The 144,179-nt window shown below is 31.8% G+C and overlaps 6 protein-coding genes and 2 long non-coding RNA genes across 9 annotated transcripts; 4 read left to right on the plus strand and 4 right to left on the minus strand.

Moving 5' to 3' along the window:
- Positions 1-881: 881 nt before the first annotated feature.
- Positions 882-8,783, minus strand: LOC127730650 (protein Lines homolog 1-like). Its single transcript, XM_052239149.1, has 5 exons — positions 8,628-8,783; positions 5,737-5,820; positions 3,981-4,650; positions 3,299-3,491; positions 882-1,835 (listed from the first exon to the last, which is right to left on the minus strand). Exons 1-5 carry the CDS (start codon positions 8,718-8,720, stop codon positions 953-955), a joined length of 1,923 nt encoding a protein of 640 aa, XP_052095109.1. The 5' UTR covers positions 8,721-8,783; the 3' UTR covers positions 882-952.
- A 195-nt stretch (positions 8,784-8,978) lies between these two features.
- LOC127730660 (cytosolic Fe-S cluster assembly factor NUBP2 homolog) lies at positions 8,979-44,762 on the plus strand. The gene is made up of 9 exons (XM_052239173.1): positions 8,979-9,056; positions 17,615-17,678; positions 19,691-19,774; positions 20,499-20,664; positions 22,363-22,454; positions 26,143-26,202; positions 38,389-38,594; positions 39,411-39,500; positions 41,774-44,762. Exons 1-9 carry the CDS (start codon positions 9,024-9,026, stop codon positions 41,888-41,890), a joined length of 912 nt encoding a protein of 303 aa, XP_052095133.1. The 5' UTR covers positions 8,979-9,023; the 3' UTR covers positions 41,891-44,762.
- Positions 44,763-46,857: 2,095 nt separating this feature from the next.
- LOC127730661 (hydroxyacylglutathione hydrolase, mitochondrial-like) lies at positions 46,858-61,813 on the minus strand. The gene is made up of 9 exons (XM_052239174.1): positions 61,726-61,813; positions 58,902-59,056; positions 57,889-57,953; positions 55,935-56,064; positions 55,527-55,632; positions 53,410-53,513; positions 50,456-50,557; positions 49,759-49,838; positions 46,858-47,151 (listed from the first exon to the last, which is right to left on the minus strand). The coding sequence occupies exons 1-9, from the start codon at positions 61,778-61,780 to the stop codon at positions 47,061-47,063; spliced, it is 888 nt and encodes a 295-aa protein (XP_052095134.1). The 5' UTR covers positions 61,781-61,813; the 3' UTR covers positions 46,858-47,060.
- LOC127730673 (uncharacterized) lies at positions 48,356-49,120 on the plus strand. Its single transcript, XR_007995215.1, has 2 exons — positions 48,356-48,397; positions 49,041-49,120. It is a non-coding gene; the product is annotated as an uncharacterized LOC127730673 (long non-coding RNA).
- Positions 48,514-49,748, minus strand: LOC127730671 (uncharacterized). The gene is made up of 2 exons (XR_007995213.1): positions 49,358-49,748; positions 48,514-49,195 (listed from the first exon to the last, which is right to left on the minus strand). It is a non-coding gene; the product is annotated as an uncharacterized LOC127730671 (long non-coding RNA).
- A 15-nt stretch (positions 61,814-61,828) lies between the features above and the next one.
- LOC127730662 (leucine-rich repeat-containing protein 46-like) lies at positions 61,829-72,321 on the plus strand. The gene is made up of 7 exons (XM_052239175.1): positions 61,829-61,900; positions 63,965-64,052; positions 65,492-65,603; positions 66,957-67,119; positions 67,864-67,933; positions 70,129-70,292; positions 71,709-72,321. The coding sequence occupies exons 1-7, from the start codon at positions 61,855-61,857 to the stop codon at positions 71,861-71,863; spliced, it is 798 nt and encodes a 265-aa protein (XP_052095135.1). The 5' UTR covers positions 61,829-61,854; the 3' UTR covers positions 71,864-72,321.
- Positions 72,322-84,239: 11,918 nt separating this feature from the next.
- On the minus strand, positions 84,240-111,929 carry LOC127730654 (glucocorticoid-induced transcript 1 protein-like). 2 transcript variants are annotated; one of them, XM_052239156.1, is made up of 8 exons: positions 111,349-111,929; positions 104,307-104,455; positions 96,116-96,232; positions 93,481-93,696; positions 92,285-92,332; positions 91,025-91,310; positions 90,217-90,343; positions 84,240-88,875 (listed from the first exon to the last, which is right to left on the minus strand). In XM_052239156.1, exons 1-8 carry the CDS (start codon positions 111,551-111,553, stop codon positions 88,695-88,697), a joined length of 1,329 nt encoding a protein of 442 aa, XP_052095116.1. In that variant the 5' UTR covers positions 111,554-111,929; the 3' UTR covers positions 84,240-88,694. The 2 variants fall into 2 exon arrangements, with proteins under 2 accessions (XP_052095116.1, XP_052095115.1); XM_052239155.1 differs by having other exon boundaries at positions 92,252-92,332.
- A 7,804-nt stretch (positions 111,930-119,733) lies between these two features.
- LOC127730653 (uncharacterized) lies at positions 119,734-143,931 on the plus strand. The gene is made up of 5 exons (XM_052239153.1): positions 119,734-120,164; positions 133,251-133,368; positions 136,547-136,672; positions 141,520-141,660; positions 142,720-143,931. The coding sequence occupies exons 1-5, from the start codon at positions 119,775-119,777 to the stop codon at positions 143,328-143,330; spliced, it is 1,386 nt and encodes a 461-aa protein (XP_052095113.1). The 5' UTR covers positions 119,734-119,774; the 3' UTR covers positions 143,331-143,931.
- The last annotated feature ends 248 nt before the right edge of the window (positions 143,932-144,179 follow it).

The following is a 144,179-nucleotide window of genomic DNA, read 5'->3' on the forward strand; positions in this document are numbered from 1 at the left end:
ATTAAAATTTTGCAATTTTTCCATTTATAAAGGGGCATAACATTTGGTTGAGGCAAAACTTAAGTTAGAGAACGGAAACTTAAAAATTTTGCAATTTTTCCATTTATAAAGGGGCATAACTCTAGAACGGTTAAAGTGATGCCACCAAAATTCCAACTTGATCTGTGTTTTGTGATAATAAGCATTGTGTATAAGTTTCATAACATTTGGTTGAGGCAAAACTTAAGTTAGAGAACAGAAACCAATTTTGGAACGTACGTATGTATGTTCGTACGTACGTACGTACAGACGGACAAGGGTAAAACTTAATGCCCCCACCGCTACGGCAGGGGCATAAAAATACCCTGCAGCTTTTGTAATTAATTTTTCTTTATCCTGATTTTTACACAAATATCAACAGATTTTTCTGTAAATATTTTTAGAAATAGTGACAGTCATGTTTATTGGCAATCAAATTAACTGTAAATAATTCTAAATAGAATCATAAATATATCATTTCTCCATGATTGGATTCTATTTCCTTTTTGCAGGAATTTTAATTTGATTTTTTGTTGTTGAATTTACAGTAATATCTATGTCAAATTTTTAGTATAGGCTGCACTTTTGTTTGTAAATATGTCATGTGACAAATTTTTGATGGAAGACATTCCAAGGATGGAACAGGACAAATCTAAATTGGATAGCTAGTTTAAGAAAAATTTGGAAAAAAATCAGATCTGGTGTTGATGGATGAAAGACATTAAGTAGCTAAACAAAAGATACAAATGTGCTGCATATCCAGAGAATAAAAGTTTAGAAGTCAATACCTAATTTCCCCCCAAAACAACCATAAATACTCTCTACAGGTTAAGACAGATAAAGAAAACAAATACACACACACAAACAAGGTTTGCATATTTAATGACAATCTTTTTGCATTGAAAATATTTTTACTTATATTCACTTAAGCATCTCAGATATAATCATTTTCAAATAATTCTTCAGCTTTCCTTATATTTACCAACAAAGGCTTTGGATTATATGGAAATAAATCAGAGTCCCATAGTTTACTAACTTTCATTCTTACTCTTACAATACAAGACATTAATAAATCTAACATGTCACCACTCCCAGACACTTTATCTGTTTTCATGACATTACAGTTGCATTTCTCATCGAAGTCAGAATCTGATGTATTCTGTTGATTAACCTTTGATTTACATCTTTTACATGTGGAATAAGAGAATGGTAAATCATTGACTTTGTTACTATTCACAGAGCAATTCAAAGAAATTCCTGATTCTGGAGGAGTTGTTGTGGCAAGGTTACCGGTACTCTCGGAAGAGACATATTTATCGTTATTCTCTTGAAGACAGTCCACTGTTTCACAACTGCTGTAGTTTGAATTGAAACAAGACAATTCATTAATGCTATCACCAATACCCTGTGTTTGATCACCAGGGGAGATAATTTCCTCACTACTATCTGAATCATATAGTCCAACCAATGTTAAACCACATGATGAGAGACAAATGTCATGTTCTACAGCAGCCTGCTTTGGAATTTCATGTTCAGAGTTCATAGTACACAGTTTACCAGATGGATTATTACCTTTTGCAAACTTATCTGAATTTTCCTCTTCCAAAGTCATTTGCTTCACTGTTGATATTAACCAACCCCATTTACTACACATAAATTTTAGATAACAATTAAAATAAAGAAGAAAACAAGTTTCAGGGGACGTTAGTAAATCAATTACAACTGATTCATTAAAATCTGTAGCTTTTATGAATAACAAGAACTGTCGATGTGGGTTAATCACAGTCTGTAATGATGTTGGGAGTGAATCAATCTCTCTGAAAATAATCATAAAATCATAACATTTTCTTTCTTGTAAAAGAAGATAATAATGCCGATTTAATAACTACATGTTGACATGGCTTTACATTATATATGTTGATTGAAATCTCCTAATACTTCATTCATAGACTGTGACATAGTTAGTACAAACTAATCTTTCAAAATATTTTAACATTTTGATATTTATGGATAGTTTTCTCATTGGCAATTATACCACATTTGCTTTATATTTTATTATTTATTGACATGTGAAACAAAACAAAAACTTATCCAAATCTAACTTATATTGGTTAACATTGGTTTGCAGAACATTTTAGCTGTTAACATTTTCTATCTATCACTTACAAGTTTAAAGATAACAGTAGAAAGGCTACATTTGTAAAAAAAATATGCCATTCTAATAAGGAGGTAATTTCTATTTTAGGTCAATTGATGACTTTAGTCATTTGACATTTTTGTGAATATTGTACAGCTGATATTTTTTTTCAGTTTAATGTTTCTTTCTACTTATTATAGTTGTTAAGTTAATAGACAAGCAATGCCAAAAAATAAATTATCATTAAAGGGTAAAATCTGCAATAAGGAGTTGTCTGATTATTTTGGTAAACATATACAGTAAGTGAACCTAGATAATGTAAAAATAATTTCAAAAGATTAAATATTTTAGTTATGCTTGATCTTCCCTTTTCCAGATTTAAATCCACTAATGAAGGACCCAGTAAAAAGTTTCCCCTTGTAACTTTAAACATCTGAGCACTTTTTTTCATTTTTCATGGAAAATAATTTGGTATTGGTATAAAAAGTCATGTCCACTCTGTGCTTTTGTAAGATGTATTTCTGCTTTGTATCTATCTGATGAGTTAAGCCCTTTTCAACTGATTTTGATAGTTTGTTCTTATGTTGTATTGTTACACCACTGTCCCAGGTTAGGGGAGGGTTGGAACCTTCAAACTAGTTTACCCCGCCACATTCTATATGTGCCTGTCCTAAGTCAGGAGCCTGTAATTTAGTGGTTGTCGTTTGTTGCTGTTTCTCATATTTGTTTTTCGTTTCTTGTTTTGTATGGCTTGATCTTGTGTAATGCCGTTGCAACACCATCCCAGGTTAGGGGGAGGGTTCGCTACCAAACTAGTTTAACCCCGCCCCATTCTATATGTACCTGTCCCAAGTCAGGAGCCTGTAATTCAGTGGTTGTCGTTTGTTGGTGTATATCATATTGTTTTTCATTCATTATTTTGTACATCAATCAGGCCGTTATTTTTCTTGTTTGAATTGTTTTACATTTGTCATTTCAGGGCCTTTTATAGCTTGACTGTGTGGTATAGGTTTTACTCATTGTTGAAGGCCGTATGGTGACCTATAGTTGTTAATGTCTGTGTCATTTGGTCTCTTGTGGAGAGTTGTCTCATTGGCAATCATACCACATCTTCTTATTTTTATATGTTGAATAAAATACTACCTGAACAGAACAACTTGATTATATATATCTAATAGTGCCACCAGGGATTCAACCCATAGGTCATCCTGATCTTCAAACATCTGATAAACCCAATCAAGTGTCTGTTTCTTTTCCCTTGGACTTTTGAATAACTTTACAAACAGATCTAACTCAAAGAGACACTTTAAGCAAACATCAGCTGAAATAAAATTGCCTGAAAAATAATTGAAGAAAGGTTAATGGCAAGCATTTAAAATTTCAATCAATGTATGTTTTAAAAAAAAGCTATCTGTTAGACTATACAATGACCTGTAATTTCTTACATCCACATCATCTAGTATCTGGTGGATAGTTAACTCATCATACAATAATGGTAACAACACATTGTGTAGACATTTCTATCTCTGGTTATAAGGCACAGGAAAACACCACAATTATAAAAACTAATAGATGCCTTTTTTTATAAGGTTTGTGTGGTTAAGTGGGCTTGAGGGTTCTATGCAGTTAATGTGGCCATTAATGCACCAGCTGTATGAGTTAAGAGTTCTAATGAATGCTGTTAAGTGACCCAAGACAGTATGACTAAAATTACCCAATTAACCTCACATTGCTTTATTAATTAAAAGATGTTGTTTATGTTTACATTCTACATATGAATGTATATGTATTTCAGCAGGAAACTTTCTATACCAAAACAATTTACCTGCTTCTGGTGAGTGTTTCCATGACAGAATAATGGCTATGCTTTTCAAAGTCAATAAGATCACTAACTGTAGTTCTGTTTTGTCCACTGCTGAATTTTCTCTACAAGAAATACCTGTAAAGCCACAACCATGTCCTAGGCGAATGACAGTAAATCCATGTTGATCGAAAAAAGTGATTATGTTCTCAGCAGTCTGTTTGAATACCACATTTACATTCAATGACAGTGAAGACCAATCTCCATATGGAAATAAACTATTTAATAATTTCAAAACACTTTTTGTAAATACTGGCACCTTACACTTCACCATAAGGTTCCATATTCTTGAAAAATTAATAATGTCTTTCAAAATATCAATTTTTTCTGGTTTCTCACTTTTAAAGATTAGCTTTACAACTTTTTTTGAAAGCCTTATAAATTCATATAAACACAATTCTTTTTGTCCAAGTTTGCCATTTCTAAGTTCTAAATCAAAATTACATATACAACACATTATACAATTCCAATTTACTGTAATATGATCAAACAGAATGTTGTTTTGGACAATTTCTACAAATGTTTTACTTGATAATGCCCCATTAAGACATGTGAGAGTTCTTAGTTTCATCCAGCATGGCTGATCAGTTGTTAATTTCGTCACTAGTTGTAAAGAGAAAGATTTCATCTCTGTCTGAAAGGCAGATAATATTTTGTTTCAAATAAATTTAATAATTAAATAAAGAAGATAATCTCAAGAAAAATGCAATAAATAATTCATGGATTTTCATTAACCACAAATTTAAATGTTCAATCAAGTATAAATTTCCTATAGGCTTGCTGGCGAAACACCATCACGTTTTCATGAAAATACAATTTTCCTTAACAAAAGCTTTAAACCATGAAAATTTATACCCACAAAAGCTAGAGAAAGCTCTAAATAGCATGTGTCGCTCACCTTGGTCTATGTGCATCTTCTTCAATGGACATTCTCCAACATTTTAGACTAGAGATGATTCATGACTACAATATCTTTTTAGTTGAACCTGTATTGCTGATCATTTTTCTGTTTACAGTTTCTCTCTATCTTTATATAGTTTTGGCCAAAACACAAGAAAAAGTTAAAATAGTTATTTGAAGAAGACAACTGACAAAATTCATCTACATTTTAGCTAAATCTTTACAGATATTGTCTTCTTCATCATTTTTGCCTTTTAAAAGTTTTAATCTATCTCAAAAATTTTCAAGAAATTAGGCAAAAATCATCGTTCAAGGGCAATAACTCCAATAAAGAACTTACAGACCATTTCAGCTATGTACACTTATTTGTAGATCTTGTCTTGTTGATCATTTTTACTACAAAAAGTTTATGTCTTATCTATTATAATTTTCAAGATACGCAAAAATAAAAATAATTGGTAAAATTCCTTATTCAAGGGAAATAACTCCTCAGGAAGACGTGTGACACTTTTGATGTAAATACACAGAAGGTAGATCTTATCATTCTGAACATTTTTGCCTTCAGATTTTCTTTTTCAATAGTGGTTTTCAAGATAATAGACAAAACTGGAATTTTATCCCTATTTTATATTTTAAGCTATCTCAGCTATGTTGGTTTGCAAGCAAGGTCATCAGAACGGCCACAGAAAAGTTTCATGACTTGGGTAATGCACATGAACATGTCAAAGGTTTAAACGTCTTTTTTTTAGATCTCAAAATGATACCAGAACTCCTTATTTTTGTATATATATATTCATTCAAAAAATAAGTAATATCCTACTTGTTCTTTACAGTTGGTCATAAAAACTTTCAGGGCACCTGCTATTCCATAATTTACAAATGGATCTTCAATGTTCATCTCAAGCTGTAAGAAAATAAATGTTACAGTTTAATCTTTGTCTGATACAATGTATCATTGGGAAACAAAATACTAGAAAACAAATTAACTTTGATTTAAACATATTTTATTCAGAAATTAGCGAAGTTGGATTGAATAAAACGCAAAAGCCTATTTATACACATCTTCTAAATTTCAAAGTTACAAGAAAATGTAATTTGTATACAGGTGTATGAAGCTAGTTTTACATTTCCAGTGAAATAAATCAGTTTAGTAAATTAGTAGCATCTCACTTTTACACAATAAAAATGTAATAACAGTAATATACATGCAATAATGATGGATAAATACATGTGACAGTGCTTTGGCAAAACTGTGACCCTTATGAAATATATAAAATAAAAATTTTAATAAGCGAGATATTTCACTTGCATGTATATACATAACTTTCTGAAAAGTGTTGCTACTTTAACATGTTATTCACATTATCATCTATTGAAATACGATATTGCATTACTTCTTCTTTTCTCTCACAATCTTTTACTGTTTTTAATAAACATACATGTATGCAGGAACAACTAAAACTTGTATTGGGGATTACGAATCAGGGTCCATTCGCCAAAAATCATGTTTGCTCCCATTCACGTTCACCCCCTTTAACATTCATACCCACACATTCGCATCCTTTTTAAATGTTTTTTTAATCGTGTTTTAGTTAGTGTATTGATCATGTTGATATAAAATAAAGATAATATGTTTTTTTATTGTTTTAAAAAGGTAACCAGGTTTCCTTTGGTGTTTTGTGAATCATTTTAACGAAATAAATGATATTGCCATGATGATCAAAGGCCAAGTTCATTCACCTAAGACTTGTAAAAGACAGGGGTAGATACCAAACTGCTATCAAACTCATCACAATGACATTGCCACGACAACAACGAATAACACAAAACCAAGGCAACAAAGCACATGTTTATTACAGGTGTTCATGGTGCTGTATTTTAGTTATAAGTTCCTACAGAGCATTTATTTCCATTTGTAAAGAAGATTGAAGGTACCAATGTATACATATGGAATTATGATTATTTGGTGCATTTATTTCCATGTGTTATAAAGCTTGAAGCAATCAAAAACATCAACAATAATAAACTTTAAGCTCACACAATCATTCAAATCATGCACTATTCCAAATAAAAGAAAAAAAGAGCACTAAAATTTTTAAGGTAAGTATGTAAGCATACTTTTATTCCTGGAATCTGGCGTGTATATTTTATATTTTCCGATGAGTAACTTTACACTATTGTTTTTTTTCATACATAGTGTAAAACAGAACAAACACATTTGTAGGTAAATTTTGTTTAATTTGATTATCACAGGTATTTATAAACATGAAACCGGTTTTCTTATTGTTGTCACCTGTGCATTCTATTGAATGGCATTTTATCAATTTATTCTAATATTATAATAACAAAGATAATATTATTAAATATGGAGGAGGAGGAGTATGATCCATCTATTTAATTCTTAATAGATAAAGGTCAATTTTAAAAATTCACAACTTTTTATTTATGAAAATACATATAAACATTTTGAGGTTTGAACGTTGTTTTCAATTTAGACTTGATTATATTTTTTCGTTTGGGCTTGTATTATATTTTCCTTAGGGTTTATATGATCCCTTCATCCTATTTCGACTCTTTAAAATGCAAGAGTCTATCCTAAATTGAGGTAAATTATATGGCCTTCCAAATACCGTTTCGATCCCTAACATCACTGAAGAGACATTAAATGTCGAAATCCGGATATGGTGTACAAATTTTTGCACCTCATGTTTGCGGTATACCATCTTTTCCGCAAGTTTATTGTTTTCTGTTTGGTATTAAATTAATATGCAAGATTCATTTTTTACATCTGGTGATCAATTTATTTGGCAATTGCCAATGGCAGTCAGCAGGGTTTAAGAACATCAGTTGTTCGACCTGTTAGTCAAATGCGTTTTGTTAAAATATACTTTTTCACTTTTTGGTCTTTTGGAAAATGTTGTTTGTGCTGTATTTAGACCCCTCTACCAAGAAATTTGTTTTACATGCACACGTATAAAAATTGCAGTTTTTATCGAACGCAATCATAGGTTTGAAGGTTGTTTTTAATTTAGACTTGTTTATATTTTTTCGTTTGGGCTTGTATTATATTTTCCTTCAGGTTTATATGATCCGTTCATCCTATTTCGAATCTTTAAAATGCAAGAGTCTATCCTAAGTTGAGGTAAATTATATGGCCTTCCAAACCGTTTCGATCCCTAACATCACTGAAGAGACATTAAATGTTGAAATCCAGATATGGTGTACAAACTTTTGCACCTCATGTTTGCAGTATACCATCTTTTCCGCAAATTTATTGTTTTCTGTTTGGTGTTAAATTAATATGCAAGATCCATTTTTTACATCTGGTAATCAATTTATTTAGGTTTGAAGGTTGTTTTCAATTTAGACTTGTATAAACATTTTGATATATACATCTAATAACTTAACCTGTATTTGAATAAAATAGGGTGCGAACGTGTATGGTGCAAACGAAAATACAGGTGGTGAATGTTTAGGGTGCGATTATTTTATACACCTTATAGCTATTTGTCTGCCATTACTGGACATCACAAATTCGACACAAAGGTTCAGTAAAATTTTTTCTTCACAATAGAAAATATCTGATGCCACAATGGAAAAGTGATTGTTGTATGACGTCAATAGTTCAAGTGTCGCAGATTTCCAAATAGCGAACGGTCCAATTTGCATTACTGTATCAAATAAAATTCAAAGCGAGTTAAAACAAAGTACCAGGTTTAATGCTAAAGATAAACCAGAACTAGTGTCCCTTTCCACTAAAAAGGCTCTTTGGCAACAGTTAACATGTTGTAAAGCTTCCTGCATACTAAAATCTAATTATGACAGATTTTACATTGTATTCGCTTTGTTTGTTTACATTTTTCCGGAAGCACGTGTAAAGAAGCAAGAATAAAAGAAAGATTTAACAAAAGTTAATTTTAGGTAGAACTGCTGTAAATGGTATCCCATATAATACCAGTTCAACGAAGAAGTCTTCTAAATATATGTTTTAATATCTACAAGTCCATCTCAAGATATTCAAAAAATTGTTATATAAAATCTAATACCACTTCGAAACCCATTTTCTCGATTTTACAAATTCCTTCCTTTCACCATAAAGTGTGTGCTATGGAACAGTTAGCAGAATGCCCTGCAGAATCGGTAATGAAAACAGCTATGAGAGATGAAGAAGCATAATTAACTATTCTACTTTAATTACATAAATCATTTGGGTTTTAAATTGTCGCTTTTGACATATTAAACATGTAGGGTTCCCGTTCCTAGAAAGGAAAAGTTTATTGATGATAGTGTCGAATACCTGCAAAATCAAAAGATATTAGAACAAACCATAACGTACTGTTTTGGGTAAAGATTGCATGAAATGCAATCAAAACCCTACGGTACTGACTTGATATTTAAATCTTCTCAGGTTTATCACTACATTTGATAGTTCAAACAAAATAGTGTAGTGAAGTGATCATTCTTTAGATCCAACCAGTCATTGTCATAATTATATATATTCAAAGTTACAATATATTATGTGTATTTGAATTACTGTACTTGTCAAGAAAACCTTTGTTTATCACAAATTACATAAGTAGTGCATGGTGTATGAATCTGTTATAAAAATAGGTTCATCTACAATAAACAATCATGAACAAAGGAAGATATTGATAACTCTCAACTCATATTTATAGTTTACCTAGCTAATTACAATTCAATGTTTTATTTTAAATTCACAAAATTGCAAAATGAAAGCAATCCTTACCCTTTCAGTGCTCACAAGCACTTTGATTAAAAATATCTTCTTAGCGATTCAGAGCTGCAAACTATCCTGATTTATGGGGGATATCCCCAGCGAGAGGTGTTGACCCGAATTTTGAAATTCTTTATTAAATAAACTGAAGACCTAAAAACATGCATGCATTCAAATGAGTTAAAAGGGTATTTAAACACATATATACTCATTCAAACAATTTAGTAGTAGGTTAAGAACACTTTGGACAATATAAGAGGAACATTAGGTCCTCTTGCACTAAAATCCCCATGGAGATTTTGAAAAGTGTGCAGGTATGGCGATTTGTCATTTCTATGATCTTCAAGTCTGGAGAAATCAATCTTCTTAATTATAAAATCACCTCTTGTTCAGTTTTAAACAGTTGAAAACAACAAATGTGATGAAATTGTGGATAAAATACAGTTAGGGAGCTACCATTTGATTTTTATGGGGGGCTAGGATGAAAAATTTTGTCCTGCATTTTTTTTTAGTTGTGATCTCTGTCCTGCCTTTTTTTTTTTTATCAGTTTAGCGTGACTTTTTATACGCCTGTTTACGGGACATATAATGGCATACCCTTGTCCGCCTGTCCGTCTGTCTGTTCGTCGTCAACATGTCGGATATTAACTCAAAAACGCTTTAACCAATTTGCATGAAACTTTGGTGAATTGTTAATATCTATTGACGTGAGCTCCCTTTAGTTTTTTATAAATTTTAGATTTTAGGTTTCCGAGTTTTGGGGTTTTATATTCATTAAAAAAATGGGGATTTTCCAGTTTTCAGACAATAACTCACAAACTCTTTCAGCAATTTGCAAGAAACTTTGGTAATTTGTTTATAACTATTGACATGAGCTCCCTTTCGATTTTTATAAATTTTAGATTTTACGTTTCTGAGTTATGGGGTTTTATTCATTAAAAAAAGGGGGATTTTCCAGTTTTCATACAATAACTCAAAAATGCTTTTAGCAGTTTTCATTAAACTGTCGACTGATTTATATCTATTAAGATAGCCTCCCTTTAGTTTTTTATAAATTTCTGGTATGACATTGAGAAGTTATTGAACTTTATTCTTTGAAATCCTGACGGGCGTATCATGCGCTCATGGCGCAGCTGTTTATTTTACATAAATTGTCATCCTGCCTTTTTTTTATGCCAAGTTGCTCATCCTGTCTTTTTTTTACTCAAAACTCCTGTCCTGGTTTTTTATTCAAATTTCATCCTAAACTATGAACTAGTTGATACTGTAATTAGACAATTTGCGTTAAGTAAAGGTGTTAATATAACTTTTATAAAACTGCTGACGAAGCATTAATACAAAGACATTGCTAACGTCAATGAGATGGATTTTGCTGCAATAGAAAATGATGACTTCTAATGGCCAGAAAGCGTGTATTGGCGATACTATATCCCACACAACAAACATCAATAACATTCATGTTCAATTTATTGTATGTTATTTTACTCAAGTTGTTACGGATAACACCATTGGAAAATGAGAGGCGCTATGTATGGCACCTCATATTTTGAAAACTTGCTTAATGACTCTGATATATGTATTGTAACTGAACACTGAAGAACTAATATTACATTTTTATATGAGTTAGCAAATGATTTTCGAGTATTTTCATGCTATAGCTCTTGTTCAGTAAATTCAAACAGAGGCTCTGGGGGAGTACGGAGCCATTTTTGTAAGGAAGAAACTCAGTTTTAAGACATATAATTTATGTGTTAATGACAGAATTTGTGCTGTCAAACTATCCAAGCATGGTTATGAAAACTTTTGTATAATAACTACTTTACTACCATCCATAAATCATTCAGTTGAAGAGTATTTACAATATTTTCAAACTGTGTGTAGTATTTATGATAGAATGTCAGTTAAATGTGTAACAGTAATTGGTGGTGACTTTAATACAGATATTTCATTAACAAGTTTAAAGAAGTAAATAAAAAAATGTCATAGATTTCATTACAAAAAATAATTTATCTCTTGAGCCAATGATGTCTGGTCGTAAAGGCCCTGATTTTACATTTAGGTCTAAAGACATGACACGTAAAACTATGATTGATTGTATTTTCATTCCAGAATTCTTTTTTAATGGCTTTACAAATTTAGAAGTCAGAAATGATTGCCCATTTAATGTTTCAGATCATTATCATTTTTGATTTTCTTAAATACAAATTTGCTATGTAATACATCAAATGAATTTCATCTTGGTCGTAAAGTCCTAATGTGGTCTTAGATGTTCATCTTCGCTAGCCAAGGGATACGATCCAGTCCCCTCCTGGATTGTAACCCTTGGCTAGCGAAGATGCTAGATGTGATGAATGGGAGAAGAAATATTATCAAACAGAACTTGACAAATTGCTTAATTTTGAAGTTTTACTCATCAGGTGAAATAAAAGAAGACTACATAGAACATATAAACTCAAATATTGCAAATGCTGTACATATCGCTTCAAATTCTTGTATTCCCACTGGAAAATGTAGACACTATCTAAAACCATATTGGAAAAGTAATAGCTTAGAATACTATCATAATGAGCAACAACAAGCTCGAAAATGCCGCTTTAAATGGGACAAGCAGGAAACAATGACAATATATTTTATAAACAGAATAAAGAAAAGAAAAGAGAATTTTGAAAGCATAAACGTAAAGCAGAGCGATCAAGAGAATCTGAAAAATTTGCTGATGTGCAAAAATAAGTCGAAATGGACATAGAACAGTTTTATCATGTAGTGCGAAAGCATAGACAACAAAAATCGCCAGCAACATGTTTGACTTACGATGGAAATACAGCTACTTATAACGGGGATATTTGCAAGTTGTGGAGTACTTATTTTAGCGATTTGTATACTCCTAATGAAAATGACAATTTTGATCAGTCTTTTTATCTAGATGTTACAGAAAAAAACTTGTGAATATAGCAGTCAAATTAGTTTAATCCTTTTTTCGATATGCCCTACACTGAGGATGAAATATCTGAGCAAATTAAAACTTTAAAATGTGGTAAGGCACCAGGACCGGACTATGTATGCAACGAACATATATTACAATGTATACGCCGGCAATACTTTGTTGAAATGGATTTGTTATGTTTAATTTGATACTTAAATGCGAATATGTACCATTACTATATTGTCATGGCATAATTATTCTGTTATATAAAGGAAAAAACGAAGACAAAAGTATCTGAACAGCTACAGAGCTATTGTCTTAACATCCCTATTTGGAAAATTACATGAAAAATAGTCCTACATGTACCTCGAATAAATAAAATGCTGCCTGCACTTGATAAGACTTTTCCTGATCCATTACAGTTTGGTTTTGTTCCTGAACATGGTGCTATTACCGCATTATACACACTCAAAGAATGTATTAACTTGTTCATGAAAAGTAAAAATATCCTTTATGTGGGTTTTCTAGATAACGAGAAGGGTTTTGATAAAATCTGGCAGACAGACTTTTTCTTAAATTGAAAGAAATCAGTGTAACTGGTAAATTATGGAGCATTCTTTTCATGTCTTACAAATCTGCTAGTACAATATAATGGATTTACTCTAATTTGGCTATACTGTTTGTACATAAATGACCTAATAGTGCAGCTGATTTTGGAAATTGTGGAATTGAATTGGTTATTTGAACATTCCTGCCATTCTTCTTGCGGACAACACAACCCTTCTTAGTGCTTCGCCGAAAGGCCTTCAAGGTCTTCTCGACTGTGTACAAACTTATGCTTGCAAATGAAGACTTAAATACAACGGATCAAAAAGTTGTGTCTTGACTTCTAATAATATTATTCAGCAAAATGATGTAAATAATACAGTTGACATTAAGCTTGGAAATACAACAATTGCGTGTAAAAATGATACAAGTTATGCTGGTACATTGATAACAAATAATGATAAAATGTTTGAAAGGACAAAACATGCCGCCAAGAAGTTAAGAAAAATCTACACTCATTGTATAGTGTTGGAGTAAATCCGAAAGGGCTGACACCGATTACAAACACGTCAATATGGAAACGTTTTGTTCTTCCTCCAGCATTGTACTCTTGCGAATTATGGGGTCAACTATCCAATTCTGAAACAGAAATTTTAGAAAGAACACAAAGATATGCTGCCCGATATATACAGTGCTAGGACAAATATTCACCAACGGACACAACTACAAGTAACCTTGGTTTATGGTCATTAGAAGCTGTAATTGACAGATTCAAGCTTTTATTTTTTGGGCGATTATGCAGGAGTAAATCTAGTACAACTCATAAAAAATTGTTCAACATGTGCATCAGTCAATTTATTCTGGATGAAAATGCTGAACACTATATCTTATAGTCTTATTACAACTCTTGTTAGATACGACCTTTTTTTTCCTTGAAACTTTAAATGAGGATTACAAACCAGAAAAATTGCTGTGGTTGAAAATCGTCTGTCAGTCTATTGAAATTTATGAGGAAAATAGATGGAAAAGTAATTTAGAAAATAGAAATGAACTCATACGGTACTCTAAAATTCACATTACCCTCTGTGAACATAGATTAATTCGGTTGACAGTTATATATCCCGATGCAAAACTGGGACTTTTAGCACTTGTGGCTTTAGGATCAACAGCCATTAAGAAAGCCACATGTACTCTATGTGACAAACAGTCTTTTGATATACATCTAATAATGCAGTGTCATGTTTTATTAAAAGAAAGAAATGTTATGTACTATAAAATTGCTGATGAACTGCCCATTCAAAAGTCTGTGGATATTTTCAATCTAGACGACGATGACCTTCTTGAAGTACTATTAGAAGCTGTTAATGATACAGTATACGAACTCGATCCTACGGTCTGGTCTAGAATGATGTATTACATAGAAAAACATGTTTACCCCATGTATAAAAAATTCAGACATATATTTTTTGAAAACAGGTTTAATTTTGACTTTTGAATAGACATTGATTGATAAACATTTTGTTTTTTGTTTACCAGTAACTGTGTACCGGTATTGTGTATTTATCTCAAAATGTATGATATTTTGTTTATTGTGTAAAAAATCACTTGTTTCTTTGTATGCAAAATCTTCATATACATGGAGGAAATAAAGATTCATTCATTCATTAACAGCCTGATATGGCCCCAGACCACAATTAATGATCCCACTTTTCGTTGTCCACGAATATAGTTCCCTTTAATTAAAGTGTATTTTTTCTTTATTTTTTTCTTTCCTTTTCTCATACATTTCTTAGATTTTATAAGGTGGAAATGAAAGAAGAGAGCTGAAATAAATTTTTGGATGTTTTATTTTAACTGATTTTGATATGGAAAGAGTGATTAGGCCAGGTGCATAAAGGTAATATTTACAGTTTTCAGAACATCTCTTGACTTGTCCATAGGGGTATGGATGTGTATTGGCTAAATTTGTAAGATGTAAACGTTCAATTTTTCTGAAACTTGGATATATTTTTGGACTTGTACTGTACATTACACACACAAAAGATTTGACAAAAAAAACAGGTAAATTTTTTTTAATGCGACAAAACATTATAAAGAACTAATAGGGGGAATTAATTGTGGTCTGTGGCCATATAATTTAGTAATGAAAAGGGAAATAATCCATACCTATTACAATAAAAGGAACTCAAAATTGTGCTTTAATTTTATTAATGCTTCAGTTTAAGCATGTGTAGATGTGTAGTTTAGTAGTTCTATCTCAATCCAGGAAAGGACAGTTATTACTGTTTATATTTGATTTATTCAAAGTAAGTTCCTGTGGGTTAATTTCGGCAGTATCTTTAGAAAATTCTTGATTATTTAACGAAAAAATATCATCAAGATAAGATTAAGTGTTGTTGAAATTATCAATTAAATACAATTAAGATGGGTCTTAATTTACTGAGTTTGGCCATAAACTGTGATTCATAACAGTTCAAGAACAAGTCTGCTATTAAAGGGGCACAGTTGGTGCCCATAGGTATACATACAACCTGTCGATAAACTTCATTGCTGAAACGTACACCAATGTTATCAAGGAGAAAATTAACAGCTGCAATCATCTCATCACACCTCCAGTTAGTATATCTAGCATATTTACCTTTGTCACTAGAGAAGAAGGCTTTACAAGAGTTGCAGCAAATATATTTGCAATCAGATTTATCAAACGACCATTTAATTAAATAGGAAAACATTTGTTTGATAAGATTGTTTTGAAGTGTAATGTAAAGAGTTGAAAGTCAAAAGTGTCAACAGAATCAAAAGGACCATCATTAGGATGTAATTTATCTTAAACAAAAGAATTTTTTACACTCCAAATATAGTTAATTCCACTATTTTCTTATGTTTTATTACAAAAGTTAATGAAAAGTTCTTTGATAGTTGTTAAAGAACCAGTTAAAAGCACTGAAAGAGTAGTTGTAGAACACTTACTCGAGGCTGAGATGAAACGATATTTTACAGGTTTTTTGTGTAGTTTAGGTAGCCAATACATAGTTTTTTCATTCCATTTACATGCTAAAAAACCCAATTCTCTATTCTATAAAGTACCCTTTTCAAATCATGGCTGAAACACTGTAAACCACATGTAGAATTATATAGCTTTGAGATATAAAAATTATTCAAGTAATTTTATTTGTGTAAATTCCAATACAGGAGTGAATTACCAGCTAACAAATATGTCCACATCAATCTGGTAGGGATTAGGATGTTGCTAAAAATGTACACAAGTCATAGATATAAGAAGATGTGGTATGAGTGCCAATGAGACAACTCTCCATCCAAGTCAAAATTTATAAAAGTAAACCATTATAGGTCAAAGTACGGTTTTCAATACGGAGCCTTGGCTCACACCGAACAGCAAGCTATAAAGGGCCCCAAAAATTACTAGTGTAAAACCATTTAAACGGGAAAACCAACGGTCTAATCTATATAAAAAATTTGTAAGGGTTCCGTGGAACCCAGTGTCTCGCCTACTTTTGCTGTTAGTCGCAGGCTCAACAAAAATGGGGAAAAAGTTATTAAAAATTTTCCTCTAGATACTATCTTTTGATTGTAAGAAGTTCTGTTCAAGTTTGGTAAAAATCCAAGAAGGTTTATGAATCTAATAAATGTTTTAAAAACTTTAACTGCAGACTGTACGTAATGTTAACTGGAATAAAACTAAGTCCATTTATAAGTAATATACGGAAAAACAGGAAATAAATTTTTACAAAATTTGCTTTTGGATACTATCTTATGATCACAAACAAACTTCTGTCCAAGTGTGGTACAAATCCAGGATAGTTTATTAAAGAAAGTTATTAAAATATGAAAAACTTTAACCACAGAGTAAATGTTATGTTAACTGGCAGAAAAACTAAGTTCATATATGAGTAAAATACAGATAAACAGGATTTTTTTTTTACAAAATTTTCTTCTGGATTCTATCTTATAGTTATAAACAAGCTTCTGTCCAAGTTTGGTTGAAATGCAGGATAGTTTAAGAAAGTTATTAAAATTTTAAAAATTTAACCACAGAGTGAATATTTGTGGACGCCTCCGACACCGACAGAATGTAGGATCGCTATGTCTCGCTTTTGCGACAAAAGTCGCAGGCTCGTCAAAAACGAGAAACGAGAAACACTTATGAACCACATCAACAAACGACAACTACTGAACATCAGATTCCTGACTTAGGACAGGTGCAAACAATTGCAGCGGGTTTAAACGTTTTAATGGTACCAAACCTTCACCCTTATCTGAAACAATAGTGTAACATCACAACATAGAAAGACACACTATAAAAATACAAGTCATGTATGAATAAACTTCCAAGATATTTTTTAATATATAATCAGGTGAGACATTTCGTTTTCTCCACTCTTTTTGTTAAAAGAGTTTGTATTTGAATTTACTTTCTATGATTTGTATATTTCTATGATTTGTATTTACTTTCTATGATTTGTATATTTCTAGGATTTAGCAGGAAGAGCAAGTGTCTGTGAAGGATGCCCTGGCCAAGCTCTATGCCAGTCACAAGGTTATTTTTTTTGCTTAAAAAAACATGCCTAGATTAAGGAGTATATATTCAGGTGTTTTAGATACATGTACACACAGAAGAAACAATTTAAGGTAGTTCAGGGGTATGAAATTTTTTTTTACGTAGTTTGCCAAATGTAATTTACTGTTATATCACAATAAAATTAAGTTTCAGAAAAAAATAGGCAGATGATACCTAAGGGACAACAAAGCAGCAAAACCCTTATCATAAAGAAGGGGGGTGACATCAGGTGCTATGGAAGGGTAAGCAGATCCTGCTCCACTAGTGGCACCCATTGTGTTGGTTATGGCAGGTAAAATTGCATTCAGTAATGTTACAATCAAGGAAAAGAAGACTGGTTTGTTGCTACCACAATTGAAACATAACCAAATCATGATGACGTCAATAAGTCATTCTAGAGGATGACCTTCACTTGGCCATTTTTTTTTTCTGAAATAAATTTAGACTGATACTTTCAATCTGTACAGAAGTCTAGAACGAAGAATAAATATAATTTAAAGAATAAACATATGATAAAAAGTCCATGTCACCATCAGGTAGTGCAAGAATTTTTTTTATCGTAAGGATCGATTGTATAGAAGAAACACACAATATGTGAACTGAAAGAAAACTAATATAGAATTTTAAAATGAGTTTGAGGAAACAGGTTTCATGAAATACAAAAATCAGAAAAATAAAAATGAAAATGAAAGCAGAGGTCAATGAGCTTGCTTTCTTGTTACATAACAAAAGATGTAAATTCACAGTACTATTCATTATAGATTTAATGAGTAAGCTCCCCTTATATTTGTTTCAGTATGTTTTTGATTTTAATAAATCAAGTTATATTTTTTAATAATATTATACCATAAGACACAACAAACTATGTTTTCTTGTGAAGGAAACTTGATGCAATTAAATTGCAATTCTATATTAAAGTTTATTTGAAACTATCACATTCTAATATAAAAGCACGATAGTAAAAACATTTTACACCATGGTACCATGGTGCTATAAGGCCCTGTGGTGAACACTGATATACATGCACAGTACAAATAAGTAGAGGTTTATCAACGATATTTCACCATGTTCACCGCTATAATCCTTTAATACAGGTATTATAAGAATAAGAAGATGTGGTATGATTGCCAATGAAACAACTCTCCACAAGAGACCAAATGACACAGAAATTAACAACTATAGGTCACTGTACAGCCTTCAACAATGAGCAAAGCAATATCTTTATGGATGAGGTCACATGATCTTGACTATATTGTCATAGTTCAAAGATCAATGTTAACTTTTCATGCTTAAGTCAGTTTCTTAGTTGCAAAGAGTAATTTAATTGGTATGCAAATACAAATACAAAAACAAATATCTTTTATTCCAAATTATAGGGCCCATAGAGGGCATTTCAGTTATTATGAATCACAAAGACAAAAAAATAAAAATGAAATAAAACACACAAGCCTTAACATTCTTATTGATAAGTTATGATTTAAAGTTACTGAAACAAAACAAAAACAAAAAACACATGTAATACACAATCACAAGGTATAAAAAATAAATGAAAGTTGTATTTCTCTGTCTGATATTGTCATCTGACTTTAATTAATTTTAGTGGTTCACTCATTTGTAGAGACTGAAATATTGATTTTAAAGTATAGAATGAATAACTTTCATTACAATAAAATTTATTATCTATGATTTTGATACTCTTTATTCATCCATTGCAGCAGAAATATAAGCTGACCATTTTGACTTTATTTTATAAATATAGAGATTTTTAAATGATTAAGTGAAATAATTTTCAAATTCTATAAAGTGCTTGCAATACATGTCATTGTTTTATTTAAATCAATTTGTACAAATATAGGACAGTTAATGAATGACTTTAATATTATTATTATTTTGTTTATTTTAAAAAAATCTTGTCAGGTCTCCTTTAAACTTTGACTGAAGTCACTGACTCATCAACTTGTAACCTTATATTTTTCAACTAATTTTTTCAGGAAGAATTGACCCAGACCAAGAGATGATTGACATAAGGATGAATGTAATTAAACACAAAATACTAGTTATATCAGGAAAGGGAGGTAATTTAAAAAATTTTGTTTGCATGCAAATACACAAAAAGTTAGAAACAGCATACACATACCAATTCTTACATCTTGCAGTTTAATGTTTTAAAACACTAAACTCATTTTTATTCCACCCTGTTGATGCAATTTAATCAGATTTTTTTAATAATTTTGGCATCTAGACAGCAGAAACAAATCAAAATGAGACAATTAAAACATTGTTATAGTACAGAAATATTTTGACAATTACGCTGAGGCTGACTATACGTTGGCATAAAACAAACTTTTAATTAATATGAATAGTCTTCAGCTATCATTACAATACATTATCTCTCACCAGAAGATAAAGGAACAGCTTAACCTTCATTGCTACCCTGTCAAACTCATAAACCTTCATTGCTACCCTGTCAAACTCATAAACCTTCATTGCTACCCTGTCAAACACATAAACCTTCATTGCTACCCTGTCAAACTCATAAATTGCTTATTAAAGGAATTATTTATTTAAAATATTAAGAAAATCTCTTCATTCTGTTTGTTTTGCTTGGTTTTAAAAAAAAAATATAGTAATTTCAACTTGACTGGAACTAATCTAGGTCTGATACTGTCACACCTGTCAAAGTTAGGGGTCTCTGACCCATCTGCATAGATCCTTTAAGATATGCCTTTTTACTGTTTTAAAAATAACATTTGTTTATCTAATTTAATTTTATTCAGAAGTGTTTGGTATATTTTTCAGGAGTAGGTAAATCAACAGTTGGATGTATGTTAGCTCAAGTATTGGCCTCTCAGTCTTGCAAAGTAGGTGTAGTAGACTTGGACATATGTGGACCAAGTATTCCTAAACTTCTTTCAGTAGAGGAACAGGTTGTAGTTAACACAGAATATGGATGGAAAACTCTCTTGTATGTATTTATTTCATTCCAATTTTGCATGCATAATTTTGCTATAAGTTTGCATATTAATCTATGAAATAACACTTTATATGAACACTTAATGCTGTCTGATCATTGCACTGCAAATCAAAACAACAAATCCAAACCATGTAACATGAGAAGCAATACACAAGAGTAAACAATGACCAAAAATGACTGAAATCAGCTTATAAAAGACATAGCTTTAGTAATTCAGTGGTTGATCGAGATCCAGGAAAGGGGGGAGTGTGTGATTGTCCCTTAGGGGAAACATAGTGCTCAAGTGTTGCAAGGGAAATTTTTTTTGAAGATTTTATGCCAAAACATGAATTTTTTTTTGGCAGTGAAAGTTAAACTACCCCCACCTGAATCCGCCATTTATTTATGGAATAATTAATCCAACAGATCAAATATGAAAAAAATACCATAAATTTGGATATTTTGTCTGTAGTCATATTTTGGTTTATGTGATGCCTAACATGAAAATGCCAAAACATCTCTACACTAGAATATCCTTATTAATGGTATTCAACACGATAAATCACAGATGTGCTACACACATAAGTAAATTGTCACTGTCTTTAGGTCAAAAGATGAATATATTTTCCTATTTGAATTCTTGGATTAGTTATTCTTATATTACATTGCACTCTCACTTTGTTTTGATGTAAAATAATAGACAAAGTTTTGAAAACACCTATTGTTGTTTGTTGTATGACTTCAAATGAGTGAAACTACAGGATTCATTTCACATATGAAAAATTGGTTATTATTTTCTTTTTATTTTCATTGCAATGGATTGATCTTCTTATTTCCATCTAACAGTTAATTTGTCTTCTGACTACCATTTTACAATAAATTTTGTCTTTTGGCTTCCATCCTCATATGCTTTCTCCTCTGAAATAACTTAGATCAGGCTTTGACCTTGAATCTTAGACTTTTTAATAAGAGGAGATTAGGGATATACAATGTACATCAATGAGATAGCAACCCAATGACACAAATAACCTACCATATCTAGAGTCAACATTACAGTCTCCAACAACAGACAGGTATCTATATAATATATCAATGTAAGTGGGTAAAGTTTTTACCTTGATGCTAAATCTCACCTGTATATCCATAAATTTACTCCCAAAATTCTGACAAATATGTGAGTATCGACAATAAAGAAAAGACATTTATAACCAGTCTCAAAGCTTTACTTGGTTAAAGATGTTTATAATATCTTCTAATTAAATTATTTTACATATGATCACAAATTCATATAAAGGTTTGGATTGTCAGTATTATATATCAATTGCAGTTGGTAAGCCTGGTTCCCACTTCTAGTCCAATCTGCCTCACCCAGTATACATATCATAAAGAAGCTGTTTTAGACATCAAACGTAAACTATTTTATAAAGATAATGTTTCTTGTTCTTTTAGTGCAAGTACTTTTCTGTGTTTTAGTGTAAGTAATTTTCTGTTTGCCTTGATAATGCTATTTTGATATTAGCAATATTATAACATGAATCAAGATTATATTTCACTGAATTGGTAAACAAACATGCATACATGCTTGTCTGACTAAATTAGTTTGGTACTGAAAATTGGACAAACATTATTGTCATGTCCTGAACTGTCTCAATTGATAACTACTGTAACTAAAGAGTTATTGTTCTAAGAGTATATATTGGTACATTCCAGATCACCACATAATGGTATAAAAGTGATGTCTGTTGGAGCTATGTTAAAATCTGATAGGGATTCTGTTGTCTTTAGAGGACCAAGAAAAACAGGTGTGTTTGCATGTGTCAAAATGTATCCTGGTTAATGGTGAGGTTAGTTTTAAACAATAACTATGTAGTGATGCTATTTGCAGGATCATTTAATAAGAGCTCAATTCATATCAACAGAATGTTTTAGAAGATAATCTTTTAACTAAGGAATAGGATGGTTTTAAGTGAAATTTGTTTGGTAGATAAGGATAAAAATATTTATGTACATGATCTAACCTCTTATTATTAGGTCTCGCCACTTTTCCGTGGAAAGACCTATTGATTGTCGAGCCTTCGACTTTTGTTGAAAAAGCGAGACATAGCAATCCTACATTCCGTCAGCGTTGTGCGGTGTCGTTGTCGCGTCGGCGGCGTCCACAAATATTCACTCTGTGGTTAAAGTTTTTGAAATTTAAATAACTTTCTTAAACTATCCTGGATTTCTACCAAACTTGGACAGAGGCTTGTTTATGATCATAAGATAGTATCCAGAAGTAAATTTTGTAAAAAAGAAAATCATGTTTTTCCGTATTTTACTTATAAATGGACTTAGTTTTTCTGCCAGTTAACATTACATTCACTCTGTGGTTAAAGTTTTTAAAATTTTAATAACCTTCTTAAACTATCCTGGATTTGTACCAAACTTGGACAGAAGCTTGTTTATGATCATAAGATAGTATCCAGAAGTAAATTTTGTAAAAAAAAAATCATGTTTTTCCGTATTTTACTTATAAATGGACTTAGTTTTTCTGCCAGTTAACATTACATTCACTCTGTGGTTAATATTTTTAAAATTTTAATAACTTTCTTAAACAATCCAGGAATTTTGCCAAACTTAGACAGAAGCTTGTTTATGATCAAAAGCTAGTATCTAGAAGGAAATTTTGTAAAAATTTATTTCCTGTTTTTCCGTATATTACTTATAAATGGACTTAGTTTTTCTTCCAGTTAACATTACAAACAGTCTGCAGTTAAAGTTTTTAAAACATTTATTAGATTCATAAACCATCCTGGATTTTTACCAAACTTAGACAGAAGCTTCTTACAATCAAAAGATAGTATCAAGAGGAAAATTTTTAATAATTTTTCCCCCATTTTTGTTGACATAGTGATCCTACATTCCGTCGTCGTCTGAATTGAGGGATAAATCATCAAACAATGTAAAAATTATCTTCTTTATCATTTGTTCATTCAATAAATTTATGTTTCAACTCTTTTATAAATCTATAGATTTGATTGCATACTGTATTCATTTTTACGAGCATAACTTTTTTCATATATTTCAAACGTTTTATTTCATTAACTGTAAATCTATTATGTGCATTTCCCTATCACACTGAAAACATAGATAACAGCAAAAGTAGGTAAGACACTGGGTTCCGCGGAACCCTTACAAATTTTTTTGTTCTGATTAGCATTATTATTATTTTTATGCCCCACCTACGATAGTAGAGGGGCATTATGTTTTTCAGTCTGTGCGTCCGTCCGTTCGTCCGTCTATCTGTTCATCCATTTCGCTTCAGGTTAAAGTTTTTGGTCAAGGTAGTTTTTGATGAAGTTGAAGTCCAATCAACTTGAAACTTAGTACACATGTTCCCTATGATATGATCTTTCTAATTTTAATGCCATATTAGAGTTTTTACCCCAATTTCACAGTCCATGAACATAGAAAAATGATAGAGTGAGTGGGGCATCCATGTACTATGGACACATTCTTGTTTTTTTTCTTCCGCCACTTGCGAGAAGATTTTGTTTCGCAAGATGCCACTTAGATATTTGGTATATGATATCGAACAGTTTATACGCTTTTAAAACTGACTGTTTAGTCGATCACTTTTCCTTGTAAGAGTTATCTCCCCAAACACTGTTTTCCTTGTGATTGCTACTCCTTCGCCACCATAAAAGAAAATTGCTTGTTATATCCTAAGGATTTTTTCTAAAATTTGACCAAAGCAATTCGGAGACTCCACATGAGAGTTATTTCCCCTTACGTATTTGATATAAGTGATATTTATTTGTAAATGGTTAACCATAGGTAATAGAGACCTAGGGTCTTTTGATTTGGGGTCCTTGGTCCATCAAAAGTGATATTTATTTGTAAATGGTTAACCATAGGTAATAGAGACCTAGGGTCTTTTGATTTGGGGTCCTTGGTCCATCAAAAAGAAAATTGGTCAATGTCAAAGGTCAAGGTCATGTTTTGAATTTTGATTTTGGCTTATGATAGCTTCTCATCATAAACTGTATAAGATATTGACAAAATATTTTTACTGAATTGTTTGTTACGACATGTTGCAACACATATACTTTGGTTGAAAGGGTACGTTGACTTTAAATAGGAGTTTTCTCCCCTCTTATATCTAAAATTAGCTGTATGGTGATATAACTCATTAACCATATATAGTACAGACATAGGGTCTTTTGATTTGAGGTCTTTGCTTTATGACCTTGAAATTTAGGTCAAGGTAAAAGGTAAATTTGACGTTTTAGATTTTGACCTTTGCTATTAATTCATATTTATACATGATAAAACTATAGCGATTTTTTTGTATTAGGTTGGTAGATATCTGACCTTGAAAAGGTCAACCTAAGTGACCTGTTGTAAACTGGAAGTAGCCATTTCCTGCACTGATTTCATTTAAAATCACCTAGAACCATGTATTTTTGGAATCAGTGTGAAGTAACCTATCAGATGGTACCGGAAGTGAAACTTTTTAAACCGGAAGTTGCAATTTATCTCCCTAATTTCAAGCAAAAGTATATAGAATCAGTGTGACTTAAGCTATCATATGAGACCAGAAGTATCAATTTCTAGACCGGAAGTAGCAAATTATCTCCCTTTTTTCAAACAAAAGTATATAGAAACCATATATTGTTTGAATCAGTATGAAGAAACCTATGATTTGACAGCAATAGTTATTTAGAGTAACTGCAGATAGCTTCTTATCGAGTATTTAGAAATTTAATGTTGAAAGACCTTCGATTGTTATCTGAACAATTGGTTTTTAATTATTTATAAAAGTCTTTTAGCAGAGTTGTTAGCTTTAAAAGGCATTAATTATGGCTACATAAAAGTAGATTTAATCCTATGTATTGGGTCGTTAGGCAGACGGTGTATTAAGTTTTACTCTTGTCTGTCCCGAAATTGGTTTCTGTTCTCGAACTTTAGTTTGTGTCAACCAAATGTTATGAAACTTATACACAATGCTTATTCCTACCAAACACAAATCAAGTTTGAATTTGGGTGGCACCACTTTCACCGTTCTCAAATTATGTCCATTTATAAATCGAAAAATTGCTGAATTTGTTGTTTTCGCACTCTAACTTTACTTTGACACTACCAAATGTTCTAATACTGATACACAATTCCTAATACCACCAAAGACAGATCAAATTTTCTGTTTTGTGCACTTTATCACTGTTCTAGAGTTATAACCGGAAAAATTTCTTTTGTTCTGACTCTAACTGTTGTATGTCATGAACTTACATTTCATTTCCATGCTCAAAAGTTTGATATACCTTACACTTTGATAAAATTTGATGGTCTGAAATCTATATATTAAGAATCTTCTTATCTATCTGTATAAATAGTTATGAGCATGAGAAGAAATAATTAATAGGTTTTCATTAATAACAAAGATTTGAAAATATGTTGCTGTTTCTTTTCAATGAGACTTCAAAATGTATTTATGTCTTTTTATGTCTTCAGGTTTAATAAAGAGATTTTTCAAGGACACATTTTGGGGAAAACTTGATTTTTTGATATGTGGTGAGTTTTAATTTTTGTTTTGTTCATCAAAATTTAACTATACAAGAATTTGTTCTTGCAGCTTGAAAATAAATGAAAACAAGTTATAGAACAAGATTTATTTCAAACTCTGACACACTAGAAAAGAATATTTAAATGTATTATATTTATGAAACAAAATTTCAACCATGAAAATACTTCTTTTTCTTCAATAATATTAATATAATTAAATTTCTTTTTCTGATGCAGTCAGTAATAATTTCGGTTTGTGACCTATTTATAAAGGACGTTTCACTATGGTAACTGCATGCATGATGTCACAAATCTTTACTCTGATTGGACAAAATAACGGAATTGAACAAAGACCAACAAAAAAAGATGTAGGCTACAATAAAAGGAAAACATTACGGACGTAAAATCAAACTTAAAAATAAAATTATCCAGATAAATAAAAATAAATTCAGGTGAAGAAGGTGTCATTATCACCACTGTCAAATTGTTTGGATTTTGTAGGCTTAGCCTTTAATACATGAGTAGATAAATATTACTGACAGGTTCATTAGATCTACCAGTGCAATTAGGCTATTGATAGCTCGTGTGCTATAAATATATCTTGTCAACTAAAACTTCCAAGGGGTAACGACAATCTCAAAGAGTACACAATATTATACTTGAAATAAAGATTGTCAAAATACATATATATCTCAAATTTAATTACTTGTCAAAACCTGTATTATATAGATCATATCCCATTGGCGTCCGTCCTTCCGTCCCCAATATACACACCGAAATAGGTTGTATCTCTTAATTGTTAAAGTTGTTCTTGACATATAGTTATAATTGACATTTCTTCATGGATCTAAACTGTTTCAAGTTTGTTATTCATTACAGATTGTAACCTACTAATACCTTTTGCCGGCAAATTGTGTGCAATTTTTTGTTGAGCCTGCAACTTTTGTCGCAGAAAGCTCGACATAGGGATAGTGATGCTGCGGCGGCATTAGCATACTTCTTAAAAACTTTATATTATCCAAGGTGGAAGACCTGGATGCTTCATTCTTTGTATATAGATGCCTTATGTTATGAAGTTTCCGTCTGTCATATGTCCATTGTCCTTGACCTCATTTTCATGGTTCAGTGACTACTTGAAAAAAAAGTAAATTTTTTTTGTAATGTTAATTTCTCTCTTATTATGAGTAATAGGATAACTAAATTTAATATGTGCGTACCTTGCAAGGTCCTCATGCCCGTCAGACAGTTTTCATCTGACCTTGACCTCATATGGATCAGTGAACAAGGTTAAGTTTTCGTGGTCATGTCCATATATCAGATACTATAAGCAATAGGTCTTCTATATTTGGTGTATGGAATGATTGTAAGGTGACATGTCCAACTGGCAGGTGTCATCTGACCTTGACCTCATTTTTATGGTTCAGTGGTTAAAGTTAAGTTTTTGTGTTTTTGGTCTTTTATTCTAATACTATGTGCAATAGGTCAACTATATTTTGTGATGGAAACATTTTACAATGTACATGTCAGTCTGGCAGGTTTTATTTGACCTTCACCTCATTTTCATGGTTCATTGCTCAGTGTTTAGTTTTTGTGTTTTGGTCTGTTTTTCTTAAACTATAACCAATAGGTCAACTATATTTGTTGTATGGAATGATTGTAAGGTGTATATGTCTGTCTGGCAGATATCATCTGACCATGACCTCATTTTCATGGTTCATTGGTCAATGTTAAGTTTTCATGGTTAAGTTTGTTTCTTAGATACTATAAGCAATAAGTCAACTATATTTAATGCATAGATTGATTGTAAGGTGTACATGTCTGTCTGGCATGGTTCAACCGACCTTGACCTTATTTTCATTGTTTATTGGTTAATGTAGAGTTTTCCTGTTTAAGTCTGTTTCTTAGAAACTATAAGCAATAGGTCAACTATATTTGGTGTATCGAATAATTGTAAGGTGTACATGTATTTCCGGTTTGGTTTATCTGACCTTGACCTCATTTTCTTGGATCATGTTAAAGGGAAACTCCGCAAAAAAATGAAAAATTGATATTTTGTTCTTTAAGCATAAAAAACCACATGTTCATAAATAAAAAACTTTTATTCTCTATGTAAAGAGATCAAAATCGATTTTTGAAATTCACTATCAGTTCTCGACATATCGCCATCTTGTCGGCATGTTCGATCTAAAAAGTCACGTGATATCTATAAACCACAAAGAACAAAAAGAATCGGGGATTTACCGACCGTGCGTTAAAAACTCCCATCATCAATTGGGAATTACCGTAGACGGTTATTCAGTGTCAAAATGTCTTGTCAAGCGTACGGTTGTTCTGTCAGGCAAGGTTATGACAAAAGTCTACATAGTTTTCCCAATCCCACAAAAAAAGAAAGAATTGTATCAGAAATGGTTGTACAACCTTAAACTAACAGCAAATAGTTGCATCTATAGCAAGCACAAGTTGGTGTGTGAAGACCATTTTGAACAATATTGTTTCGAGGGAGATTCGAAGGTAATTATCCTTTTTTAATAACAAAATAACCTAGCAGTTCTGATAGCTATAGTTATCAAATCCTTATTTGATAAGATCTCGTTGAATAAAAAAATATAGATTTGATGAGGAAGAACAGTTTCAATTATAAGAAAGACAAATGCAGTGTTCTAGTAACAATCACTGATTTACAGAAGATTCATTAGTATGCCTCTTTTATATAAAGTGTATTGATTTGTATAAACAATAGTTCCGTATTTAGACAAGATAATTTTTCTATTAATAAAGATATACGATATAAAATAACATTTTTTAATTATGATATTTAACGGCTATTGACAAGGAGCAATGTTAGGAAGAGGTTTTAGCTGGGACATAATATGTTGATATAGTATAATATTCCCAGGTTATAGATATGTAAATATCGAACTTCTCAATTTTTTTATTAAAAGTGGGTTTTTTTAACTAATCTTTAGATTATATCAAATTGATACGGGATCAATTCGGAACGGTCACGTATAAAGACATTTAGTTAAATGTGTGACTCTATCTGGTATGTTCGGTTAAAAATTTATAGGTTTTTTTTCTTTTTAAATTTTATTTACGTTATCTTATTATATATATATTTTGGCTTCCTCCCGAATTGATAATAGGTATGTCAGAATTATTGATAGATGTCGTGTCAGAGCGACACATTCAGTTAGGTATTCCAAGGACGTATATTAGATGCACGTCCCTGGGTATTCCAGTGACATCCTGTCAACTAAAAATTCGTATTACACAATTATATAATACAGGTTCATGCATGGCCTCTTTATTGAGGTACCCGGTGTGCACAGGTAACATTTATTGAACCATATATTTGTGTCTAACGTTGTTTATCTTGTGTGTGTTTGAAATTATAATTCCACCTTTTAATGAATGATGTTCTGATAATAATATCCACTATTTTTGCTGATAATAAGTTTAAAAAATTTTATAAACATGACCTTTGAACATTTTTGTGAAATGAATATTGTTTTGTCATGATTCTGGACCATATTTTTGAAGAAAAAAAATTCTTCACGCAAATACAAGCTTTTGTCGATTGGCAAACATGCAGATATATAAAGTAATGCAGCACTTATAGTCACTATCAATATTAATTCATTGAAGATAAGAGAGCCCCTTCTATGTCTAATGTCCCTATCTTTATAAGGATTAGGACGACAGGGGAAAAAGGAGCGGAGATAGAGTGGCATAGTGAAAAAAAAATAACCGAATAGAGAACAATATATAGAATGATCGACAAAAAGCGAAATAGTTATTGTAAAGGAGCGGAGATAAAGAGAAGCATAGTGAAAAAAAATGTTTGCTTGACAAAGTTATTGCTCGCTTTGATATTTTTAGTTATACAAAATCACACATCATGTTCCTAATTGGTATTCACGTGCACTAACTTGATGCTGGGAACAGTATATTAATATATGTTCCTGCTTGATGTGTTAAGTTTCTGCATAGTCAGACATGTCAATAGTTCATTCTTGGAACCTTCATATACTCCATCCGACGATGGGAACTCTTTCTGATAGTGTTGACAACATAAGTTTGTTTATCTGTACAAGTGGTTGCATGGCCTCTCCTGCCCCAACAAACAAATACGCTACTAGTCTGCTATGTCTGGAGCTCATCCTCAATGGCGCTTATACGTCATGAAACTTACAAGTATACTAGTAAAGAGTGTTTCAAGAACAACGAGGTTGGGACGAACTGTTCTAAAATCGTCAATATCAGTGATACATTACTAAGATATTCCTTTAATTACAACAACTGTATTACTAATTTGGATTAATGACGGCTATCCTAAAAAAAAATCCTCAAACAAATTAATGTATTAGTATGGCAAGCCGTTGTGGAATTTATTCCCTATTTATTAATATTAAAAAATCATTTATTAATATTAAAAAATGATTTTTTAATATTACAAAATCATTTTTTAATATTAATAAATCGAATTTTTAATATTAAAAAATACTGTCATATTTTAATATTAATAAATGAATATTTAATATTAAAAAATCATTTATTAATATTAAAAAATCATTTTTTAATATTAAATATTCAGTCTGATTTTTTAATATTAATAAATGAATTTTTAATATTAAATAATACGCTGATTTTTTAATATTAAAAAATCAACATCAATATTACCTTTGCGTTTAATATAAGGCAAACCAATCATTTATCTATCAAACGCTTTAATGATGATTATTGGACGAGTCGGTCCGGAGAAATTTTGGACCGACTATGTTAAGTCAACTCGGACCATCTTATATCGACCCAGACAAGTAATTAAGGAAAGTTCGAACTATTTAATGATTATAAACCATTAAATATTGAATTTTGAATTAAATTTTCTTTTAAAATCGTGCATTAAATTTGCCAAAATAATTTCAAATTATAATTTGATCTATGTGAATGGACTCAATCCTATGGAAGCGTATTAGGAACAAAACAAATTAGCATTGACCAATATTTGGCAAACATATAGACTAAGCAACTCTTTCGTATGGCAAGCCGTTGTGGAATTTATTCAGTGTACCACTCTGAATGTAAATTTTTTACTCTTCTGGTGATAGCCACGTGGTTAAATATTCTGCATTGCCCCTATCAGAGCTTTGAAAAGATCTATTCATATCAATATTTAAGTTCATGAAAAAATCAAAACATAGTGTCACATTCATGTTTACCACTGACTAAATTCTCGATCGATTTATTTACTTGGGCCAACATAAGCGATTTGTAGGTATTTTTTTGTTAGTCAAATAGGACACGGAATTTCAACCCTTCCATTTTTTACATTTCAAATATCTGTAATACGATTTCCGTAACCTGGAGTCTGGACTAAGCAAACATACAAACTATTAGTCCCATGCATACAGTTACCTTGTTTCTTCTGTCAAATATTTGAAACGTGTTTAGGTTAAACTAGTAGTACAGTGACACGATATTTCTTTATAGCAATATAAAGAATAAGGAGGTGTTATGTGGTAATATATGATTGCCAATAAGACAACTATTCCACCAAAGTTCAAATGAATTGGGTGTAAGCAATTATAGACAACTGTTCGTCCATCAACAATAAGAAAAATATAGGGACATAGTAAAAAATAAAATGGGCACATTTGTTTCGAAGTCGAACTTTTGACATGTCAAATCTAAAAATGTCGACTTTAACTCAAATTTTTGACTTTTCAAATCTCGAAATTTGGCTGTAATCTGAAATTTTGACTTTTGAAATCTTGAAATATCGACTTTTTTAAAAAGTATTACAACTTTAATATAAGTATTCAAACACAGCTATTACAATTTTAGAAGGAGGTGACATGGACGCAAATAAATAAATAAAGCGTCATCCAAACATTTTGTCAATTTATATTCAGAAATAGTTTTGTTCTTTAATAATGATATGGATTAACATTTAAGATTGAAGAGTTTAATTCGGAAGGAGCATGCGTGTTGACAGAAAAAAAAATGTTATTTTCCCATATTCCATGTTTTAGTGTCCACGACTCTGTCATAGGGTCGTCACATCTAAGGACATTTTGCATCCTATGTTTTATGATTGGGTTAAAAGTCCTGTTCGGTATCCCAAAAGCAGGTCAACGACTTTGCCTTGTTGAAACAATGGTAAATCAAGTGGCAAAATATGCCATGCATATTCAGGACGACTCATGAGCTCCTCAGTTTTCTAGTTTTAGAACATATAAACATATAAATACTGAGAAGTTGAAATTTCCAGATTCTAAAACTTGAAATTTTGAGTTTATTTTGAGTTTAAAGTCTACATTTTGACTTTATAAAGCTAATATTTCGACTTTTCAAAAAGTCAAAACTTTCAACTTTCTAAAAGCCGAAATTTCAAAATTTCTAATAGCTAAAATTTCCAATTAAAGTCAAAATTTCGAGATTTGAAAAGTTGAAAATTCGATGTTTCAATAAGATTTGATTTGTCAAAATTTCGAATTTGAAACAAAAGTTCAATGCCAATTTCAATTCTAGTTTGTCCCAAATATGATTCCGTAGCATCCAAATTTCATCAAGTTTATCATAAAACTTAATTCATACCCAGAAAAAAAACCTTGTGAAGTGGATGCTGATTATAGTGTGTGATACACAGCGTTATCTAGTTTGTTCTTATGTTGTGCCGTTATACCACTGTCAAAGGTTAATGGGTTAATGGGTTCTCACATACATGTTTAATGTTTTACTCCGGTACATTGTCTAAGTCATGAGCCGTAGTTCAGTGGTTGTCGTTGGTTCCTGTCTGTCATGATATTTTATTTCGTAAAAGCCGTTAGTTTTCTAAGAAACGTTGTTTCATTTTTCATGGCGGGGTCTATTATAACCACCTATACCAGTGTATATAAAGTCTAGGTACTTGTTAAATGTCAAACAAAAAAACTCTTATAGTCAAATGAGGTACTTGTTAAATGTCCTCAATAAAAAGAAGGTATTCGATAATTGTCCAATATTTGTAGCAGGTCCTTGATGAATGTCCTATAGTTATAGCAGGTACTTGTTGAACGTCCTATAGCTATAGCAGGTACTTGTTGAATATCCTATCGGTATACTAGGTTCTTACTGAATGTCCTACAGATATAGTAGGTACTTGTTGAATGTCCTATAGTTATATCAGGTATTTGTTGAATGTCCTATAGTTATAGCAGGTACTTATTGAATATCCTATTGGTAAAGTAGGTTCTAGTTGAATATCCTATAAATATAGCCGGAACTTGTTGAATGTCCTATAGATATAACAAATACTTGTTGAATGTTATATAGCTATAATAGGTAAGTGTTGAATATTCTATTGCTATAGTATGTTCTAGTGGAATATCATATAGATACAGCAGGAACTTGTTGAATGTCTTATAGTTAAAGCAGGTACTTGTTGAATGTCCTATTGGTAAAATATGTTCTTGTTGAATGTCGTACAGTAATAATAGTAGGAACTTGTTGATTGTCATCTAGTTATATCAGGTATATTTGTTGAATGTCCTATAGTTATAGCAGGTATTTGTTGAATATCCTATTGGTATAGTAGGTTCTTGTTGAATGTCTTACAGATAAAGCAGGTACTTGTTGAATGTTCTATAGCTATAATAGGTAATTGATGAATATCCTATTGGTATAGAAGGTTCTTGTTGAATGTCCTATAGTTGTAGAAGGTACTGGTTGAATGTCCTATAGTTATAACAGGTACTCGTTGAATGTCCTATTGCTATAGCAGGTACTTTTTGAAAATCCTATAGCTTTAGCAGGTACCTGTTGAATATCCTATTGGTAAAGTAGGTAGGTACTCATTGAATGTCCTATATATATATATATCAGGTACGTGTTGAATTTCCTTTTGTTACAGTAGGAACTTGTTGAATATCATAGTTCTAGCCGGTAGTTGATGAATGTCCAATATAATTACTAGGTAGTTGATGAATGTTCTTTACGTATAGCAGGTACCTGTTGATTATAGTATAGCTATAGAAGGTACTTGTTGAATTTCCTATAGATATAGCAGGTACTCGATGAATTTCCTATATCTATAGCAGGTACTTTTTGAATATCCTATCGGTATAGTAGGTTCTTGTTGAATGTCCTGGACATATAGCAGTTACGTCTTGAATTTGCTTTTTTATAGTATGAACTTGTTGAATGTCATTTAGTTTTAACAAGTACTTGTTGAATGTCCTATATTTAAATCAAGTACTTGTCGAAAATCCTATTGGTGTAGTAGGTTCTTGTTAAATGGCCTATAGATTTAGGAGTTACGGGTTGAATATCCTATAGATATAGCAGGTACTTGTTGAATGTCTTATAGTCATAGCAGGTACTTTTTGAATGTCCTATAGTAATAGCAGGTACTTGTTGGATGTCCTATAGTTATAGCAGTTACTTGTTGAATGTTCTAAAGTAATAGCAGGTACTCGATGAATTTCCTTTGTGTATAGCAGGTACTTTTTGAATATCCTATCGGTATAGTAGGCTCTTTTTGAATGTCCTAGACATATAGCATTTACGTGTTGAATTTGCTTTTTTATAGTATGAACTTGTTTAATGTCATATAGTTATAAAAGGTACTTGTTGAATGTCCTATATTTATAGCAAGTTCTTGTTGAAAATCATATTGGTATAGTAGGTTCTTGTTGAATGGCCTATAGATTTAGGAGTTACGTGTTGAATATCTTATAGATATAGGAGTTACTTGTTTAATGTCTTGTCTTATAGTCATAGCAGGTACTTGTTGAATGTCCTATAGTTATAGCAGGTACTTGTTGAATGTCCTATAGTTAAAGCAGGTACTTGTTGAATGTCTTATAGCTATAGCAGGTACTTGTTGAATATCCTATCGGTATACGAGCTTCTTATTGAATGTCCTATATATATAGCAGGTACGTGTTGAATTTCCTTTTTTACAGTAGGAACTTGTTGAATATCATAGTTATAGCCGGTAGTTGATGAATGTCCAATATAATTACTAGGTAGTTGATGAATGTTCTTTACGTATAGCAGGTACCTGTTGATTATACTATAGCTGTAGCAGGTACTTGTTGAATTTCCTATATCTATAGCAGGTACTTTTTGAATATCGGTATAGTAGGCTCTTGTTGAATGTCCTAAACATATAGCAGTTACATGTTGAATTTGCTTTTTTTATAGTATGAACTTGTTGAATGTCCTATAGTTATAGCAGGTACTTGTTGAATGTCCTAAAGTTATAGCAGGTACTCGATGAATTTCCTATATCTATAGCAGGTATTTTTTGAATATCCTATCGGTTAAGTAGGCTCTTGTTGAATGTCTTAGACACATAGCAGTTACGTGTTGAATTTGCTTTTTTATAGTATGAACTTGTTGTATGTCATTTAGTTATAACAGTCACTTGTTGAATGTCCTATATTTATAGCAAGTACTTGTTGAAAATCCTATTGGTATAGTAGGTATTGTTGAATGGCCTATAGATTTAGGAGTTACGTGTTGAATATCCTATAGATATAGCAGGTACTTGTTGAATGTCTTATAGTTATAGCAGGTACTTGTTGGATGTCCTATAGTTATAGCAGTTACTTGTTGAATGTCCTAAAGTTATAGCAGGTACTCGATGAATTTTCTATATCTATAGCAGGTACTTTTTGAATATAATATCGGTATAGTAAGCTCTTGTTGAATGTCCTAGACATATAATAGTTACGTGTTGAATTTGCTTTTTATAGTATGAACTTGTTGAATGTCATTTAGTTATAAAAGGTACTTGTTGAATGTCCTATATTTATAGCAAGTACTTGTTGAAAATCCTTTTGATATAGTAGGTTCTTGTTGAATGGCCTATAGATTAAGGAGTCACGTGTTGAATATCCTATAGATATAGCAGTTACTTGTTTAATGTCTTGTATTATAGTCATAGCAGGTACTTGTTGAATGTCCTATAGTTATAGCAGGTACTTGTTGAATGTCCTATAGTTAAAGCAGGAACTTGTTGAATGTCCTATAGTTAAAGCAGTTACTTGTTGAATGTCCTACAGTTACAGCAGGTACTTGTTGAATATCATATAGTCATGGCAGGTACTTGTTGAATGTCCTATAGTTAAAGCAGGTATTTGTTTCATGTCCTATTGGTATATCAGGTACTTGTTGAATATCCTATTGGTATAGAAGGTTCTTATTGAATGTCCTACAGATATAGTAGGTACTTGTTGAATGTCCTAAAGTTATAGCAGGTACTCGATGAATTTCCTATATCTCTAGCAGGTACTTTTTGAATATCTTATATGTAGGTGGCGTATTTATTAATATTAGAAAATGATTTTTTAATATTAAAAAATCAAGCTGAATATTTAATATTAAATATTCATTTTTTAATATTAAAAAATAAGACCATTTATTAATATTAGAAAATGAATTTTTAATATTAAAAAATGATTTATTAATATTAAAAAATGATTTTTTAATATTAATAAATAGGATCTATTTTTTAATATTACAAATCATTTTTTAATATTAATAAATCGAATATTTAATATTAAAAATTGAATATTTAATATCAATAAATAAAACCCATTTATTAATATTAAAAATTACCTATTTATTAATATTAAAAAATATTTATTAATATTAAAAAATCGATTTATTAATATTAAAAAATAATATTTAATATTAATAAATGATTTTTTAATATTAATAAATAGGGAATAAATACCACAACGGCTTGCCATATATTAGCTTAGATTTATAATGTATGTATATTCATTAATGAAATAAACGATAATTGGGTAATCTTTTCACAAATAATTTGTCTAAGTGATTGTCAAATGAATTTAATTATGTAAGAATGAAATATTAATAAGAAAATTAAAAAAAATCATGCATGTTGTACTGTTGTATTTTTTCAATTAAAAACTTTAAAATTGCGATAGTTTTACGATTGTTAGCATTTAAACATCGCTAGATTTAAATACAAGTTAAAGAATTCCGGTAAAGTAAATTAAACAGATGTGCAATGATTATTAATTGGGAAATGTAACATTTAATTTTTAAGATTAAAAGTACTATTCTTTTAACTTCATTTCTTAACTTTATGCTAATTGCATAGAACGTAACCGAAAATTGATCCATTTCAATATTGTAACACTTCCGGAATTAAAAAGTTGAATGTTACTTTTCAATTAATTTATACAATTTGATTATTGTTTCTCTATTTGTCATCGGGTATTTCATCTGGGTATATTAATCACGCTATACTCTTTCTGTTAATCCATTCAAAATGACAATATTCACACCTGTGTACGCTTGAATTCACACCTGTGTGCGCCTGAGGCTAAATTGCTGCAAGGTAAAGTTCAAACGAATTCTCCTCAAATCGAGAAATAAACAATGACTTTACAAAATAATATACACACTCTGTTCACAAATATTTTGCATTGAAATGGTTATCAAAGTTATAACGGTAAAAAAAACTTAAAATATTTTCAGTTCAATATCAGTAAAAATGTTCTATAGATATTTTATGAAAAAATCTCAATAATTTATGAAATTAATTCGAAAATATTTATATTAAGTTAATTTCAAATAGGAAGTATTATTCAATCAATACAAAAAGGTACACGCATATTCAATTTCTTTCATTCTTATATTGTGGTTATTAACTACGACCAACGATCATCTGTGCGCTTTTAATTACGTAAAATTTCGATAAGCAATTAAGTCTTTAACAGATAATATTTTTTCCCATGATTCAACAACTCGGGTTAAAACGTCACAACCCAGTGACGTAGGTCAACCAAAAAAGTTACAAATACTTGATTTTCTCCGTTATTCGAAAGAATATAAATTTAAAACTTTGTGAATGTGTTTTTTATGTTAAGATGAACATATTTAGATGATAAGTAAAAAATCGTGGACTTTCCCTTTAAGTTTATGTGATACTTTTAGTAAAGCTTTATATTTAGGACTATCAACATAAAATCAATGGTCAGTAAAGAAGGCGAGACATTTCAGCGTGTGCACTCTTGTTTAACTATGATAAAAAAAAAAAACCTGATAAAGATTCATGGTGTGTTTTAAACTCTATGCTCACAGTTGAATGCGTCAGATATTTTTTTGAAAGATAGTACTTGTTAACATAGTATTAGCACTAAGTCTCAGAATTATAAAAATAGTTCACTTTTTCAGATACTCCTCCTGGTACAAGTGATGAACATCTTACAGCTATCAAAGTTTTAAAAAATGTGAAGCCTGATGGAGCCATCATAGTTACAACATCTCAAGGTGTCTCCATAGCAACAGTTAGGAGAGAGGTTAACTTCTGTAGGAAGATGGGTGTGAAGATCTTGGGATTGGTTGTCAATATGAGCACATTTGTGTGTCCTTGTTGCGATGTAAGCTACATGTTTCTGGAACTCAGTTGGCCAGAAGTTTAAACTAAGTCCAATCACTTGTTGTCATAGTCTGTCTTTAAAGTATTAAAACTTCTTAGTCATTGGTCATAATAATCCTTAGGGTGTCTAGTTTCAGATTTTTTCCCAGTTTTTCTGATAATTTATAAACATAACTGTTTAAAAAAAAAATTATAACAGAAGGTTAAATGCAAGTATTTAAATTGTCTAACATCTTGAAAACAAAAACCAATAGAAAAAAACAGTAAAAATTCAAAATGTTCAAAATATCAAAATCTTTTATCTTTTTGTGTGTTATCTTTAAAACTATAATAGATAGACCGATTCTAGCAGCGAAAATTATCAGCTATATGTACAAGATTTACAAAAAGGATAAACAATTTAAACATTGAAAATGAAAAGACATAAAGTGACCAATTTAAGCATTTTACCAGTTATTTTAAAATCATGATAGATAGACTGTAAACAGCTAAAATGATCATCTAATCTTTGCAATCAATCTGCCAAAAATATTTCCATACCTTTGTTAACTATTTTATGCATTACAAGTACCTTTATATTGTCATGGTTGATACTTTTTAAAGTTGATAAACAAAAGTTGGTTAAATGACATGCATATCAGTTTTTTTATCTTCTTTTCATTGTATTTAATAAATTTGACATTTATATCAAACTGAAAGTTCATCTCCAATTCAATGTTTTGATACAATGTACAAGTGTTTTTTGGGGTTTTTTTTGGAGGAAACATCAAATAACAAAGCAAAATAACAGTAATTATTCACATGTGGGTTCTTGCAGGAAGTGACAAACATATTTCCAGAGGATGAGATAGAAAAACTTTCTGAGGAACAAAAGATACCTATATTAGCCAGGATACCTATAGACATGGTATATTATACATATTTTTTGTTGTTATAGCCATGTTAATAGAGTCATGAGTAAAGTTGATTATAATTTTCCTTCTATTCAACTGTTCATATGAAAAATCCATTATTTATTCTAATATGATATGATGATTCTTCACTAGTGCATAATTATTGTGAAGATATATTATACAGTTTTTGAATGTAATAAATGTGAAGAAAGCAATTTTGAAGAGGAAGTTCAGCAGTGACTTCCCACAAAAAAATAGACTCTTATACTTATAGAGAGGACAAACAAATACTGTTAATTGATTAATGTTTGTGGTATACCTATTTTTGGGATAGGGGTAAACTTCAATTTCAATGCTTAACCAAATACAATTTTTTATTGTCGAGCCTGCGACTTTTGTCGCAGAAAGCTCGACATAGGGATAGTGATCCGGCGGCGGCAGCAGCGGCGTTAGCTAACTTTTTAAAAGTTTATATTTTAGAAGGTGGAAGACCTGGATGCTTCGTACTTTGTATATAGATGCCTCATGTTACGAAGTTTCCGTCTGTCACATGTCCAATGTCCTTGACCTCATTTTCATGGTTCAGTGACTACTTGAAAAAAAAGTTAAGATTTTTTGTAACGTTAAATTCTCTCTTATTATAAGTAACAGGATAACTATAATTGGTATGTGCGTACCTTATAAGGTCCTCATGCCCGTCAGACAGTTTTCACTTGACCTCGACCTCATTTCATTAATCAGTGAACAAGGTTAAGTTTTGGTGGTCAAGTCCATATCTCAGATACTATAAGCAATAGGTCTAGTATATTCGGTGTATGGAAGGACTGTAAGGTGTACATGTCCAACTGGCAGGTGTCATCTGACCTTGACCTCATTTTCATGGTTCAGTGGTTATAGTTAAGTTTTTGTGTTTTGGTCTGTTTTTCTTATACTGTATGCAACAGATCTACTATATTTGGTGTATGGAATGATTGTAAGGTGTACATGTCTAGCTGGCAGGTTTCATCTGACCTTGACCTCATTTTCATGGTTCAGTGGTCAAAGTTAAGTTTTTGAGTTTTGGTCTTTTTTTCTAATACTATATGCAATATGTCAACTATATTTGGTATATGGAAATATTTTATGATCTATATGTCGGTCGCACAGGTTTTATTTGACCTTGACCTCATTTTCACGGTTCATTGCTCAGTGTTAAGTTTTCGTGTTATGGTCAACTATATTTGTAGTATGGAAGAATTATTAGCTGTACATATCTGCCTGGCATGGTTCATCTGACCTTGACCTCATTTTCATGGTTCATTGGTCAATGTTTAGTTTTTTTATTAATGTTAAGTTTATGTGACAGTTGTAATAAAGCTTTATATCTAGGACTATCAACATAATATCAATGATTAATAAAGAAGGTGAGACATTTCAGCGTGTGCACTCTTGTTTATTTTGATAGGAACAAATGTTATAAACCTGAATAAAGTTTCCTAAAATACTAGCTATTTTTTGTTGAACCACAAAAATTGATACTAACATAAATAAATGAATCCACAGTAAAGTCGATTTGAGTTCTATAAATCTTTATGTAGGTTAATAAAAACCCAACTTAATGGGTGGTAATAGAATTTATATCCGATCTATTCTCATTGTTATAGGAACTTTGACAATGGTTTCCAGAATTTTAATCAATTGATATAAAAATTTTCTTTAGTAAATATTTATTTCACAATCCAACTTATACAAAGGTAGGTACAGTTAATGATCACAACAGCCATTTTATTTTCACTAGCAGATCTTTTTATTCAAATACTAATGGATTTGAATATTTGATAAATATGCACTGTAAAATAAGTAATATAATGGATAAACTGGATTTTTTTTTTATCATTTACTTTTCAAGATTTAAAAAGGTCTAACAAACTATAGATAAACCAACAATTATGAATAACATGGTTTTGTAAAGTCAGTATATAGTTTCATTATTTGGATTGATTTTTCCTAATTCTCTTCACATGATTGGAAAAAGTCAATATGTTATGACTGTAATGTCTAGATTGGATATACTAGGATAACTTGTGAATATATTTCACATTGAACAACAATCTGAATACATGTATATATCTTACAACTCCACAGGTTTTGATGTACTGTTTTATAGATATGCATAGGAATATGTTAGACATATTTTCTGTCACTCTAACCAACCCTTATAATAGCTTTATCTTATAAAATAACTAAAATGCTTGCTACATAAAAGCCAATCCTCTTCTTGGATTTTTACTGTCTTTTGTGATTTCAGAGAGTGACATCGTGTTGTGAAGTGGGGAGAAATCCAGTGATAGAACATCCAGACTCACAAGCTATAAAGTGCATGGAACAACTAGTCAAATCTTTATATAATATTATTAATAGATAATGGTAGCTTTGGTCACTCCATCTCCTGTTGCCCGACTCACAAGCTATAAAGTGCATGGAAAAACTAGTCAAATCTTTAACTGATGTTATAAATAGATAGTTGAGTTTTGAGATCTGTTTAGATCTCTGCTTACACTTTTAAAAAATGAATAAAAGTTGGCTGGTAATTTGTCTGTTGTGAAGATTCTTGTTGGTATAATAGTCTGACTGCAAAGAAGTCTTATATAAGTCTCTACCAAAGTGAAATAATCTTTGTTACAACAATAGCACTAGTTCTTTAAGTTTCAAGGTCATAATCTTGAAAAGCGAAAAAGCTTATCAAAATGCAGTCAGCGGTTAAAAGAGTTCAAAGAAAAAATGCTTCAAAATAAGAACAAAAATAAAAAAGTGGAAATTTGGTAGATTTGAGGCAATGCAAAATTAATGAAGGTCAAGATCTGTTTGATATTGGCTTCCATCCTATTTTAGGGCAGTTCATGCAAAAACAAATTTGATTATTGTTTACTTTCCCGCTTCCAAGTTAGTTTTTTTATTTCTCCATGTAACAACTATGGTATTAATGGTTCTGACATCCCTTTTATCAAATAATGACTGTTGTACAGTCGAGTGTTATCATTTAAACTGTAATGTATTAAAAATGAACAGTGTAGTAAATCTTGTCCAATTCCAGGAAATTCCCTCAATGTTGGTATGTATAGCACTTTCCAGATAGTTATTGAAGTAATGGTTAATTACATCTAACATTTCACTGACTGCAGTAATAAACTACGTTTACATGAATGGTAAAATTATTATAGATTTGAAATTTTTCCTTTTAAATTGTATGTTGTCTAAAATATTTTCAATTTGCAATAACAGTTTTTATCTTAAAAAGTTTCAATCCCTATAGCAAGTTCATCAGAATATCTTCTATTTTAATGTTTCAACATGATTTTATTTAAGGAATGACTGTAATATTTTTTCTGTTTGAAGAAATAACATCAAAAATGTGGTGCACACAGAAAAACCCGCATTTTTGTCCCCCGCGTAACGTGTTGCGGGGGACATGGAAATGACGGGCATCCGTCCGTCCGGTCTTGTTAGCGCTTTCACAGGTACAATTCTTGCCAGATTTTTATAAAACTTATACTATAGGCTAATATCAGCAATATCTCGGACAAGTTCTATAATGGTGGCAGATCAACTTCTTTTAAAAAAGTTATGCTCCTTGGAAATATTAAATTTATGGAAAATGGCCTCGTTAGCGCTCTCACTGGTACAAATCTTGCCAGATTTTTATAAAACTTATACTATAGGTTAATATCAGCAATATCTCGGACAAGTTCTATAATGGTGGCCTATCGACTTTTTTAAAAAGAGTTATGCCCTTGGAAATATTAAATTTATGGAAAATGGCCTCGTTAGCACTCTCACGGGTAAAATTCTTGCCAGATTTTTATAAAACTTATACTATAGGTTAATATCAGCAATATCTCGGACAAGATCTATAATGGTGGCCGATCAACTTCTTTTAAAAGAGTTTTGCCCCTTGGAAATATTAAATTTATGGAAAATGGCCTCGTTAGCGCTCTCTAGTGTACAATTCTTGCCAGATTTTTATAAAACTTATACTATAGGTTAATATTGAAATATCTCAGACAAGTTCTATAATAGTGGCCGATAGACTTTTTTAAAAGAGTTATACCCCTTGGAAATATAATATTTATGGAAAATGGCCTCGTTAGCGCTTTCACGGGTACAATTCTTGCCAGATTTTTATAAAACTTATACTATAGGTTAATATCAGCAATATCTCGGACAAGTTTTATAATTGTGGCCGATCGACTTTTTTAAAAGAGTTATGCCCTTTGAAATATAAAATATGTGCAACGTGGGGGACATTGGAACTCTGTTCTTTTATTTATGTTATTTCGAATAGACAGAAAAAATATTAGTCAGTCCTTATAATTTAATTGTAAATTCAATTTTTAATGAGTAAATCATGAAAAAAAATGTTGATGATGTCATGGTCACATGACAAAATTATGTCTATGAGCTGATAGACAAAAAACTTTTAGCCAATCAGAAGACGTGTTACATCCCAAATTAAATTATTGATTAATGTGATTCCTGTTGTGATATAGTACGGGTAAATGTAAAACTAAATTTGTGTTTCATGTGTATTAACATAATTTATATACCGAATTGTAATATTGAAACCAGGAAAATAGATAAGGAACTCATATAAGAATATAGATGCTTGTTAAGAGAAATTAACATCCTTTATGTACACTTTTATTATTTATATACCATATTATTAAAAACAATTATGTTGACCATTTGTATAAAATTTATATTGGTGCTAGACTTATACAGCATGTGTTGAGTATATATACAAATATATGTTGTTATTTTTTTTCAAATAAAAGAAATGTACTGAAGAAATCCTTGTTACTTTCTCAGTCAGTATGAGGTTTTTCTATCACTTGGTGTGGGCTGTTTATAAACTTGTTAAAAAATCTTCCAGTAAACTACTGAACCAATTGAAATAAAACATCATACTATTCTTAAGTTATGTAGATTGCGGTTTGTTAATTTTGTGCCTCTTCATCTACAAACTTGGTCACATGGTTAAAAATAGAGCAAATATTACATATTTAGTGACTCTCTTTTTGTACCAAAATTACCAAAATTATCAGACAATGCCTTATAGGAGTTATTGCCCTGGAATGATGAATGTTTGCCACTTTTAGTATTTTGCCTAATAACTTGAAAACTATAATTGATAGACAGCCATACAAGATACAGAATGTCAACAAAATGATCAGCAATACAAGATCCAATATTGTAGACAACAAAAATGATCAGCATTCAAAACCTACAATAAACAGAGATATGTCTCGACTGTCAGCATAAAATTCAGAAAAAGACAATCTGATGGATAGCAGCATTGCTTATTAATCAGTCGTTGGATCATGATCTAGTGCATAGGACCTGAAATTGGAAGATGTACAGACAGTAATGAAACTTTATAGAAAATATCATTGTCTATTGTAAGTAGTTCCTATCAATCTAACTTAAGCAGAAAACTTAACATTGAATATTGCTAATTAATTCAAAGTCACTGTACCATGTCCTATGGGGCAGGGCCTCAATATAGTTGTCAAACTGATATGTACTGTTAGTAATGCAACTTTATATTAAATATCAATGATCTATCCCAAGTAGTTCCTATCAAACGAACTTAAGCAGAAAACTTAACAATTGTTGATGCCGTCGTCGCTGTCACTTGAAAAGCAATCCCTATGTCTCGCTTTCCGTGACTTTCATTGCGGCGAGACAAAAATGGTATTATGACTGAAATCATAAACTAGCTCTATATAGGAGTTTAAAGAGAGGCGAAAGATACCAAAGGGACATTCAAACTCATAAGTCGAAAGTAAACTGATAACTCCATGGCAAAATAAGAAAAAAAGACCAAAGAAAAACAATAGTATACAAAACACAACATAGAAAACTAAAGACTGAGCAACACGAACTCCACCAAAAACTAGGGGTGATCACAGGTGCTCCAGAAGGGTAAGCAGATCCTGCTCCACATGTGGCATATGTCGTGTTGCTCATGTAAGTAGACACCCTGTGATATGTCTAATTTGGTAGGTCACATTCAGTGGAAAGTGATGATTTGTTAAAGCATTTTGATTATAATGAAAACTATAATAGAAGGACAGAAACTGTGAAAAGTTTCAGTATAAATAAAGAGCTGCGCCATGAGCGCATGATATGCCCTTCGCTTTTTCAAAGAATAAAGTACCATAACTCCTCAATGTCATATCAGAAATTTATAAAAAAACTAAAGGGAGGTTATTTTAATAGATATAAACCAGTCATCAAAGTTTAATGAAAACTGCTAAAAGCATTTTTGAGTTATTGTACGAAAACTGGAAAATCCCCATTTTTTTAATGAATAAAACCCCATAACTCGGAAACGTAAAATCTAAAATTTATAAAAATCAAAAGGGAGCTCACGTCAATAGATATAAACAATTCACCAAAGTTTCATGAAAACTGCTCAAAGCATTTTTGAGTTATTGTCCGAAAACTGGAAAATCCCCCTTTTTTAAGAAATAAAACCCCATAACTCAGAAACATAAAATCTAATATTTATAAAAATAAAGGGAGCTCACATCAATAGATATAAACAATTCATCAGTTTCATGAAAAATGCTGAAAGCATTTTTGAGTTATAGTCCAAAAACTGGAAAATCCCCCTTTTTTATTGAATAAAACCCCATAACTCGGAAACTTAAAATCTAAAATTGAAAAAAATCGAAAGGGAGCTCATATAGATATAAAAAGTTCACCAAAGTTTCATGAAAACTGCTCAAAGCGTTTTTGAGTTATTGTTGGACATGTTGACAACGGACGTATGGACGGACGGACGGACAACGGTATACCATAATACGTCCCATAAACGGGCATAAAAAGGGTGATCAAATGCATATTTACAAAGCTTTTTATGTATATTCTCTTGTAACATAAATACTATACATGTAATTTTCTTTTTCAAGTCAACAAGTCTAATTTCATGCAAAATTACATAAAAATCTTAAGTGTGGCCCAAATCTTGTTTATATCACCTAATGTCTTGTCTGACCATTAGTCAGATTGATTGATGGATTGGTGTTTAACACCACTTTCAGCACTATTGACTATTTCGTGGCAGTCAGTTTATATTGGTGGAGAAATGTGGAGAGGACCCTCAGCAGAAAACTGACAATCCTTGTCAATTTAGATTGGAGTAACACGCACCTACCGCATGCTAGATTCACACTTACAACTTCAGTGTTGCCAGGCTAGTGATACAGAAGTTGAAATACATCCACCACTCGGCCACTTAGGCCCCACCCTCATTAGTAAGAACATTAACATAATAAAAATAACATAAGACATTAAAAGGCAAAAATCAGTAAAGAAATGAAGAAATAGTCAATTCACTATATTTAATGTGCTTTGGTCTTATGTATGTTTCCAAATATATGGTAATTTTTACTGTAAAAATAACATTATTGTGATATTCACTGTGAGAAGCCAAGTAGTTAATGCTACTTAACAGTTAGTTTATATTCATTTATTGTACAGCTGTTACTCATAATAAATGTTTCTAATTAGGTATTGCACAATTGTCAACATCAACCTCTGAAGTTATCTTTTTCTGCCCTCAAAGCTCCCATTGTCTCCACTGCATCTGTTTTACGAACATGAGCTTGCACGCTACTCTCTCTGTAAGCAAAGTACAAACAGTATATGATCATCTTTTCTTATACTTATAGTGAAAAATGCTTTGCCTTGTGCAAGTTTTTATTTACCAGTATCACATATTTTTTTATTTACCAGTATCACATATTTTTTTAAATGCAACTAGAGCTATCAGGAAAAACTGATTGCTGTTAAAACACATATTGAACGATTTATTGTGAAGAATTCAGATATAATTACTTAATTTGTATGACTCAAGATGTTCCTGAAGAACAATTCTTTGCAGACTGCACAAAGTCCAATTGAATCCATATAGTTACTGACTGGTTAGCTATATTTCAACCTCTTTTCTACCTGTTTTCTGAGAACACACAACATAGTACAGTGGGTATTCTTTAGATCCAAATTGTGTCAAACAATTTATTAATGATATATACTCAGATATTCCAATTCATTAAAATAGCCTCTATAACATCTGAATAGAATTCACCTCTTGTGAAAATTTTAGATTATTCAAACATAATATCATCTCAACTGATTCTGCCAGTTTAAATCAAACTTGATCTGAATGATCTCAAGAGTGATCAAGAGTGTCTAGTGTCAAATTCTGATATACATATAGCTTCTCAAAAAGGAAAACACTTAACATTACTCTGATTAGGTCAAAATTGCATTTTCCAACACAAAATTAATGTAAACATATTTTATTAAAGAATTCATTATGTGTAGCTTCAAGAGTAAATAAGTACAAAATATACAAGTAATTCAATAAACAGCTGCGCCTTGAGCGCATGATACGCCCGTCGTCTTGTGTGTGAATTTTTATGCAATAAGCATAAATAGTTTCTGACATACGGCGACACATGCGAAAACCCCCTTTTTTTTTACAAAAAACTCAATATCTTTAAAATAAAATTTTGAATCAAAACCAAAAAGTATACAGATCTTGAGATTAATATAACTAAGAAGTGTGTAAAATTTTAAGCAATAATCATAAATCGTTTTTGAGATACGGCGCGACATGTGAAAACCCCCTTTTTAAAAAAAAAAAATCAATATCTCAAAAATAAAATTTTGAATCAAAACCAAAAAGTATACAGATCTTTAGATTAATATAACTAAGAAGTGTGTAAAATTTTAAGCAATAATCATAAATCGTTTTTGAGATACAGCGCGACATGTGAAAAACCCCTCCCCCTTTTTTTATAAAATACTCAATAACTCAAAAATAAAATTTTGAATCATCACCAAAAAGTATACAGATCTTAAGGTTAATATAACTAAGAAGTGTGTAAAGTTTTAAGCAATAATCATAAACTGTTTTTGAGATACGGCGCGACATGTGAAAAACCCCTCCCCCTTTTTTAACAAAATACTCAATATCTCTAAAATAAAATTTTGAATCAAAACCAAAAAGTATACAGATCTTTAGATTAATATAACTAAGAAGTGTGTAAAATTTTAAGCAATAATCATAAATCGTTTTTGAGATACAGCGCGACATGTGAAAAACCCCTCCCCCTTTTTTTACAAAATACTCAATAACTCAAAAATAAAATTTTGAATCATCACCAAAAAGTATACAGATCTTGAGGTTAATATAACTAAGAAGTGTGTAAAGTTTTAAGCAATAATCATAAACTGTTTTTGAGATACGGCGCGACATGTGAAAAACCCCTCCCCCTTTTTTAACAAAATACTCAATATCTCTAAAATAAAATTTTGAATCAAAACCAAAAAGTATACAGATCTTTAGATTAATATAACTAAGAAGTGTGTAAAATTTTAAGCAATAATCATAAATCGTTTTTGAGATACGGCGCGACATGTGAAAACCCCCCTTTTAAAAAAAAAAAATCAATATCTCAAAAATAAAATTTTGAATCAAAACCAAAAAGTATACAGATCTTAAGATTAATATAACTAAGAAGTGTGTAAAATTTTAAGCAATAATCATAAATCGTTTTTGAGATACGGCGGGACATGTGAAAAACCCCTTCCCTTTTTTTACAAAATACTCAATAACTCAAAAATAAAATTTTGAATCATCACCAAAAAGTATACAGATCTTAAGGTTAATATAACTAAGAAGTGTGTAAAGTTTAAAGCAATAATCATAAACTGTTTTTGAGATACGGCGCGACATGTGAAAAACCCCTCCCCCTTTTTTAACAAAATACTCAATATCTCTAAAATAAAATTTTGAATCATCACCAAAAAGTATACAGACCTTAAGATTAATATAACTAAGAAGTGTGTAAAATTTTAAGCAATAATCATAAATTGTTTTTGAGATACGGTGCGACATGTGAAAAAAAACACACACCTGTTTTAGTTACTGAGTCCCGAAACTAAAAAACTTTTAATCTTATTTTCACCAAAAAGTATACAGATCGTTTGACCATCATAAGAAACAACTATGTTAAGTTTCATGAAATTTGGATACGTCATTCTCAAGTTACGGTGCGACATGTTTTATGCCGGACAGACAGACGGACAGAATGACGGACACTGGACATTTGTATACCATAATACGTCCCGTCAAAAATTGACGGGCGTATAAAAATCAGGGAGCAGTTTTATATAAATCCACCTCCATCACATCATTGCAAACTAATGCTAAGTACTTACTTAACTCTCATAAATGGATTGAACTTTAATTCATCCTCAATAGTGGAGGGAATTGTTGTAAGACCTTTTGATCTTTGTGTCTGAAATGAATATGTCAAAATGTTGCCATAATCTATTTTCACCTACAATTTTATACTGTCCTGTTTTGACTTAAGACTAAACAACACATATTTCTTTGATGTTTAAATCTTCTCCACATCTTTTGTAAAACAGATGTCAAATATTTTTATAATGGAACAACAAAAAATAAGGAAATTATATTTTAATAAAAACATATAAAGGACGGCATGATTTCTTAACTATAGATATAGTACTTAGAGTTTACTTTCTGTAACTGTGATTATTTGTTGATCCTGTATTGCTAGTTATATAACTTTTGTTTTTGTTTTCTATATCACTGTTACATTGTAAATGCCTTTTCTACTCAATTTTAATTATACTTTCATTTATGGATAAAAAAAAGGCTATGGGTGTGCTTCTTAGAAATAGCAAAAATTGATGTTTTGTTATGGGAAATTAAAAAAAAAATGTAACAAAAATTACTACATGTAAACACAAGTCAACAAGCGATGAAGTAATATTGTCAAGGTCCAATTAGAATAACATTTTTAATAATGCACAGATTATGAATTGTATAAAATGTATAAAACTTAATCAAAACAATGCATTGACATAAAATGTAACCAGATAAACTTACAGTTGCCCATGCTAATTTTTTCTTTACTTCATCACTAGAAGGCTCTACATGTGCTGCAAACTTCAGATTATTTACTGTGTACTCATGGCCACAAAATACTCTCTGTAATGAATTTTAATTACTGTAGATTCAGATATGTTTGCGATGTTTTTATTATTGCAAACTTTGCAACAGGATAGGTGTTGTAAAAATAAAGATAGATATTGATAGCATTATTTGTAAGCATCTTTGCCTAAAATTGCAACAGTTCATCTTACATTTTTGTACTTGTTCAACAATCAAAATAATAAATGCACACACACATTTCTGAATTTACAATACAACATCTGGTATAAGTATATAATGTAAGGTGGGTGAAAAAAAAAAAGAAAAAAAAAAAAATTCTAATTCCTCCTAGCATAACTCATCATGAAAATGGCAAAGTTCTCTGTGATGGTTAAGAATTATATCCATCAAAAAATTATTAAGAAAATGCACAATTGGTTATGTAGAGAAGATAATGTATAAATAAAAGGAAATGTAATGGAACAAAGTATGAGATTTGTATACTGTAAATTCAGAAATCAGTATGATGCTTCTGCATACAAAGTTTTGCCAATCTAAGTGCTACATCACCAAACTGAAATCATACAATGTTATATATACTGTAACAGTGGTCAAAGGTCAAAATTCAAGGTCAGAGTGACCTGACTTTGGTATATAACACCCTCAGTCTATGATGCAACTGCATAACAAGTCTTACAATACATAAGTTACGAGCCACACACAAATTGGACAAGGCTTTATCATCATAGGGGTCAAAGGTTAAATTCAAGATCACAGTGACCTGAATCTGGTATGACACACCCCTGTCCCATGATATATCTGCACACCAAGTTTGATTAACCTAAGTTCCATGGTACAAAAATTTATGCCCCAGACATGAAGGGGGACAGACATGATGATTCCTATATACACCAACATTTTGTTTACAGGGAGTAAAAAAGTAAAATAAGATAAAAAAGTGCATATTTATTTGGAGTTAATCAAAAGCTCTATTGAGATTTTGTCCAAATATGAGCTTTTGACAGAAAAGATTCTCCCTCCAAATAAAGAATTTACAGGTAAGCAGGGGTATCCCATAGCAAGCCTAATCCCATGGCCAGACTGTTGAAAGACAATCATTTATCATAAAAATTATATTTATTTAAAATCCTTTGAGCCCATAGTGGAGTAAAACCTTTTTGAAATCCCAGTTTAGAAAAAATAATAAGTAGATGTTCAACAAATATAATACTAGCAGCTAGTCTGGGTGTGTGCATTATGCCAATAATATTGCAATATCTATCTCTCAACAACAGTGGAGAAAATTTTATTTTTTTTAACAGGAGGAAAATTTTAAAATGTTTGGAGATAGTTAGCAATGACATCAACAGACACCAAGTGATGGTTGATCCCACACTGGCCATTTGGTCCAAATGAGTTGAAAAACAGTGACCAAAAAAATGTAAAAGACTAGTTTATGTAAAAATAATAATGCTTGAGGCAGATATATATTTTACCACTACTATTTATCATTGCTTCAAGAGGTGGTTTGCAAATGAAGGAAATGTATTCAATATGTTGACCTTAATACAACAAAATATTCCTTCTTTCCTTAACAACAGCTAAACTGTATAGTAACCAGACTTGTCCAAATATAACAAGTAATTTAACATGAGTGCACACGCTGAAATGTCTCGCCTTCTTTACTGACCATTGATTTTATGTTGATAGTCCTAAATATAAAGCTTTACTAAAAGTATCACATAAACTTAACATGATCCAAGAAAATGAGGTCAAGGTCAGATAAACCAAACCGGAAATACATGTACACCTTACAATTATTCGATACACCAAATATAGTTGACCTATTGCTTATAGTTTCTAAGAAACAGACTTAAACAGGAAACTAAACATTGACCAATGAACCATGAAAATAAGGTTAAGGTCAGATGAACCATGTCAGACAGACATGTACACCTTACAATCAATCTATGCATTAAACATAGTTGACCTGTTGCTTATAGTATCTAAGAAACAAACTTAACCATGAAAACTTAACATTGACCAATGAACCATGAAAATGAGGTAAAAGTCAGATGATGCCTGCCAGACAGACATATACACCTTACAATCATTCCATACAACAAATATAGTTGACCTATTGGTTATAGATTGAGAAAAACAGACCAAAACACAAAAACTAAACATTGAGCAATGAACCATGAAAATGAGGTCAAGGTCAAATAAAACCTGCCAGACTGACATGTACATTGTAAAATATTTCCATCACCAAATATAGTTGACCTATTGCATTTAGTATTAGAAAAAAAGACCAAAACACAAAACTTAACTTTAACCACTGAATCATGAAAATGAGGTCAAGGTCAGATGACACCTGCAAGTTGGACATGTACACCTTACAATCATTCCATACACTAAATATAGAAGACCTATTGCTTATAGTATCTGATATATGGACTTGACCACGAAAACTTAACCTTGTTCATTGATCCATGAAATGAGGTCGAGGTCAGATGAAAACTGTCTGACGGGCATGAGGACCTTGCAAGGTACGCACATATTAAATATAGTTATCATATTACTCATAATAAGAGAGAAATATGACAGACAGAAACTTCATAACATAAGGCATCTATATACAAAGTATGAAGCATCCAGGTCTTCCACCTTGGAAAATATAAAGATTTAAGAAGTTAGCTAACACCGCCTCCTCCGCCGCCGCCACCACTGCCGGATCACTTTCCCTATGTCGAGCTTTCTGCGACAAGTCGCAAGCTCGACTAAAATTATAATAAAATAGATACAAGATAAGCCTAAGAGGTTGTGGCATAGATATGAATGAAAAGCTAATTGAACAAACATTAAGTATGAAATTCTATTCTGTATTTATTTTCACTTATTTTACATACTGTATTAAGTGGTAACTTTGCCAGTATTTCTACCAAAGCTTTGTACATTTGATCTGGACTTCCTTCAAAGAATTTGCCACATCCAGCCATGAATAATGTGTCACCTAAAATATTTGCAAAAATGTATTCATTACTTGGTTAGTATATCTTTCTCTATAGAAAATAAAATCACAATAAACAATAAATTACCCTTGCTCATTTACTGTTTAAAAGTGTTAATTGTTTGGATATAATCATATCATTTATTAACTGGAATCACTTTGGTGTAAATTATGAGTGGTAGTGAACTAATATTTTAAATCTTGTTTGGATCTGATCATAACACTTATTAACTGGAGTCACTCTGGTGTAAATTATAAGCTGTAGTGAACTAATTGTTGTATGTCATTTTATCAGTACTAACAAAATAGCATTCCCATTAAGTCTAGTTTAGATCAGGTAAAGCCAAATTTAATAATGTAACACTGACCTATATTTTACACTTCACTGACTTATATTAAGCTTATATTTCTTTGAAGCTTTTGCTATTCCACTGATCACATTAAGATAAATTTAAAGCCCATTTCACAAAGCAAGTGGAGAGTAAAAATATTAATTGTTCTTACAGTTCAACTCAAGTGATTTACTGTTTGCTTCATATAAATGGTGGACTAATTGAACAGATAGTTTTTTTCAATTTAAGCTTTCATTCCATTCCTATTAAAATGTAAGAAACAGACCTCAATTTGAATCAAAACCCAATTAGATCCATGGGAGATAATCTCAGGTTATCTCCCCTTTTAGATTTAAATTTGAAATTTATATCAATTCATTTATCCCATTTCATTACAAACATTGATGAGCACTTCGGTAAATTTGTACAATTGATTTGATGAAAAAAATAATTTGCAATTGTGTCAGAATTTTTAATGATTTTTAATATGTGAAGTGAAACACTGACAGTTGTCACAATTAAAACACTGAAAATTATTTTAGGTGCTGAGGAACCAAATCATAATTTTTTTTCTGTTTCACAATTTGCATAGAAGGGGGAAATTCATATTCCCATTTAAAAAAATATCAAGTGTATTTTATTAACTACATTTCTCTAATTTCTCCCCAAATTAGAGCTCATTTAGGTAGAAAACTACTTATTTTTTACAAAGTTTTTCTTTTGTAATAAGAGTGGATATTTCAGATTCTTGTTCTGATCAGCAAATGTGTCATAAACTGAAAGGGGATACACTCTTCAAATTGTGGTAAGATCTGGCTTAGACGTTTCATAATAAAAGATTCATTAAGAATTTTTGCTAAAATGCTAATTTGCAAAATGTTCACTTTTTGTTCATATTTTAGTCCAACTCAATAAAGATTAATTCTACATACTTTTCAGACGATTTTAATTTCTGTAAAACTATTTCAGTAATGAAAATATAACAATTGTTGAAATTCAAACATTTGTTGCAAACATGCACATATTGAACCAACTGAGAAATATACACTCCATAAGAAGTTTATTCTATTTTAATTGACAACAACAATGTTGATTGGTTAGTGTGATCAATTTGTCACCTGGATACGTTTCCTTTTAATCAACAGAATGTAGAGGAAACATACAGGAGATACATGTTAGAAAACAAGGCTGGCAACAACTGGCAATATGACCATTAAAGTATGTGTGTTTAGGGTTTCAACCTTGGAAGCAATATTTTTATTTTGCCCATTTTATTTTCCTTTATTACTGTAAATTCAGAAATCATTGCCTGCATCTATTAATGTGATTTAGACATAACAGATCAAAATGTGAGAATTTTTTGCGATTACAGGAAAAGCTGCATGCAAATATACGACTCAGATTTCAGAATGCAAGTCCCTATAATTGCAATACTCACACAGTCACAATATTCACAATAATAAAATCCTAACAATAATTTCTGAATTTATGGGAAATGGGAAGACATATTCACCTCAAACAGGGGCAATAAAAACTAAAGAGATTACATTTTTAGGCATATAAAATAGCATAGCCATAGATGGGAAAATTCTAATTTTTATTCTGTCTTAATAGCCCTTTTAGCCAGGTGACCTCAAATCAGTATTATTGTTTCAAATCATTTAACAATATGAGACTTTCTTACCAGTAAATACTGCTGGCTGGTCTCCCTTTGAACTGGTTACATAGTAACAAATATGTCCTGATGTATGACATGGTGTAAATAGGCATTCAATGTCTAGACTGCCTATCTGAATTAAATTATATATATTTTTATGTATTTCTAGGTATTAACTAGCAATAAATAATTATACCAGCAAGGTACCCTGAAAATTCTTCTGATTTCTTGATCTTGAAAACTTTTTGTCCAAGTTTATAACATTCAATTAAGGTTTAACAAAGTTATTGATGTCTAAAAAATTACTGAAAAATTATAAAAATATAGCATAGTTCTGTCACACTTTAAGGACATTCTTTGCAACCAGGACAACAATTTTGTTTTTAGAGTTTCCCTTTCTAACCTAAATTGTACTTATTTTACACTTATTCATACCTTGAATTTGTCCCCATGTTTAACTTTATTGGAAAGAGCACCTATCCTGTCATCTCCACCAAACACTTTCACATTTAGTCCTTTTTTCTTTGTCAAATCTATAAACTTTTCATTTCCACCTGCATGATCCCTTTAAATAAGTAAATAAGCATATCTCAAACATCTGATCAAATCAAATAATTTTATTGGTGTAAATTCCAATACAGGAATGATACCAGCTGACATTTACAAAATACAAATACAAAAATAAACAAAACACAAAGACAAATATACAGAGACATATTTTCTCAATGAAAAGAGACGCATATTTTATATTTACATTGCATGGACGTATCATTCATACTATGTTTTCAAGCTATTACAATAAGCTTTAATACTACAACAGTTCTTAACAAAATTATGTTTGCTTTAAATGAATCTTCTTATCATACATATCGCTTATTCCAGCTACACATACAGTACATATGTCAGTATCATTACTTTTCAAAATGAAACTAAATTTATCTTGTTCAGACATATTAACAAAAGATGGGACTATATCACTTAAATTACAAAAGAGTATATTTCTATTAAATTCAATGAGGAAATGGAATTCATCTTCAATTCCATCCTTGCAAAGTCGACAAATTCTCTGTTCTAAAGGTGTTCTTGTATATCTACCAACTTCTATTAGTAATTTGCTATCACTAATTCTAATTTTTACCATTTAAGAAAAAAACACTTTTGTTAAAGTCCAGTAGGAGATATTTTTCTAATTCAAAATTATTTTTTAACTTTGAGATACATTCTTAGTTTATTACCATGACTATCTTTATAAGAGTCACAAAAAATGCTTGTTTCCAGGATTTCATGAATTCCTCTTCTAGCTTCTTTTGAAATGAATAAAGTGAATTTGTCTTTGACATGGTATTTTGATTTTCCCAAACATGCTGAAAACCAAGATTACCTAATAACACTTTTATTTTACTACAAAAAACATTAGACAGGTTTTTGAATATGTTTCACCAAGATGAAATGCTTTTGATTTATACACTTATTAAAAAGAATAAAATACTCCATAGAGACTTGTAAAAAGCAAGAAGAGATACTTCTGCCAACACCAACTCAATTTTTTAGCATTTTAAGTGCCATCACTGCCCCTGTCAATTTTTGAAAGAAAAATGCAGCATGGGGTTAAAAGATCTCTTTATAATGTATACATACTTTTTTCAGGTTGAATTTAATTGAATAACGCAAAAAATTATATTATTTTATACTTTCAAATTTGTTGACCAAATACAGAGGAAACATTCATATCAGCTTAAGCTAGAAGTTATCTGCATATCTACATGCACGTTATAATAAAATTTGACTAGGTGTTGCAAGAACAGCCAAACTTCCTCTCACTGTGAGACTATTGTTGTATAAGAGACAAAAAATACATGCAAATCTGATGAAAAGTAAATGCTGTTCATCAAAATTCATGAAAATATTGTTTAGACCCAAATTTTGTCTTTTTTTTCTGAAAAATAAAGGGAAATAATCTATAATATATATATATATATGTTATATTAAAAGTCTTATTTCAATGGTGACAGTCATGGCAACCAAATTTTTTGTTCATTTCATGAAGTCACAAGTGTGAAATCATACACAGAAGAAATAGTTCTGTAAGTTTTCATGAAACATTTGAGCTTGACATAATTTTAAGTGCATTTTATTAGAATTCTAAGTAAAAAAGTCCTTCAAACTTTATTCAGGATGTGAGTGAGGTGGCTTAGTTGGTCAATATACTCCTTCAAAACAATGTTAAATACTCTCAAATTTCATAAGAATCCATCAACTAAAATAAATAGATAAAAACTGTGGCTGATAATTGACAATACACTCCTACTAAAAATAAACAACCACATAAATATGCAATAACTACTAAAAACAATCTGCTTCTCATTTAAAAAAAAAAAATTTAATTTACCAATGATGATGTGTTGTTAGCACACTGGTAAGAGTCACTCCAGCATCGTCCACTGCCTTTAGTACCTATAATACCATACATTATTTGTTTATATTCAAGAAATACATTATTTCAAAAGGAAATATTTTTCTTTCAATTTGTAAAAGAAATTTTGGTTTTATTAACATAATCAAAATCAAAATTGAAATTGAAAATATAAAAAATTAACCAATCTTGATTCTCAAAAATCTTTTCTGAAAAATTTAGAAATTTATAGAGCTCATAACTTATATCAGTTATCTTTCTGAATGTGTATATTTTCTCTAACAAGTGAGTGCTTGTTTGGCAGCTGTTTTGAGTTTCACATCAACAGATCATATGGAATACTTTCATATTTAAAAGTTTCTGCAGTTTTGATTTTTTTCTTGTTTTATTATATTCAAACCTGTTGTTATTCTTTATCAATGAAATCAATTTGATTTTCATGAAAGATACAATTCATTCATTTCCACTGGCCAAATTTAATTGAGAATATGGATAGTGTTCAAGTTAAGCCTGCAACCTTTTTGCAGATGTCTTTTGAAACTTAGTTAAGTACTGTTTTAATTATTGAATTTCTACCAAGTTGCCAGGAATACTATTTACTTATCATGCTTATTGTGTCTATATTACATCAGAAGCCTGTATTCTGGTGAATGTCTTCTTGGTTTTTTTTTTGTCATATCATTTACCTCCTCTTAATTTTGTTACCAGGGTCCTACTATATGTTCAGAATATGTTGGTGTCCTATGTTAATGGTTTGCCATGACCTATCTATATGTTGTACAAAAATTTCTGATCCTTTCGTTTATGAAGGATACTATCATATTTGTCTCACTAGCAAATATACTAAAATTACTTCTACATAGATCATGAAGCACAGATCCTTTGAGTCTTTGACATATATTAAATGTAAATTTAAATAAATGATAAAAACCAGATGAAAGTAACGCTGTAATCCATCTAAGGTCAACTCTGCCTGATTCAAAGTTCACCTTTTCTGGTTCTACAGGATCAACAGCAGCACATTGTTTTGTTTCTTCATCAATCAGCAGATACATGTAGTTATCTTCAAGAGCAGGAAGTAACTGAATCTTCATGTCTGTAAACTTGGTAATCTGTGGTTTACTGTGACAAAATCTTCCAGATTCTGAATAATTACAAAATAATTACATGTTAGTCATACTATATACTTCAAATAATAGCTATTTGTTTCAAACAGAAAAAAATTAACAAACAAAAAATTCAACCCTATTGCATCGATCATGAATTAAAACAACATATATGAGGGTCTGGATGGGGTTTACAGATTAGAGAATAGTGGGGAAAAAGTGTAGAAAAAAGGGCACAAAAACTAAAAAATAGAGAAAGATAGGCAAAAAAAAAGAAAAGAAAAGAGAACAATGGGGTGTTAAAATATAAAGAATAGAGAAAAATGGGCAAAACAAATAAAGAATAGAGAAAAATGGTATAAAAATTTAAAGAATAAAGAAATGAAGGACCCCCATCCAGACCTTAATATATCCTTTCTTACAAGTTTTCTTAGAGGCTTAACCATTTGTATTTTAATAATTTGACATTATGCGCGTCTTTCAACATAGCTAAATATATTTAAATATACACAAAACGTTCATAGTATATATCAACAGATGAAGTATTCACTGGAAAAAGTAAAATCCATGGAAACGTCGCCATGCGACATCCTCAAAAAGTAAACTTTTAAAAATGAGCAATAAAATTTTGTTACCATAGTTACGGGCATCCATTTCTTAAAAAAAGAATAGTAAGCGTGGACCTTTGCCAATTGTTAAGAAATAAAACAAAACATCAGTTATTTGATTTTTACGGATGTGAATTTAAACAATTGGGTACTCTTTATTACAGAATCATGGATTGTTTGTTTCAAACCCATTTTTCTATGATTCAATATTGATGCAAGATTAAATTGGTGGAACTATTCAGTAAATAAGGATACATCTACAACATAAACACAGATTTGAATCTTTTGTCTTGATCATAAATATAATTAGGTGACAAAACTGTCAAAATATGAGCAATTTGGGTACCCTCACGTTAGCAATTTAAATGTTTTGTCAGGGAATATGTTGAAAAATTAAAGATAAATATTTTTACAAAGAAGGTTAGCTGTTAAAAGATTTTCATCTATTTTTAACAATTGAAAGAATAGATCGTCTTGATTTTTGTACATACTTTTGCGGTCTTCTCGATGTATTACAATATAAAATGATCCCAGAATATACCAAACAGGCAAGTGTAGATTTTAACTCTTGTAAATTTTAACAGCAGTGCCATGGATATTCTGTGTTTAACCGGTTGTTGTTACGCATAAGAATAAGAATAAGAATTTTATTAGTTTAAAATCCAAACAATAGGATTGTTACTAAAGAAAAACATATAAATAACAGAACAACAGACAGAAAACAATACAAACATGTAGCATTGAAAAAAAAAGAAAAATGTTAATACGATGCAGTCTGGTAAATCCACCCACATAAGGCTTTGATTGCATGCATTTTTGCTTAATTATATATAAATTGTATCAAATTTAATATAAATCACTTCACTGACAAATCAATTTAGAGAAGTTTATCTCAATTCCCAAAAAATATCTGAAATAAATTTTAACAAAACAAGTGGGTCATCTGTGTTTTTATCGGAAATATGTTTGTCCGGTAAACCCGCCCATGGGAAGTAAATATGTATGGAGGGCCAGTTTATCACATTTTTATGAAAGGAAAAGGTGATCTATTAATAGACCACTTATATGTATAAAGGGATTCCAGAAATTTGAAAAAAAATAAATTACAAGTCAGAAACAAGTTTTGTGAGCAATAATATATGATTATTGTTAGCTTTAGGAACTGTATTATATCTATCACTAGATATTTTCGTGATGAAGAATTTTTCTTTAAAATTTGACATACAGTAATGATAAGTACAGTTCCTATGAATAAAATGGCAGATGAAATATTTACGGAGGTGACAATTACAGAAGTAAATGGGAGTTGGCGGGTTTACCGGACGGGCAGCATTACCGGACACTACTGTACATATTTTTGAACATATTTCTGGCACTTTAAATTTCTAGGAGTTAAGGTTCTCAGGGTATTACCTCAAACTCTATGGGAATTCACAATTTTTAACTCCAATTTACAAGGATTTGTTCCCGCTTCAACTCCAATATTTAAATAGATAAACACCATCTAATTATCTGATTGGTCAATCTTCAGCTGTGATGCAAGTGTAACGGGATAGCATGATTCTACATACAAAATCATCTTTGTCTCCTCCAGGACTCTAACCAGGGACCGCTGCATTAACCGACTGAGCTAAAGTAGTACTTCCTTAGCTCAACCTCTTACAGCTGACTAAGTATCTACTAATGAAGGGAAGCAATCCCATCACACTTCCCCCACTTCAAGAGTCATCATACCATTATGACTCTGACACACATACCCTAGCTAGAATTCCTCTCTAACAAACCGTGGGTTTTTAGTTGGGCGCCAAGAGATCAGATGATTCTAAAACATTATCTTTGTCTCCTCTGGGATTCGAACCCAGGACCTCTGTGTTACAAGGCAGCGAATTAACCGACTGAGCTAAAAAAGTACTTCCTTAGCGCAACCGCTTATGGCTGACTAAATATCTACTAATGAAGGGAAGCAATCTTCACACTAGCATGAAATAATAATGTATTTATTACAATACTTTTTTTGACAACATGCCTCCTCCATAAAGTTAACATATGTTCAATGTATAATTCAATGTCTTATGGTTCATTAATGAATTTTCATGTACCAGAATTGACAGCCTGTAAAACTTTCTTGATCACTGTAAGCCGTCGAGCAAACATTCGTAATATTATCGTCCTAAATTATGACCAATCAGTGTTTGCCCGGATTCGATTTCGTAAATTAGAGAATAAAAATGAACGAGGACGAGATCAACGATTTTGAAACTGAATTTAAATTTGGTAAAGATTCTACAGATATAGTCTTTTCAGTAGACAGTCTAAAAGTAAACTCGCTGTCCAAAACTTAGCAATAAAAATTGAAAAATACGAAGACTTTAAATTTTGACAGAAAAACTCAAAATGCGCTTGACAACAATGTAAACAACATACCTTGAACAAAGTTTATACACATTCCTTCTTTTTTCTTCGTATATCCTTTCAATCAGAAACAACGGTCACTTTTCACTTGTATAATTGAACTTTTGGTTAATATATACAGCAGATAACTAAAATTATGAAAAGGTTGACATTCCTACCTCCATCATTTCAGCCATTTGTCCATGTACAACTGTTCAAAACAGAGTGAGATTGTAACAGTACCCTGATTGTGATATCAAGACTCAAAAAATCAAAAAGAATTAGAGAACAGATGTTTATTACCAGGGAACTCTATTTTATATAATATAGAACTACTTATATAGATAACAATAAGAGACTATGATATTGAGATTACATTCTTCAGAGAATAAAATTACACTATATCCTCGTGTATTGTATTTTCGACCTATTAACATATTTCTCTGAATTTCCCTTTTATATGTTTGAACATAGACATGCCTAATATTTTGAGAGTCACTAGTATACTTGTGCATAAAATAATTGTATCTGAAATCATGGAAATATATTTTGATTTTAAATATTTTTTTTTATTTGAGTTCATTAGATCGATGGCACGTTGTTGACAAAAAATAGCGTCTTGTGTTTTCGACCTATCTAAGAAACTGTTCCAAAGTCGGAAGGGACATGTCATACAAATCTGGAATTGGTTATAATTTGATCATGTTGATGCCAATGTCTATTTCAAATTATTTAAATTGTTAGGTGGCGATCAAATTTATGACTTAATGAATTAAATGGTTACATATACAACTTTAAGATAAAAAATATTATTTTGATATCTTTATTTTTCATTAGTTGTACACATTTCACATGAGGCACTTTGGAAGCAAGTTTGATCTTGTATACAGTCATTTTTTTGTTCAAATTTTAGTGAAGGCATTGTGGAGTGAGTATTGTCTGTATTTCACTGACAGACTGTTGTTTCTGTAAATTAAAATTAATCGATATTTTATTTTTTTAGTAAAAAGCTGTAAGGATCATTCAGATTTCTGTATTAAAAATAACTTTAAGTATTACAACTAACCACCTGACAGTCATGTGACTTAATGACCAGGATGTAAACTTCACGTGCAAAAAGTCCCCCTGCCATATTTCTATAATATTTGTTTATTTTTTATAGATTCTTTTTGAAGGTAAAAATAGTATTAGTAAAAGGGTACAAAAATGTGATATCAAATAATAAAACGTACATACTTAATTACCTTAACTTTACTTGGAACATCTTAACCACCACGTGGTATTATTTGATATTGTTACTTACTATAGCAGCCGAATATGATGTCACGCGGACATGCGCAGCATACAGGAAGTGAATGTAGAATGTGGTCGAAAACATAAGACAGTCGAAAACACACTACGAGATGATAGAAACCGATCGATGTAATCGCGGGAATATGTCAGTGAATCGTCAACTTACAAATATCACCAAAACATTAACAATGATAAAAATAGCATTATTTTAAGTTCAAAATTCTGATATTTGTTACATAATAAATTAAATTAAATTACATTTAAAGTTTTAAGTCTTTATTATCAACAAAAGCAGTATTGCACCATATAGATTAGAGTTTTCAGGTAATATCTATCAGTTCTCAGGTTTTTATTGAGTTTTTTGGGAGTTTTCTGGAAATCCTTGTACCCCAATTTTAACAGTATCTATTCTGGCAGAGTACTTACTCTCTCCTTTTGAAAGAAATATGCTAGTGTAAAAATTCCTTGACATATTATTCCTAGGATTTGATTTCTTTTATTTTGATATTTTATTTTTGAAATTATTAGTTATTTGAAGTTACTGTATACCATTATTGCATAGATTTTTTGAAAACTGAAGATTACTGTTTTTTATCAGAAATAAAAGAAATATACAATTTATTTATATTGTTTATATTTGTTGATATATTTTAGAAGAACCAAAGCCAGGCAGATTAACATTTCATTTGATAGCTAAGAGAAACTTACCATTAGGATATGATGAAAATGACCATGATCAAGTGTAAGTTCTGTGCTGTAGAAATAAAGAAATTTAGGATTAACAGTATGAGTGATGGTAAAACTTGTAGATATTAAATTCCTTGACTTGATTCATGGTGGCTTTGACTTAAGATGAATAGACACTAAAGTTAGTATAATTATTTTATAATTTTTCTCTAATTTTCTTAAAAAAGGTAAGAGTTGAACTCTGTGGATGCTAAGAAGACAATCAAAAACCATAAGTTGAAGAACAACAGGCAATCATATAAAGAAAGAGAGTTTAATATATATAAGCATTAAAATTCAGTTGAAAAATATAGATTACCTGAATTGTTTTGGAGAGAAATGGGGTTTCTATCTACATATATTATATAATGCAATTTATTCTTTTGAAAATAAAACAAATCTTATCTACAGTGATTCATCACTTTATGGAAGTAAATTAGTGAGATTAATCTCTTTAAACTTGCTATTTATCAAATTTGTAAATTGTATCTAGATAATTTGCAGAAATAACCAGTTTAATTATCTCCACTTGAATTTAACATAATTTTTTAGAAGTTGTCTCCCATTACAAAAAAAAATCACAGATTATTTTGTTCATAGACAAATCTAAGACTTTGTGGTTTATTTCTTAAAAAAAGAAAAAGACAAATATTTTTAAGAAAGTACAAATTTCTAAGAAAATAATAGTAAACTAAATAAGTGTAAATTTGGAAACTTATATAATTTACAAAACAGGCAAATTTTTTTCAACATTGAACATAGTTGCTGGCTTGATTTAGACAGTGTCTATCTACCTTGAAATTAGGACAATGCTTTTCATATATAAGAGCCATTTGTGTTTTCATGTATATATTTTGAAACACTAGTGAAAGCACAAGACAGGAAAAACTGAGTCATCTGATCTGAACATATTTATGGAAAAGTTATCTCTGGTGGCAAAATGTATTATGGGATACCATGCCTGTCTGTCCGTCTGTCAACACTTCATAAGATAACTCAAATGTGCTTTAACCAATTCTCATATAACTTTAACACAACATTAGAATTAATGGGCCGTAGAAAGCTCCCTTGTGAGTTTTTTTGTTTTTCCAGTTTGTTTCTTCAAAGTTATGGGACTTTAATCATCAGATTTTAATAAAATTTAACACATTTGGAACCATAACTTAAGTCTGTTTGGATTGATTCAGTGGAAACTACATAATTGTTGGAATTAGTGAACATGAAAAACTGTTCAATTTAAAGAAAGATATCCTCAGGCATGTTTTTCTACAGAGCTATTTTATTTGCTTATGCTTAAATGCCATCTAAATTTCACATTTTATTCTTGCAACAATTTTTATATGCACAATAAGGGTGTAGCATGTGCTCTTGGCACAGCTGTTTAATAGTATTGTATAATATCTTTTATATTCAGTCTTTTAGGTAAATAATTTTGTTATTTAATGTATATTTTAGATTGAAAGAACTGAACGCAATTTCACACATTAGATTAGACAGAGCAAATATTGGCCAAATTGATAGCTTTGAACTCTTGGGACCAAAAGTCACCAACCTCTATCTGCAAGTGGTAAATAATTAGGTTGCTTTAACTTATATTTCTTGTCATCATATTTCATATCATATAAGTAATACAGACTATTGCAATCAACTGGTACAATTACAATTCTGGAAGCTTTTACTTTTCATCCTGTCAAACAGATTTAGTCATCTATTGAAAAAATATTCATTTCCTATTTTAACATAGAATTTGTTGACTTAACTTTCAATGACCTATATTTGAAAAAGGAGTTGATTTCTCTGTTGGTGTATATAGATTTATTTTGGTTTTGAAAAGATATCACAGGGTTTGTTTTTTATTATTTTGGAAGGAAACAACCAGAATGAAAAAAGTCATTATGTATGAATATTTATTTATATACTGTATTTAAAGAATATGTGTCCATATGACTCATGCCCTGCTCACACAATCCTATGTCCATGTTTAGTGTTCCCTAAAAATGAGGTCAAAATCGTAATTTGTCGTCTGATTTAAAAATGTCATTTCACAACAAACCCTTCCTAACATAGGCAGGGCTTAAAAATATTTTAGTATTGATTCATATTCATTAAAGCTTAGACTTTTTAAGTGATATACTAACAAACAAATCATTAGTTTTCCATTGCAGTCCAGTGCCCTGTAAACACAATTCAAAGACTATAGGTCTTGAAATATTAATGAAATGGATAACTTTAACTTTACTCTCATGATAATTTTTTTAAGAAGAAACCATACATTTAATCATTTCCAAAGTTAAACTGATAATGTTCCTGTGAAAGAGAAAGACAAATTGGGATAATTTTCTATTTCTGATCAATATCCTTAAGCCACACTGATTTGATGGGCCTTTTTTGTGATTTTGTAAAATTTCTAAATTTCCTTTGTTTTACAACAACTTTTAAGTATACATTAGATTGGGAAAGTATGTGTGCACCCAAGAAACAACTCTATATTGGTGAGATTATGTCAATAGTTATATAGAAGCTTAATTCTCTTATATTATTTTGTTGTTTCTTGGATGCACAGTGTTTCCACAAAAGAAACAAGGATGGAGAACTGCATAACTTCTTCAGTTTTCTTTATTTTCATGGAAACGGTTCATATTATGATGTATTTGTTATGTCATAACCTCAAAATTCATTTTTATTTCTTGTTTTTATGCATTTCCAAACATTATGTACAGATTTGAAACAGTTCTCGTATACTTTATTTTCTTTGGCTTTAATGCCCCTACTCCTTTGTAGAAAAAAAAATGATTATACAAAATGAAAATATGGAGTCCAGAAATCTCATTGACATAAGTATATCATATCCACATAAAAAAATGGCACTTATTCTACCCAAAAGAATGGTTTAATTTGACTTTTTGTTATATGTTTACAGAACCTGATAGAAAAGATAGAGAACCTGGAATGTCTGAAGAATCTGACATTTTTGACACTTGCTGATAACAGAATAAGGAGGGTTGAAAATCTCAACTGTTTACCAAAACTGCATTTCTTGGACTTGTCTCATAACTGTGTCTCACAGCAGAATTTTGATATAGGTAGATAAGTATTAATATCAGGTTATCTATATATTATGAGTGCAGCCATCAAATTCTAATGAAATGCTTCATATCGTTTTAAACAGCTGATAAGCTGATAAGATAGGTAATTTAGTTTTATAAATGTAGAGGTAAAGATAGCAGACACAAATAATATAAAGTTTTTTTCCTATTGAAGGCAGCAAACAAGTCACAAAGTTTAATAAAATATGTGTACAGTGTATATACTGTCTATTTGCCATATTTGTTTGAGTGTTTTCATAATTCGTATGATGTTTTTTTTAATGATTTTGAAAAGCTTGTTGAGATAATGTCAGGTCAAATTTGATGAAATTGTCACATTAAAAATTTAGGATGTAGTTGATAAATCCAGGTTAATTTTTATATCATAATGAATTAGCATACTTTCCCTTACATGTCACATTTCTTTCCCATAGTTCTTAGGGAAAAATATATGTACCAAACTACTAAATGTGAACCCAGACTTTTGAATGAAGCCCCGGTAACTTTATCGGAAGTTTCGTGATAGAATTGATTGATAGGAATTTTTTAGATGTATTTATCTATATTACATGATCTTCTGACAAGATAATGGATATGTAGAATGTTTGTTACCAGAAGCAGGCTTCCAAATCCTCTTTAAAACATTGACTAAAAAAAAATATTTATCTGATATTTGATATGTGGCATATCGATGTTCTGAAATATTGAAATCATTGTTTATTATCTGTTTATTTTCTACAGATGAATTTCCACAGAGTCTGATTATTTTAAATTTAAAAGGGAATCCATGTTGTAATCATCCAGATCACAGGTAAAATTTATTTTTCATTGAACATTTAAATTTGTGGTTTACATAAATCCATGAAAATGGGTACGCCATGAGTAATAATGAATTCACAGTACATCAAAAACATTAACTTACAGGATTTGGCAACAAGCTGTGAAAGATTTGATACTGTTTAGCTCCCTCCAAAAGATGCATTAAGACTGAAATTTATCAGAAGTTATACACATTTACATATTACATTAGTTTTTGTGAAAATGGCAAATGTCAAATGTTTTTAAAAAGAATAGTTATATTTTCACAAGTGAATTGGGAATGTTGAGTAGGACAAATAAAGGAATTGAGAAGAAACCCAGAAAAGTATTAACTTGTCATTTAACCCTTTATTTTGAAATTAATCATAAAAAAATAAATATTTTTTTTCCATACGAGGTAAAAATAAGAAAGACTTAGGTGTGCATCAACAATGTATTAGTTTGTGATTAGGCCAGTGTAAGGGGAATCATTAGTTGTAGGTCAATGAAAATTGGTATGTTGATGTATTAGCATTGACACATCCCATTTCCATGAAATTATTTTGCTCAGCCCCTTCAGTCATGGTCTATTGACTTTGAATGTTTTTCATAGTTTACATGTTTAAATATTGCCATTTAAAATCAACATTTGCATTATATATTCAAAATAACAAAAAAAGTGAGACATATCCCTGTGTCATCAGTTTATTTTATGTAAGAGTAAACATTCAATAATTGAATGCTTTTTTTTATTATTTTATTGGGGTATAAAAGCATTGACAGAATCACATTTTTTATGAAGAACAGAAGCGCTAATCTTAAAATGGGCGCACGATCAACGCTTTTACATCCCAATAAGTGTCAAGCTTTGTTTTTCTATGCATAGTTTTAACATTGTTACATGCAGTTATAGCTGTTGTACAGAAATACAATATGATATTGAAGTGCCTCACGATTGTTGTCAGCCAATCAAAAATTACGGATTCTGATGAAACATACATGTAATGTAATTATATTTTATTAAGGAAGATTTCAAATAGTTCATGCAATATAGCAGAATTCAGAACTAATAAACAAAAGACCAATGGAATATTGCAAGAAGGTAATCATGTAGAGTCTTATATAAATCTATCTGTAATCTTAGAGAACATAGTACCATAATTAAATGGTTTAGAAGGTATACAAAACAATATACAAATTAAGCAAATTGCAGAAAAGCCCTTTTAGTAAGTTATAGCATACCGATACCTAACAAAACATGTTTGATTTATTTTGTATTTACATTGTATCATAGGTCAAATTTATTTGTTCAGTGTATGTTCACTGGTGTTAATATGTCCTTTGATTGAGTTAAGCCATTTCAGTTGATATTTTATAGTGTGTCTTTCTATGTTGTGGTGTTACACTATTGTTTCCGAAAAAGGGTGAAGGTTTGGTACCATTAAAACGTTTAAACCCGCTGCAATTGTTTGCACCTGTCCTAAGTCAGGAATCTGATGTTCAGTAGTTGTGGTTTGTTGATGTGGTTCATAAGTGTTTCTCGTTTTTTATATAGATTAGACCGTTGGTTTTCCCGTCTGAATGTTTTACACTAGTAATTTTTGGGGCCCTTTATAGCTTGCTGTTTGGTGTGAGCCAAGGCTCCGTGTTGAAGACTGTACTTTGACCTATAATGGTTTACTTTTATAAATTTTGACTTGGATGGAGAGTTGTCTCATTGGCACTCATACCACATCTTCTCATATCTATTGATACCGCCACATTTTCGAGCCTGTCCTAAGTCAGCCTTTGTTAGTCTTATGTGGTTTTTAATTTTGGTTCATTTGTATGTTTCAGAGTTTAGTGTGGCGTCCAATTCACTCAACTATTATACATTATTGTTAAGTGGGCAGCTGAAGTCTGCCTCTGAGTTCAGGATTTTCTCGCTGCGTTGAATACCCATTGGTGTCCTTGAGCTGTTTTCTGCTCTTTGGTTGGGTTGTTGTCTCTTTGACACATTCCCCATTTCCATTCTCAGTTCTTCTGTAAATAGATTATTCATTATCATATTGTTCTAAAGAATAGAATTTACCACTTGCAAGATAGAGTGGTGTTTGCAATAAAACAATGACTTGTAAAATGTTTTCTAGATTCTCAGGCATTAATGACGTCTTAAAGTTATACATGAGTAATTACATTGTCTTTAAAGACCATAAAACTCTGTTTCAGAGGAAGAATAATTCAAGAACTGGTTAATCTTAGACAACTTGATGAAGTGGAAATTTCAGCTAAAGAGAAAAGAGAAGTAGGATTGGAGGCCAGTAGTGATGATGATGATGAAGAAGAAGAGGAAGATGAACTAGTTTCATCAAATAAAAAGCCTCAAGAAAAAGGTATATATTCTCAAAATGAGTAACTATGTATTTAAAAGATGGATATAGAGTTTAATTGATATGATATTCCAGAGCTTGTTGTTCCTATCATAATTTTTTCACCAATGATGGCAGCACACTTACTATATGTATAAAGCTTTATATCTGGAAAAAGTCCTTCATAAGAGTAAGAAATTCAATAAAAAAGAAAATCAATATACAAGTGAATCCAGAATCGTTATTTTTTTTTACAACATTTGCACTTGTGCATTACCCTGTTGACAGAGGCTGTGATATTGTAAAGCATTCAATTTACAACAAATTCTTATATCTAATTGCCAAAAAGAATTATGAAAATATTACAGACTTCATCTAATTTCATGGTAACACTTGCCTCATATTAATTCAGAAGGTAGAAGACCTGGATACTTCTTACTATATTTGGTGTATGGAATTATTGTTAAAGTGTACATGTCCATCTGGCAGGTTTATCCATCCTTTACCTTGATTCATTAGTCAAACTAAAGTTTTTGTGGTTATATCAGTTTCTCAGATACTACAAGCAATAGGTCAACTATAAATGGTGTACAGAATGATTGTAAGGTGTAGATTTTCATCTGTTTGGGTGAATCTGACCTTGACCTCATTTTTATCATTGGTCAACGTTAAGCTTTCATGGATAAGTCTGTTTCTCAGATACTATAAGTAACATGGCAACTATATTTGGTGTATAGAATGGTTGTAGGTATATATTTACATGTCATTCCAGTCCAGTTCATCTGACCATGACCTCATTTTCATTGATCATTGATAATGTTTGGTTTTTGTGATACCTTTGAATGTAAAAACCTTTATCTTAAAGACTTTCAAAATAAAATTCAATCATGATCTGTATAGCAGGACAGACATTTCAACACTCTTGTTTAATTGAGGGTTCTGACTTACAAGGAAATTTCTAAACCAAATGTTCTAATTATTATTTTTGTTTTACAGCATAATTTATCCAGGTAACTCAATGTTTATATGATTGAACAAACCCAAAGATGTAACATTTAACAAATATTGTTATCTTCTGATCATTGTTAATATATTAAATCATTTTTTTGGAACTCATCTGTGGTTTTTGATAAATTTAGATTTGACAAAAGATTTCTTTTAAACCTTTTTATTTGTTTGTATTGTAATATGATTTAATAACTACTCTAATCATGAAATATTTTATGTTGAGACACAATTTCATTGCATAGTTTTCTATTTCATCCAGATCAAAATTTTAAAACAGCAGGTCCACAACCTTATGTTCTATAGAGAAAGTTTTATTCAGAAGTGATTTATAATTGTTGCTACAGCTTGATACTTTGGGGCAACATTATTTAATAGCAATTTATATTTATTAAACATTTGTATCAGAAGTAAAGCTTACTGGTTTACTTTTAGAGTCTCTTCAATCTTTTTCAACTGAGATTTTAATGAGGTCACAGAGACGTATGGAACAAGGCTTAAAGGATCACAATTCTCATACAGCTGAACTGGATCAGATACGTGAACGAACTCATTTACCACTGTCAAGTCGCAGAGCTCAAAAGTCTTGATCAATGGAGAATGTTATACTAAATGCATTATATGCCTTCAATAAATGCTATGATATCAGGATATTATACTGTTTTAGAGGTGTCTCGTAAACAGGAGTTTAACTGATGTTTCATATGTGACAGTGAAAACTGCTCTTCAAAAGAGGATATATACTTAGCAAAACAAAATATAAAGTGATATAAATAAATAGAGACCAATGTCAAAGAGTACCGTAGATAATTTTTACCGGTGATTGCTGTCTATATAAAGGAACAATATTTCTCAACAGTCTGACGTATAATTATTATGTTAGTTTATTGTTATATTTTTCATTCCAAAAATGTGAACCCACCTGTTTTATATGTGATTTGTTGTATATTAGTAGATTTTTTTACTTTTATTAATATTTAGTTTTATATTGCAACAACAAAATTATTTATATTTATATAAATGATAAAATAAATTTATTGTTTCAGAATATGTTCTTTTTAATAAAAATTACATGTTATAAGTAATTTTTTACATTGCTGGAATATATTTGATTTTAAACTTACACTGACAGAATGATTGTTCCATTAAAAAAAGAACAAAAAGGCATTCATCAGTTGGAATTTTAAGATCTACATTATCTAAACACTGACAGAAAAACTATTTTGGGGTACATAAAATTTTACAATTTATGTTTTCTATTCACAAATTAAACGTAGTAGCCCATGTAAATTATTGGTTCAGTTTAGTATTTTGAGAAATCAGAGTAAAAGGGTATTTGGTACTGTCAATTCTTTTATATTCATGGGTACTGATTTTTGTGGAAATAAAACATTTTCATAGGTGTTCACAAACTAGCTGTATTGAGCTGTACATATGTAACACTCTCAAACATCTCCATCCACCAAACGTGTCCTATTTCTCCATACGTGTCTATTTTCCCCAAACGTGTCCTTCAAAATCCAAAATCACCCAAACATGTCTAATTTCACATCCACCAAACGTGCCCAATGATTGTTATTTGCCAAAATGTGTCCACTTTAAAAGCCAGAAAGTCTCAAAACTTTTAGCGCTAATACATGTATGTCCTCAGCAACATAAATTACATTTACAGTACATTCACTAAAGAGACATAAACAAGAGAAATAACTTTGATTTGATAAGCATCCCTGATACCAGCCCAATAATTTATAATCTTTAGAAAAACATGTATTACTTAAAGGTAACGTTAAAATACGTTAAAAACAGTATGCATGACTTGCAAGATGTGAATTTAAGTCATTTTAAATGTGCATCATCTTTTTAACTGTCATATTACTTTTAATTTAGAGGTAAAAATCGACTTACAGAAAATAATGGATTAACTGATTGTTGCTTGCTAAAAATTTTGTGGCAGTTATTTCATGCATATTTAGGACAAAAGATTGATTGATTGTTTGATGCTTAAAGTCCAGTGGCAAATATTTCATGCATGTTTAGGATTTCATCATATTAACAATAAATTCAATAGGTAGGACATGTATGGGTGGTTTTAAAATATGGACATCATTGAGCGTTCACAAAAAGGAGACATTTAGGCTTCAATTGGACACATTTTAGGGATTGGATACGTTTGGGTATTTTTAATAAAATGGACGTGATTGGGCGCCCTTTAGCAAATAGATATGTTTTTGACATTCAGTGACGTCATATGGACATGTTTGAGTTGATTGAAACATTTCTGAGTGTTACACATATATTCCAAAACTAGCTGTATTGAGCTTTACAGATGTTCACAAAATAGCTGCATTGAGCTGTATAGATGTTCACGAACTAGCTGTATTGAGCTGTATAGATGTTCACAAACTAACTGTATTGAGCTGTACACATGTTCACAAACTAGCTGTTTTGAGCTGTACACATGTTCACAAACTAGCTGTATTGAGCTGTACACATGTTCACAAACTCGCTGTATTGAGCTGAACAGATGTTTACAAACTAGCTGTATTGAGCTGTACAGATGTTCACAAACTAGCTGCATTGAGCTGTATAGATGTTCACAAACTAGCTGTATTGAGCTGTACACATGTTCACAAACTAGCTGTATTGAGCTGTACACATGTTCACAAACTAGCTGTATTAGCTGTACAGATGTTTACAAATTAGCTGTATTGAGCTGTACAGATGTTCACAAATAAGCTGTATTGAACTGTACAGATGTTTACAAATTAGCTGTATTGAGCTGTACACATGTTCACAAACTAGCTGTATTGAGCTTTATTAATTAACTACACTGTTATTGGACTTAATATGATGAAAACTGCCTATGCAATATAAAGGTGTCAACTCGGCCAATACAGAATAACTCGGCCAATATAGATTTTTTTTCTGTATTGGCCGAGTTCTGATCCGGCCAATACAGGATTTCGGAACGTCTCTAGTTTTTAGATCGATAGCCACGATAAACCTTACCTTACCTCTGTATCTTTAACCCCCTTTGTAGAGGAACCATACGCTAGTATGTAGAACTTGTGATCCGCAATTTCTATGTACAGTGATGCCTCCACCAATATGTTGCAGTGCTCTATATTTACAGTGAAATCCTACCCACACACTTATATTAAAAATCCTTTGTTTTATAATTAAAATGTTTCTGTGCCTATCATACGGTGGTTAAAAGTCAGTCACTATATAATATAAAATTCCTTTCTTTCTTTATATATATATACACGCATGTTACACATTTGTTTTCGGTTCCCCTAACCGTTTTGTGTACGTAGCTAGATATGCTTTAAAAGTATAACTCATTTCTGTAAGATATCAATAACATTATTCCATAAAATCCGCCATTTGTTTTCCTATCACGGTAAGATGATAAAAGAATGAGTGCCTCTTCCTCATGATTTAAAAGATATATAGTAAAGTATTGTCTAAAAGTTATATTCGGTTCTTCTAAAAAGTCCTTTATATAATCCATATATTGCTTAAAATTCTGTTGGCTATATATAATTTAAGATAATTTCGATATAAGATCGCACACTTTAGTAAAGTGTCACCACTAGTATGTATATATGATAAAATAGGTTCATTATGTTACACTCTGTAAATTGACTAGTATATATGAGTTTTGTGGCTAAGGTATTGTTTCTTCTGTTATGGTAGTGGTTAGCTTTTCCTTTTAAAGTTATTATCCTTATTATTATCAACCGCATACTATCTTATAACGGGCTATATGTAGCTGGTATATCAAGCGTCAACACAAACTGAAAGTAAACAGTTGTTTGGAAGACGCAGTTTTCATTTACTCACCATAAACAAGCTGAAACGTTCAGTATGGCATATATTTCAGGCTTAAGACGGTCACATTCATTTAAAAAAGCATTTTGAAAGCAGACTATGGAATTATTTCAGGTTTGGGAAACGAGTAGATTATCACAAAGTTCATTTCTTGTCGACCTCATAATTTCACGATGGTACAAATCGATTTACTGTTTACTTTCGCTTCTCATGTTTTGTAAACTGTCATTTATTTTTAAACCCGAACCAGGCATATGCATTCTGGAAGGGTGACCTGTAATTGTGCAAATCTTCGTTCTTTGGTCAGTTGGCTTATGGATAGTTGTATCATTTTCAACTCCTACATTATTTTTTCAGTTTGTTTCTGCATAACACATGCAATGGCAGTACCTTTCCAATTACTATTTATGTGTTGTGTCTAAATTTAAATTGTAACACTTTATAGTGACTGGAAAGGGTAGAAAAATTCATCAGATGAGAAAATGCTGAAGACACCTGGAAACGACACCAGATCATTAGATAGAGCATCTTATAAAAAGAAACTGAGATTTGGATAGTTCCACTTCAAAGTTCAAGGTAAAAATGTTTATCTCTTGTGAAATGAAATAAAAAAAATATTGTAACACTGTAGTTAATTAATAAAGATACTATTACGTGTATTTCTGTATTGGCCTTGTTATTGGTCCTTGGCCAGCTGTATTGGCCTTCGGCTTCGCCTCAGGCCAATACAGCAAGCCTCGGACCAATAACAAGGCCAATACAGAAATACTCACGTAATAATATCATAGTACACATGTTCACAAACTCGCTGTATTGAGCTAAACAGATGTTTACAAACTAGCTCTATTGAACTGAACAGATGTTCACAAACTAGCTGCATTGAGCTGTATAGATGTTCACAAACTAGCTGTATTGAGCTGTACACATGTTCACAAACTAGCTGTATTGAGCTGTACACATGTTCAAAAACTAGCTGTATTGAGCTGTACACATGTTCACAAACTATCTGTATTGAGCTGTACAGATGTTCACAAACTAGCTGTACAGATGTTTACAAATTAGCTGTATTGAGCTGTACAGATGTTCACAAATTAGCTGTATTGAGCTGTACAGATGTTTACAAATTAGCTGTATTGAGCTGTACACATGTTCACAAGCTAGCTGTATTGAGCTGAACAGATGTTTACAAACTAGCTCTATTGAACTGAACAGATGTTCACAAACTAGCTGCATTGAGCTGTATAGATGTTCACAAACTAGCTGTATTGAGCTGTACACATGTTCACAAACTAGCTATATTGAGCTGTACACATGTTCACAAACTAGCTCACTGCAGTGTTCTCCCCAGGCCGATATGACGCTGCGGTGCCGCAGCGCCTTCATAATATTTTTGTAAATCCCGCAGCGTCTTAATTGGCCGCTGTCCCTTGATACTTGATCCCGCAGCGTGTTAATTTTCACATTTTCATTATAAATGTTGGTTAAAATTGTCAAGTTACTGATCACCGCTGATGGGTCGGTCAGTGTTACGCAATAACTGATAATTAGTTTTACCTGAGCCACGCTTATCGCAGCCTTATCGGACTATGTTATCAGGTAATAGCTTAAATGATCATCAAGAAGATAGATATTTTTTGAAGAAAATTAAAAATTTTAAAAACTTCAGTGCAGAAATTGAAGAAATAGATCGCAAATACATTGTATTTACGCATCGTGTGTGTGATCACTTGACCATTTATATAACGAATTTTTTCATTGGTCTAGAAGAAGAATCTATTTAAACACGACCAATGAACGTGTTGAATACACATGATAAATTTGAATACACATTGCTAAAGATATTTACGATGAAAACTATGAATGAAAGTATTAGTAGTTGAAAAAATTAAAATAAAGTTTGATTAAAGATAACGAGGAGTGATTTACTTTAATAGAAAGTGAAAAAATGTTGCTTGCAAGGTAAATTCGTCTGAAACTGTCATATTTTTAGAGATAAAATGATCATTGAACATCGATCGTGAATCCGTGCGTCGGGAAATATGTGACAATCAACACGGGTACAGAATCGCCGCAGCTTCTGTATAATGTCACTGGTAAATAATTTCAATGGTTTTAACTTTAACGAATTTGTAAAGTTTCGTTTATATCTATCTGCCAAAGATAGGATTAAACAATAATACGCACGGAAGCGTAATGTGAAACTACGGAAACTGGTCAGCTGTTCATTTATAAAAAAAATTTGTTTTAAAAAGTTGTATACCAAATATCTTAACCATATTCGATTTTATTAATTCTGAATGAACATGTTCTCTGCAAATAACAAAGGGGTGAATTATAAGCAAAAGGTAGATGATGGAAGTAGAAGTTTTTTTCCACACCAATGACTTCTAATGAAAAGTGGAATACACCTCCGTCTACACTGTCAGTATAAGCAGATTTCATTGCTTCTCCTAATCCCAACCAAGCTCAAGTTTTAGCAATTGATAAAAGCAAGCACCATGTTTCTGGTTTCAATGACAAGTGGCTGACTGAGTTTTCATGGCTTAGAAATGTTCAAGGGGGTATAAGCAAAAGTTATTGTGAGTGGGGGTTTAATTTTTAACCCTGAAGAGGATAAAGACAAAGTTGGGGAACAGACTGTCCAACAAAATAACACTATCTTGAAACAATATCCCTAGAAGGAGCAGAGAGTAGAGATGAATATTTATATTTTGACTTCTTTAATTGACTGAATATAAATAACTTTTGTGTTTAAAATCAATTTATTTCATATATATATTCTTGTAATTCATTAATACTCTGCATTATTAAACACATAACACAAAGCATTATAATTCATATTGCATGTCATGATTTATGACTTATTGCTTCAGATCACAAACGTTCACTCTAAAAAAAGAGTTACGCGCCCTTGAATTTTGCGCCTTAAAAAAATCCTGGGGAGAACACTGAGCTGTATTGAGCTGTACACATGTTCACAAACTATCTGTATTGAGCTGTACAGATGTTCACAAACTAGCTGTATTAGCTGTACAGATGTTTACAAATTAGCTGTATTGAGCTGTACAGATGTTCACAAATTAGCTGTATTGAGCTGTACAGATGTTTACAAATTAGCTGTATTGAGCTGTACACATGTTCACAAACTAGCTGTATTGAGCTGAACAGATGTTTACAAACTAGCTCTATTGAACTGAACAGATGTTCATGAACTAGCTGAATAAGCTATTTAATTATTTTCTTTTTAAAATGAATCTTACACATACATAAAGGTTGGTTTTATTCCTTCAAGCACTTCAGCTGCCATAATAAGATGTAAACATTGAGACCTCTTCCTAAGAGTTTGTGTAATATTGCAGCTTATCTCTTAATGTCCTGGGTGTATTTTATATGCAATAGTAGTAATATTCCAAAAAATCAAATGATTTATATAGGATTTGTTTTGCAAAAGTTTGTCAATTAATCAAAAACTGCACAAAAGATGATGGCAACGCTGCATGCATGAATATAGAACCGTATTAAAAGTTTTAGTTTGAAAACTGTAGGAGGAGTTAGCCACACAAACCATGCACCCTGTATGCATAATTTCACATCAATAAAAATGTTCAACATTCTGTCATTTTTGGAAAATTTTAAGAAAACCAAAGTCCTGTGAATATGAATATGCACACCTTTATATATGAGCAAACGCTTAGCATAATAAAAAAAGTTTTAGCTTGAAAACTGTAGGTGGAATTGGCTGTAACTATGTACCCTGCATGGGTAATATTACCAAAAATCGGATCAGAGTCGCAATATTTGTGACTAATCAATGTAGAATGTTTACAATGTAGTTGCATTAACATGAAGAGGCAGAAGAATGATTCTTAAATATCTAACAAGATGAAGAAAAGCAGGTAGAGTGCTGTAACTTTGTGTGATGTTTGAGGGATGTTTGACTGATCTGGGAGTTGAAAACTGTAGGAGGAGTTGATAACACAAAACTTTGTATCCATTCTGAATAAATTTTGCTGAAAAATGACTAAGTTCCCAAGTCTGGAAAAGTGAGAAAAAATTCCTCAAACAATTCCATAATAGCAGGTGCACAACTTCCAACATATGTTCCATCTGGCTAACATCACCATACTAAAAGCAGTATTTGGACTTCTTCCAACTCGAGCAAAAATGACAAAAGTTCAACAACTCTTCATTTGTTGAAAATTTGAAGGAAATCAAAATCCTGATAATATGCACACCTTTAGTATATATAATACCTTCCATAATATAAAAGTTCCAGTTTTAAAACTGAAGGAGTTAGCCAGATAAACCATGCACCCCGCATACCTAATTTTACCCAAAAAATGTACAGTTTAACAACCTGTCATTTGTGGAAAATTTTAAGAAAATCAAAATCCTGATATACACCCGTTTTATATTTGTACCAACATAAACATTATATAAAAGTTCTAGCTTGAACACTGTGAGAGAGGAGTTAGCCAGACAAATCATGTACCCTGCATGACTATTATTATCAAACAAGAGTGCACACCCTGAAATGTCTCACCTGCTTTTCTGACCATTGATTTTATGTTGAAAGTCTTAAAGATAAAGGTTTTACTACATGTATTGCATAAACTAAACATTTTTAAAGATCCATGACAATGTGGTCAAGGTCAGATAAATCCTGTCAGACAGACATGTACACCTTACAATTATTCCATACACCAAATATAGTTGACCTATTAACTATATTGCTTATGGTAATTAAAAAACAGACCAATAAACAAAACCTTAACATTAACCAATGAACCATGAAAATGAGGTCAAGGTCAGATGATAGCTGCCAGACAGACATGTACACCTTCAATGACCTTACAATTATTCCATACACCAAATATAGCTTTCCTATTGCTTTTAATAATTGAAAAACAATAACAATGAGGTCAAGGTCAGATGATACTGGCTAGACCAACATGTACACCTTACAATCATTCCATACACCAAATATAGTTGACCCTTTTGCTAGTAGTATTTGAAAAACTGACCAAAACACAAAAAAATTAACATTGACCACGAACCATGAAAATGAGGTCAAGGTCAGATGAAACCTACCAGACTAACATGTACCCCTTACAATCAGTCCATACATATAGTATCTGAGAAACCGACCTAATCACGTAACTTTAACCTTGATCACTGATCCATGAAATGAGGTCGAGGTCAGTTGAACCCTGTCTGACAGATATGTAGACGTTGCAAGGAACCCATATATCAAACACAGTTATCCTGTTAATCATATTAAGTGAGAAATTCACATAAACTATAAATTAAAGGCCAAGTGAGTTTTTCTCATCACTTGGCGTCCCGTTGGTATCAGTTGTAGTCGTCGTCAGTTGTTAACTTTTACAAAAATCTTCTCCTCTGAAACTAATGGGCCAAATTTTATCAAACTTTGCCACAATCCCCATTAGGGTATCTAGTTTTAAAAATGTGTTTGATGAACCTGCCTGCTAACCAACATGGCCAACATGACTAAAAATAGAAGATAGGGGTAAAATGCGAGTTTGGTCTATTATCTTGAAAACCACTATGAATGGAGAAAATCTGTCAGTGGCAAAAATGATTAGAATGATGAGATCTACATATTGTCTATTTACTTCAAAACTGTCAAACGACTTCATATAGGTGTTATTGCCCTTAAATGACGAATTTTACTGATTTTTTCATATTTGCCCAATATCTGAAAAACTATTATAGATGGAGAGAAACTTATTTACCAAAAATGATCAACAAGACAAGATCTACAAATAAGTCAACATGGTCGAAATTGTCAGACGACTCCTTAACGGAGTTATTGCCCTTAATGACGATTTTTATCTATTTTTTTGCATTTTTGCTTAATATCTGAAAAACTATTATAGATAGATAGAAACTTAAATAAGCAAACGTGATCAGTAAGACAAGATCTACAAATAAAGTTGTTGATCAACTTCTTATTGAAGTTATTGCCCTCTAGTGACGATTTTTCCAAATTTTTCATTTTTCCTATTATCTTGAAAATTATAATAGATAAATAGAAACTTGAATAAGCAAAAGTGATGACCAAACAAGATCTACAAATAAGTTCATACGACCAAAGTTGTTGATCGACTTCTTATTGAAGTTATTGCCCTCTAGTGACAATTCTTCCCAATTTTTCATTTTTGCCTATTATCTTGGAAAATTATAATAGATAGAAACTTTTTAAAGCAGAAATGATCACTAAGACAAAATCTACAAATAAGCCATCATGGTTGAAACTTCAGTTTACTCTTTATTGGAGTTATCGCCCTTTAATGAAAATGTTTACCATTTTTTTGGTGTTTTTTGCCTATTATCTTGAAAACTATAATGCATAAAAAGAAACTTTAAAAAAGAAAAATGATCAGCAGGATCTATAAATAAGTCAAATAGCCTAAATCATCAGTGGACTCCTTATAGGAGTGCTTGCTCTTTAATGACGATTTTTACCAATTTTTAACATTTTTGGCTTCTATCTGGAAAACTTTTAAAGATAGATCTACAAACAAGTAAGATTTTGCTTGAAATTGTTGGTTTACTCTATAGTAGTGATTGCCCTAATTGATATTTTTTTAACTGTTTTTTTTTTTGTGTTTTGGGCAGAAATTAAAGAAAATAGAGAGTAACTGTAAACAGAAAAAAATATCAGCAATACATGATCAACAAAAAATTGGTTTTTATCATGAATTCTATTGTAGTCCACAATGTTGGAGAGCTTCCATTGTTGAAGATGCTCAGATCTAGGTGAGCAACACAGGCTCTTTAGAGCCTCTAGTTTTTGTCAATCCTGCGACTTTTGTCGCAGAAAGCTCGACATAGGGATAGTGATCCGGCAGCTGCGGCGGCGTTAACTAACTTCTTAAAAGCTTAACATTTCAGAAGGTAGAAGACCTGGATGCTTCATACTTTGTATATAAATGCCTTATGATATAAAGTTTCCGTCTGTCATATGTCCATTGTCCTTGACCTCATTTTCATGGTTCAGTGACTACTTGAAAAAAAAAGTCAGATTTTCTGTAATGTTAATTTCTCTCTTATTATGAGTAATAGGATAACTATATTTAATTTGTGCGTACCTTGCAAGGTCCTCATGCCTGTCAGATAGTTTTCACTTGACCTCGACCTCATTTCACGGATCAGTGAGCAAGGTTAAGTTTTTGTGGTCAAGTCCATATCTCAGATACTAAAAGCAATAGGTCTACTATATTTGGTGTATGTAATGATTGTAAGGTGTACATGTCCAACTGGCAGGTGTCATCTGACCTTGACCTCATTTTCATGGTTCAGTGGTAATAGTTTAGTTTTTGTGTTTTGGTCTGTTTTTCTAATACTGTATGCAATAGGTTAACTATATTTGGTGTGTGGAAATATTTTACAATGTACATTATAGTCTGGTAGGTTTTATTTGACCTTGACCTCATTTTCACGGTTCATTGCTCAATGTTAAGTTTTTGTGTTTTGGTCTGTTTTTCTAGTACTGTATGCCAAAGATCAACTATATTTGGTGTATGGAAATATTTTACGATGTGCATGTCAGTCTGGCAGGTTTTATTTGACCTTGACCTCTTTTTCATGGTTCATTGCTTATGTTAAGTTTTTGTGTTTTGGTCTGTTTTTCTTACAACTTTAAGCAATAGGTCAACTATATTTGGTGTATGGAATGATTGTACGGTGTATATGTCTGTCTGGCAGGTATCATCTGACCTACACCTCATTATCATGGTTCATTGGTCAATGTTCAGTTTTCCTAGTTAACTTTGTTTCTTAGATACTTTAAGCAATAGGTCAACTATATTTGATGCATGGAATGATTTTAAGGTGTACATGTCTGTCTGGCAGGGTTCATCTGACCTTGACTTCATTTTCATGGTTCATTGGTCTATATATAATTTCCATGGTTTGGTCTGTTTCTTTTATACTCTAAGCAATAGGTCACCTATATTCTGTGTATGAAATGATTGTATTTAAGGTGTATATGTATTTCCTGCTTGGTTTATCTGACCTTGACCTCATTTTCTTGGATCATAAATGTTAATGTGATACTTGTAGTAAAACTTTATATGTAGGACTATCAACATAAAATCAATGGTCAGTATAGTAGGCGAGACATTTCAGTGTGTGCACTTGTTCAAGTAGTCGCTGAACCATGAAAATGAGGTAACCAAGGACAATGGACATACGACAGACATAAACATCGAAACATAAGGTATCTGCATACAAGGTATGAAGCATCCAGGTCTTTTACCATCTGAAATATAAAGCTTTATACAAATAGTTTATGCAGACACCTCCGCTGCCCGATTTTAATCCCTGTCTTGCATACTTCAACTTTCATTGCAGGCGAAACAAAACTGACAAGTTCAATAACCTGCAATTTGCGTAAAAATTTGAAGAAAATCAGAACACTGATGATATGCACACTTTTAGTATGTGTAGTAACAACCTACATAATATAATACTTCTAGTTTGAAAATTCTAGGAGTTAGCTGGACAAGTCATATACCTTATGTGGGACTGACGGACAGACGAGTAAACCAATATGCCCTACATTTTATAAAGTTGGCATAAAAATTCTTTTCATGAATGAAGCCACATAGTTTGAGAAAAGCTGAAAATGTTATTTCATGTTTTCTATCCCATCAGAACCAAATTATATCATTTTTCCTGCTAACTTTGGTTTAATTGGCCTCACAGTTTCATAGTAGATCATGAAATTGTGATTTTCAGTTGAGCTTCATGGGGAATTATGTACCATCAATGCCACTATATTTACCCCTGTATCTTTATTAAATGAGGACATTGATTCATGTTAATGAGGGTTTAAAACATTTCAACTAGGAGTTTCGGAAGAGGAAATCTTCAACCAATAAGAATCAAATATTGTTTTTGTCTGCCATGTATGTATGTATGAATGTATGTATGAAGATCCCTCTGTGAACAGAGCACCCCTAGAAATTATCCATCTATCTCAAGCCAAATAAAGATTATATGTGGAGCAGCTTCCATAAATCAATCATGCAATGTTTGGTTTAAATTGGCACGGTATTTTTTTCAACCACAATCCTAGACAGTTCATAAATTAAACAAGTCTGATTTAGAAAAGATAACAATTTATTCTTTTTCAAACAAAATATACAACATAACTATGTACAGTATCAGTCTTAACAAATCTTTAACAAATAAATAGACACAAACTATCATTAAAGTTTATCGTACATGCTTAAAGTCCTTCTCCAGGGATAATGTTATTTTAAAAAAAATCCAAACTTACGTAACCTGAAAGAAAGAGTTAATTACAATATTTAATTTTATTGACAATGTTCAGTAAGCATTAATGGTAAACATCTTACAATAAGCATTTATGATAAACTATCAATTTCCAAGTGAATTATCTAGTCACACAAAATCAATCTTCTCTTACAACCTTTAGTATTCCATTTAAACATGTTTGCTTTGCAAACAAATAAATTGACAGGAATACATACTTTCTGTGTTACTGGAAAATTCAACAGGAGAAGTCTATATATAAATAGAAAGGCAGCTTCACATAGCACTACCAAATATCATGCCATTTTGTTATAAATAAATAGATAAATTAAATTACTAAACAGAAGAAACACATAAAAATCACCTAAGTAAAGGGCTTTCTTGCAACATAACATTTAAATTACAAAAAACATACAGAGAAAAGTTTGTAGTACCTATGTATAGAGAATAAAACCAGGCAAAAAATGTTTCATATGCTTTAACAACTTCGATTGCCTGATGGACTAATATTAATGGCGTGTTGATACAGCAGGTTATCCAGGTATCACTATGGATTTTTCATTGATATATATATATATATATGTTTTTAAAAAAATAAGGTTTTCCCCAACTTAAGTCAATAATTTAGTTTTAAAAGTTTAATATATAAAGATTTGTTAAATATTTGCATGCTTCCTGAATTAGACTACTGTAACTTCTTTGCTTAGAAAACTTTTTAATCTTTTGGACAATATTGCCTACTGAGGAAAATTACTATTGTTTTTTGGTGTATAAGGTGATTTTACTATTTTATAAATGGCTTTGCTGTAATGACTATAAAAGCTGTAGCATTAGTTCTTACAATAATACAGTGGAACCTGCATGTCCAAAACTATGAAAAGTAAAGGAATTTAGTGTCCTTTAAAATTTCGATTTTTTTCAATGTTTTTAAACTTGGATGAGTCTAACTGGGTAGATTCCAAATCTCTGTAACCTTAAGTACATTTCGAAGTCCCCATAAAATAAATTGAACATAAAATAGCACTGATCTGCTGATGTTCAAAGTACAAGAAAATTTAGAAGGAAAAGAAAATATAATAGTTTTGAAATATTGAGCCCAATATTAAAATTGTATGTTTTTATTGTATTTCAATTTAATCCATGCAAATCAGTTTGTATGAATTGCAATCAGAATGGCATAATTATAGTACCTTTTGATGTCAGATTGATCAATTAGAAAATTGTGTAACACATTTTATAAAAGATAATTAAAAAGAAATTTGAAAACCCAAGCCAACATGAATTCCCTAGCCTGCAGCCGTATTGCAAAAATTTTGGAAACGGAATCTGAAATGAATTGAAATGAAAACTTGATCTGTAAGTCATCAGTATATACTAATGTACCAAAAAAATAGCTAGAGATCTACATGCAATGCAAAAATAGTTTAGACAAGATAATTTTCTTAAGTCACTTTTTGAACCATTTTTTTTTCATATAATCAATGCAAATGGATTGCAACATAAAGCATTTTCCAACAATAACATACAAGGTTGTTAATACATGGTAAACAAAAATTGAAACAGGAAAAATATGTTTGTAGCAGCTAGAATGACACAAATCTCAGATAAATTCAAATAGCTAGGACAGGTCCCTTCCACATTTCAAGGTTTTACTGTAATTTTAGTATATAAAAAAAACTGCAAACTTTTGTTAAAAAAGATTTTCTCACTAAATCACAATATATTGCAAGTACTAAATATATTACATATAATATATGTTGGAGCAAGGTGGGAATCTTAAATGATGAAAAAAATGAACAAGAGATGATTACAATATAAAAATATGCTTTAAAATGCCATAGAATTTCCTGCAAGTGAGTTCATATTTTCTAATTCTGTCCTCTATATCTTTATGAAGACCTTCAGTTATTGTGCATTTCCATATACAAATACTCAAATATTGATAACCAACATCTACTACAACAGAGATATGTCATCACTGTTATGGCACAAAGGGATATACGAAAAATAGTTACATATTGTTCATAAAAATATACAAAATGGGTGTCAGAAAAAATATTGGATGGAAAACAGAGAAGACTAGTGCAATGTACAATACTGAACTGAACACAACTAAATTTGATGAAGAAGACAAAGTCAAAACTGACATTATCATTGATAGTTTTCCGTTTGTGTACCATCTTTATACTATCATTGCAAAGTTTGTATAATGATTTAACACAACTGTTCTATTGTTCTATATAATTTTACTCAATGATTGTAAAGTGAGTCATAATTTGAAAATTATAAGCGATTCATGCGCTTTAACAGAGTTTATAGTGACGACAGTCAAATCGTTCATTTTTGGTTCTAAAAGCTGAATTAGTTCTAACAGAATGAACTGGTCAGATAGAGGAAACTTGCCAAATTTTCTTGTATCAGTCAAAATTTGTTCCGTTTAGAATCGAATCCCACAACACTTTTGCAATTGATTTTTATTTCATGTGCATTTATAAAGAATCAAAATAGAAAACAGTCAAATTTACATCAGACATAAATTAAACAATATAGTGTATATCTAGATCTGTAGTGACAATGTCTTGTTCATCTATATGAGATTCTACACAGCCCTACCTGATACATGAACAAGCATGATCCCTGAAGAAACGATTGTATATATTCATTTGATAAATGGCAGGAATGGAAATATAGCAATAATCCTTTAAAAACAATATACTGTTCTAAAAGACATTCATCTAAAACATTATCGATGCTGGTCAGAAACTTCAAAGACTGATTTAGAGACACTTATAAAAAATTAAAATTCCTTAACTTTGAAATGCACCGAGAACAATTGTATCCATACTTATTCTGAATACTTTATTTCATTCTCAAAAAAAAAAAAAACAAATCTGAAAACACCATTTTTTTGGTACAACTGATTTTATTTAAACTTTTAACTTCAATCTTTTATATTTGAATTTAGTGCATAAGTGATAATGTCTGTATCCAGGAATGCATATTGTAAAAAAAAAAGTATGTCAAAAGTAAACTAATACAGCATGTGTACACACCATAAATGATAAAAAGTTTGGTATAAGATTTGGAAGAGATAATGTCATTGCTATCTAGTTAAACTTGATAGCTGCATGAAAGGAATTTTTCACCTAAATCTACATCATACATGTATACTGTTAGGATAAGCCTTAAATATGACAGCTGAAACTTTGTTAAAATAGGTGCAATTATAAAGTTCACCTCCAGATCAAAATAAATCATTTATATCTACTGCTGTGAAGTGTGTAAAAAAAAATTAAGCTTATTTTAAGCAAACAAGATTTTCAGCTTGATGAAATAAAACATCACCCTTTCACAGAGATGTCAGCAATACAAAGAGATAATGAGTTTATAATATAGAAAAAAAAACCCACTTTTATTTATAATACAGAACAAATATTTCACATGTACATTTATGTTTGTTTTTTGACTAACAGCATAGATCAAACATATCACTAGTATAAAGAGATGTATATAAAATATTTAACATAAGTGGACGGTTACAACGAGACACATTTGACTGACCTATTTAATAACTTGTATGTCAAAATATTAATGATTTACAGCCATGATTGATTATGTGCACACTAAAATGTTAAATAATAACAAATATTCACATTTTTATTCATATTTCAATTATATCATTTGATGGCAAATATCTATATATTCTTCAACAATATAAGGAAAACACTTATTTTATTAAAGCAGATTTGTAAAAATATTATTGCAATAAATAATGTTTTATAAAGAAATAATGAAGCTTTCTTTACTACTGTGAACTTCTAAAATGATCTTGTGTACTTAAATAAATTATAAACACTTGAAATGTTCTATTTTCTTCAACTTTTTAATTCAATATTTTCAAACTAAAAACTAGTCCTTTTTACACATGTATATGTACTTAAAATAATTTCTTATATGTGAACAAATGGAAAATTTGGGATAAAATACAATCAATAAGCACTATCTATGCTACTATTTATACTTCTATTTAAAAGGAGAATAAAATTATAATAAACTCCATCTTTAGATTCTTATCAAAATACACCTGAGGTTTAACAAAAGCACTTGATGGAAAAATTTGTCACATGTAACTTAAATTCATGGTTGTAGTTTTGACCAAAACAAATCCTCCTAGTTGATTTTCTTGGTGAAACAAAAATCATTAATACAATTCCTACTTATGATTTATAATTTTTTTTTAAATGGAGAATTGAATGTTGAACCAGGAATTGAGCACTGATTTCATTGGCTAACAGAGGTAGACGTCTGGGTGCTCTGTGTTCCCTGAGATTTAATTGTAACTTCTGGTGTATACATCTTGCGTAATGGACAAAATGCTGAATCAACACTTGGCTTTAAAATAAATTGTGATGGCTTGATTGGACAATACAACAATGGTTCTTTAATGATCGGATGACTTTTCCTGAAAATAAATATGATATTTTTTGTTAGAAGACTTTTATATACATTAATAAGCTGTCAATACATATGTTTTGGCATTGTTCAAGGTCATGCTTTTCTCAGACTGTTTATTACGTCTTTTAACTATTATGTTGGATGTGTACTAATGGAAATTTTAGTCTGGGAAAACATGATTTATCTATTCTGTAATTGGCTTTGAACTACCTTTCAGTAACTATGAGTACTCTTAGATCAGTACTTTTTGTATTTTGTCTTTTTGTGCTTTGTGATAAGCTGATGAGTTAAGCCCTTTCCAACTGATTTTTACAGTTTGTTCTTATGTTGTGCCATTACACCACAGTCCCAGGTAAGGGATAAGAACTCGTAAACATGTTTAGCACCGCAACAGTCTGGCTAGTCTGTCCCAAGTCAGAAGCTTGCAATTTAGTGAAAGATGTTGGTTGCTGTCGGTCATATTTTTTTTTTTTTCCAAAATCAGGCTGTTAGACAATCAGGATCTAGATTGTCCCTGGCAGCCATGTTTGTTTTACATAAAAATACAGACAAAGATCTTTGGTTTATAAAATAATGCAGACTACACATAATGTCACTTTTGAATTATCCCTGGATTATGGTTTATTTTAATTATAATGTATCTTGTTTATACTAGGTATCCAAATACATGGTGTCAGAATCAATATTTACAAAGTTATGAGGTAATGTAACAGAATAGGGTATAAAAAACTAAAAGAATTGTATATATTGTATTCAATGCCTAATGTCATGACGATCAAGGGAATGATCCACAAGGAAAATGATGTAAATTACATTTAGAATAGTTTTGTCTCATCATGATTCAGAAAAAATACTGTTTTTTAGACTATAGAAGTGCTTTATGATAGGGTGGGGATTAAGCCTTGGGTATGGGGTATATTGCATTTAATGCATATAATCATAAGGGATAAGAAAAGTTTTTTGGTTTGGGAATTTAAACATTGAAAGTCAAAGAAATGTACAAACCGAAAGGATAGACTAGAAACAATAACATTAGAACTTATGACTTCTGAAGCGAAAAAAGAAAAACCCAACACATTTTGAAATCTGAATTAATGGTACCATTTCATATTGGTCTTAAATTTTACACTGCAGCCATTGACTTCAAATTGGAATTTTACAATTTTTTGAAGTAAGACATGCTTCCTGAAATTATATTATTTAACAACAAAACAAGAAAATCCTTTAAATTGATATCAAGTTAACTTCAATGTAAAACTAGCTGCAAGAGAAAGTTTAAGACTATATTTAGTTTTGCTGATGTTCCACAAGATCAGAGAAGAAAACACTGTTAATGCAGGATACTTACGTATCTTCATCAATAACTTTGACCTTTTCACAGCCATCTGGTGGTTCTCTTACAAACAAGTAGGAATTATTTGGTCCTGGACTAGATATTTTCTTTTGTAAACTATCTGGAGATTCACATCCTTCCACTGAGTAAAAAATTATAGAAGACAAACATTCAAATGTTTTACATACAGATATATAATATGACTTGACTGCTATCCACTAGTAAATCAAAGTCATTAACTCAGTGGATGCTCTATTATCAATTATACAAATATTAGAGGAAATATCATTAACCAATGTCAGATTCACATGATGAGTAAAATAACACTGAATAATACAATGGCAAGATTTAAGTGGCAACTTCTTCCTGAAAATGAGATATTAAAATGCTAATAAGATAGCAGTTCAAATATCACTTATTCATATTACCTCTTAAGAAATACACACCATATAAGTCTAGATAAAAGATATGTCAGAAACAGCCATGCTTGGAAATACATTTTAAAGGCAAGAACAATTATAAACATTATACATATCAATGTCTGATCATCTAAACACATATACACACATATCAGAAACAGCTTTCAGACATGGTAAACATTTCAATCACTGGAGCATTTTTTTAACTTGTACTTGAGCTCTTTTTCTTCATGCAGTTTTCAATGAACAGAAACAAATACAACTGTATACAAAAAAAATGGTCATTGACATGCACTTTTGATGACATGAACTTGGAGTGATGATAAGAACCCTTATATCTTGCCTCTTTGGACAACCAAGATAATCAATTAATATGAAGAAAACTATATTTTTGCAATAATTACCTTTTTCCATTTCTCTTGGTGAATATTCACTGGATGGGCGCCTAGGTGAAGAATCACTAGATGGACGCCTTGGTGAAGATTCACTAGATGGACGGGATGAATCCATATGACCTGGAATTATTGGAATGGCTGGACTAACTGAATGAGATCTACTACCAGAACTGTTGTCGCTGAGATTTCCTGTTCCTGGTGTCTGGGTATCTATACTTCTGGTACTACTACCTCTGTTTACAAGTTCAGGACAGGGAGCTTTATGTCCATCAGGAATATCATATGCAAACTGTGACTGTATAAATTACAAAAATAAATGTTTAAAAGTACTTTTTTTGTCATTGAACCAAGTAATATATGCTGGCAGTATTATTATTATGTTTTTAAGCATATGTGTCCTGAAAATGAATTAAAACATTTATCACTGGAACTTAATATGTAAAAAGTCAATCAATCAAAATCAGACCAAAATAAATATATTCAAAAATTATATGCAGACATTATATATAATTATATAGTAATTTGTTTAGTAATATGGTATACTCATGTAAAGCCCCCATTTTAAGCAGTGCGAAAAATATAATGGTTTTTGGTTTGCTGGACTTCTATTTTAGTTGCATGTCATGTTAAATTTTTTTTTTCTTTATTCTTAGTATGATCTTTTAGATCAATAGTGAGTAAGGACGGTAATACTTTGTTCTGTAATTATGTATTTCTTTTTACATTACTTGTGAATTTCCAATTTGTATGTATTCTCCAGGTTACTTATGTTTTTAATACACATATTTTTCCTCCTTCTTTATCAAAAAATTTTATGGATCATGCTGTTTTCATCAGAAATATTGAGAACATAGTACCATATGAAGGAAAGTTTGTATACCATGCCTAAATGACAAAATTATAAGGCAAATTATAAACATGTTTAATTCCTTCAATTTATAATTGATATATACACTTTCAACCAAAATTCAAGTAACATCTGGCAAACAACAAATGAGTGTAAAATGATATGAAAAAAATGTATGTGAGTAAAACATGTGCATGTGAAACTCAAACAAACCTTCACCACATTTCTGCTAATGAATGAAATATTTGTGTTTACAGCTTTTGAAGTGACAAGAAATCAATGAAGAATTGAATGAGCAAGGAAATATTTGGAATATCAATATTCTATACTGCTGTAAACACAATCGGTGGATTGATGATGCAGATGATTCGTGATGATGATTTGCCTACCAGTATAGATATCAATGTATCAGGGGAGCATACCCTGTCCAATTCTTCTTCTCTGTTGTGTAGTACTAGCTTCTCTATCTCCTGTAAAACATTTAATATGTGTCACAAACATTTTTAAAGACCCTTAGCTTGCTAATTTTGTTTTAATTTGTTTTTTCTTCATTTATTGCAAATGCCCATGTTTTGGTATGGGAAATTCCATTCATAGTTCAGATCAACAGTTGAAGCTAAGTGCAAGCACTGAAGGGTAAAGATTGCATCCATTTTGCAGAGGGAAATCAAAATAAAACATTGCATTTTATTAAGCATTGGAAGGCAATTGGAGATATCTTGCTTTGTCCATAGATGTAGTTGGTTCATATGAGGATACACTTTTATTCCAATTTTAAATGACATCATTGATATTTATAGAACAAATACTAGATTCATGCACCATGTACATTGTACAGTTAATGTTATTTTCTGGACAATTATGGTACATGTAATACATATACACATCATTTTGTAACTTGAATATCTAAGTATATATTTCACTGATATATTTCTTGAAATGTTCATTGATAGGACATACAGACTATTGTGTTCAATGCACTACATTTTTATCTCAAAAGTAACCATAATGAACTTGATCTGAATGTTGTGGTAATAAGCATTGTGTATCAGTTTCATAACATTTGGTTGAGGCAAACTGAAGTTAGAGAACAGAAACATAGAATTCAGCAATTTTTCCATTTGTAAAGGGGTACAACTCTAAACGGTAAAAATGACGCCACCCAAATTCAATCTTTATCTGTGTGTTGTAATTAACATTATTTATAGTTTCATTACATTTGATTGAGGCAAACTAAAGTTAGGGAACAGAAACTTATTTTGGGACATACGGATGGAGACATATAAGTATTGACAGGATGTAGAATACAGCCACTTAAGGGTTTTGATTGCATGAATGCAAACTTTACCCCAAAAAGTAGGTGCACAACACCATCTCCTGTTGATGAATCTGTGCATGTTTAGTTGAATTCTGTTAAGCCATTTTCAAGGAACTGCATATTAACATGAGGTGAAATGCAGATGACAACAATACAAGTCAAAAGAACTGATCCCAATAGATCACTAGCTTGCTGTCGGGTGACACAAGTAATCAATTACCTGTTATTGGTTCAACATTTTTAAGTCTGATAGAAAAACTAATCTGATGTATTTCATTCAATGTTTACATATAAACTTACTGTATTCAATCCCTCTACACTGTTACGTTGATATCTAGACAGATTACTAGACTTAGGAATGTGATTAGGAATGCCCTGTGGTTTAGATGCCCTCTGTAAGCCCTGCAAGGCAGCTGGAGCTGTTGAAGATAATGCCTGATGATTACCTGGGACTGGACTTTGTTTACCGTTCTGTCTACTCCCTTCTTTAGTCTTCTGTAATCTATGCTTTATATACTGTAAAGAAACAAGCATTCTGTTAGTATTGCCTGGCAAAACATAGTCCCCTACCGGTTAAAAATTCATTGTACTGGAACAAAATGCTAACTTGATCTATAACTTGTCATGGTGTAAGCTATAAACAAATATCAAGTCAACTTCTTCAAGCATGACAAGAAAAAATGTGGAAAATTGATTGAGTGAATTTTCTAAGTCCAAGGACCATAACTCTGCACAAAATCATCAGACCAGAACAAAATTCAAACTTTCTCTGTAACTTGTCATGATAAAACTATATACCAATCATCAAATCAATATCTTTAAGCATGACAAAAAAAAGTGCGGAAAACTGATTATTTGAGTGAATTTTCTAAGTTCAAGGACCATAACTCTGCACAAAATCATCAGACCAAAACAAAATTCGAACTCGATCTGTAACTTGTCATGATTAAACAATACACCAAATATCAAATCAATATCTTCAAGCACGAAGAAAAAAAGTGTGGAAAACTGATTTGCAGATGGACGGACGGACAGACGGACAGACAGACAGACAGACAGACTGACAAATGGAGTGCAAACCTAAAGTCCCCTTCGGTAGGGGACTAATTAGAATACATAAACGATAACAATATCACTGGTACTATACCATATATACATTTATACAAAATAAAAGAATTTAAATTAGTTGGAATCTCCCACTGATGTGATATACTACATTATTCAGAGGTACATATGTAATAAAATAGGTCTTGACTGACTTACATACATGTCAGTCAAATAATGGTTTGGTCAATCTGAATCGGGCCTTCAAACATGTCCGACCAAATGTCTGGTAGAAATTATCACAAAACTTCCAATAATTATATAATAATAGTCTGTGCCAAATTGCATTGTCTGAGATTCTGGTTCTGTCTGGCAGTAGGTCCTGCAGGTTTTTGTCTGACTGCACAGAATTTTGTGAGACAAACAGGATAATATCTATGGCTAGTTTCTCGTTTTTTATATAGATTAGACCGTTAGTTTTCCTGTTTGAATTATTTACACTAGTCATTTTGGGGCCCTTTATAGCTTGCTGTTCTGTGTAAGCCAAGGCTCCGTGTTGAAGGCCGTACTTTGACCTATAATTGTTAACTTTTTACACATTGTGACTTGAATGGAGTGTTGTCTCATTGGCACTCACACCACATCTTATTTCTATATAAAAGATATTGCAGAGAAAGTTACCTTCCACCTCAGAGACAGGTTCTCAAAAAGGACTTGTGATTCATATCAGTTTGGATGTCTACAGCATTTGTTCAAACATATGTTTATCTGTATTTAACAGCTTTAATAACCAAGATATTACTTAAAAGAACTTTATAAATCATTATTTACTTGTTATTTATTTAATGACTTTTTCTGCAAGTGTAGTTTTGACCAAGATTCGAAGAGAAATGTTAAAACCATGAAAACCAGAATGCCTGTAAAAATCAGTGTTCTTAGATTGGATTATTCCATTTAATGTATGGGTCCAGAAAAATTTGCCTGCAAATAGCTTTTGGTTGAAGCTCATCCAGGTTTTGGTCACAATGCAAAATATTTGTTAAAATATAAGCAATTTACAATTGTTAGGCCAATTGAGGTATTATTTATTGAATTGAAAAGGATTAAAAAAAATATAAGCCGTGTTATCAGACGTTTTGCTAGAAATTGTGTATGAAAGCCAAATAGTCTGTCCGAAACAGTCAGACCAATTGTCATGACTTGAATTTTGACTACAATTCTATAGATAAATAACTATGGAACAACATAGTTGCATACCCTGAGTTGCAATCTTCATGGGTTTGTAGTATAAGTAACACATTATAATGTTGAGTACAATGAAGACTGTCATGACTGTTAAGACTGCTTAAATTTAAGTCTATCATTGCTGCTGTATCCTTCAACCTCAGAATCTATATGAAAATTGTAGGAGTCTTTTCACTCTAAAGTGCATTATTCACAAAAGACAGGTAAAGATATGATTTATGGCTCAAAAGATATTTACTTGAACCAAAACTTTTCCCTAATTTCAACATTTTGATTAAAGGGATGCGATTTCTTCACCCTAGTCACCCAGTAGCATGAGCCCTGGATCCCATCACTTACATGTAATGGAAAAAATGTACTAATTCTGATAATGTCTTAGGCATAAAAATATATTTGTGTTGCCGATAACATGCTTAAAAAAAAAGAGTGGAAGGTTGGCCAATAATCTTATTTTTCAAAAAGTTTGAACTGGTTTAAAGAGGGAAAACAGTTAAGGGTATAATAGTGCTTGTTCAAAAATGTCCCAAAAATCTTCAGGGTAGGAGCTTAAAATAAGGGTATGTAGGGTTAGCGGAAACACAGGTATTTTTTTAAGCCTTTATTGTAAACAATATGTTTCTTGTGAACATGTTCTAAAAATATTTACATGAATATTTTTAGCATTGGCAACATGATCTCCTTGCCCAAATGATGCGGATCGTCCATGGCTTTTCTTTTTCTTTTTTGTTTTCTGTTGATTGTTTATTTCCCAATCATCTGGGGTCTGTGAAAAAAAAACAATTGACTTGTTATATTTCTTAATATATATATGTGTCAAAAAATAAGTTACATTAGAGATCTTGTCAAATCCCTGAAATTTCAAGAGTTTTCATCCAATATTTGTGATGTATAATCAGTTATATAATCAACAGTTTTTATTCTCAAAAATTAAAATTACAAGCAGCTGGGGCAGGGGTGCACATTAAACAGTATTTATTCAATCATGAAAAAGACAGCCATCATGGTCATTGTAGATATGTGTTGTCATTTAGTCCTGGAAAACAGATAATGTATTCAAATTATATCATTATGATCCCTACTAATTATATAAGAGCCAACTTGAAATTTGTTTTATTGAAAGACAAGCATTTCTTCTAACAAATAAGATAAGCATTTTTTAATATATTGTTAGGCCTTTATACAATGTAAAATAATTGTCTGATTATTTGTTAGGGCATATTTCTGAAAGTTCAATAAAACGCAAAAAATTCTATTAAACATCTCAAAATATTTTAAGAAAGGGCAAACTAGAAAATTTCATAGGTCGAAGACTAATAGCCCTAGACAACATTAAGGGTTTTTGACAGAAATTTTAATGTGGGTATCAGTGAACAGTGTACAACTTTTTTTTCTAATAAATTTTCATAAACAAGATAATTAAGTTTATTTTAAAAATGTGTGAATAAAAAATCAAATAAATTTACCGTTAACAAGTACACTTAAAGTTGTAAAAGCTGAAGAAGCATAAGTTGTAAAAACTGATATAGCACAAGGTTTTTGTGTTATCAAAACACACCTACTTTATTGTAAGATATCACTTGACCCATATGTTTGCTTTCTAGTAATGTGAATTCTATTCTGTAATGTATCTCTCACCTGGTAAACAAAATTGCCAGTTTGCTTATTAGAACTTTTTTATGCACATGATATATAATATATATATATATATATATATATATATATATATATATACAGTGTTCCAGCTTGAATCTCAGGGCAGAAGGGTGCTAGTTGTTTGAAAGGGCACTTTAGCGTAATAACCATGATTGTAAGGGCACTGTTGGACAGTGTATAAATTACCTTGAATATTGCTAGGCTCAGCTGGAGAACATTAGTTGTATTTAAACCATGTTCAGAAATTAATGTGTTCTTGATGTTGGTTCCAGTAAGAATTTTTTTATCAGATTATCATACCATGAAGCAAAGCATATCATTTTGATGTTAATCTAAACAAACTTGTACATTTGGTAAGGAAAATAATCATCAGAAATTTCAATCTTTAACAACTTATACCAGTCTATAAAAATAAACAAGTAGTTTTGAAAGATGGAGTTATACATGCAAAATTGAATGTTTAATCTAATTAAATTATCGACATTTAAATTGCTTGATCAGTCATATAGTATATTGTTATTAATAAAGTTATTTATTATCATTTCAATTGTTACAAAAAAGTATTTTTAAGTGCACACCAAAGTGCTCCTAAGTAAGGAGTTTTATAAATATAACAGGTGAGACAGGAGATGATCATATTATATTGCATATATTGCAGAAGGTATAAACAGTTACTTTTTTCTCCATCATTGTTAAAAATAAAAGCATTTGTTGAGTGCTCCTATAAAAGGATTATAAAATACCAGAAGTAAAACAGGAAGTGGTGCAATCTTGTTATGTTCAAAGTACAAATTTCTTTGATTCTTCTTTAAATTTCATACTCATTGTTATGAAACAAAACATTTTTACCAATTTAGTCAAAACTGTGTTTGCCTTTAAAATTGTTTTAGATTTTATTTTTTATATTATGCCTACTGAAATAAATTTTTTCAGGTGTACATGCTGTACATAAACATTACAAATGGATAACATGTGGACATTTAATTCTGTATTAAATATCTAGTATTTGTTCAATTATCTTAAATCCACTAATTAGCAGTAAACAATCATTAACAAAGGTGATAAAACTGCCAAAGGCATTAGGTATTTAACTTAATCCCATTGTCAGTTAATTAGTGTTACCAATTTGGTAACAATTTTACCGGAAATGATAGGTATGAAATTTGGAAATTTTATTTTTTTGAAAAGGCAGAGGGGCGGGCCCTCCTTCTATTTAGGGCAGGCGGGAACACTGACATATATATATATATATACAAGTCTAAATTGAAAACAATGTTCATACCTATATATATATATAAATATAGTTACTCTTTGTCTTGCTGATAATTTTTGCAATTCAAATGTTCAACTTAGTTAGTTCCTAATTATTTTTATAGAGCCATAACTGTTAAAAACAGTAACTAGAGGCTCTAAAGAGCCGGTGTCGCTCACCTTGGTCTATGTGCATATTAAACAAAGGACACAGATGGATTCATGACAAAATTGTGTTTTGGTGATGGTGATGTGTTTGTAGATCTTACTTTACTGAACATTCTTGCTCCTTACTATTATCTCTATCTATAATGAACTTGACCCAGTAGTTACAGTGGAAAATATTTTGTAAAAATTTACAAAAATTTACAAAATTTATGAAAATTGTAAAAAATTGACTATAAAGGGCAATAACTCCTTAAGGGGTCAATTGACAATTTTGGTCATGTTGACTTATTTGTAGATCTTACTTTGCTGTACATTATTGCTGTTTACAGTTTATCTCTATCTATAATAATATTCAAGATAATAACCAAAAGCTGCAAAATTTTCTTAAAATTACCAATTCAGGGGCAGCAACCCAACAATGTGTTGCCTGATTGGTCTGAATATTTCAGGGCAGATAGATCTTAACCTAATGATCAATTAATCTCTCGTCAGATTTGCTCTAAATGCTTTGGTTTCAGAGATATGAGCCAAAAACTGCATTTTACCCTATGAACTATTTTGACTTATTTGTAGATCTTACTTTGCTGAACATTATTGCTGTTTACACTTTATCTCTATCTATAATAATATTCAAGATAATAACCAACTAGAGGCTCTCAAGAGCCTGTGTCGCTCACCTGTATTTACTGATGCTTTGGAAATCATGTAAAATAAGGTTAAAATCATAATTAATAGTATTAGATATTATAATGATATCTAAGATAACAAAAAAAAACTGTAAAATTTCTGTAAAATTACTAACTCAGGGGCAGCAACCCAACAACGGGTTGTCGGATTCGTCTGAAAATTTCAGGGCAGATAAATCTAAATCTGATGAACATTTTTGCCACCTGTCAGATTTGCTCTAAATGCTTTAGTTTCAGAGATATAAACCAAAAACTGCATTTTACCCCTATGTTCTATTTTTAACCAAGTCGGCCGTGATGGTTGGAAGGCAGGGTCATCGGACAAACTTTTTAAACTAGATACCCTAATAATGATTATGGCCAAGTATGGTTAAATTTGTCTCAGTAGTTTCAGAGAAAGAAGATTTTTGTAAAAGATTACAAAAATTTACGAAAAATTGTTAAAAATTGACTATAAAGGGCAATAACTCCTAAAGGGGTCGACTGACAATTTTGGTCATGACGACTTATTTGTAGATCTTACTTTGCTGAACATTATTGCTGTTTACAGTTTATCTCTATCTATAATAATATTCAAGATAATTACCAATAAAATGCTTCGCTGGGGCACAGCTTGATACGACCGCAGAGGTCGAAACCCTGAACAGTTGGGGCAAGTATGGACACAAAATTCAAGCTTGATACAGCTATGACTTTGGATTGTCATTAAATATTTGACACAGCATAGGTTTCTGACACAGGATGAATGTGGTGTAAGAACTGGAAAAAATTTAATTTACCTATTATGGTGGAATATCCATAAACTAAATTGTTTGTTAATTTCAATATATCAAAGAATATGTAGAATTCAATGTTTGATGTACATTTTTTGTAATGTAATAAAGTTGAAATTTGGACCGTTTTTGTTCAATGTGGACCAATTTGGTAACATGTATAAATAATCAAAAATCTAAATACATGGGAGCCCATTTAAATACATCATAAAGGTATTAAAATAGAAAGTGACATCATAGTCATGGCATAAAATAAACAAAAATCCTTAATCAGCAACATTTAAAGTAATATCTAAAAATAAAATTCCTTTGTAACCATAAAAGCCCATTTAAATACATCATAAAGATATTAAAATAGAAAATGACATCATAGTCATGGCTAAACATAGCAAAAAACCCTTAATCAGCATCATTTAACAGTAATATCCAAAATGGAAATTACATCATAAAGGTATTAAAATAGAAAATGACATCATAGTCATGGCTAAAAATAAACAAAATCCTTAATCAGCATCAGCAACATTTTATAGTAATATCTAAAAATAAAATTCCTTTGTAACCATAAAAGCCCATTTAAATACATCATAACAGATATTAAAATAGAAAATGACATCATAGTCATGGCTAAACATAGCAAAAACCTTAATCAGCATCATTTAACAGTAATATCTAAAAATAAAAATTTCTTTGCAACCATAAAAGTAAAATAGAAAATGACATCATAATCATAGCTAAAAATAAACAAAAATTTTTTTTATTGGCAAATTTTAAATGGAGTTTATTATACTAAAACAATAAATTTGCAACCATAAACATGATAAAACCCCATTTAAACACATCATAAAAGTATTAAATAATTCAACTACATCATAAGGCTATAAAAATAGAAAATGACTTCATAGTCAAGGCTAAAGGTAAACAAAAAACCTTCATCAGCAAAATTTTATATTGGCAAATTTCCAATGAAGTTTATTACACTAAAATTGTTGGCAAATTTCCAATGCATTTATTAACAATAAAGTTATTGGCAAATTTCCAATTTACATAATTTAAAAGCAGTGTAGATGAGATATTTAAATGAGTTTGAATTACCAACCTTACACTGCTTTTAAATAATGTTCTTTACTCAATTATTTGTCTATTAAAATGGAAACCCTTGTTTTTTAACCTTTTTTCCCCTTATTCCTTAAACATTAGAGCCATAACCACCCCCCCCCCCCCCCCAAAGCCAATTATTACTTTCCAATGTAACCTAAATTTCCAATATACATAATTTTAAATTTCAGTTCCTCATGATATATAACCGTATCATTATTATTTTCTTTCATATATAAATCTGAAACAACCATCTTTAAATGGAAAATTTTAAAGAAAAAAAAAGGAAAAAAAAAATTCCTACCCCCCACACATTTTTTCAACCCCCTTTTGATTCATCATCCCCCACCTCAATCACAACCTTCAATTTGTGGTATGGTACATTGCAATACAATTTCACAGAGATCCATACACTTGAACACAAGTTTTTGTTGCAAACTAAAAAATTCTTATTTTCGACCAATATTTGGCCCCTTATTCATAAATGTTTGAGCAATTAACCCCAAAACTCAATTCCTACTTTCTCTTCGTGATAAAAAATAACTAACTTAAAATGTAAATTTTAAACAAAAAAAAAAGGAAAAAAAAAAATTACCCCTTTTTAGACCCCCGCCCCCCTTTCCCCCCAAACCAAGCTCAATAACAGCCTTGCCTTTGTGGTATGGTACCTTGTAATACAATTTTAGAGAGATCCATACACTTGAACAAGTTATTGTCTAGAAACTAAAAAATGCTTATTTTAAACCCCTTTTTAGGCCCCTTATTACTAAACGTTTTGGGCAATTACCACAACACTCAATTCCAGCTTTCCCTTTGTGAAATGGAACCTTGTAGTAAAATTTCAGAAAGATCCATACACTTACACACAAGTTATTGTCATGAAACTAGAAAAATGCTTGTTTTTTGCCCCCTTTTGGCCCCTTATTCCTAAAATTTTGAGGCAATTAACCCCAAAATCAATCCCAGCATTGACCCTTTGTGATATGGAATCTTGTGGTACAATGTCAAAGAGATTCATATGCTAACACACAAGTTATGTCTGGAAGTTACAAAAATGCTTATTTTCGGCCCCTTTTTGGCCCCTACTTCCTTAACTGTTGGTACCATAACCCCTAAAATCAATCCCCACCTTCCTATTGTGGTATTGAACCTTATGGTAAAATTTCATAGAGATCCATTCACTTAAACTAAAGTTAGAGTGCGAAAACCATTGTGTATTCGGACGACGACGCCGGACGACGACGACGCCAACGTCATACCAATATACGACCTCAAAATTTTTTTGCGGTCGTATAAAAACTGCAAAATTTCCTTAAAATTACCAATTCAGGGGCAGCAACCCAACAACAGGTTGTCAGATTTGTCTGAAAATTTCAGGGCAGATAGATCTTGACCTGATAATCAGTTTTACCCTATGTCAGATTTACTCTAAATGCTTTGGTTTCAGAGATATAAGCCAAAATCTACATTTTACCCCTATGTTCTATTTTTAGCCATGACGGCCATCTTGGTTGGTTGGCCGGGTCACCGGACACATTTTTTAAACTAGATACCCAATAATGATTGTGGCCAAGTTTGGTTTAATTTGGCCAAGTAGTTTCAGAGGAGAAGATTTTTGTAAAAGTTAACGACGACGGACGACGACGACGGACTCCAAGTAGTGAGAAAAGCTCACTTGGCCCTTTGGGCCAGGTCTGCTAAAAAATCTACATTTCATGGACAATAACTCTAAAAGGGTTGTCAAATTTTGACAGTAAATAGATCTTGTCATGCTGATAATTTTTGCAGTTTTCACTTTGTAAACCCATATACCAAATATAGTTATCCTATTACTCATAATAAGTGAGAAATTCATATGACAAAAAATCTATAAATATATTTTTTTTAAGCAGTACCATGAAAATGAGGTCATGGACAATGTAAATATGACAGACAGAAACTTTGTAATTTAATGAATCTCTATACAAGGTATGAGGCATTCAAGTATTCTACACATTGAAATATAAAGCTTTAAATTAAAAGTTTAAGCTGCCCCCCACAGGAGTAAAATTCCTGTCTCGCATTTTGCGACTTTAGCTGCAGCTTGAAAGTTGTTTCTGAAAGTTATAAGGGTGAATAGATCACATATCAAGAGCAATTACACCAAGACAAGTCGACATATTTTTCTCCAAATTTCAGGGTAGATACATCTTGTTTAAGTTGTTATGGCGATCATTTTTGCAATTTACACTTTTAAACTAGCTCATATAGTTTTTGAAACAATGGCATGGAAATACGCAAAATGAAAAAAATATGTTTCAAAATTTGACTTCAGACATTATCTATAAGTATCAATCATAAAAAAATCTTCTGCCAAAGTTTCATTAAAATCTATGAAGGTAACTGGTTTGATAAAGTAATTAATATGTAACAAATTTTAACCCCAAACTGTATTTACTATTTGTTAACTGCAATAAATTAAATTCCTTATTTTCATTATTAAATATTTTGCTCTGGATACTGTCTTTTGATCATTAAAAACTTCTAGTTTAATATGAGTATGTCCAATTTACGTAAAATTCAATGAAGGTTTGACCAAGTTATTGATGACTGAAAAACTTTCACTTTAGGCTGAATTTAAATGTTGACTATAAAAAAGTCAATCTGTCAGTAAAATACAAACAACTGAAAATAAATATTTTCAAAATATTTTCAACCTGGACGAAAATCAGAAAACGTATAGTTGATATCTGATAGATGATGCAGATAAACTTTGGTTTAAATCCATTAATCAGTTTCACAGAAGATTTTTAAAGAAAAGTTTACAGAGAACAGACCAAAAGTGAGGTCAAATGCTCACTGTCACATGGCCCTTCCAGACAGTTGGGCTAAAAACTTAGCTTAGACTCATAAAATTATGTAACTGCTGATTTAGCTTTAGGTAAGACATACAAAATTGTGTAACTGGTAACTACTGGCTTAGGTTTAGCTAAGACTCATTAAATTATGCATTACTGATTTAGGGTAGACTTTAAAAATTATATAACTACATTTGTAGTGACAATACATGTAAATACAACATACAGATGAAAAACTAGTAAAAATGTCTCATTAGATCAAAAACTTTTTATTTTTTGGCTATTTTGATATATCATGAATAATCTTAATGACTTGGTGCATTATCAAAATCACCAGAAAACATCATACCATATGAACATTTGTTTATAAGTACCTGGGTAGTCTGATCCACCATAAAATGTGACGATAAAACTTCTGGAGTAGGCCATTTACCACTCAGATAAGAATTGTAGATAGCTTCCAGTGATCCAGCTCTTCTTAATGATGGACTCCCATTACTTCTCACTGCACGGGGTTTCTCTACTACAATCATATGAAAGTGGATAAAGAGTTTAAATCACAATTAATACTTTGAACAACTTACTCACAGGTGATCCGGCAAGCACCAACTTTTTATTATGGTCTGTGTTTTAGATATATTCAATAAAACTTCGTTATTATTTCAGACTGGAAAAAATAATGCCCAAACTATCATAGGTCTGGTATAACTAGAGTGCACACGCTGAAATGTCTCACCTGCTTATTCTTTAATCATAATTAAATAATTAATAACATGAATAATCATAAGGTCAAATAACCCCTGCCAAACATTCCATTCGCCATGTATAGTTGACCTATTGCTTAATGTACCCAATAAGCCGACAAAATCACAATAAAATGCTCCGCTGGGGCGCAGCTTGATACGACCGCAGAGGTCGAACCCTGAACAGTTGGGGCAAGTATGGACACAACATTCAAGCTTGATACAGCACTGAATTTGGATTGTAATTAAATATTTGACACAGCATAGGTTTCTGACACAGAATAAATGTGGTCTAAGAACTTAAAAAATTTTAATTTATCTATTCAAACCATATCATTATTATTTGCTTTTATATATAAATCAGATATAACCAATTTAAAATGGAAAATTTTAAAGAAAAAAAGGAAAAAAAAATCCCCCCCCCCCCCCCAATTTTTTGAACCCCCTTATGATTCATCACCCCCAAACTCAATCCCAGCCTTCCCTTTGTGGTATGGTACCTTGCAGTACACATACATGTGATGGACTGTGAAACTAAGATCAGGAGTTTTGGAGATTAGGACTCAGATCAGGATGTTTTTAATCGACATAAATTCTGTCGTAAATGTAACCGTGTGCTGTAGAAATTGTCTGTTAAAGTGTGTTTTCTTCAACTTTCCATCCGAATTATAGTACCTTTGTATTTATAAATTTTCTCTATCTTTTTAAACTTTCAACTTGTTCAATCTAACATTCTTCTTTTTCAGTATGTCCTTTACATTTTTTAGGTCATATCTTTTTCACCATGATTCATTGCAATCAGAACATTTGCTTATCAATCTGCAAGTAGATCTTTTATTGTTATCTTTATGCAAGTAGATTTTTAATCCATGATAAGTAACACATTCAAGCTACAATCATGGGTCATAGTTATTATATAAATTTCAATTTAAGCCTTGAAAGGAAGTATAGAACCCTCAAATAATTTTCAAATTATTATTTTTTGATTTGTCCTAAAACATTTAAAATCATTTAATTACCATCCTTTTATGATTATTTGTTTAATTTATATTTTATTTATATTCTTTTAAAAATTTACATTATTTAAAGGAAAGTAACTTAATACAGGATAAATCAAGGGAAGTAACCCAACATTCATTTTAAATAAACAAAGTTTTATTACACAACGGCAGTTAGCCTGAGGTAAAAATCGTTTATTACCAGTATGTTTGACACCCAAGGTGACAAGTGAGGCCATATAATTATGCATGTTAATTGATTTACAGGTAAAATATAACTTCAGTAATGTCAGTTACACCAGATATGTTGGGCTGAAATTTTTCATTCATGAAATATTTCATACACGGGATTTTTTTGTCTTCAACGGGAGGTCGGGAGGAGACCCCTGAAAACGGGATTATTGTACTCCCGTCGGGAGGTTCACATGTATGAACTGTACAATTTCAGAGAGATCCATACACTTGAAGACAAGTTATTGTCTGGAAACAAGAAAAATGCTTGTTTTTGGCCCCAAATTCCTAAACATTTAGGGCAATTACCCCCAAACTCAAACCCAGCTTTCCCTTTGTGATATGGAACCTTGCAGTACAATTTCATAAAGATCCATACACTTAAACACAAGATATTGTCCTGAAACTAGAAAAATGCTTGTTTTTTGCCCCTTTATGGCCCCTAATTCCTCAAATTTCTAGGGAATTACCCCCAAAATCAATCCCAGCCTTCCCTTTGTGGTTTGGTACCTTGCAGTACAACTTCAGAGAGATCCATACACTTGAACACAAGTTATTGTCTGGAAACTAGAAAAATGCTTATTTTTGGCCCCTTTTTCCTAAACGTTGTGGGCAATTACCCCCAAAATCAATTCCAGCTTTCCCTTTGTGATATGGAACCTTGTAGTACAATTTCATCAAGATCCATACACTTACACACAAGTTATTGTCAAGAAACTAGAAAAATGCATGTTTTTTGCCCCTTTTTTGCCCCTAATTCCTAAAATTTGGAGGCAATTACCCCCAAAATCAATCCCAGCATTCCCTTTATGATATGGAACCTTATGGTACAATGTCAGAGAGATCCATACACTTACACACAAGTTATTGTCATGAAACTAGAAACATGCTTGTTTTTTTTCCCTTTTTGGCCCCTAATTCCTAAAATTTGGAGGCAATTACCCCCAAAATCAATCCCAGCATTCCCTTGGTGATATGGAACCTTGTGGTACAATGTCAGAGAGATCCATACACTAACACACAAGTAATGTCTGGAAGTTACAAAAATGCTTATTTTTGGCCCCTTTTTGCTTAACTGTTGGTACCATAACCCCCAAAATCAACCCCCACCTTCCTTTTGTGGTATTGAAGCTTATGGTAAAATTTTATAGAGATCCATTCACTTAAACTAAAGTTAGAGTGCGAAAACCAATGTGTCTTCGGACGACGACGACGACGCCAACGTCATACCAATAAACGACCACAAAATTTTTTTGCGGTCGTATAAAAACTAATCATTGACCAATGAACCATGAAAATGAGGTCAAGGTCAGATGAATCCTGCCAGACAGACATGTACACCTTACAGTCATTTCATACATTAAATATGGTTGACCTACATTTGTAATCTGGCTACTGCTTATAGTATCTAATTAACTGACAAAACCATGAAAACTTTACATTGTCAGACCAATGATCCAAATTTAGTTGACCTATTGCGTAATGACATACCTGATAAACGACAAAACCATGAAAAATTAACATATACCAATGAACCATGAAAATGAGGTCAAGGTCATATGAAACTTGCCAGACAGACATGTACACTTGCAATCATTCAATATGCCAAATATAGTGACCCTATTGCTTATAGTACATGTATCTGAGAAATAGACAAAACCACAAAAACTAATTATTGTTCAATGAACCGTGAAATAAAGGTCATGGTCAAATGAAACCTGCCAGTCCGACATGTACATGTACACCTTACAATCATTTCTATACACCAAATATAGTTGACAGGTTGCTTTTAGTATCTGAGATATAGACTTGACCACCAAACTTTAAACTTGATCATTGATCCATGAAATGAGGTCACAGTATTATGTTCCCTGTCTGAAGGACATGTAGACTAAATGCAAGGAACCCATACATGTATTATATACCAAATATAATTCACATGACAAGAAAACTAATTTTTTTCAAGCAGACTGAACCATGAAAATGAGGCCAAGGACAATGGACATGCAATGTATGACAGATGGAAACTTCGTAACATACATGTATGGTATCTGCATACAAGGTACATGTATGAAGCATCCAGGTCTTCTAACTTCTGAAATATAAAGCTTCTAAATACAAATAAATAGTTTTCGTAATCCGTATGTCTTGCATTCTACAACTTTTGTCTGTATTTCTATTAAACGCATTATAAAAAATTGTAGCTCACCAAAATTGTTTGTTGGTTATTATTTCGGTAAATTGGAATGACCTACCATGTTCATTACATTTCATTTACATACCAAAACTGGGGAATAGGTAATCAAAAAGATGTGCAAAATATATTATTATTGATTAAATATAAATTAAAATACAATTAAAAAGAGACTGAAGATACAAAAAGTGTCAAATATTAACTTCTTTAATAGATGATGAAAAAACAGACTATTTTTATATTTTTTATTTTAATAATAGAGTTGTTGAAATCTAATTTGAGTTGGTCAGTACTTTTGGCTTAATCATCATTTTCTGTAGTTATGAGTAGTATAATAAACAGCTGCGCCATGAGCACATGATACGCCCATCGCTTTTTCAATAGATATAAACCAGTCACCAAAGTTTCATGAAAACTGCTTAAAGCATATTTGAGTAATTGTCCAAAAACTGGAAAATCCCCCTTTTTTAATGAATAAAACACCATAACTCGGAAGCGTAAAATCCAAAATTTATAAAAATCGAAAGGGAGCTCACGTCAATAGATATAAACAATTTACCAAAGTTTCATGCAAATTGGTTAAAGCGTTTTTGAGTTATTGTCCGACATGTTGACGACGGAGAGATAACAGTAAACCATAATACGTCTCATAAACGGCCGTATAAAAACTGCATATTATTTTGGACATTGTCAAAATTTGCCACTGAGGACTTATAAATTTCAACATTTCTGCTACATGTATATAATAAATCAAATTCATAATAGTGTCATAATTGATAAAAAAAATCATGAATCTCACTTACTTACCCTTACATTCGTAATAATTATTTGACCAATATTAAAAATATTGAATAGACACTAAGTAAAGATCCTGAATAATTTTGTACTTATTGATTTTGCATAATTATTTAATTCATAATTGTAAACAACAATGTAAAAAATACTTGAAATTTTGGGAAAAAATTGGCAAATTGCAAAAACAGTTTTTAGTCAGAAATTTTTCTTCATATGGTATTGTTTATACATCATGATGTACATGCAAGATTTCTGGGATGTTTAACTCTCCTACATGCGCGTAGCTCCCAATACGCCAACACGCAGTCGCGTACACTTCGGCATGGTGAACAAAATAAAAAGGGCCAAAAAAAATGAAGAAAATGTTTAAAGGAAACACATATATGTTGTCGCTTTTTTAATTGATGAAATGTCATTAAATAACGGTATTTGGTTTCAAAATGAAAGTTTTACTTAAATCATGACGTTTCTAGGTATGTATACCCACATAAGATGTCCGGCGTTGAACACGACATGACGTCCAAACGTAGCGAAAAAGGTGAAAAGGCTAAATGGAAAACTATTGACATTTTTTTACTAAACCCATTTCAACAGAAACGAAAGGTTCTTCAAAAAAACCCATTTCCCAACAATCCTTGCCAGAGTCTGAGAGAATAAATCACGATAGTGAAAAAGCAAATGCAAGCTCCATCTCAGTTTCGATCTCCAAAGCCAACACCGCTCCGTACCCAATTTGCAGATGACAGAAGTTAAGATGCAATTACTAACATCCAACTAAAAAGATGTAAATAATTTTGACTTCCCGACAAAGTATGTTGATTTTAATTCTTCCAAGTCACTCTAAGTGTGTAAAACGTTTCCCAAAATCATGGAATAGCATATGCCAGGGGTAACTCTTTGGATTTGAAGGGGTATGCGGAAATTAATTTAAAATTGTGTCCCATTCATTAGAAGATATGAAAATCCCTACCCCGAAAAACAGTCAATTTGGAAAAGTACACACGTCCTAAATTAAATTGTTAATAACAGACCCAAATTATTATTATACTAAAGATTGTGTAAATTAAAACGTTTGAACCCGAATTTATCGTAACCCAGTGCTGTATCCTTCTGTAGATACTATTTTGAGTATTATGTTGACAATGCACCCCGGTAACAAGTGCTACAGCGGAGAGATCGTTCAGTGTACTACGTCGGTTGAAAACATATGTACGATCAACTATGAATAACGATAGGTTATCATCGCAAGCATTAATGCATATTCATCAGGATTTCAATGTGAATATTGACAAAGTAATGGATAAGTTCGTTTCTGCTTATACCCGAAGAGCAGATTTTGGACAATTTTGAGTAAATTCATTTCATAAAAATGATTGACCCTATTCAACAGAATTCTGAATAGTTTTGCATTCATGAATTGTCTATAAGACCTATGTATCACCTCTTTTAACCCTCCTATGACCGAAAAGTGAAAAAAATATCAATTTCTACATAAAATGGTCGAAAAAATTAGGCGTGCACATCATTTTAGTCTAGCTACACCCCTGTCCTACATCAGAGTCTTGTGTCTCTGGCCATCTCCAGTATGGAAGAAAAATGCAGGTGTTCAGTGAGATCTGGATAAACAGACAGTTGGACAAACTCACAACTGTAGTGTTGACAGGCCAACAAGCACTGTAGATGAACTTCTAAGACCACTCGGCCACAACCAGGGCTTGTGAAATACCTGTTGACAGTGTTACTGTAAGGGACAACCTTTTGATATTCTGGGGAGGAGGATTTTTCAAATGCAATAAAAATAGCAATATTCATTTTCACCTTTTGTGAGTCTCACTTTTTTTATAGGTGTGGCTTTGCAACACAAAAATTTATTTTCAATTTATAATGTAAACATAAATTTACATTCTGCATTTTGTTAGGCAAAATATTCTTTCATTCTTTATTAGGCAAAGAATCTATTTTAAGTTTTAGTCCTTGTTTAGCCCCCCCCCCCCCCCCCCCCCCCCCCAGAATATCAAATGGTTATCCCCCAACTTACCCTGACACTGGTAAGAAGGGAGGAATGGGGTACCCCACATGAGGAATGACAATAAAATACTTGTTAAAATAACGTTATCAATAAATATTTTACTCCCTTTGACGCTTACGTTTGCTACAAAATTAGACTTGACAAATGACCACAAAAAATAAAGGCTTGTGTGACCCTAACGGTAGCGAAAAAGGGACGTTTGACAATAAAAGGGCATTCCTACCCTCCTCTGTATTGGTATTTTTTCATTTTAACTATATTAAACAGAAGACAGGTTTTATAAACTTTCTATGCTTCAAAAATAGTTTCTTCGATAATATTTGTTTCATGTATCAAAAATCTAAATAAAACAGTACAACTAGTAATTTGGCAAGGTGCCAGTTTTCAAGACGCTACAAAACCTCTGCCGGCTTAGAATTTCCTCACCTTTAAAACTTGGCGAAATAGGCGACTTTCGTTCTGGTGAATTCCGATGACCAATTGCAATCGGTGTTGGCGAACAAACCGGACTTTTTCTAGTAGGGCTGCCTTTCAACGTGAACGGCTTCACTGCTTTCATAGGTCTCATCATGGATGGCATCGCAGAGGGTGACAAATTTACCCGTCCTCTCTGAGAACCTTGTGATGACATTTCTCAATGAAATTCACGCTCAAATATTGTCAAATAAATTATCTTACAATAACTTAAAATGCACCTTTGCATTAATTGTCAAACAGTAGGAATTTTACATAATTTCACAAGCGTTCGGTTGTGTATTATCGGTGTCCTCAAGAATGTATGTCGTATCTCACGTGACTTGCTATTAGACATTTCATTGGATAATTACACCTGAGTGTTCCTGTTAAAACACAATTATTCCATAGTTCTTTGTATTAAAAGAAAACTCTTCTGTAGATTTTCATATCTTAGGTACATCAAAAAGAAGAAAACATTATCATTCGTTTCCTTAGGTGAAAAAACGATCTCATCAGTAGACAAAGGAAATTTGTATATACGGTTATCTACCCTTTCATGACAACCCTGATGTAAACATCCGGTCCACGTGTTGTAATGTCAAAACATTTCACTTGTTTGTCAAACTCCATATATTATATGTCCCAGGGGCAATATTTTTTTTCTGTTTGGTTTTCAAACGTCACAGTACCAGAATTGCACTGAGAACCCAATTTACATCCAAGCATGGAATATTGTCATTTTTTTAAATGTGAAGAAATAAACAAATCACCTGTTATTCTATTTTTACGGATAGGTATACTCCTCTCAGCATCTTGGATAGTTTGAAGGTCGGCCTTACACATTTATTTTTATGATTCAGTATGGATTCAAAATCAAATATGTGAAACTATTCAGATAATAAGGATTTCATCGACAAAAATAACACCGAATGCAAACTTGTCTCGATCTGTTACTTTAATAAACGCTGATTAAAAAACTGTCAAAATAGGTGCAATTTAGGTACCCTCACGTTAATATATTTTTGGCACTGGCTACGGTTACCCGCAAAAAGTAACAATAACAATAACAATAACAATAACAATAATAATAATAATGATAATGATAATGATAATGATAATGATAATGATAATGATAATGATAATGATAAGATAATGATAATGATATTGATATTGATATTAATAATGATGATAATAATGATTATATTTTATTTTAACAGAGCTTTTATAACTGACAAAGATATAAGACATACATATGTAGAACTCTAAACCACGATGGTACTCCGAACCGCGATGATCACGCTGAAGTGCGATGGTTTGACGCTGAAGAGCGTTTTTGGTCACGTCAATGAGTTCACAAGTCGATGTAGAAGTCAATTTGTTTGTAAGAAGCAGCTTTTCTGGTTTTTTTTAGCACATGGTCGAAAGTATGCAGCAAATTAATTAGGACGATCTCTGATTTAGTATGCAACTGTAATTAAGGACATACATAATATGAAATGCTTAATATTAAGAATGAATTTAAGCTTTTAATAAATTACCAACACAATCTTAAGAGAATGAAAGACTGAATATAATTCGTACATATTCATGACATGAATAAGTTAGACCCAAAATAAAACATATGCTTTATGATTAATCTGAAATATCAAATCGGTAGCACAACAGAGACTCACGGTGACTTGACATTTATTTTTTAATTTGTCATACTAGCTCTAAAGAGATTTTGTTGTTAGAATTTTGAAATATGAATGACCACTCAGAATAATAGAATATTGATATTATCCATAAAAATTAAATGTCAGCGAGCAGTGGCGGATCCAGAAATTTTCATAAAGGGGGGGGGGGGGGGGGGGCACTTACTGCCATAAGAGGGGGCCCGCTCAAGTGATTCCCTATATAATCAACAAATTTTTTCCCACGTAAGGGGGGGGGGGCGCCCCCCTAAATCCACCTCTGACGAGGACATCGGCAGAACTTTGAACAAACTGTATGTGTTGACCAATATGTAGATATATTTAAGTCGGTATTTACGTTTTCTTTCTTCACTAGACAACACATCAGCACATCAGAATAACACAAAAACACAGTTTGAATCACTGATAAAAGTTCAAATATAGAAAACAAATGCTATTTGACAATTTAAAGGAATTTGCAAAATATGATATAGTTTGAATAATTCACATCTCTATGATTGGAGAAAATAAAAAATACAAGAAACTGTGTAGACGAAACGGGCCTCTTGCAGACTAAACTATAATAAAAAATAAAAGAAGTGGTATAATAATACCAATACAACAATTTTCTACCAGAGATCGAATGACGTAGGAGTTAGCAACTATATAGGTCACAGTACGGCCTTCAACCAGATTTTTTTGTACAATAACCAAACATCATGACGATATATCAAACTCTAAATAGCCCTTAGTAAAGACAAAATGTAAGCAACTTTCAGGGAGTGGGGATGGGGGGGAGTTATACATATACTAATTACTCGTCCTTTCTACATCGATAAGTAAAATATTAATACGAGTTCCTGAGAAGTACCACGCTAGCTTTTCAAACAGTTGACGCATATACGATGGCCCTTTTCAACTTGAAAAAAATGTGACATAAACATCTTCTATGAAATATTCTGTTGCAGACTAGACGTTTAAACAAGCAACAATCAATCAAAACTAAAAACGACAACTTTCTTTATATAATATGCTCCTCTTTCTTATACGATCATAAAGGGGACAACACTATTTGCTATATAAAAAAAACTGATTTAGGTCTTGACATATTGTGTATATATATACCTAAAATTGTTGTCTTCTAGATGCATATTATTTTGTTAACTTGTTTGCTTGCTGTCTCATTGACCTATACCCTGTATCTCCTTTTATTCATAACAGTTCCTTATTGAAGATAGACTTATTAAATAAACCCCGTAACCTAACTCCCCAAAAAAACAAAACATAGTAAAGTGCCCGTGAGTTTATCATTTAGGTTAAACACGTAAAATGAAACAAATGCACATTGTTTCAAGAAACTAATTAGATGAACTAAATTTTATCTCTCATTCAAATTAGAAGAGGGCTCTAAAAATACAAACTTGAGATCTTTGAGTAGATGTTTAACCCAAGTGTTTCTTTTATTTGCTGTATTCGTTTTCTTTGCTATTCAATGATTATAAAATGTTTATTTTATTTCATTTTTCATCCCAACTTTATTTAGATTATAATGTTCGTTCCATTATAACTAAAAATAACTCGGGTACGTATTTTTTTTGCTATTTTGAAGACCCATTGGTGGCCGTGTGCTGTTTTCTGCTCTTTGGTCGGGTTGTTGTCTCTTTAACACATTCCCCGTTTCATTCTCTATTCTACAAACATATCATCGATACCGAAATGCCATAAATGTTTTATGTACATTAATGAATGAAAATTCATATACTGGCGTATAAACAAATCTACTTCTCATAATATTTGCAGATTTTAAACTAGCCACCACGATTCATAAAGACCATCACAAATCAGTGAAAGGACCATCACACGTATAAACGACGAAAACCATCGCTCTTCAGCGTAACCATCGCTCTTCGGCGTGACCATCGCGCTTCAGCGTAACCATCATGCCTCTGAGTCCTACACATATACAGTAGTAAATACACGCATAGCATACAACACCACGGAGGTCTCTTCCTATATAAAGATATGCACAGACGTGCCACTTTTTTGGAATGTCAAATGTCAAATACACCACGAAGGCAGTACATCAACGAGTAGACATTTATATGCCAATGGGTAATAAATCTTCATTTTCTGTTACGTTTAAAACACAAAACAAATATTTCATAGAAATACTCATCAATCATCCAGACTCATTTACAATATCACAATTGGAAATATAACCTTTACATGTTTTGCGCTTCTTGTGGTCTTGAAAAATCCAAGCAGACTAAACGTAATGATTTTTTTGTTTACTTATAGTGCATGTGATAGCTCCACACTTAAGTTAGTTTAAAAGCAGCAAATAAACACAATACATTCAAAATATTTCAGCAATTCCTGCTATTTTTAAAGGCTCAATGTCGGCAGCTGATCAACCTGACGCAACCCTGCATGAGAAATCTGTACGGTCACTGTCAGAACGGAGGTACGGACAGAAAGATTTGGATTATAAATCTCATTTTCAACATCATATTTATCTATCTATCGAGGACCGAATCATTTTTACAGGGAAATGGTAAGAATATCATTTTTATTGTCTTATATTTTTCGTTTACCAAATATACAAATTTGTGGGAAATTGTATGCTCTTTTATGGTGTAATCAGACATAAACTTCTTTTTATTTTATTTTTTTACTATTATTGAGGTTTTCGTCGTCATATCAACACATATCATAAATATCCGAACGATTACAGAGTAAATTGCGATTAGGCAAACACTGTGCATTGATCAAGTGTAAATTTAGAAGCGTGCGGTTTGTGAGCTAAAACAGTCCATTATCGAAACGTGACATTAGGGTTGATGATTGATTTTTGCTTGCTTAAACGTCCAGTGGCAAATTCAAGAAAATTAAGATAAATACAATAAGCAGATTTTGCAAATAAGCGGGAAATTTAGAAAATCACTCGACAACGAAGGTATTTTGGTAAAAAGTGCAGAATTTTACCTTCCAACCGACCAACTGCGGGCCAAGTCAGAGAGTTTTTGCAAAACCGTTCTTTAAGGTGCAAAAAGCTTGATATTCATCCTACATAAGATTTTGATGGTCCCCATTCCTAACTAACGTGTCTGCGTATTTATACATTCCGCACAGCTTACTGGCGTATGAGAGAACTACATGGATGACCATATTTCTATAGCCCATTCAGCCCTTGTGGTTCACATTCAGATTTGAACCGTTCCAAACTTACCTCAAAATAAATTTTGGTTATTTGTGTTGTTTTGTTGCTGTCTTATTTACGTATACCCTACCCACGACATCTCCTTTTATTCATAAAAATCGAAGTTTACTTCAATTTTATCGATATTTTAAAACTACCAACTTTTTACCAGTGACTGCCGGTCCACACGAAATTCGGGCTAAAGCGTACACATAGCAGTATGATCTTCTACTCTTAAACTTTTAAACAGGAGCCACACAATATTATAATTTCCAGATGTTGAGTGGATGACTTTCATTGTGTTTGTGCTATTAGCTGATTTTGTTTTCATTTAGCCTATTTTTTTTGGGACTGCTCTCTGCTATGGTCAGTTGTGATCCTGTGAGAATATAATGGGCAATATAATAAAGAATAGAGAAAAATCGCCAACAAAAAAACGTGAAAGAACAAAGAGTAACGGGCAGCTGAAATATAGATTATTTGTGAACAACGGAAAAAAAAAGAAAGATGTAAGGAAAAAAATGGCCTATGGGTTTTTCTCATTGTTGAAGGCCGTACAGTGGCCTATAATTACGTTGGTGGATAGTTGTCTCATTGGCAATCATACCACATCTTATTCAGTATTTTTATACAAAACATAAAAAAAATAATAAATAAAGACCCCTACACCAATCCCCACCCCAATCCACATCATCACACAGATTTCAACAGAAATACAATTTGACAAAATGCCGTGCATATGCAAATCATGAATTTGAAAAATGACAGTAAAAGAATGCATGAAAATCAAAAGCATGCGAAAAGAACAATGCGTGTATTTCAGACAAGACATATAAGATATACGGAAGCCCATTTAGGACCTCCCAAAAGTATATATTTACTATTTTCATATTACCGACTTTTGACTCCGGATTATATAATTTGTCGACTGGTTACTTTGGACATCATGGTACCAAGTCAGGTAAGAGCAACCTTAAGAAGTAAAACCAAGCGTTCAATCGGTACAATTTTGGGGGAAAATTACCTGCTTAACATTTTTTTTCACTACAAAATCATCGGAAAACAGTAAACTTTCCCCTCAAATTACACCGATTATATGTTTGATTTTACTTATTTTGGTTGCTCCTACTTGACCGAGTACCATGATGTCCAAGGTAACCAGTCGACAAATTATATAATCCGGAGTCAAAAGTCGGTAATAGCACGAATTGAAGAATCGAGAGTTGTCTTATCTTGCGAACTGGACACCCGATGAGTCAATGAGATTAGAAACCCAGTTCAAAAGAATTATTTCTTAATCATTGAGTTATCTCCTTCAAAAGTGTCCACAATTCTTGTACATTATTAAATTAATGATAACGAATTTCCAGAATTAGTTATAACAGTTTTCGTAATTCGTAATAAAGAATACAAGAGGCTGTCAGAGTGACAGCAAACCGTATTTTTCCTGCAGAGGTCAAACACTGCACAGTTGAGCAAGTATGACCACAACATTTAAGCTTATAACAGCTCTGAATTTGGATTGTGATCGAATATTTGACACAGCATAGGTTTGTGACCCAAAATGAATGTGGTCAAAGAACTGAAAAATTTGAAATTAGACATTTACATTTTATGGTTCAATATTCAAAATCTAAGTATATTGTAAGAATTAACATATCAAAGAACCCCAAGAATTAAATTTTGTATGAAATACTCATTTCTGTTTAAAGGGAAATAACTCAAAATTCATATAATAACTCAAATTCATATAATCAATAATCATAATAAACAACCAGTGATGACTAAATACTCTAAAATTAGATATGATGCAATCACTATAATATTGTTAGAATCAGCATATCAAAGAACCCCAATTTTTTGATGAAATTAAACAAAAGTTTAATTTAGGACCCTTTGGACCTCAATGTGATATTATCTAATTAATAATGAAAATAAATACAGGTTTAGATTCAGCATTTCAAAGAACCCTATATATTTTCAATTTATGTTGAAATCAAACACAGTTTAATTGTGGGCCCCATTTGGACCAATTTGAAAACTGGGTTCCAAAATCAAAAATCTAAATATATGTTTATTAATAGACAATATAAGCTTTTACTTTTTAAAGGAGTTTACTTCAACAAAAACTATATAAAGCATTCTGAAAATTAGTTTTTACAGAATAACAAACAAACCTACCACAAAATTCTTCAAACAATTTATCAAAGAAAAGAAAAAATATATATAGCATTCAGAAAATTAGTTTTTACATAATAACAAACAAACCTACCACAACATTCTTCAAACAATTTACCAAAGAAAAGTAAAAAAAAATCAAAATTTTATTTTTCATTAATACAATGTCTTTTTTAAATCTATAAAACTTATCTGTAATTATCTTCAAAATGTCTAATAATGAACAGTAAATTTCTAACTTTATTTATACAGTCCTATATAGCTTATAATCATCAACACTTAGAAAACAGAAAATTTTCAAATAAATCTGTCAATCCAATTATAATTGTGTGAGACATTTACCAGATGCTCTTATCTATTAACAGGTGAAAATTAGTCATGTTAGTGTAATCAAACTTTAAATATATAATTAACCATTTCTGTTCAAAGAGAAATAACTCAATCACATTAAAAATACCTCTTTTGGATATTAAAAAGGGCAATAACTCAACAAGGAGAAAAGCTAAAATCGTGAAAATTGCACTTGACCTTCATTTAGTCACAGGTAACAACATATCTAAATTTGAAAACAAAATTTGTCCAAGCGTTTTCATGTTATTGAGGAGACACTGTTTGGTAGCCACCCGTCCGCCCGCCCGCCCGACGCCGTACATCCCCAAATCAATAACCGATATTTCCTTCGAAAATCCGGTTAAAAATGCGTTATCACAATTATTTTGTAATTTGTGACAACGAATTGAAATCGTAATAACGAATTTTATAAATCGTGATTGAATTCTATAAATCGTTATGATGGTTTAAATTCGTTATCACGATTACAAAATTCTATGATTTCGAATTTAATCAGTTATCACGAATTTCCAAAAAAAAGCTGTGAAAACAAATTACACACATTTGTGGAAACGAATTATACGAACATCACGTTTTTAATATGTTATCACGAATTACAAAAAGATGTGATAACGAATTTAATCCGTTATTTCGAATAACAAAAACTGTTATAACTAATTCAATAAATTCGTGATAACGATTTTAATTTGGGAGGTCCTAAATGGGCTTCCATAAAGATAAAATATATGTATGATAAGAAATTTTTATTCCAATTCGATTACTATAAGAGCCCATAATGAGGAAAGGTATTTATAATAATAATTTTTATGATTGAGAGATACTATCATATATAAATATATAACACATACTCGGCGGAGTCGCTATTAATAGAATTTTGGAATTACTGAATCTTCATAACCATTAAAAATAGTCTGGAAACCCAAATGTATATTTATAGTTTCAAACCTGTTGCCATCTTACGTCATACATAATTATAAGTGAAAACGAAAGTCATAATGTCGGAAGATACCAAGAAAATATTACAGAAATTTTATGTAACCCTTCGTAACAATGTTAATGCTACTGCAATTTATCGCGAGGTTTGGGGTCTCACACAATTCGACAGAGAGTTAATTACCGCACAAAGGACCAACACCGAAGCTGTTGATAAGTTGGTGGATATCGTTGGAAGCAGAAGCACTCGAAGTTTTGTCAGTTTTGTTGATGCACTTAAGAAGCATGACCATACTGAGATTGCCGATGCCATCTTAGTAGAAGCGAAACAGAACTATCCACAGATTCACCGTGTTCTCGTCACGCCTACAGCGACAGTGCCACCTTCCAGTAATACGCAATCTAACCCGACAACGAAATGTGTAGATAACCAAGCCTATAATAACTCACAGGTCAGTAGCTTTCTTAAAATGTTATGAAGATTTATGTGTTTCAGTCTGTCACAGACAAACAATTATATTGTCTTCTTACAATTTGCTTTCTCTTCCATGCAGAGCACCTGAAATTACCCCCGGGTTTCTGTGGGGTTTGTGTGGCTCAGTTTTTAGTTTTTTATGTTGTGTTGTTTAACTTTTGTGTACCGTTGTTTGTCCTTTCGTCGTTTAGCCTTTTTTTTGCCATGGCAGTGTCAGTTCGTTTTCGACTTATGAGTTTGAATATCCTTTTGGTATCTTTCGCGTCTCTTTAACGTTGAGAAGCAATCATTTGCAGTAACTTTTTACTGGAATTTGGTGAAGTATATTAAGCTAAAAAATCTGATTTTTAATTAGTGTCTATTTAAACCGATAAAAAATCAACTTCAAGTCTGCATGTCCCTGAAGTGATCTGACTTATCCAATTTTCCGATATAGGAAAAAAGTATCCGGTAAGGGGAAAACCTTAGCCCCACCCTCACAAGTTACATTATTACTTCTATATGAAATATTACTCGATCGGTAATTTTGTTTTGACTTGAAGGGTTCTTCTAAGCAGTATTAGGTGCAACATCTTATTGGTTATATATTTCATACAAAACATACTTAAAATGTTTTTCTCTCAGTCTTGTTCGTACTTACAAGCATGTTTCCTGATAACGTTTGATCCTGCGCCATTAGTAAACATTTTTTCGTCGTTTTTATTGCAAGGTACTCTCTGACATACGGAATACCTAACAAATCTGCAAATAAAAACAAGGAGATGTGGTATGATTGCCAATGAGACAACTATCCACCAAAGTTCAAATGAAATGGATGTAAGCAATAATAGGCAACCGTACTGCCTGAGAAAAACCCATACCGTATAGTCGGCTATAAAAGGCCCCGACATGAAAAATATGAAACAATTCAATTGAGAAAACTAAAGGCTTAATTTATATCAAAACAATTTACGAAAAAAAAATATGACAGACATGAACCAACTACAACCACCACTGAACTACAGGCTCCTGACTTGGGATAGGCACATAAAGAATGTGGCTAGGTTAAACATGTTTGTGAGTGCTCAACCATCCCCCTAACCTGGAACAGTGGTGTAACATCACAGCATAAGAAAATCAGTTGAATAAGGCTCAAATCATCAGATCGATACAAACAAAAACACAGACAGGACGTGGCAGGGTATATATCCATCCCTCATCCCTAACAACAACAAAAAGACACTAAGTACAGATCTGAGAGTACTCGCAGTTACTGACAGCTAGATCAAAGCCAATAACAACTAATAAAAAAAAATCATGTATCTAAGACTAAAATATCAATCGGTACACATCCAACATCCAATGGATTTAGTGTAAAGAAGTCATTAACAGTTAGAGAAAAACATGACCTTGTGCAATGCCAAAATATAGGTATCGACAGATTGTAGTACCGTGAAAGTACATATGTGTGATATTTAGTATGGTTTTGATTTATTGATAACAAAATCAATATTTATACCAATAAAAACAATATTCAAAGATTTAATTACAGTGTTGAATAGGTAACCTTTTAGAATAAGTGTTGAATAGGTAACCTTTTAGAATAAGTTTATTTAAAGGATTGATAAGTTTACCCGGATCGTATCTAAATTTCCGGGCTCGGTTAACATCACTGTAAAATTTAAGATGTGCTATTCCGTTTGAAATCAGTTTTCTACAGGTACAGCGAAACTTGCAGATCAAATCTATGTATCTATGGAAGAATTTAGTAAAGGTTTTAAATAATTTGCGGTAACGAAATCCCTGACTTAATACTTATCTAGTAATACATAGATTACGCTCATTGAAATCCAAAACGTCACCACAGACTCGAGCATGCGAACGAGTTGGGATATATATAAACACCGTAAGACGGTGCCAAAGAAACATCACCGTCCTAAAAGAGGAACATTAAGAATAGGGAAAGAAAAATCATCCCTTTTGTCGTAAATTTTTGTGTAGAATTTCTGGTGTAATACTGAAATATCTAAATCTAGGAAAGGACAGTTATTGATGTTAATGTTTGATTTATTTAAAGTAAGTTCCTCTGGGTAAATTTCAGCAGTTTATTTAGAGAATTCTTGATTATTTAACGAAAAAATATCATCAAGATAACGGTAAGTGTTGGTGAATTTAACAATTAAATGGAATTTAGACCGTTCTTTACTGAGTTTGGCCATACACTGTGAATCATAACAGTATAGGAACACGTCTGCTATTAAAGGGCACAATTGGTTTCCATAGGAATACCTACAACCTGTCGATAAACTTTATTGCCGAAACGTACATAAATGTTGTCAAGGAGAAAATTTAGGGCTTTAATCATCTCATCACACCTCCAGTAAGCATATCTAGCATATTTACCTTTCTCATTAGAGAAAAAGGCTTTATATGAGTTGCAGCAAATAAATTTGCAATCGGATTTATCAAACAACCATTTCATAAGATAGGAAAACTTTTGTTTGATAAGATTGTGTGGAAGTGAAGTATAAAGAGTGGAAAAGTCAAAACTGTCAACCGAATCAAAAGGACCACCCAAATCACGTAATTTATCTAAAACATCCAAAGATTTTTTTACATTCCAAAATGGTTAATTCCACTATTTTCAAATGTTTTATTACAAAAATTAATGATAAGTTCTTTAATAGTAGTTAAGGAACTCATTAAAAGCACCGAAAAATGAATAGTAGAACACTTACTAGAGGCCGAGATGAAACGAAATTTTACGTTTTTTTTTGTGTAGTTTAGGTAACCAATACATAGTGGGGACCTTCAAATGTCCAGAGGAGGCCTTAAGCTGAGCTGTTGTAGTGACATGATTATTTACTATATAACTCTCTGTGGAGCGTATGGCCTTGAATGTAGATGAATGTATAATTTCCTTCTTAAGGACTTCCGTGTAGTATTTACGTCATACCAACACCACATTGTTGGCTGCTTTGTCGGCCGGTACGAACACAAAACGCTTTGCGAGTACTTGAATTTTGTTTTTAATCCTAGAAATGGGCGTATTACTTACTCTTTTATTTATTTCTAAAATATTTTCGAAATGTGATATGCGAATATCAACAATATTCAGACATCTATCTAAATAGAAATCAAGTGACTTTTCGTCAGATTTCTTCCGTTTACACAAATTTTAACCGGATTTTCGAAGGAAATATCGGTTATTGATTTGGGGATGTACGGCGGGCGGGCGGGCGGGCGGGCGGCCGGACGGGCGGCTGCCAAACAGTGTCTCTTCAATAACATGAAAACGCTGTGATTATTTTTTTTTTAAATTTAGATATGTTGTTTCTTGTGACTAAGTGAAGGTCTAGGTCAATTTTCACTATTTTAGTATTTATCCTTTTTTAGTTATCGCCATTTTAATATCCAAAAGTGGTATTTTTAAATATTTTTCTCTTGTTATCATATTATGACTAAGCATAGTAAATGTCTTATCTCAAAATTAGAATTGGAGTGACAGATTTATTTGAAAATTTTCCATTTCCTAAGTGGTGATGATTATAAGCTATATTATTAGACATTTTGAAGTTAATTACATTATTAATTATTATATATGTAATGTTAGAGTACTATGTTAAGGCGAAGTGTACGTAATTAACTACTCCACAGAATTTTTTTAAATTTTACATGTGGATTCTGCTTGTAAAAATACATCACACAATAAAATAAAAAAAGGGGGTAACCGTTTTCGTTTTTCAGATACAAGCTGTTGAAATTAACAGCATGATAAGCCAAAAATACAAAGGATATATAGGGAAAATCATAAAAATCGGCAGATATTTTTACTTTATCAAGATTTTCTAATTCGTTGCTCCACAGAATTTTTTTAAAAATCGATATGCGATTCAAAAATGAACGACGAACCCATTGGTGCAAAGAAAGTCCTTAGCAACCGTGCTAGTTTTCAAGCTATATCCTGTGGAAGTTTGATTTCTAGCGGAAAGAATAAAAACAATCGGCGACGTTATTGATGTCTACTGTAACGTCATCACAATTTCTACTCTATAACGCTATTATACCGTAGAGTGTCGTAACAAAATCGTGAGTGTGTATAACCCATTTTCCTAATTATTGCAAATGCTCAAGCGTTAATTTCTGTGTCATTTGGACTCTTGTGGAGAGTTGTCTTATTGGCAATCATGCCACATGTTCTTTTTTTATATTGTAATGTTCTAATAATTATGAATCAAATATCAAGTTTAAAATTGTCCCAGTAAACACAGCGTTGACAGAATGATTCTATACGTATTTTAATAATCGGTTATAATATTGGAATCGCGTATACACGTCTTTTTTAAAATCTTATTTCTGCATGTTTGTATTTTAAAAAAGTGAATATAATTTGCTGCATCTTTTCATCCTCACCACTTCCGGCGCTATTCGAGGGATTGCGCACAAAGCCCATTTTTTGTCAGGTTCACACGCGTGCACGTGACACAACTCTGCAATTTTATTTAAAAAATTTCCTGTCTCGATCGCTTTCCCTTTTCTTTAACTACACGACAAAGCATGATTTAATGTTTGCTGGAGATTTTAAGTAAAAAAGGAAATAATTTTTTGTTCCATAATTTGTTTAATATCCACATGCACGACTCCCGAAAAATAAGAAAACTGCATCTGCATATTATCTTGAGAATTTTTATGACTGTAATAAGGTCAAAAGAAGAACCCGAATTTTAGCAAAGTAAAACAGATCGGAGTTTTAACTTCACGTAGCACAGATCATTCCCAGTGTTAGCCTTAGCATTGCGTATATTGTGTATAATGCTATAGCATTGTGTATTGTGTAATGCTAAAGCTTTGTGCATAGTGATATGCTATAAATTAATGTACTGGTGTAATGCTATAAGAATGTACCAAGAGCGATGCTATACGAGTTTACCTAGTATAGTGCCATACTAATTGTTCCTGTATATAATGCAAATGAATTGCAGTTTTGTTAATATAATATGAACATAAGGAGCTGTGGTATGATTGCAAATGAGACAACTATCTGCCACGTTTAAGGTAGATCGGGTGTCTTTTTCTGAGCGTCCGTTCTGATCATGTTGATTGCAAAAACTTTTTTGTTTTAAAAATATTTTACCAAGTATCATTTAATATACAACAAAATACTTAAAACTTGAAGTTTAAAGATTGAACTATCAAGAAATTAAGTGTCGTAAAGTATATTTAAAATTTTTGGGTTTTTTTTCAGGAAAATAAGGCCCGTGACCTCTTATTTTTATTTGATATTTCGGAGTTATTAATGAAAAGCAATTATCTCATCGAATTTTACCCAATTCTATCGTTTAATGTTTCCGCAATAAGGAAAACTTAAGTTTCCCCTATATCAACAATATAAAATAAGCCAAATTTCGTTAATTTCAATGTGTTATTACGAAAAAACAAGGTCCGTGATCCCCAGTTTTTATATTGAAATTAAAAATTACATTGACAATGAAGTCTTACAGTAGTTTAAGAAAAATCTATCGTCCAATATTTAGACACCCCAGCTACCTTAAAGGATGTGGATGTAACCAATTGTTATAGGCAATCATACGGCCTTCAACAATGAGAACATCCATACCGTATATAGTCGCCGGGTTATAAAAAGCCCCGACATTGTAGAACTATTATTCTTCACCCCTACCCCTTCTTCCCCTACCTTATACTACTGCTGAATGATACACAAAAGCACAACAAAAGAGAACAAATTTCGCTATCCCTTCGAAATCGGAATTTGATTAAGAAAACATAACACGTTCTATTTTTATCATACATGTGTAGTTTCAGTTTCAACCATGGTTCTAAATTTAGATTTTACTTTCCCCAAAAATTGCGGACGGAATAGAAGACACCTGTTTATTTTCTGCACCTTGAAAACTGAGATTTGGATGACATAGATTTTACATATTCTGAGATAAATGTAATAGTGAACAATTCTTAGTTTCTGAGTGTGTAATGTTTTGTGGACGGAATCTGATGGGTTTTTTTTTGCTGTTGGCTTTTTCTTCGGCTTATAAATGTTGTACTAGTGGTCGATTACCCCTTAGTATCTTTTATACGTTTTACATAAATAATAAAATATAAAACATCATAAAATTTTCAATTGCATAAAAACGGACATGCCAACGTCTTTCTTGTTTAAGACACAAATTCACATGCAATATAATTATTCGTTACCTACAATTTTACGCTACAGGATCTACAGTACACTGTGCATTTCATTCAAAACTATGGTTTTTCAAAAAATATTGTGGTGTCAATTCTGGTTTGATTTTAATGAATTATATACGAATAGAAGCAGAATTGTCACTGGTTTATTTTTTATTTGGTTATAATTTTGTTGTTTAGGCGTTTTTACCTTCTGTTGAAATAAACACGAGTCGTATTGTGTACCTGCTCCTGCGTGTCTAAAACAAAAACAGTGGTAATAGAGTCAGACTAACTCACAATAGGATACTCAGATTTCTGATTGGAGTCATTCTAATTATTTCTTTGAAGTTTTGAGATAGCACATGAATACTTGTTTGAATTCATGATAGACCGCACGAAGTCATTTCTCTTTCATGTGCCCATTTTTCCTTTCTTAGAGTAGGGGAGATAACCCGCGTAACTAACGACGCACGTTTTTTATCCTGAATTCCGCTAGAGGCGTGCAATTACGTACACTTCGCCTTAAACCATAGTTCTGTTCAAAAGAATAACCCTTCAGATTTGCAATATGATTTTCATTATCAATTATATCTGGGAAATATCTTAGTATATGATAATCATTGGAGTGACAGATTTATTTGAAAATTTTCTGTTTCCTGGTAAGATCTGTAGGACTGTATATATAAAGTTTGAAATTTACTAGAAGGACTGTATAAATGAAGTTTGAAATTTGCTGTTCATTATGAGACATTTTGTAGATAATTAAGTCTCCCTAAACCATATATATTCTTACCCCCACCCCTTCAATTTGAGAATGTGCTTTTATCTTGTAAACGGTCGAGATCCCCACCCCTAAACCATATATATTCTTGCATGGGACAATAAAACAAATCAAATGAAATATTGGGAGAGTCCCCGGGTTCACCCCCACCCCCTTCTTTTTGAAAACTTGTAAACTGTCAAGATCCCCACCCTGAAACCATATACATTCTTGTATGGGACAATAAAAAAAATCAAATGAAATAACAGGCGAGTCCCCTGGGGTCACCCCACCCCCTCCTGTTTGATAACTTGTAAACGGTCGAGATCCCCACCCCTAAACCGTATATATTCTTGTATGGGGCAATAAAACAAATCAAATGAAATATAGGGGAAGTCCAGATGGGTCACCCCACCCCCTTCTTTTTGAAAACTTGTAAACGGTCAAGATCCCCACCCCAAAACATATATATTTTTGTATGGGACAATAAAACAAATCAAATGAAATATAGGGGAAGTCCCCTGGGGTCACCACACCCCTCCTGTTTGAGAACTTGTAAACGGTCGAGATCCCCACCCCTAAACCATATATATTCTTGTATGGGACAATAAAACAAATCAAATGAATAAAAGGCGAGTCCCCTAGGAACACCCCCACTCCCTCCTGTTTGATAACTTGTAAACGGTCGAGATCCCCACCCCTTAACCATATATATTCTTGTATGGGAGAATATGATCCCCACCCCAAAACCATATATATTCTCCTATGGGACAATAAAACAAATCAAATGAAATTTAGGAGAAGTCCCCCGGGGTAACCCCATCCCCTTCTTTTTGAAAACTTGTAAACGGTCAAGATCCCCACCCTGAAACCATATATATTCTTGTATGGGACAATAAAACAAATCAAATGAAGTAAAAGACGAGTACCCTGGGGTCACCACACCCCCTCCTGTTTGATAACTTGTAAACGGTCGAGATCCCCACCCCTAAACCATTTATATTCTTGTATGGGAGAATAAAACAAATCAAATGAAATATTGGGAGAGTCCATGGGGGTAACCCCCACCCCCTTCTTTTTGAAAACTTGTAAACGGTCGAGATCCCTACCCCCAAAACCATATATATTCTCCTATGGGACAATAAAACAAATCAAATGAAATTTAGGAGAAGTCCCCTTGGGTAAACCCACCCTCTTCTTTTTGAAAACTTGTAAACGGTCAAGATCCCCACCCCGAAACCATATATATTCTTGTATGGGACAATAAAACAAATCAAATGAAATATTGGTGGAGTCCCCGGGTTCACCCAACCCCCCTTCTTTTTGAAAACTTGTAAACGGTCAAGATCCCCACCCTGAAACCATATATATTCTTGTATGGGACAATAAAACAAATCAAATGAATAAAAGGCGAGTCCCCTAGGAACACCCCCACCCCCTCCTGTTTGATAACTTGTAAACGGTCGAGATCCCCACCCCTTAACCATATATATTCTTGTATGGGAGAATATGATCCCCAGCCCCAAACCATATATATTCTCCTATGGGACAATAAAACAAATCAAATGAAATTTAGGAGAAGTCCCCTGGGGTAACCCCATCCCCTTCTTTTTGAAAACTTGTAAACGGTCAAGATCCCCACCCCGAAACCATATATATTCTTCTATGGACAATAAAACAAATCATATGAAATAAAAGGCGAGTCCCCTGGGGTCACCCCACCCCCTCCTGTTTAAGAACTTGTAAACGGTCGAGATCCCCACCCCTAAACCATATATATTCTTTTATGGGACAAAAAAACAAATCATATGAAATAAAGGGCGAGTCCCCTGGGGATCAACCTCCCCCCCCTTTTTTTTGAGAACTTGTAAACGGTCGAGATCTCAACCCCTAAACAACCATATATATTACTGTTCGTCATTTCAAGAAGATTTGCATGACATACAGGGTCAATCCATAGGCGTCACTTATGCATATTACAAACCAGTTTGTACTGGTCTTTGCCCAATGTCAGGCGACCATGGGAATGACGAACTATTGGAGCTTTGTTTGGGAGACTTCGTAACAGCATCCTGTTACAATTATTTCTTGTTACTGATAAGTTTTATAGATTTTGAAAAGACATTGTATTAATGATAAATAAGATTTTGGATTCTTTTCTTCTTTTCTTTGGTAAATTGTTTGAAGAATTTTGTGGTAAGTTTGTTTGTTATTCTGTAAAAACTAATTTTCTGAATGCTATATTTTTTTTTTGATGAAGTGAACTCCTTTAAAAACTAAGCTTGACATAGTGTTTATTAATAAACATATATTTAGATTTCTGATTTTGGGCCCAGTTTTCAAGTTGCTCCAAATCGGGGTCCAGAATTAACTGTGTTTGATTTCAACATAGATTGAATAAATATAGGGTTCTTTAAAATGCTAAATCTAAACCTGTATTTCTTTTCATTATTAATAAGTTAATACCCTATTGAGGTCCAAAGGGTCCTAAATTAAAATTTTGTTTAATTTCATCAAAATTGAATTCTTTGGTTCTTTGATATGCTGATTCTAACAATGTTTGAGTGTAAAATCATATCTAATTTTAGAGAACTTAGTCATAACTGGTTGTTGTTATTATATTATTGATTATAATTTGAAAAATTGTATCATATCTTATTTTAGAAAAATTTTATCCAGTTTGAGTTATTTCCCTTTGCACAGAAAAAATTATGGATAATATTAACCTGTGTTTCATTTCGACATAAATTAAATATATATAGGGTTCTTTCAAATGCTTAATCTAAACCTGTATTTAAATATTAGATTTTTGAGCCCAGTTTTCAAGTTGGTCCAAATCAGGGTCCAAAATTAAACTTTGTTTGATTCAACAAAAATTGAATTTATGAGGTTCTTTGAAATGCTGAATCTAACCATGTATTAAGAGATTTTGGATTATGGGCTCCTTTATCAAATTGGTCCACATTTAGGTCCAAAGGGTCCTAAATAAAAATTTGGTCTGATTTCATCAAAAATTGAATTCTTGGGTTTCTTTGATATGCTGATTCTAATATGTACTTAGATTTTGGATATTGGACCATAATAGGTAAATGTCTAATTTCAAATATTTCAGTTCTTTGACCACATTTATTTTGTGTCACAAACCTATGCTGTGTCAAATATTAAATCACAATAAAAATTCAGAGCTGTTTTAAGCTTAAATGTAGTGTCCATACTTGCTCAACTGTTCAGGGTTCGACCTCTGCAGGAAAATCCGGTTTGCTGTCACTCTGACAGCCTCTTGTTTACAATAGGATAAAAGAACATCTTTAATAACCTGACGACACTCTTCCCAATTTATTTTCAACGGTGGACGATATTTTGGTCAGAAAGTTTATAACCTCTCGGTCTTGAACGACGTTGAGGTCCCCTATAATTACATGGCCATAGGGATCATATCTAAACTTCGATGTTTCACAGTCTTATGTTGAAGGAGCATTATTTTGTATACTGACGTCTGATAAAACTGACGTATAATTGGAAATTAAACTTCTACTGGTTTTTTATACGACCGCAAAAATTAATTTTTGCGGTCGTATATTGGTATCACGTCGTCGTCGTCGTCGTCGTCTCAGCGTCGTCCGAAGACATTTGGTTTCCGGACAATAACTTCAGGTCAATGTAAATAGAAATCTATGAAATTTAAACACAAGGTTTATAACCACAAAACGAAGGTTTGGGTTGATTTTGGGGGTTACAGTCCTAACAGTTTAGGAATTAGGGGCCAAAAAGGGGCCCAAATAAGCATTTTTCTAGTTTCCAGACAATAACTTGTGGAATGGTGTATGGATCTCTCTGAAATTATACCACAAGTTTCCATACCACAAAGGGATGGTAAGAATTGGCTTTGGTGGGGGTGGGGGGTTATGGCTCAAACCGTTTAGGAATAAGGGGCAAAAAAGGGGGAAAAACAAGGGTTTCTTGGTTAATAAACAATTACTTAAAAGTACAACGTTATGTTTGGATTACCTCGCTTACACTGCTTTTAAATTATGTATAAAGAAATGTTGTATTGTCTTGAGGTGATTAGCTGTCAATTTATTTTAAGAAGTTACTATTAAAAATACTGATTAAGGAATATTATTAATTTTAGCCATGATTATGTATGTCATGTTCTATTTTAAGACTTTTATGATGTATTTAAATGGGTAATTATGGTTGCAAACTCCATTGGAAATTTGAATTGAGATTATGACCAAATCTTGAGGGAAAGATTTTTTTTTTGAAAAAGGGGGAGGTGAAAAAAAAATTGTGGGGGGGGGGGGGGTAAAAAAGAAATTGTGGGGGGACAATTTTTTCTCATTTCAAATTTCAGAAATTAAAAAGAAAATTTCTTCAAATATTTTTTTTTTTTTTGCAAAAAAAAGGGGGGAGGGTAAAACAAAATTTGGGGGGGGGGGGGGTCAATTCGCAACAGCATAGTGTATTGCACAAACGCATAAAAAAAATGGGGTAATTTTTTTTTTGTTGGGGGGAGGGGGGGGGGGGTCAATTCGCAACGGCATAGTGTATTGCACGAAAGCAAAAAATTGAATATAAATTCAAATCATATAACCAACCAATTCTAAGTTCTTTGACTACAGTTATTCTGTGTCAGAAACCTATTATGTGTCAAATATTTAATTACAATCCAAATTTAGACCTGTATCAAGCTTGAATATTGTGTCCATTTTTGCCCCAACTGTTCAGGGTTGGACCTCTGCGGTCGTATCCAGCTGCGCTCGGCGAAGCAATTTATTGATTATAATTTGAAAATATATAACTTCATATCTAATTTTAGAGAACTATTTTTTAGTGGTTAAATCATATCTAATTTTAGAGAACTATTTGTTTATCATTTATTCAGTTTGAGTTATTTCCCTTTCAACAGAAAATTAATAAGTATATGGATAACATTAAACTGTGTTTCATTTCAACATAAATTAAATATATATAGGGTTCTTTCAAATGCTAAATCTAAACCTGTATTTAAATATTGGATTTTTGGGCCCAGTTTTTAAGTTGGTCAAAATCAGGGTCCAAAATTAAACTTTGTTTGATTTCAACAGAAATTGAATTCATGGTTTTTTTTTAAATGATGATTGGAGTTTTTAACGACCTTGACTGGCTATACAGCCCTCGCACGGTAGGTTTTTTGAAATGCTGAATCTAACCATGTATTAAGAGATTTTGGATTTTGGGCTCCTTTATCAAATTGGTCCACATTGAGGTCCAAAGGGTCCTAAATTAAACTTTTGTTTGATTTCATCAAAAATTGAATTCTTGGCGTTCTTTGATATGCTGATTATAACAATGTACTAAGATTTTGGATATTTGACCATAATAGGTAAATGTCCAATTTCAAATTTTTCAGTTCTTTGACCACATTTATTTTGTGTCAAAAACCTATGTTGTGTCAAATATTAAATCACAATCCAAATTCAGAGCTGTTTTAAGCTTAAATGTTGTGTCCATACTTGCTCAACTGTTCAGGGTTCGACCTCTGCAGGAAATCCGGTTTGCTGTCATTCTGACAGCCTCTTGTTAGTATTTTTTCTGATAGATGGACTTCATATTTTACATTTAACATTTAAAGACATTTTGGAATAAAAAAAAATTACATGATAAATTTGTAAACCTTCATGGATTTTTATGAAACTTGTACAGAAGCTCATCTTCAAGACCAAAAAAAAGCATCTAAAGAAAAAGTTTGAAATTTTTTAAATTCTGTATTTTACTGATAAATGGACTCACTTTTTAAGTCAACATTACACTTTTACACTGACAGCAGCAATCGCAGGCGAGACACAGGGATCCGCGGAACCCCTTATGATTTTTTTTATATTTTCCTTCAGTAAACGTGTATTGTATAAATAATATTTTTGTTATCTGGCATATGAGGTTAATATAAAAAGGAACACTGTGTTTTGGATAGCATTCATCATATAACAAATAATGTTGCAACAAAGTTTTACTAGGTAAAGGACTAATGTATAAGTCCACGATAAAGTAAAGTCTATATTTAAAGAAATAAAATGTTCATCTTAAAAAGAAGAACTGATGATACCCTTTTTTATACATAAGGACACCTATTTACCGTTCTTTTATCTTAACTTTCAGACTACGCCAAATTCTAGGAATGATCAGAACAACATACGACATGCAGAAAATGAGGCCACAGGTAGCCAAGACACAGAAGAAAGTGATTCTGAGAACGAATCTAGTGTTTTAACACTTGGTACGATTATTAGTTCCCTACCGACGAAGTCGAAGGGGACTTTAGGTTTGCTCTCCGTCCGTCTGTCTGTCTGTCTGTCTGTCTGTCTGTCTGTCTGTCCGTCTGTCTGTCTGTCTGTCTGTCTGTCTGTCTGTCCGTCTGTCAGTCTGTCCGTCTGTCTGTCCTTCTGTCAGTCCGGCAAATCAGTTTTCCACACTTTTTTTCTCCATGCTTGAAGATATTGATTTGATATTTAGTATATTGTTTTATCATGACAAGTTACAGATCAAGTTCGAATTTTGTTCCGGTCTGATAATTTTGTGCAGAGTTATGGTCCTTGGACTTAAAAAAATCACTCCAATAATCAGTTTTCCGCACTTTTTTTCGTTATTCTTGAAGATATTGATTTGATAATTGGTATATAGTTTTATCATGACAAGTTACAGACCAAGTTTGAAATTTGTTTCGGTTTGATGATTTTTTGCAGAGTTATGGTCCTTGATCTTAAAAAATTCACTCAAATTATCAGTTTTCCGCACTTTTTTTCGTCATGCTTGAAGATATTGACTTGATATTTTATATATAGTTTACACCATGACAAGTTATAGATCAAGTTAGCATTTTGTTCCAGTACAATTAATTTTTAACCGATAGGGGACTATGTAATGCCATGCAATACTCTCAGAATGCTTGTTTATATAGCAGTAGATAATCGTGTTCTATAAATACTTCGGCTAGCATCATCATATACGATTTTCATATACTGGTGACGAAAATTCATTTGGGTCAAAATCAAATAAGGAAATAAGTTTAGGCTAACATCCTGTATAAATAGCTTGGCAACCTTATCTGATGAGGAATCATCTTATTTAAAGTCAATAAAATACAAGGAACAGCCCAGTCATATTTTTTTGGATAAGCAATTCTCAAAATAAGCATTTTTCCTACATACTACATGTGTAGTTCGCACACTTACTCCATGTTCTTTTCAAAAGTTCCATGTTGATTTGCAAATCAATGTCGACGCCAAAACACAAGTTAGCTTCGTTCCAGTCATTTTTGGTTTCCAGTTGGCTGAGTAGTCCACAAATTGATATTTCTCTGTCCGCTTAATTGTTTGGCAAATCAGTTCCAAAGTAATATAAGATGAGGATTTTTTTTGTAATATGAATAATAAATGTGTCATAAATGGTTTCAGCTGATTAAGCAGTTTCCAAGAAGGCTTTTTCTTCTCATTTCCTAAAGACTTGGGAAGTTAAAAAATAATTAAAACCCCCCACTGTCGGCAAAAGTAATTGATCGATGGACAACGAAGTAACAAAACTCGGCGTGTACCACACACAAAACCCTTTTGTCATATTCTGTTTTCAATTGGCTGAACGATTTTCAAAAAGAGCCATTGAACAGGTTCCCGTTTTTCCAGTGGGAAAACAACGAAGTCACGCTGGAGACTAAATTAATTCATTGATTGGCACAAAATTTAAAAAAGTACCTAACATGGTTTCTATAGATTCAGTGGCTACCCTTTGCCATTAGTCATCTAATGCATGCTTTCCGATTGGCAATTAAGAAACAGCCTGTAATAAGAAACTACTTGTTTGGCAAATCAAGAAACTACACGAGGAACCTTTCTGTTTTATTCGGTTTAAGCTGGTTTGGCGGTTCTCAATTAGAAGATGATATAAATATCCAATAGTCTTAAATATTAATTTATGCCAAAAATGGTCAGCAGTTTATCTACGAAGACCAATGAACTAACGGGTTAATTGAACGAACACCAAAATTCCAAGTATTTTATTTAGAGTCCTTTTTATGCCCCCGCCGTAGCGGTGGGGGTATTAAGTTTTACCCTTGTCCGTCTGTACGTACGTACGTCCGTACGTCCCAAAATTGGTTTCTGTTCTCTAATTTGAGTTTGCCTCAACCAAATGTTATGAAACTTATACACAATGCTTATTACCACAAAACACAGATCAAGTTTGAATTTTGGTGGTGTCATTTTAACCGTTCTAGAGTTATGTCCCTTTATAAATGGAAAAATTGCTAAATTTTTATTTTCTTCTAAATATCAAGTAATTTTTAAAATTGGAGTTATCTTCCTTTGTCCATGATTATAGTTAAATCAACTACAATCGATGCTTTATACAATGCAATGTTTAATTTTGACTTCCACTGATAAAACACAAATCAAGTTGAATTTGGGTAGTGTCACTTTAACCATTATTGAGTTATGCCCCTTTATAAATCGAAAGATTGCAAAATTTTTAGTTTCCATTCTGTAACTTAAATTTGCCCCAACCAAACATTATGAAACCTATACACAATATTCATTACCACAAAACTAAGATCAAGTACATTTTTTTTGTTTCCGTTTTCTAACTTTAGTTTGCCTCAACCAAATGTTATGAAACTTATACACAATGCTTATTACTACATAATGCAGATTAAGTACGAAATTTGGTGGCGACACTTTTACCATTCTTGAGTTATGTCCCTTTATAAACATAAAAATTGCTGATTTTTTCGTTTCCGTTCTCTAACTTTAGTTTGTCTCAACCAAATGTTATAAAACTTATACACAACCGTTCTAGAGTTATGCGAGTTTACAAATAGAAAAATTGCTGAATTTTTAGTTTTTGTTCTCTACTTAAGTTAGCCTCAACCAAAGTTATGAGACTTACACACAATGGTTATTACCACAAAACTCTAATCAAGTTCAAATTTGAGTAGCGTCACTTTTACCGTTCTTCAGTTGTGTCCCTTTATAACTATATGATATCCAAGCGGGGGCATCATCTGTGTCCACATGTGGACAATATCCACATTTATTTTTTCTTTAAATACTTATGAAAATCCTACCTATTGGTAGTATAATTTGTGAAAGCTCATTATTATTATTATTAGCTCATATGGTTTCTGAGTTATAAATCAAGGCATTTTTCTTTTTCTTTCCATTTTGAAAACAATTTGCATATGTCATACAGTTTACAAAGTATGTCGATTATTACACTTTTGGTATGGCCCTTTCACAAAATACAGCGGATTCCAGCAAATTATGGGTTTCTAGCATTTATATGTATATAACTGCCATGCAAACTACTTCATCCGCAATCGTTGTGTATAATGTATACTTGTTAAACCTTCTATTGAAGTGCATTTGAGGCTTATGTATTACTGAAATGAGAATTTGCAATTACAGATACAAAACTGAGCCAGATAGCTTATGAAGATGTCATGCTATGGGTGGAAGAATTGAGTGAAAACAAACAGTGGAAAAAGTTGGCCACGAAGATGAAGCTTAACTACCAGACTGTAAAAGCTTTAGGTCAGTACAAGTTTAATGTAGAACTATTGTTATAATTCAATATCATACGGTTACAATATAATTTTCTACATACCATGCATTTACATTAATTTACAGGGGAGAGTCCATTAACGGTGATTCGACTCGAGAACAATAGAACTCTTTTTGTAAGTAAGGTAAATAAAGTAAAAAAATTAGAAACTTGGACAGAAGTTTTTTTAATGATCAAAAGACAGTATCCATAGCATTTGAATTTTGTTCCTTCATTTTTCCTTATTTCACTGAAAAATTGACATGGTTTATTCTAATTTTAATAACAATAAGATTCAGTCTGGAGTTATTGTTTTTAAAGACATCAATGACTTTGTCAAACCTTCATGGAATTTTAATAAACCTTTGGCAGAATCATTTTTATGATTAAGAAATGTCTGTAGCAAAATTAAAAAAAAAATCCCTTTTTGTGTTTTCTAATTTTACCGATAAATTGTATTTTATGCCCCCGCCGTAGCGGAGGGGGCATTAAGTTTTACCCTTGTCCGTCTGTACGTACGTACGTCCCAAAGTTGGTTTCTGTTCTCTATCTTTAGTTTGCCTCAACCAAATGTTATGAAACTTATACACAATGTTTATTACTACATAATATAGATTAAGTACGAAATTTGGTGGTGTCATTTTAACCGTTCTAGAGTTATGCCCCTTTACAAATGGAAAAAATTGCTGAATTTTTCGTTTCCGTTCTCTAACTAAAGTTTGCCTCAACCAAATTTTATGAAACTTATACACAATACTTATTACCACAAACTCAGATCAAGTACAAATTTGGGTAGCGTCACTTTTATCGTTCTTCAGTTATGTCCCTTTATAACTTTATATGATATGCAAGCGGGGGCATCATCTGTGTCCCATGGACATAATCCCCATTTATTTTCGTTATGGAATGTTATGAAACTTGGACAGAAGCTTCTACAAGATCTAGCATCTTATAGGAAAAAAAGTTTTGTATCCATATTTTACTGATAAATGGACTTAATAAGTCTGTGGCCCTCAACATTACACTATTACACTTTTACATGGGGTTCGTGTTCTTACTGTTGTTTGTCTTTTGGTCTTTTTCTTTTTTTGCCATGGCATTGTCAGTTTGTTTTTGAGTTTGATTGTCCCTTCGGTATCTTTGAACCAGGTAACTAAGAAATGCAGTTTTTATACGACCGCAAAAATTTACGACCGTATAGTGGTATGGTGATGTCGTCGTCGTCGTCGTCGTCCGAAGACATTTGGTTTCCAGACAATAACTTGAGAATAAGTGACTGGATCTCTATGAAATTTTACCACAAAGTTTCATACCACAAAAGGAAGGTTGGGAATGATTTGGGGGGTTATTGTCTTAACTATTTAGGAATTAGGGGTAAAAAAGGAGCCAAATCAAGCATTTTTCTTGTTTCAGGACAACAACTTGTGTATAAGTGTTTGGATCTCTATGAAATAGTACCTTAACGTCCCATACTTCAAAAGGAAGGTTGGGATTGATTTTGGCGGCTATGGCCCTGGCCGTTTAGGAATTAGTGGCAAAAAGGGGCCAAAAAAAAACCCCAGGATTTTCTAGTTTCTGGACAATAACTTGGAGTTTAAGTGAATGAATCTTTATGAAATTGTAACACAAGATGCAAAAACATAAAAGGAAGCTTGGGATTGATTTTGGGGTGGCCCTAACCGTGTAGGAATTAGGGGCCAAAACAATGCTTTTCTAATACTTTGTATAAATTGCTTATTTCTTGACCAATTTCAGAGGGGTTTAATTCAAAGTCTTGAATTCTTGGGGTTCTTTAATATGTTGAATATAACAGTGTATTTAGATTTTTGAATTTGGGCCCGGTTTTCAAATTGGTCCACATTAAGGTCCACAGGATCAAAAATTAAACTTTAGTTTGATTTTAACAAAAAATGAATTATTGGGGTTCTCTGATTTGCTGAATCTACTCATGTATTTAGATTTGTATACGCCCGTTTACGGGACGTATTATGGTATACCGTTGACCGCCTGTCCGTCCGTCCGTCCGTCTGTCCGTCTGTCCGCCCGTCCGTCGTCAACATGTCAGACATTAACTCAAAAAAGCTTTAACCAATATGCATGAAACTTTGGTGAATTGTTTATATCTATTGACGTGAGCTCCCTTCCGTTTTTTTATAAATTCCAGATTTACCGTTTCCGAGTTTTGGGGTTTTATTCATTAAAAAAGGGAGGATTTTCCAGTTTTCCGACAATAACTCAAGAATGCTTTCACCAACTTGCAAGAAATTTTGGTGAATTGTTTATATCTATTGACATGAGCTCCCTTTTGGATTTTTATAAATTTTAGATTTAACGTTTCCGAGTTACAGGGTTTTATTCTTAAAAAAAAGGGATTTTCCAGTTTTCGGACAATAACTTAAAAAAATTGCTTTCAGCATTTCTCATGAAACTTTGGTGAATTGTTTATATCTGTTGATGTAAGCTCCCTTTAGAATTTTATAAATTTTAGATTTTACATTTCTGAGTTATGGGGTTTTATTCATTAAAAAAGGGGGGATTTTACAGTTTTTGGACAATAACTCAAAAATGCTTTCAGCAGTTCTCATGAAACTTTGGTGAATTATTTATAGCTATTGATGTAATCTCTCTATTGATTTTCATAAATTTCAAATATGACATTGAGAAGAAATTGAACTTTATTTGTTTATAGTCTGACAACAGATTTACTAAGTATTGCGCAACAGCACAGTGTATTGCACAACAGCAAGAAATCATTAATTAAATATAAATTCAATTCATATAACCAATTTCAAGTTCTTTGACTACAGAAACCTATAATATGTCAAATATTTAATTACAATCCAAATTCAGACCTGTATCAAGCTTGAATATTGTGTCCATTTTTGCCCCAACTGTTCAGGGTTGGACCTCTGCGGGCGTATCCAGCTGCGCTCAGCGAAGCAGTTTATTGATTTTGGGACCAGTTTTTAAGCTGGTCCAAATCTCGGTCCAAAATTAAACGGTGTTTGATTTCATCAAAAAATTAATTCTTGGGGTTCTTTGAAATGACGAATCTAACCATGTATTTAGATTTTGGATATTGGACCATAATAGGTAAATTTCCAATTTCCAATTTTTAATTTCTTAATAGAAGAACAAAGGATATGGGGTATCCATCCATGACACAAAATCAGTAAATGCACAACAAAAAAACATACAAAAAGCAAAGGAACAGCGCTTTTATTGCTGTTCTTCGTCTCAAAGTCACAGTGAGACCTCAACACGGAGCAAAAAAACTCTCACAACTGCAAGTTTAAGACGGCCCCTAGCACAGGCTTAAGCGGAATTCTTTGCAAAAATAATTTGGATAGACTTTGTAAGATGTAACACCACCCAATCGGGCCCGGTCGAAAAAGAACATACTGGAAAGTAGTACATATTTAAAACAAAATAGTTCCTACGCACAGGTGTAAATCTTAAACTATATAGCATATATTTTAGTAATTAAGGTATCAGATGAAAGGTGAAGGACTGGTGATCCTTGTAGAACACACAATGTATTGATAATTTTGAATAATACAAAAATGATGATACACATTCATTCTGTGTCAGAAACTTATGCTGTGTCAAATATTTAATCAATATCTAAATTCAGAGCTGTATCAAGCTTGAATTTTGTGTCCATACTTGCCCCAACTGTTCAGGTTTCCACCTTTGCGGTAATATCAAGCTGCTCCCAGCAGGTTACTGAGAGATACAGTTGAGGACTATACCAGAAGCGCGAGCATGACAAACTTAAATTGCACAATTTATATGACAATCGGTTTTCAAATGGATACTAGTTGTGCAACCCTACTTGACAACTTTTTTTGTACTCACATGTATCAGAGTTCATACAGAACCTTCTCAAACACAAAAAGAAAAATCATCTTGCAAAGTTATTACATTTCACTTTCAGATATATCGATGGTGTCCTGTCACTCAACAACCGACATTTCCCTTAATCCTTGGAGCTCATATACCCCGGTGAATTCGAGATTAAGGATACTACCGAAACTAGAAGGTCTTATTCATAGTTCGATCTTTCCCTAAATATTGACACAAATGGACGACTTCAAACTAGAATCTATGACAAAAGTCATGATTTTAACTTTCTATTGTCAACTTCCCATTTCTCAGCAGTAAAACACCCTCTGCCCCATTGTATGCCGTGGCTTCTACATATTTCAATTAATACGTATATACATAACGCTCGTGCATGTTCACACTTTACAGACTTCATTAACAGGAAGTGTGCTCCTTACACAAAAACAGCTCCAACATAGTTTTCAGGAAGAATGACAAAATTCGACACTACATAATTTAACGGTCACCATCAATCATTGGTTAAACGATTATATGCATCTGTGTTTCAACTCATTAGAGACATGATTTGGCGGTATCTTTTCTTTATATACCAGAATTTACGTCTATACTGCAATTTTACCGTTCGTGTCATTTTGACGGAGTGTGTGTTCGCATGGCGGGTGATGTCTACATAGAATATGACGCTATTCCTGTGCACCCACTAGGTCTCGCTCCTTTATAAAATCATGCCATTCCCTCAGTTTTTGTTTATTACCTTGATTTGTATCTTTTAATCGATCAATTACATTTGAAATCGGTTAATTATTGTTGTCTAAAAATATTATATAGAGAACGTGTCAATCATTAAACTGTTTTATTTGGAAGGAAGCTATACTATTTTGTCAGTTGCCACTGTTAACCTTTTTATGACGAGTAATATATCAATACATATATGATCTGCCTTTTCTCGAAAAGCTGAGTAATATTTTCAATATTGTATTTTATCATACAGAGAAAGAGGAAGATCCAGTAGACACATTTTTTCATCAACATTGTTCAAATCTTACCATTAAAAGATTTTTAAACTACTTGACAAAGGCTAGTCTGACCAGTGTTCTAGCTCTGGTACGAAAGCGTACGGATGAAAGTGATGGTATATATTTTAATTAAATTCTCAGTAAAGTGTTACAGTTATTTCAGAATGTTAAATGATCAATCAAATTAAAATTTACTGTTTATATGCAATAAGAAATGCAGTTATCGTAAAAAAGTATCAACATTACTGGCGGTACTGGGAACACACGTTTCGGCAATAACACATGGACTTGTATAGCTTTCTTTACTGTTTATAAAATGTTGAATATTCGAAGGTCTTCCTAACTCAGGTGTAGATTGCCTTAGCCTTATTTGGCACAACCTTTCGGAATTTTCGGGTTTTCTTATGTTCTTCAACTTTGTATTTGATTTGGCCTTCAAACTGTTTTGATTCGAGCGTCACTGATGAGTCTTTTGTAGACGAAACGCATGTCTGGCATAAAAAATTATAAAACTTAAAAGCCTTGTATATTTGATGAGTTTTTTACAACCACGTCTTTGTCGATGCCATTGCGGATGGAGGTTTCCTCCCCGATGGTATCACCAACCCAGTAGTCAGCACTTTTTCATTGACATGAATTGTCAATTATATTGTCATATTTATAAATTAACTGTTTACAAAACTTTAAATTGTTCAAAATTCTAAGGATTTTTCTACACCAGGAATAGATTACCTTAGCTGTATTTGGCACATTTTTTTTGTATGTTCGGGTTTTTAATGCTCTTAAATTCGTATTTGATTGGACCTTCCAACTGTTTCTTATGTAGATGAAATTGCGTCTGGCGTGCAAAATTATAATCCTGGTATCTTAGATGAGATCTTTTTTGTAAAGGTATTTTCTGAGGAAACGGGACCGGGGGGTTATAACAAAGTTTCACGGCTCGTCATATCTCCTTTGTATATGACCAAAAATCAAATCATAAATCTGAAGTATTGCTCCATTATTGCAAAAAGAAGTAAAAATGAAAATAATGTTATCCTATACCGAATAAAATTGGACTGCTGTACAGGTGATTAATTGGTTGATTTATTTAATAATGTGTTTCTGATTTTACTCATTTATACATTGTAAAGAAAAGCTAGTTGTTTTATTAATAATTTTACTGTTTATTTTAGACAGTTCTGGCTTCCAGCAAACAACTTTGCAAGAGGAAGTAAATAACGCACCTTTTCCAGCAGAACTTCCTAATGACACACATACGATTGTACAACATATGAACTTTCTAAATCCAGACGATAGTATAACAGACAACACGCAGATCGCTTGTAACAACAACAAGACTTCTAGTCCCCCTATTTCAAAGAGAACAAACATTGGAAGTATGTCAAATAATGATACATCTTTCAACATCGCAAATGTTGATAAGTTAACGATGATTTATACAATACAAGGACAAACTGAAAGTTCATTGCTAGATAAGGATGTATCTATGAAGTCTTCTGAGATTGAAAAGAACATATTAGTTAACGACAATGATGTAAATAATCGCGGTCAGTCTGAACAACGATTTGGGAATGAATTTTCAGATACTGTTGTCCCCGACAATATTCAGTCTAGTGGCCAATTGTCACCATTGCAAGAGTCAAACATCAGAGAAAACACCATCCTAGCGGAACCAGAGAATATAAAAGAAAAATATAATGATCAATGGTGTGCAAATTTGCTGGATGAAGGGAGAATGCATGAGAAATCGGATATTCTAAGTTCCTCTTTACCATTGTCGTAATACTTGTTTAATACATGCACAATTTATTTCTACTCGAAATAGCTGCATAGAATGTTTTATTCAGTTACATTGACAATTAATTCTAAAATAATCTGAGTCGGCAATGAAGATTTTTTTTTTAATTAAGTCGAGGTTATTTGGAAGTGTATTTTAAACAGATTGAATTACGTTAATTTTCAGTACTTTTAAAACATGGAATTTGATAAAAAAATATTGCTCAAAAAACAAACATTGTTATGTTTGATAAACGTAAATTATTGATTAAAAGAAAGGCGGAAGATACCAAATGGATATTCAAACTCATAATTCGATTACAAACTGACAATACCATGGCAAAAAACGATAAATGACCAAATGACATACAACAGTATAAAAACCACAACATAGAGAACTAAAGACTTAAAACAACATGAACCACACAAAAAACCGGGATTGATTAACAATCATTTACACTGAATTAAGAGATATAACGTGTTTTTAAATGAGTTTTCATATTTAGGAATTATCTTTACCTATACTGGATCTTTCTGTGAAAATAATTCAAGCTGTTATTATAAGATGCAACTATGTGTGAGAAAATAAAGATGTCTCTTAAAAATTGTCTTTGTCTTTTTGTTTGTTGTTTTTATGATTAGTAACTTTTTGATAAGTGAAGCCCTGTCCAACTGATTACAGTTTATTCTTTATGTTGTGTCCCATGTTAAGGGGTCGTTTAGCGCTCAAAAACATGTTTAAAATCGCCTCATTCGAATGTGCTTGTCCGAACCCAGGAACCTGCAATTCATTGGTTATCGTTCATTGTTTTTTGCATAAATGTATTTATACTCCTCCAATGAAAATATAGAAACA

This window comes from Mytilus californianus, unplaced genomic scaffold, assembly GCF_021869535.1.
Source record: "Mytilus californianus isolate M0D057914Y unplaced genomic scaffold, xbMytCali1.0.p SCAF_2, whole genome shotgun sequence".
Taxonomy (NCBI): domain Eukaryota; kingdom Metazoa; phylum Mollusca; class Bivalvia; order Mytilida; family Mytilidae; genus Mytilus; species Mytilus californianus.

Bases quoted from the DNA above. Each gene is read 5' to 3' on its own strand.
- LOC127730662 (XM_052239175.1), top strand. From the start codon at position 61,855: ATGAACGAGGACGAGATCAACGATTTTGAAACTGAATTTAAATTTG. The intron at 61,901-63,964 runs GTAAAGATTCTA...GATATATTTTAG, and splicing joins TGAAACTGAATTTAAATTTG to AAGAACCAAAGCCAGGCAGA. The intron at 64,053-65,491 runs GTAAGTTCTGTG...TGTATATTTTAG, and splicing joins GAAAATGACCATGATCAAGT to ATTGAAAGAACTGAACGCAA.
- LOC127730650 (XM_052239149.1), bottom strand. From the start codon at position 8,720: ATGCAGGAAGCTTTACAACATGTTAACTGTTGCCAAAGAGCCTTTTTA. The intron at 5,821-8,627 runs GTACTTTGTTTT...ATTTTCTTACAG, and splicing joins TATCTTTAGCATTAAACCTG to CTTGAGATGAACATTGAAGA. The intron at 1,836-3,298 runs GTAGTATTTTAT...GATTATTTTCAG, and splicing joins AATCAAGTTGTTCTGTTCAG to AGAGATTGATTCACTCCCAA.
- LOC127730653 (XM_052239153.1), top strand. From the start codon at position 119,775: ATGTCGGAAGATACCAAGAAAATATTACAGAAATTTTATGTAACCCTT. The intron at 133,369-136,546 runs GTACGATTATTA...TTGCAATTACAG, and splicing joins ATCTAGTGTTTTAACACTTG to ATACAAAACTGAGCCAGATA. The intron at 136,673-141,519 runs GTCAGTACAAGT...TTTATCATACAG, and splicing joins CCAGACTGTAAAAGCTTTAG to AGAAAGAGGAAGATCCAGTA.
- LOC127730661 (XM_052239174.1), bottom strand. From the start codon at position 61,780: ATGTTTGCTCGACGGCTTACAGTGATCAAGAAAGTTTTACAGGCTGTC. The intron at 57,954-58,901 runs GTGAACTTTGAA...ATGGTATTATAG, and splicing joins ATCCTGTAGAACCAGAAAAG to GTACTAAAGGCAGTGGACGA. The intron at 49,839-50,455 runs GTAAGTTTATCT...TATTCATTTCAG, and splicing joins AAAAATTAGCATGGGCAACT to ACACAAAGATCAAAAGGTCT.
- LOC127730660 (XM_052239173.1), top strand. From the start codon at position 9,024: ATGGAACAGTTAGCAGAATGCCCTGCAGAATCG. The intron at 20,665-22,362 runs GTATGTATTTAT...GGTACATTCCAG, and splicing joins TATGGATGGAAAACTCTCTT to ATCACCACATAATGGTATAA. The intron at 39,501-41,773 runs GTATATTATACA...TTGTGATTTCAG, and splicing joins CCAGGATACCTATAGACATG to AGAGTGACATCGTGTTGTGA.
- LOC127730654 (XM_052239155.1), bottom strand. From the start codon at position 111,553: ATGTCATCACAAGGTTCTCAGAGAGGACGGGTAAATTTGTCACCCTCT. The intron at 91,311-92,251 runs GTAGGCAAATCA...TAATTTATACAG, and splicing joins ATACATTGATATCTATACTG to TCACAGTTTGCATATGATAT. The intron at 90,344-91,024 runs GTAATTATTGCA...TTTTTTACTCAG, and splicing joins ACCAAGAGAAATGGAAAAAG to TGGAAGGATGTGAATCTCCA.